This window comes from Macaca nemestrina, chromosome 18 (genome assembly GCF_043159975.1).
Source record: "Macaca nemestrina isolate mMacNem1 chromosome 18, mMacNem.hap1, whole genome shotgun sequence".
Taxonomy (NCBI): Eukaryota; Metazoa; Chordata; class Mammalia; order Primates; family Cercopithecidae; genus Macaca; species Macaca nemestrina.
The window spans coordinates 47,408,774-47,552,952 of NC_092142.1; the positions used below are offsets into that span (position 1 = coordinate 47,408,774).

Consider the following 144,179-nt stretch of genomic DNA (forward strand, 5'->3'; position numbering starts at 1 on the left):
CCCAGCCTTCAAGTCTGTAGCTGAGTCCTCAGACATCATGAAATAGAGACACGCCAGACTCAGTGTCCTTTTTCCATTTCCGACCCACAGTAACGTGGAAGATAATAAGTAACTATTGTTGAAGCCACTGCTCTTGGACATAATTTGTTACACAGCAGTAGATGTGAAGGCTGACTCCCCATTCCTGCCCCTCCCTCTGTGTAGGGTGCTGTGAGGGTGCTGAGTAGGGTGCATTCCTGCCCCTCACAGCACCTTACTGGTTTCTTCTTTACACTGACCACATTGTCATCATGACTGTTTGCATGTGTATTTGAGTGACGCCTCATTAGCTCCATGAGGGCAGGAACCTTGGCTGCTGTGCCCACTGTTTTGTCCCTAGCAGTTAGCACAGCATGGTGCCTGGCTCTGTGTTCAAAACATGAACCTTGAATGAATGAATGAATGAATGAATGAATGAATGAATGAAGGTGGTAAGAGGCAGGAGCCTATCTCAGTGACCTGGAGGTGGAATTTGAATCCTTCCTAGAACCTCCTGTCTCCTCCTTCTGGGAACCAGCAGGTGACAGTGAGTGAGGTGGTATGGGGGGCTGGAGGAGGAGAGAGTAGGTGGCAGCCAAGGGTAGATCCCCAGTCACCAGCGCAGGGAGGATTTCAGACTCTGATCCACTGGCAGCGCTTCCTCCTCTTTGTCTCCTTTGGCCTCTTCTTATTGTTTTGGACACACCAGCTGCTTCCTGTCGCACACCTGGAGGATGGGCTGTGCTGTTCCTCGGCACCCTCCCACAGGCCGGGCTCTTGCATCTTTCATGCCCACTCCCACAGGGCCCACATGTTTCTCCTCCAAGGAGACTCCCAGGTTACCCTGAGGCTCAGGCACCTGTTGGTTCCTGTTACTGCCCCAGGGTCCCTCATCAGCACGAGGGAAGCGGGCAGTGTGACGTCTTCAGGTCACTTGAAGTGAACACAAGTTGACTAAGACTCAAAACAACAAAATACGCAAACAACCCCCACCCCAAACTCCTTCCCTCTACCCATATCATAGCACCATCATCTGACAAGTAACAGAGACACCTTAGGTGACCCAGGAGGCGCCTTTGCCGCCATCTCTCCTTGGAGGTGGCACCCTCCCAGGAGGCTCCCACCCAATCCCCTTGTCTTCTTGTCTCTGAGGCTTTTTCTGAGGTCGGGGGAGGGGGCGTCCTCCCCTCTACCCAGCATAACTTGGTTGGATGCTGTGGCATGGACCTTGCTTGGGGTAAGGGAGTGCCCTGTGCCCTCCAGCCGTCCCTAGTTCCAGGTTTCCTTTGTTCTCATTTTCTAGCTTGATGAAAATGTTGGCATGTTTATGGGACCACGAACAAAATGCAGTGAGATTTACCTTTTGCATTCCCTGAAACAGTCAGCCTGTTTCCTGAAACAAGCTTCCTTGACCTTTGGACATTCCAGGAGTCACAGTTCCCACCCCACGCTGCCCCCACCCACTGGCTAGCTGATCCTTCCACTGTGCTGTACTAAGGCTATGCTTACACTGACATCACTGAAACCCTACATGCCAAGCTGTGCAGAGAAAGGCAAAGTGTTCCAGGAAGCAAGGGAGTACAGATGGTCCCTGGTGGCTCTGTCTGCAGGTGAAAAAATGCAGGTGAAAAATTGCAGGTGGGGGTTGTTTTTGAGGGCCGTGTAGGCACTGATCTGGGAATCAGCCAAGGGAGCATAAAACCTGGCACCACCTCCCATAATCTGGGTGCCTAGCACCCTCCATTTAACTCTGGCTTGGTGGAACCCCCTTGCACTTCCCTTCACAAGTGCCACTTGGGTCACAGGCCACCATTCTGTTCATTCACCTGACAGTCCGCCCTTCTCCTGGTCCCTGCACCTCTGGCACACACAGATGATGGTGAGTTGACTCCACCTGGCGGCTCCTTGGCCCAGGTTGTCAGTGATGACTCAAGGCTGAGCTGCCTATTTCCTGGGAGGCGCTTCTTAGAAAGGGATAGGCCCTGCCACTTCCCAGGTAGCTTTCAGCAACCCCCACCACCTCTCCCACCGGCCTTTGACAGAGTTGCTTGCCAGCCTTCTCAGCTGGGGCTTCCTGGCAACTGCACCTTGCCGGGGCTTGCAACCCAGCAGCATGGCAGGGGCTGATGGCCACAGGGGTGTCATGGGAGGCACCAGAGGGCCACAGGATCCCCAGCCTGGGTCTGTCTCTAGGTAACCTCAGAATGCACGCATGGAAGAGGATCATCCTCTTGTTGGGCAACAGAGGAGACTGAGGCAAAGAGAAGAAACCTTTCTGATGTGCTCCTCCTCACTGGACCTTTCTTATCCAGCTTCCCTTCCATGGCCCACACCCAGAGGCGGCAATTGGCTGGCTGTGCACAAGGATGAAAATGGATTAGAACCAGGGTATGCACTGACCCAGGGACCATGCGTCCAAATGCTGGTAAGCCACCTATGAAGGATGCCCATGGGGTGGCATCAACTAAGCCAGCCAGACTACGACCAGACTAAAGAATATATAGGGATTGGGGGATAGAAGTGAGAGGGGACAAGAGGGGACCAGAGAGCCCGGAGCCAAGGCTGTTGCTGCCCCCAAACCACCTCAGGCACTGTGGACCCCAAGTCCTGATGGGCCCCCAAGCCACCTCAGGCACTGTGGACCCCAAGTCCTGTTGGGCCCCCCAACCACTTCAGGCACTGTGGACCCCAAGTCCTGATGGGCCTCAACGAGGCTCTCCCTGCATTACTCTCACCCTCATCAGGCTCCTGTGTTGGCTACCACCTGTCCAAATATATCCACCTGCATTCAGTGTTTTCATTTTTTTCTGTAAGCTTTATAGTTTTACATTTAGACATGATCCACTTTTTTTGTTTGTTTGAGACAGAGTCTTGCTCTGTCACCTAGGCTGGAGTGGATCTTTGCTCACTGCAACCTCCACCTCCTGGGTTCAAGTGATTCTTGTGCCTCAGCCTCCTGAGTAGCTGGGATTACAGACAGCTGGTGGCTGTACCACCATGCCCAGCTAATTTTTGTATTTTTAGTAGAGATGGGGTTTTGCCATGTTGTCCAGGCTGGCCTTAAATTCCTGGCCTCATGTAATCTGCCACCTTGGCCTCCCGAAGTGTTGGGATTACAGGCATGAGCCACTGTGCCTGGCCATAATCCATTTCTATTTAATTTTTGTATATGATATGAATATGGCTGGAGGTTCATTTTTGGTTTATTGATTATATTAGTTTTCTGTGCTGCATAAAGACCACAAACTTAGCAGCTTAAAGCAATACACATTTATTTTATCACAGCTTCTGTGGGGCCAGCAGTCTCTGCACAGTTTGGCTGCATCCTCTTCTTAGAATCTCCCCAGGCTGCAATCAGGGTGTCACTGGGCTGTGTTCTCATCTGGAGGCTTGACTGGGGAGAATCTGTTCTAAGTTCATTCAGATTGTTGGTGGAATTCATTTCCTTGTGGCTGGAGTACTAAGGGGTCCAGCTCCCTGCTGGTCACTCACAGCTCCTAGAGGTCTCCTACAAGTCCCTGTCACATGGACTTCCCAAACATGACTGCTTACTTAATCAAGACAGCAAGGAGAGTCTGGAGCAGTCAGCTAGCAAAATGGAATCTTATATAATGTAACATAATCATGAAAATGACCTCCTGTAGCTTGTCATGCTCTATTGATTAGAAGCAAATCACAGGTCCCACCCATACTCAAGGAGAGGGGTTCCACTAAAGTGTGAACACCAAAAGGCAAGGGATCCTGGGAGCCATCTAAAAGTGAGTCTGCCCACCATGTGGACACATTATTTGCAAAAAAAAATATCCATTCTCCATTGAATTGTCATCACAGTGGGGTTTCTTTGATTTTGCTTTTTGAGACAGAGTCTTGCTCTGTGTTGCCCAGGTTGGAGTGCAGTGGCGTGATCTCAGGTCACTGCAACCCCCACCTCCCAGGCTCAAGCAATTCTCGTGCCTCAACCTCCCGAGTAGCTAGGATTACAGGTGTAAGCCACCATGCCCAGCTAATTATTTTGTATTTTTTAGCAGAGACAGGGTTTCACCATATTGGCCAGGCTGGTCTGCAACTCTGGCCTGAAGTGATCTGCCCACCTCGGCCTTCCAAAGTGCTAGGATTACAGGCGTGAGCCACTGCGCCTGGCCCACAGTGTTTTAAAAGAACCAATCAATCATATTTGTGTGAGCCTATTTCTGAACACTGCCATCTATTCCATTGATCTTTGTGTCCATCCTTTTGCCAATAACATAATGTCCTAGGCGGAGTGCAGTGGCTCTTGCCTATAATCCCAGCACTTTGGGAGGCCAAAGCTAGAGGACTGCTTGAAGCCAGGAGCTCAAGACCAGCCTGGGCAACATAATGAAACTCCATCTCTACAAAAACAAACAAGCCCATAACATACTGTAGCTTTATAGTGAATCTAGAAATCAGGTAGTGTGAGTTCTCCAATTTGGTTGTTCTTTTTCAAAATTATTTTTGGATATTTTAGGTCCTTTGCCCTTCCATATACACTTTACAATCAGTTTGCAAATTTTCACCCAAAGAAGCCTGCTGGAATTTTTATTGGGATTGCTTTGAATCTATAGAAGTAATCAAAAAATTTGAGTCAAGATTTAAAAATCGATATGAGTGGACATGTTAACAACTTCAGATTTCTCAGTTTTCTTGGAAAATGGGAAAAGGGGGCACCACCAGGCCTGCAATCCTATAGGGCGACAAACAACTTCCCTCCTTCCTAGATGGCCACACACTCAGTGCACCTGCGTTTCCCCCTTCCCCCGACCACAGGGACTCACACTCTTCTCTTCACACTTTGTTGCTGGCCTGGCCCTCTTAGACACTGGAGTTGGTGGCTCCTGTGTTAGCTTCTCTTGGCTCTGACTTTTGTGGGGCAGGATGCTCTCCCTCTCGCTCTTGGCCTTGCTAACATGTTCTCATCCTTCAGAACTCAGGGCTCCAGGAGATCTTCCCATACCCAAGTGAGGTGAGGACTCCAGGCTTGTGATCTCGGAGCTCCCTGTGCTTATCCTCAGTCATTGCCCCGGGAGTGAGGTGTTCGTTGGGGTGATCAGTTACTCAATGTCTGTCTCTCCCAGAGAGCTCCCTGAGGCCAGGAACCATGTCTTTCGGTCACTGCTGTATCTCCAGTGCCCACCATAATGTCTGGCTCATAATACATGCTCAATAAATGTTCACAGAATAAATGAGCCCTTCTCCCAGGCTGCAGCTGATACCCTAGAAGAGCTCCTTCCGTCCTCCAGCCTCCCCACCTCATTCCCTTGGTCCTCTTGTTTGGTAATGTTCCTGTGAAAAATGTGCAAGTAGGACTCTCATGTTCCTGGCCTGGAAACTGCTAACTTCTATCAAGATAGATAAGCTCTTCAGAGCCTAGGGCAGGCCCTGGCTGGACACACAGGACACAGTCCCGTGCATTGCTCTGAGGGCTCTGGCTTATTTTCTGGTCGCAGTCATTTTAAGAAATTAAAGCATTATTTGCATACATTAAAATGCACAGACCCTAATTGTTCGATGTTTTGACAGTTGTATACACCCACATAACCACCATGCAAAACAAGATACAGGACACTTCCACCATCCCAGAAAGTCCCTTCATGTGCTTCCCCTCCCCACTACTCTCTGGCTGCTGTTCCCATGTAGTTTTGCCTGTTCTTGAAATTTATATAAATGGAGTCATCCAGTGTGTACTCTGTGCCTGGCTTCTTAAACTCAACATAACACCTGGGAGATTCATCCACCTTGCTGCATCTGCCCATGCAGTCTGCATACACTGTATGTACTAGTCTGCATATCTGTTGCATAGTATTCCATCATAAGGGTGTTCCACAGTTACATGATGCATTCACTTACCTGTTGCACACTTGGGTTGTTTCCAGCTTTGGCTTTTAGGAACAAGAAGGCTGCTATTCACATTCTTGGGCAAGTCTTGTGTGTGTGTGTGTGTGTGTGTGGACATATGGTTCATGCTCTTAGGTAAATACCTAGGAATGGCACTCCTGGGTCATAGGGTAGATACGTATGCCATTTTGTTTTCGAAGGCAGCTTTGGCTTGTTCTTCCTGCTGTTGACCTCCTCTGCTCTGGATGGGAAGAGGAGATTCCAAGAATCAGGGCCGGTTGGAGCTATAAGAGCCTTCAGAGGTCAGCCCCCAGCTCTCATCCTGATATGGGGATCTAAGCTTATGAGGGCATGGCTCATCCACGATGCACAGAGCCAGACCTGACAGGGCCAGAATGGCAACTGGGCCTAGACTCCGGCCCAGCAGAGATAGAGAGGGGTCTGGATGGCAGTGATGGCAGTGGTGCCAGGCCTGGCTTCTGCTGATGTTGTCGGTGTTCCTGATACATTTGCTTCTGGCATCAGCCAGGTTGGGAGGGTGTCTGTTCTTGCAAGTAAAAGTTTCTTGATGGAAACATGTAGAAGTGCAAGGTGCAGACCCTGCTCACTGCCCTGTACCCCAACCTAGTGGGAGTAATGGGAGATGCTGGCCAGCTGAGTGATTGAAGCCACAGCTGCACAAGGGCAGAAGCCATGCCGAGTTGCTAACAGCCATGTGCTTCCTGTGCCTGACTGAACACAGAAGCTGCCCAAAAAAATGACAGCTGCACGGAAGGACGGTACAAGCTGCCACAGGCTGATGTACTCAGGTGGGGCTCCACGGGAGACTTCCTGGAAGAGGGGGCCTGGAGCTGATGCTGAAGCACCACCTCTCCCAAATCTCACAGTGCTCTCCTAGTCCTCCGTGGGTTCACAGCCGCCCCACCCAGCAGCCGGGTGGGGACTCTCACATATGTTCGCGCGCTTGGACACTGATACCCGGAGAAGGGAAGAGGCAAGCCCAAGGGAGTCCACAGAAGAGCTGGAACCAGAACTGGGCTGTGTTTGACTGAGAGGAGATGGCTGTGAGTGACACGGGGAGGGACTTCCGCCCTCGCTGCCCTACAACGACCCTTCAGAGAGCAGCGGTGCCTGGGCCTGGAAGTGTGAGTTTCCACTCTGAACAGATGGTTGCAATTACCAAGTGCAGGACGGGCAGGCGAGGAGCACACTCCCATAGAGGGAGGGGAGCAGAGTGCTGCAGAAACATCCCGAGCACAGGCCAGCTGGACCGTGACTCCTCTAGCACTGCAACTTCAAACATGAAACTGCCTTCTTTTTGCTACTTCTCTCCACCACCTGGACATATGGTTCTGACAATTTCATACAATTTTTAAAGACAAGAAAAAAGTTCTCTTTTCCTTGGAAAGCTGTGCCCAGTTGGTTTTCTATAGATTTGCTCTCTGGAAGTTCCCCTTGGCAGGATGTCAAAGCCTTAGGGGAGGCGGGGGCCCCCCCTAGCTCTCAGGCTTGGCCAGTTCTGAACACGACAAAGGCTGTGGGCGATGATTTCTCCTCGGCCATGGAAATCAGGTGTTCCAATGCACAGGAGCCCTGGCCCTGCCTTTCCACACTCTCTCCCCACTCCATGCCCCCCACCCCTGTCTCTGTCTCTCTCTCTCTCCCCACTCTTTAAAAAGGGTCCTTGACTGGCCCAGTTGCTCATGCCTGTAATCCCAGTGCTTTAGGAAGCTGAAGCAGGAGGATCGCTTGAGGCCAGGAGTTGGAGACCAGTGTAGGTAGCTCAATCCCATCTCTAAAGATAAATACGTAACTAAAAATAACAAAATACAATGAAAAGGGTCCTGTTCTGTCCTGTACAGGAGGAAGATGAGTGAAGCCGTGTTTTTTTTTGCTTTGAGATGGAGTCTCACTATGTTGTCCAGGCTGGAGTGCAGTGGCGCGATCGCGGCTCACTTCAACCTCCGCCTCTCAGGTTCAAGTAATTCTTCTGCCTCAGCCTCCTGAGTAGCTGGGATTACAGGCATGCGCCACCACGCCCAGCTAATTTTTTTCTATTTTTAGTAGAGACGGGTTTTCACCATGTTGGTCATGCTGGTCTCGAACTCCTGACCTCAGATGATCTGCCCGCCTCGGCCTCCCAAGTGCTAGGATTACAGGCATGAGCCACCATGCCTGGCCAGCCTTTTTTTTCCCCCCCAAATTTAACTTTTAAGTTCAGGGGTACCTGTACAGGTTTGTTATATAAGGGAACTTGTGTCATGGGGGTTTGTTGTGCATTATTTTTCCTAATCTTCTCCTTTCTCCCATCCTCCACCCTCCAATAGGCGCCAGTGTCTGTTGTTCCCTTCTTTGTGTCCATGAGTTCTCATCATTTATTAATAGGTCCCACCTGTAAATGAGAACATGCGGTATTTGGTATTCTATTCCTGTGTTAGTTTGCTAAGGATAATGGCCTCCAGCTACATCTCTGTTTCTACAAAATATATGATCTCATTCTTTTTTGTGGCTGCACAGTATTCCAGAGTGAAGCCTTTTAAAAATTTATACAAAGTTGAGGTTGTGGCCGGGTGTGGTGGCTCACAGGTGGGCGGGTCACCTGAGGTTGGGAGTTCAAGACCAGCCTGGCCAACATGGCGAAACCCTGTCTCTACTAAAAAGTACAAAAATTAGCTGGGTGTGGTGGCAGTCACCTGTAATCCCAGCTACTTGGGAAGCTGACGTGGGAGAATTGCTTGAACCCGGGAGGCGGAGGTTGCAGTGAGCTGAGATTGTGCCATTGCACTCCAGCCTGGATGACACAGCAAAACTCCGCCTCAAAAAAAAGGATGACTAAAGGAAAAAGAACTAGCCCAACCCTGGTTAGGTAGGGCTTGCTGGATGTAAATGGAGAATGGTATTCGCTTGCAAACCAGGGTGACCAAGTGTACAGACAGGGGACACTGAGACTCCAGGCAGTGAAGGGAACCTCTTGAGTAGAAGTTACATACATTAAGTCATGATTAGGAATGACTGTGCTCCATTAAATGCTCTCCCAAAAAAAAAAAAAAAAAAAAAAAACCACTTGATTTTTTTTCCCCAAAGAGGAACCAGATGCATTTTCCTGCTCCCAGAGAAGGCTGTGAACTATGCAGTCTTAGGTAGCAGGGCTAACTTTCCCCTGGGTCCTGGCCCTTCAAGGAGGGTGCACATGGAGGCCAGAGGTGCAGACAGATGGTGGGTCCTGCAGAGGAGCTGGCTCATCTCAGCAGTCTTGGGAAGACTGAGCCCCATCATCTGGTACCAGGACCTTTGGTCCACCTCATGCTACTGACAGGCTGAGCCCCCCTGAACAGACATTGGGAACAGCTGAACAGTGAGTTGTCCGTGCATTGAAGGCCCCCATCTCGACCCTACCATGCCCTTAATACGCCCCAGGAATAGAGCTAGGTTAACTGGAAACTCAGGTTGCCATCTTGTTCCAAGAGTCAGTGAGGGCTGGAGCCAGAGTCATCTCCAAGGTGCAGAAACACAGGCTTGGGAAGGGTTTTCCAGAGGAGAGTGTGCACCCAGGTGGCCTTCCACACTGGGGAGAGGAGGCAGAACACATCCCTTAGGATATAGCCAGACCCTCTTCCCTGACTTCTCCGGCCCCAAGATACTTACGAGTTCTTCTAAAGCTCCCCCACGGAAACTTCCTTTCCATTTGCTGTTTCCTTGTTTGAGCGCTCTCCTATCCGCAGCACCCGTCCCCAGCCCAGTTAGCTCCCTTCCACCCCATCTGCACTTCCAGGCTCTGATTTCCCTGCCCTATGAGGCCTCCACAGTGGCCCATCCCAGCAGACATTTAGTATGCAGAAGCTATAAACAGAGGGTGGTAGACATCAAGGCATGAATGAATGGCCACCTAGCTGTGGATTCCTGAGCCATTCTGTGGAGGGACAGAGTGCTGCTCTCAGAGCGTGGAGACCTGGGTTCAAGTCTTAGCTCTGCTAATCACAGAACGGCCGTGCCTCAGTTTCTTCGTCTGGGAGGTGGGATAACCATGTTTGCCTACCCTGCTGGGCTGCTGTAGCGATAGATTCAACTGAGAAGATGCTGAGCAGCTCTGGCTGGGACCAGGGGTCCCTGCGAGAGATGCCTGAGAACAAAGCGGTGTGGCCTGGGTCTTCAGTCTGGCAAGGGGCTGTGGAGAAGGATGGGGTCCAGGCCCGTGTGTGTCATTTCACATTAGGGTGGGTTCTCAGGTCCCAGACCTAGCCCCTGACACAGATTTTCCTGGTCGTCCCTGTGATACTGGGATTCCAAGCCCCAAAGGGGTGGTTTGGGCTGGGGATAGTAATTCTGATAAGCTGGAGTGCTGGAAGGTCTGGGATGGACGCCACCTCCGCAGAGGCCAAATGGTGGACGAGGGCCTCTTCCGGCCATGCCTTGTGCCTTCTTAGAGCCAGAGTTCTCCGAGGGAGGGACCGGGTGACCGGCAGTCCCGCTTCACTGTCCCCACCTCTACAGATGTGAGATGCTCTGGGTGGTCCTCAAAGCCAGAGTTCCTGGGCTGGGGAGGTGGCGGGGGTAAAGCTGGGAGTGTCAGACAACTGAAAAAGGCTTACAGGGAAAAGAAACCCTTATCTTCAGGGGAGGCAGTGGAAAGAACAAATGTGGGACTAAGACCAGGACTCAGTCCTGCCTTACCGAACAGCTGATGGCCATGGGCAACCGAAGCCAGCCGGGCCTCTGTCCACACTGCAACTGAAACGAGGGCTCTCCACTGGGTGGCCTCCTCCTTCCCTTCTCAGCAGTGTGGCTGGCCCTGCTGGGCTCTCAGGCCCCTGGTGCCTGTGGGATGGTGACCAGGGTTTGCAGGGAGTGTGCGGTGGGGAGGATGAAGGTGCTGCTTTGTGGAAAGAAGCTTGCAAGCTCAGTGCATACTAGCTGCTCTCCTCCCTCTCGTGCAGAAATTGTCCCCACATGTAATTAAGCCAGCTTCTGTCAGGAGGTGAGGACACACAGCGGGGCCAGGTCGGGAGAAACACCCGATGCCAAGGCCAGCCCCACTGGCACTCAGGAATGAGGAGGGAGCCGGAGGGGTCCCGGCCTCCCCTGCTCCGTGCCCCACTCTGCATCCTGCCTCTGCAGGGCCTTGGATTTGAAAACCACCAAAGGTCAGATGAGGCCCTGAGGGATCCTGGCTAGAGCCACATGTATTCTAGGGAACACTCACCAGCCTGGATGCCTTCCTCACCATGGGACTCAGGATGGAAGGACTCTCCCAGGAGCCAGGCCCATTTCTTAGGATTCAGTACTGGTTGCAACCATTGCAACTACTCTTTAGTAGGGAGGTGGTTCTCAATCGTGAGGGCACGCCGGGTCACCTGGGATTACCAGAAAACATGGATGTCAGATTCTGATCTCCCGGGTCTGGGGTGTGGCCTGGGCAGTGCTGCCCCTGGGGATCCCAATGCACAGACCGGGTCACAGACCACCAGCTCTGAGGGCAGCAGCTCTAGCCCATGACAGATGAGGGCCTGAGGCCTTGAGAGGCTGCCTAACTTCCTCAAGATCACGGAGAGTAAGTGCAGGAGCAGGTGATGCCCTCACCCCACAGGCTGACTGGGCATGAGGCCTTCAGAAAAAGGGCCATTCTGGTTGTTCTCTCCCTTCCCGGGCACTGTCCCCTGCATGCAGTGGCTGCTCAAGATCAGGGATGGAGGAACCCTGGAGGGGCTGGGAACGTGCAGCATCCGCAGGGGATGAGGGGTTTGGGCCCCACCCCTCACCAGCCGGGCCTCATGTCCCTTTGCCACACAGCAGGAAGTAGTAAGGGTTCCCAGACCTTCTCAGAGTGGAGGTGTGACGTGCCAGGGATCCTGAGGGGCTGGCAAGGGGAGAGGATCCTACTGGCATCGAGACACCCCCTGGTTTGGGGGAAGTCCCCTGAGCAAGTCTGTGTGCACAGCTGCTGGGGGCAGGCTGCGGGAGGCCCTCTCCTTCCTGCTGCCTGTTTTGGTGGCTGAAACTTTAGATGGATCCAGGAGCCAGACAGGCGGGCAGACAAGCGCATTCTTTTTGGGGGAGGCCGCCTCCTCCTCTTCTCACTAGAAGCAGGGAGGAGGGGAGGACAGGGCCTGCCCGGGCCTGACCCCAGACTGGGTTTCGGGCTGTGGGGCCAAGCAGGGCTCCCTGGGGACTCGGGGCTGGGGAAGGAAAGCCCCAAAGGCTGGAGTCTGCGGTTTGGAGTCCTGGGACTCTGGGAGCTGAAGCCACCAGGCAGGAGGGGGTGGAAGGGGGCTGGTTCAAGAAGCCCTAAGCCTCTGGGCTTTTGGCTCCAGCATTGGCTGTGGGTACTTCTGCTCTGTTTCTGGGCAAATCCCTGCCTGCCTAGCCCATTTCCCCAGTGAATGTCCCCAGCCCTGGCACCCTCGGTGTGGAGGGGATTGGAACCTGAACCGGGAAAAGGGCCACGTTCAGTTTCCAATCAACATCAACTCATCCGTGTTTCCCGAAATGAAGCACAAGGCAGCTCTGATGCATGCATGGCCTCACTCCTGACAGAGCTTCTGCAGAACTAGTCAACTTCTCTAAAAAAATATACTCTTGGCATCCTCCTGCAGGAACAGGGCTGGATACAGGCCCATGACGCAGGAAGTGGAGAGGCAGCTTCCTTCCGCAGCCTTCCTGTGCCCTGAAGACTGACAGCCTTGACCCAGGTCTGTCGTGGGCCCTCAATTCTTTTCCTTGAAGGGTGGAGGGATCTTAGGCGCCATACCGGCTGCTGAGTCACCTCTGGGGCAGCTTTGCCTTTCAGGGAGGTGGGATGGCCCATTGGAATTCAAATCCTAAATCCCGGACATCTTAGCTGGAAGAAATGGAAGTTCCTGAGCATCTCTGTATCTCAGTTTCCTCCTCTGCAAAATGGAGATAATAGTAGCACTTCAGGAGTGAGGTGAGGATTAAAGGAGACAGAAGCTTGCTGGACACATGGGTGGTGAGGACATAGCACTGGTTGCCGGCCTCAGCTTTCTCAGCACCCTGCGGGCAGGCAGTGGCTGTGCCCACTTCCTGCGGGTGCGCTCTCTGGTGATGGCACCCAAGGGACTCTCCTGAGTGCCTGCCTTGTTCAAGGAACAGTGTCCTCTCTAGACCACAGCTGGACTTCCCACAGCCGGACTTCCCACAGCCCTGCTGAGGCACTGAAAGAAATGTAGGCCCTAACCTAAGCACCCTCATTGTTGGCCCACAGGGATAAAGGAGTGTGTTAAGAACCTGGAGGACGGCGGCTCAGCACTTGGAGATAAGACCTGGCTGGTGGGGGTGTGGGATGACCTGGAAGGGTGGGGAATAGTTAGGTAGGTGTCCACAGGGCTGCTGATCAGAGCCCCAGTAGCAGCCACCGAGCAGGGCTCTGGGTTGGGCACAGTTCTAAGCACCACGTTTATTCCTCAAGTCACCCTTGAAGTAGAAAGCATTATTACTGAGTCTCCTCATCTGTAAAATAGGCATAATAAAATAATGCTTACACTTCTGAAGTGTACAGAAAGTCAAACTCCAAATGAACAGTGCTGGCATCTGCCCAACTAGGGAACTGGGGAAAAGAACTGCCGTCAGGGGACTGAAGAGGCAGTGGGATGGGCACAGAGCCACGGCAGCAGGGAACAGCTCGGAGGCCAGGCCGAGTTCTCTGCTGAGGGGCCCCAGGCCTGAGTTTCAAGTTACCCAACTCTGAAATGGTCGGCCTCTTCCAGCATTTTCTGACTGGGGTGGACACTCCTGAAGCCACGTTTGCACACGTCTTTGGACCTTTCTAAACAATCTATAAGTCCTTGCTAAAGACAGTAACACACGTTACTCAAGACTCTCAATTTCAAGGGATGTAAATCCAACTGGAATGACCAGCTTAAGCAAAAAGGGAAGTGTGTGAGAATACTGGGGTGTGGCGACATCTGAGGAAGGGCTTTCCTGACAACGGGAGCCTGAGGCTCATGCTGCCAGGAACCTCTCTCACATCGCCGCTTCTTTCCTGCCACAGGTCGGCTTCCCCCAGGGTGGACAATGGCTTCTGACAGATCTGGGCCTGGTATCCCACGATTCCCACCACCACAGAGGAACTCTCCAGCCAGGAGTGACTCGGACTGGCGTAGCTTGGGCCAGGTGTCGACCCTGGCCTGGAAGCCTGAGTGCATCTGGTACGCAGCCTGCACCAGGTACCCCTCACTGGATCCATGTGCCCAGGATGCTGTGTGCTGGAGCCTGGCAGGGGAGGGAGAAGGGAGTGGAGTGACCCCAGTCCCACCCCAATGTCCCACCAGAGGGCGGTGGATTCCCGGCCTCTTACTAGTCCTGCTGCCAGATGCCGCAGTCAAGAAGGCACTGTTCTCCAGTTCAGTTGAGCAGACATTTATTGAGCACCTATCAAGTGCAAGGCACTGTGCTAGGCGCCGTGGGAAATACAGAGAACACAGGCGGTCCCTGCCCGCGAGGAGCTCACAGTCTAGAAAGGGCAGCAAGACACAGTACACAATCAGCGGCGGCAGCACCAGCCAGAGTGGCAAGTGCCCAGAGCAAGACACAAAGTGCTGTGCAGTCACAGAACATCATGGGGCTGCTTCTGGCAGAAGCACTGGAAAGGGGACGAGACTCAGGCTGGGCCTTCCAGGAGGGAAGTCATTTGGGAGAAGGGCATCTCTAGCGGAGAGAGGTCCGTCTGCGGAGCCCACAGGTCATGGGAAACGTGTGGCCACAGGGAGCGTTTGGGGACAGCCAAGTATGGCTGGGAGGTGGACAGCCACAGACATCAAGCTCAGGAGGTGTGAACTTGGTGCTCTGGTCAAACAGCCGTTGCAGATCACTTCGCAGGAGGAGGGGTGACTAGAAGTATGTTACTGGAAGGTAAATCTGGCTGCATTGCGGTGTCTCGATGGCAGAGGACAGTGCTGGGAGGGGCCGGCCAGTGAGGGCCCACCACCCCTGGGTGTCTTGAGAGTAGCGGGCAGGGGGCAGCCAAGCACAAGGGCGGAGCAGGGGATCATACGGAGGGTGGGTGTGGAAGGAGGGAGGGACCCAGAGCAGGCTGTGGGTCTTGGGAGCCTGAGGATGCCATAGGGCTTCCTAGTAGAGTGGGAAGTGCACTCCTGAAGGGCAGGGCTGGAGGTCACTACAGAGAGGGGACAGTGGGGACAGGGACAGTGTGGCCCTAAGGGTGACTGCGGTTTCTCAACATGTGGTCCTTTGATCACCTGCATGGGAACTGCCTGGGGAATGTGCTCATTTGCAAATTCCTGGGCCTTCTCTAGAACTACTGGGCAAGCATCTGCTGGGTCATGCCCGGTAACCTACATTCTTAACACCAGCTGCCCTTTCCAGCTAGTCTGCAAACCATTTGCTGAGGAAGAATAGGGTGTTAAGGGCTGGCTTTAGGCAAAAAGAAGAGACAAAAAGAATGAGGGAGGTCTGGGAGTGAGGGAAGTGGTGGGAAGCAGGGAAAGTCCAGTCAAGCCACGTGCGCCAGCAAGACAGCCCCAGCGCGGCCTTGCAGCCAGGCACCGGGCTGTCCCCAAGGGCTGCTCTCAGTCCACTTTCACTTGGTGGGCGAAAGCCACATTTGCAAACTGGGAAGTGGAGAGTGGGAGGTGAGGGGAAGCACTAGCAATGAATGAAGAGGATTCTTCTGGGAATCAGGCTGTTTCAATCTAAAACATCTGAGATAAATGGCAACACTGGGGAGGAAGGTGATGAACAGATGGAGGTGAGCCAGAGCCACTGCCTGGGCAAGTCGGCCAGGAGGCGGGAGGTGTGGGTCAGAGACACTGCAGGAACTGGGTGAAGACGAGGAGGTGCGAGGAAAGGGGTTGAGGGACGGTCCCATGGGCAGCCACACCTGAGGTGTGGGAGGCAGGTGGGAGCTGGGGGAGGGCAGAGAAAAGAGGCATTTCTGTGTGTAGATCTGAGTCCTCCCTCATATCCCAGCCGTGTCACAAGCCTGCATGGGCAGGAGGCCGGCTCTCCCTTCACTGGTCTCAAAAGCCACCCAGGCCTGAGTCCCAGCCACATAGCCGAGCCTGCCTAGCAATGCTGACCGGCCATCCAGGATGGCCCAGACACCTTCTGTCTCCTGAATGCAGCCTACAGGGGTTCAAACAGACTGCCTGCATTAAGGTCAGACAAGGCTCTTTTACTCCCGAAGACAGTGGCCTGGAGCCTCGGGAAGAATGTAGGCCAGGGAATCACCCAGCCCCTCAGGATAACCTCTCTGAGCAACACACATCCCGTCTGTTGAATGAGGGTGACATCTCTCTTCTGCCAGCTACTTTACATGGATGCCACGAAGTGGGAGAGCCTGAGCAGTAGACAGGGAAGCGGCGGGCAGCCCCGCTGCAGGAGGTAGACAGGCTACAGATACTTACGCAGCAGCCACACTGAGGCTAGTACTGGGGGAGGCTGAGAACCAGTAATGAGTTTTTAATGGTTTGATAATTTGGGTTTTTAAATATTAAATTTAACTAAACCTGAGGGGTTTCAGAAGGAATGATGAATTCCGTCTCATGCTGTCACTGATGAAGGGAACCAATGAGCACTTTGCTCTTCCTTCCTTCCCACAGCCAAGAAAGGGAAAGGGGACAGGCCAATCTCTCCGAAGCAATAGTCAGAACAGAAAGACTTACAGAACTCAAACGTCAAGGGTCAAATAGCTTCTAGAGCCGGGAGAAGTGGTGACCCCCTCAGCCTAGCCAGCACCAGCCAGCATGGGCGGAGACTCAGTCTGGCGGTCAGGGCGTCTCCTGGGTTTCCTCTCTGAAGCAGAGGAGAAATAGTGGGTCAGCCAGGCTGCTGGACCGAAACGTGAGCCAGAAGGCCAGAGTCACTCACTGTAAGACAGCCCCAGTCCGCACACCTCAGTTGTGCTTTTGAAAACAGGTGCAAAGCTGAGGCATGGGAGCTGTGACTGAAGTTGCCCTCCTGGCTGGCCTTGTCTTCTACCTCTGCTTCCACAGCTGGGTGACTTGGCCACCGGCCCAAACAATGAACAACCAGTTCCACATTAGGAGGCATCATGAACGCATCTGAGAGGAAACATGATTGAAGGACAAGCCTGGCCTCATGGAGAGCTCTGGATTCATCCCTTGAAGGATGCAGCGATCAAACAAAACCAAGAAGCAGGCCTGGAGGTAGCACTCTGGGATGCCCCCCAGTCCCCTCACCATGAACAAACCAGCACTGAGTCCTCAGCCTCCACTCCTTAGGCCCAAGAGAGACATGATCTACGGACAGGCAGGAAGCCGACTATGAGCAGCCTGGGGGCGCAGGTGTAAAATACAAAGCCCTTTGAAGATCCAGACAGTAAGAGTAAAGATGTTAAGATTGCCCAGGAAAAGAACTTCACTGACACTGAATTTGGGCAACACCTAGAACAGACAATATTAAGATATCAATTCTGAGAAAGGCTCACAAGAAAGGCTGTTTAGGAGGACACCAGAGAGACAAACACAGGGAAAATAAATACAGGGGCTCTGGCCCCCCCACTCCCTCCCCCCAACAGAAGCTACTAATGCTATTTATTGGCTTGGGTCATTTTTGAGAGTAGAAAATCATTTTTTGGCAAAGCTGTACAAACGCCACCTCGGGGCGTCTTCTGCAGTTGCGGACACAAGATGGCCAGTGACCAGGCTCTTTATTAAACTTCCTCACGACCCGCTATGGTGTTCAGAAGCTAAGAAGTGACTTCCAGAGCCAGGCCAGGTGTGTGGAGGCCTTAGCCTGTGAGCGTGTCAAGCCCTGGCTGGGGAGCCTGCTGGCTGCCCAGCCACTCCTCAGCTGTGGCTGTGGTTATGGGTATGGCCAGACGGCGTGCACACTGGGCCGTCCCATTTTACGCAGGGTGGAAGGGGAAGGGTGGGACTCCATGGGCTCCACAATATCTTCTAGCCCTGGTATCCTGTGAGTCTAACTTCGCCCTGGTCATTCACCACGGCTAGGCACCAAGTGCCATCTAGTGGCACCGCGGGTCCACTTTCACAATGCTCCAACCAAAGACTCTGCAGGACAAACCAACTCTTACCCACTCTAACTCCGGGGGTGAGGGCAGAGGAGGCTGGAAGGGTGAGCACACTTCATGGTAGTGACGGGACATATTCATCTCAAGAAAATATACTTTAAGAGGTCTTGCTTTCCTTAAGAAAGCAGCTCTTTTTTATTTATTTATTTATTTATAAAGGCTAACCATATCCATTTGTCAATATTTTCGGCTTTAAGGAAAATAGTTTAAAAAACATAAAAAGGTAAATACACTCAAGAGTAACTGCTATTAAACAGTTCTGAACAGGCAGAAAATGTAGACTTTCCTTTAACAGAAAATGTTAAATCTGTAATAGCAGCATAATTTATATATAGAAAAAAGCTGGTTTTGAAAACCCAGATTTATACACAAAACATTTTTTTTTTTCTATACAACTGCGTTTACACTGGGAAATAAGTTTCTTCACATTCCCATCAGGTACAGGTGTGAGCTTGAGTTTGATCAGCCAGCCCTGAGCGCAAGCTTCTCAGCACAATCTTCAATCCAACACCATGGCAGAGAGCGCGTTTAGATCTTTCATGTATGGGTGGGCCACCAAGATCTGGTCTATTTTCAGTCTTTGCTCTGAGTCAGGGAAGATCTTCAGAAGGGCTTCCCTCAGCTCGTTGGTTTCTGCAGAAGATCGCTGAGCTGGCATGGGCAGGTTCTGCTGGAGATTGGGGAGGGCTGGCAGCAGTGGGAAGTGGGGCTGCTGAGGGAGCCAGTGACTTGAAGGGGCTCCCTGAATCCGGGTCGGAGGCTGGTGGCTGGTGCTGGCTGCCTGGGTGCCAGGGACTCTGAAGCTGGGGTCAAACATGCCCACATTTGGCAGGGCACTGAGTAGGGGCTGCATATCTCTGTGAATGGAAGCAAGTCCTGGTGAGTTGGGTTATAAGTAAATAAAAAATCACGGAGATATTTTAGAAGGTAGCTGCGGCAGGCCTTGAGGCTCAGGATGCCACTCCCTGGCTTCCAAAGGCAGGATGCAAGACTGAGGTGGAGGTGGTGACAGTAGCTGCCCACAGAGGAGCCTGCGGGGATTCCACTGACGCCATCTCAAGGTGTGACAGGGAATGAGTGCACTCTGTGAGGGAGCACTGCCCTCCCAGGTCTTCTGCTGTGAGGACTGACCCCATCCAGCTGTTTGGCTCTAACCAGGGTGCCCTTGGGAGCTTTCAAAAGGTTTAACAGGGTCTTACTCTTCTCAAGATTTTGATTTTGTGCAGGACCCTGGTTAACAGAAATTAGAAGAGACTCCTTTTGGGGAGAGTGGCAGTCCCCACCGACTCAGTCTAGATGAGGTGTGGGTGGGTGCCCACACTTGTATGCACATGGGTGTGTACGAGTATGTGTGTACAGGGAGGGCATCTGTATCACTCAAAAGCCTCCCACTGGACTCGACCTGCAGGTGAGAAATGAGGCTAGCTGAAGTTTCCCCAACTTCAAAAGCTCAACTTCAACAGCCCCTCTGTGATGGAAGTGATTCCCAACTTCTTAACCAATTTGTGAGCAGCTCTACAAAAAGCCACCAGGTGAGAGTGAAAAGGCAGGCAGGACAGACCCCGTACCAGGTTGCTCAAGGAGTGGGAGGAAGCAGAGGACTCTCCTTCTGGTAACTGTGACCCACAGACGTGACTGATGCTCACACACGGGCCTTGGGCCTGAAGCCCAGCAGGGGATTTCCAAAGTTCAGATGTGGGGAAGGAAAACGAGATGGACTGATGAGCGTACCAGGTGTGGAAAATGGCTGCCATTCTCTTCATGTGGGTAGAGAAGCGTGGCGTTTGGCAATTAAGTCCTCATCTGTGTCATAAAACCCAAAGGCTCAAAAGAGAAATGATTCACAAGACCAGGGAGCTGAAATTGTAGTGGTCTCCTAGGTAGAACAGACCACCATGTAAAAAAAAAAAACCCATCACCACCTACCACTGAATCCAAACCTACAACTCCCAATGGTTCCTGTTACAAATGGAAAAGATCGGCTGGAAAGTGTGACTGCCTAAAATTGCTGAGAGAGCTGTGTGTCTTCCTCTCAGCTTAGACCCCCCCATCAAACCCCCATGCAAATACCAGCTGGGAATGCACAGAAGTGCAGTCTGGTTTAGTTTTTAAAAAGAGTAAACATCAGTCATGGGGTCCTATGATCTGCCTGTTAGGTTCACAGGCATCTTTGGTTAATGTCTGTTACCTAAGAATTCTGAAAACAGAAAGAACCACTAATAAGGTGTCCTAAAAACAAAACAAACCCAAACTACAACAAAGAAAACCTAAACTACCAAATCATTTTCAGATAAATATGGAATACTGGCTTTTCCATTCAGTAAAGGTAGAAAGTAATGGTCAGTTCCCCCAGGCAGTGATTCCTGAGCAGTAAGTAATTAATATAAGCATAACATGTTCAAAGCAAATGACTTTAGAAAATGAATGTAAAAAGACACTCACACATACAAAATGAGCCCATTAGGCACTCATGGTTCAGAGGGAGAGCTCTCACACATACATGATGAACCTAAGTAGTGTTCGCCAGTAAGTGACCACCAGCTTGGAAAAACAGCTTTGTTTTTTGTTTGTTTGCTTGTTTTTGAGATAGAGTCTTGCTCTGTAATCCAGGCTGGAGTATAGTGGCGTGATCTCGGCTCACTGCAACCTCCGCCTCCTGGGTTCAAGTGATTCTCCTGCCTCAGCCTCCCAAGTAGCTGGGATTACAGGCACGCACCACCACACCCAGCTAGTTTTTGCATTTTTAGTAAAGCCATGGTTTTACCATATTGGCCAGGATGGTCTTGAACTCCTGACCTGAAGTGATCTACCTCCCTTGGCCTCACAAAGTGATGGGATTACAGGCATGAGCCACAACACCCGGCCCCGGCTGTCTTTTTAAACCCACAAAAAGGCTGGACGAGGTGGCTCACGCCTGTAATCCCATCACTTTAGGAGGCTGAGGTGAGTGGATCACCTGAGGTCAGGAATTTGAGACCAGCCTGGCTAACATGGCGAAACCCCGTTTCTGCTAAAAATACAAAAAATTAGCCAGGCGTGGTGGTGTGCACCTGTAATCTCAGCTACTCGGGAGGCTGAGGCAGAATTACTTGAACCTGGGAGGCGGAGGTTGCAATGAGCCAAGATTGCGCCATTGCACTCCAGCCTAGCAGTGAAATTCCATCTCAAAAAAAAAAAAAAAAAAAAAAAAAAAAAAAAAAAAAATCAATAAAAATAAACCCACAAAAAAAGTTTGGCTTCTGTCTTTTCCTAGGATGAAAACTGAAAGGACTACAGTTGAAAATATGGGATGCTTGCTACATTAGCTTCCACATATATGAAACCAGCACTAAATTTAAGGCTTAAAAAAATTTTTTTTGGCCAGGTATGGTGGCTCATGCCTACAATCCCAACACTTTTAGAGGCTGAGGAAGGCGGATTCTTTGAGCTCAGGAGTTTCAGACCAGCCTGGACAACATGGTAAGACCCTGTCTCTACTAAAAATACAAAAAAAGAGCTGGGCGTGGTGATACGCGCCTGTGGTCCCAGCTACTCGCGAGGCTAAGGTGGGAGGATTGCTGAAGCCTGGCGGGGCAAAGGTTGCAGTGAGCCAAAATCATGCCACTGCGTTCCAGCCTGGGTGACAGAGCAAGGCCTTGTCTCAAAATAATAATAATAATAATTTTTAAATGCCATTTTTAGTTGATAAAAGATAGCACTTGCACTAAAGCACAAAGAGTTGAAACAGACGTTTTAATATAAGACAATCTGAAAAAGGAAATACCTAAGACAGACTTCCTTCTGAAGAAACTCCTCTAATCGAGGTCCACTTCTTCCCAGAGGATCATCAGGAACCATAAATATGTCCCCCACGAACGTGTACTGCAGCAGCCTACAACACAGAACACCGTGAGGCTGAGAAACAGGGTCCTCACTGCCCAGGGCCTACATAAGGATCCCAAAGCAGCCACCCGATGCCAAAGCAACGGTCAGGTCAGCCTACAAATCCTAAGACTGCTCAACTGCCTAAAAGCGGGGAAAACAACCAAGTCAAACCCTTTTAATGTCTGTTTTGGACATAAATACAATAGAGTCAGAACATTTTATCAGTCGGCCCTCAAATTTATCATCAACACTTGCAGATTTGTACTGGGCTTAGGAAGCCGCTTCTTCTTCTAATATAACTTTCAATATAACTTTGAAAAATAAGATTTAAAGACTGTCAGCTTAGGACACAAATGCTGAATGAAGGTTTAATTTTTTGAATAAAACTGGTAATAAATGTGTCCATAAGCAAACCCACTGAAAAGAATATTTTTAAAAAGGAAAACATACATGAATAAAGGAAATCTGAGGTCTTTAGATCACTATTTACCATATCGGGGAAAACAGAAAATAAAATAATCTTAAAAGTCCAAGTGCCTGTGCTTGTTGTCCAGGTCTCCTTTCTGCCTTGTTTTTGTGAATGCTGAAAGCAACAGCTTGGCTGGAGAACACCAGTCTTGACTGCATTTAAACCCTCCATGCATACATGGATGAGTGTCAGTAAATACTGACAATGAGCCCAGGCAGAGGTCCAACAGAAACATGCCCTACAAGATTAGTGGCTCATTAACTGTGCCCAGAAGGTCAAAGACTGATTCTCATTCTCGGTTCAGCTATCAACAACAGCTTTTTAACAGCACAGGTGTCAAAACGCATACAGTAATTAACTCTCACCTGGGCTTTCGTAACAGACTCTTTTTCTAAAATCTTCTAATAATTTAGGAAAATATAAATACCAGGCAAGGTACAAGTGTGAAACCCCAACAGGGATAAATACTAGTTATCCTAGCTATATTGCGAGCTTTTTTTTTTTTTTTTTTTTGAGACGGAGTCTCGCTCTGTCACCCAGGCTGGAGTGCAGTGGCCGGATCTCAGCTCACTGCAAGCCCCGCCTCCCAGGTTCACGCCATTCTCCTGCCTCAGCCTCCCGAGTAGCTGGGACTACAGGCGCCCGCCACCTCGCCCGGCTAGTTTTTTGTATTTCTTAATAGAGACGAGGTTTCACCGTGTTAGCCAGGATGGTCTCGATCTCCTGACCTTGTGATCCGCCCGTCTCGGCCTCCCAAAGTGCTGGGATTACAGGCTTGAGCCACCGCGCCTGGCCTTATATTGCGAGTTTTACTATATATTAGTTATACTTAGCGTGAGGTATGTTCACTTTATGTTTTAAGATTTCTGGCCTATGTGACTTATCCCTGGCACTATCACAGCCCCTTGCTTTCTATTTTAAATAACTGGTCAGGTGATAGTTGTTAACAAAAAGTCCTAGCAGCCAGTGCCCACTCATCTTAGGGCATTTTTCAGCAGTGGACACCTTCATAGTTTTATTACAAATGAAAAACAGCAGTGAATGCTAAACTCTTGACGTAACTTTGTTTTATTTTGGATATCTAAAGATGTTTTCAATATAGATGATTAAACTGACCATAAAAACCTCCAGAAAAGCATCAGATATTAAAAAGTGGAAATACTCTCTCCAGACCATGAAGAAGTGAAAGCCCAGTCAGCACACATTGCTTTTGGGCCTTTCCTCTTGCTGGAATCCCAGCTGCCATGAAGTTCACCCTTTCACTTCACAGCTGAGTAAACTAGGAAGCCGTTTGTGCTCCATCACACTTAACTGTGCCTCCTGCTGCATGCAGGAAAACTCTGATGCCCTAGAAGGCGGTAGTGAGAGCAGAGCATGTCCACACTCATCACTGCCAGCTCTGCTGCTCTGCGCCGGGCCCCTGCTTACCTGGAGGGGCCAGTCACCTATGAAGTGGGAGTACAGCACAGTCTTATGATACTTTGGTCCCTTATATTGCCTTCTGTGGGGCCAAGGAATATAGAAAACAAAACAAACAAAATGCACACAGAAACAATTAAAAACAAAACAAAACAAAACTTTTCTGACCAAAGACAAAGAAGAAAATATTACCTTTTTGTAATAATTTCTCTCCAAGAGACTGACTCATTCACAAATTCTCTGAAATTATCATTTGTCACAATTATACCACCAGTTTTGTCCGCTAAGTGTAGTAGAAACCTATGGTAATATAACAGAGTTTAAAATGAGCAACAGGCATCCTTGGCTCAGAGAAGCCATGTTATAAGAAAATAAGAGAAGGATTCCTCTTCATAGGAAAACCATCAAAGAATTTAACCAAGGCTAGGCCACAGAAAAGTTTAGCCCCTATCAACTGAAGATCAATCAGAATGGTGAATATCTCTAAAATTATTAGTGTGATTATAAAATAGATTGTCTTTCATACAATTTCTTTTGTTAAGTGATCTAAACTATAATTTATTCAAAAGTTGTATTATCAGTAAACAGTGTTAATAAGAATACATGAAGACCAGAGCAGAGAATGAGAGCTGACAACCCTGTGAAATCATTATTCAGATTTAAGTTACTGAGCAACAGTATTCTGGTTCTAAGATTAGCTGCTTAGTACAATCAGCCTTACAATTCTCTTTTCTTTTTAAAAATTCCTAAGTTCAAGCCGAGTGTGGTGGCTCATGCTTATAATCCCAACACTTTGGGAGGTTGAGGTGGGCGGATCATTCAAGCCCAGGAGTTTGAGACCAGTCTGGGCAACATGGTGAAACCCCGTCTCTACAAAAAAATACAAAAAAATTAGCCAGGTGTTCCCTGTAGTCCCAGCTACTCAGGAGGCTGAAGTGGAGGATCATCTGGGCCCAAGCAGGTGGAGGTTGCAGTGAGCCAAGATCGTGCCACTATGCTCCAGCCTGGGCAACAAAACGAGAGTGTTTCCAAAAAAAAAAAAAAAAAAAAAATTCACAGGTTCACACTGCTCTGATTTATAAAGAGGTATCTAGAATTGCCATTTTGTTTAGACTAAGTTATAGATTCACTCAAATGGAAGATATGACAGGATACCTGGTGATAAAAAAGGGAAAGGATGAAGCAGTAAAGAAGACTTCCATTTCACTGCTGATTATTCATGCTCAGACCCTCTTAATAAGAAATCTGTGAGGATAATGTGAATTTTATCTCATAAGTTAGGGTGACCACATTTGTCTAAGGATATGTAGACCAAGATAATAAAAAATAAATTAAGGGACTCACTGGAATTAAAGGTACAGACAACTGCTTTTACTAGCAGTGATGAGTACTTAACGGGGATTTTAAAAACCTCATTAGTTTCAGAGATCTTAGAAAACCTTGGAAATTAAATATGATTTAGTTCTTTGGCTTTATTAAATAACATTTTACAAATGACTTCTAACTGGCATGAGTTGTAAGTGGTAGTTTGCCACTAACAAAAACAGGCAGTAAGGCTTCTGAGTTCATGAATGAGAACATATATACATGTCCTCTGAAAACCCAAAGAGCCATATCAACCAAACAAGAGCTTAGTCTGCATACTTGTGTGTGTGTTCCAACCCTGCTGGTGTGAGAATGAAGCTGCTGTGTTAGAGGACCTGAGCCCTGCAGGGTCCCTGCCTGTGTCACAGGGCTGGGCAGGAAGTGTCCTTCCATTCCACCTTCTAGTACTTCTCACCTATCCCCCAGGCACCCACATATGGTATCCTCTTTCGGCTCTTCCATGCCACCTGATTCTCACCCATCAGATCTGGTCTTGCATACCAGCCTGGTGCAGGGCAAGGGACTGTCAATGAGAAGGCCCTTCTGGTGAATGAATATATGTCTGCTGTGGTCCCAAGCCCCTCATCCCTCTCCCCAGGCCCTCTTTTCATCTCTTACCCATTTGACTATCATTCACTAGCTTGGGTCACAAGCTAAACACTATCTTCAACGGAGTGGTGTTTTGGTGGAACACAGGCAAAAACACCAGGGGTGCTGTCAGTGCTATAAGCCAGATGAAAATAAACAGGGCAAATGCAGGAGAGAAAAGAATAAACAGCTACCACTAGGTTCCCAAATACTAGTAGACATGCTACTAATTTCATACCATGAGGAGGATTTTAAAAACTGGTCCTATTTCCATTGGTTAAGTTTGGAACCTTCTCTTACTCAACCACAGCAAAACTCCCTTCTGTTACTTATGCACATGTCTTCTCAAAATTCTTGAGGGCAGGAGGTGCATCTGAATCACGTATGTCCCCAGAACCTACCTCAGTGTATCAGATTTGGTTAGTGCTCAATAAAGTTTTTAGAAAAAATTTAAAAAGGGCCAGGCGCAGTGGCTCATGCCTGTAATCCCAGCACTTTGGGAGGCCGAGATGGGTGGATCATCTGACGTCAGGAGTTTGAGACCAGCCTTACCAACATAGTGAAACCCTATCTCTACTAAAAATACAAAAATTAGCCAGGCATGGTGGTGCATGCCTGTAATCCCAGCTACTTGGGAGGCTGAGGCAGGAGAATGGCCTGAACCTGGGAGGTGGAGGTTGCAATGAGCTGAGATTGTGCCATTGCACACCAGCCTGGGTGACACAGTAAAACTCTATCTCAAAAACAAAACAAAATATTTAAAAGGCACAGACGAAATCTTGGTGACTTGGTGACTCAGATGCACTAGTACCTGCTGCCTGAGTTATATGCCAAGCTAAGAAATGCAGGCTTATGGGCTGGGTGTGGTGGCTCACACCTGTGATCCCAGCACTTTGGGAGGCCAAGGTGGGCAGATCACCTGAGGTTCAGGAGTTCAAGACCACCCTGGCCAACATGGAAAAACCCTGTCTCACTGCAACCTGCTAAACTAAAAATATAAACATTAGCTGGGCATGGTAGTGCATGCCTGTAATCCCAGTTACTTGGGAAGCTGAGGCAGAAGAATCGCTTGAACCCAGGAGGCAGAGGTTGCAGTGAGCTGAGATTGTGCCACCACACTCCAGCCTGCACGACAGAGTGAGACTCCATCTCAAGAAAAAAAAAAAGAAATGCAGCTTACTCCTATCACAGTAGGGTCAGTTGAGACACTTCTATGACGTAGAAGAAACCCTCAGGACCCAGGCATTATGATAATAGGCTAAGTCACTGATCAAAAGTAGACTGGGAGGAGTTACTATTTGAAACCATTTTCAAGCCTGCCACACTAAGGCAAGACAAATATTACTTTAAGCACCTACCAACCAGAGACTACAATATCTGCTTTTACTTACAGAGTTTCAGCCATGTTTTACTAAAACACAAAAACAGTTTCTTTTGTGATGTTTCTAAAAACTATGTAGCAAATATCACTGAGCATATCACCTTAATGACCACAAATATTAAACCCCCCACATCAAGCAGGTCCTCTGAAAGTGTGGACCTGTTCAGCAGAGCAGGTGGCTGGCTCCTCACCACCCCACTCCAACCATAGGAAGGAGAATGGCCTTTCATACCTGTCATCATGAGAAGCAATTCTTTCTCCAAAGACCATCCGGGCAGGAGTTAAAGATAATATTCCGAGCTCCTGGAGCTGGGTTAAGAAGTGCTGTTCTGTTCGTGGAATAAGTTGAATACACATTCAGAAAAGGGCTATCTTCCCAAATGTATCAAGAAATGAAAGTACTCAAATGTTTCACTTGGAGAGCTGTAGAAAACCTTTTTTCTACTGACTCAATTTTACTAACTCACTAGGAGGGAAAAAAAAAACAAAACAAGCAAGACCCATACTAAGGCAAAAACAACATATGAACTTCAGTTATTTTTTAAACATAAAAAGATTAAACTCATTTGCTTCTTAAGAATAGTAGGCCAGGCACGGTGGCTCACGCCTGTAATTCCAACACTTTGGGAGGCTGAGGCAGGTGGATTACTTGAGCTCAGGAGTTCGAGACCAGACTGGCCAACATGATGAAACCCCATCTCTACTAAAAATATAAAATTAGCCAGGCATGGTGGCACGTGCCTGTAATCCCAGTTACTCAGGGGGCTGAGGCAGGAGAATCGCTTGAACCTGGAAGGCAGATGTTGCAGTGAGCTGAGACTGCACTGCTGCACTCCAGCCTGGGTATTTAATGAAGCCTACCATCAAAAACTCTTTCAGAGCTATACTACAAGAAATGGAGGACAAAGAGAGGGATGATAAGAGACCCTGAGAGAGGGTAGGGGTGGGACTAGGGCAGATCTAGGGATAGGAGGGACAAATGGTTCTACCCCAATCCCAAGAAAGATCCTTATGCCAAGAGTCTGTTGAAGCCTCCTCCTACTGGCCTCCTATCCAACTTCTCAAAGGTGTCCATACAAATATTTGCCGGTTTTCATGGGGGATGGGTGGTGACAGTGGAGAATGGAGGGTCAAAGCTACATTTCAGAAAACCAGTAATGGGCAGAAAGCAGCTAAAAACTCAGGGTCTGAGGTTCCCACACCTGCATTCCCTACAATGGTACTCACCACTGACTTAAGCAATGCAGAGCATGTAAGCATTAAGAGACTCCTTTGGCAGGGTGTGGTGGCTCATGCCTGTAATCCCAGCACTTTGGGAGGCCGAAGTGGGTGGATCACAAGGTCAGCAGTTCGAGACCAGCCTGGCCAATATGATGAAACCCCATCTCTACTAAAAATACAAAAATTAGCCGGGCGTGGTGGTGCGTGCCTGTAGTCCCAGCTACTTGGGAGGCTGAAGCAGAAGAATCGCTTGAACCCAAGAGGTGCAGGTTGCAGTGAGCCGAGATCATGCCACTGCACTCCAGCCTAGGTGACAGAGCGAGACTCCATCTCAGGAAAAAAAAAAAAAAAAAGAGACTCCTTCAGGGACCCAATTGCAAAAATAACAAAATGAGTAGATCTGCTTCATTCCTTATGTACCCTCTGTTAAGATGAATATACTCTTCAAAATGGGGGAAGTTGGGAATACTTGGGAACTGTGTGGTTTGACCATTTCTGCCCCACTAAGTGACTAAATTTCACTTCCTGTTTAATGTGCTGGGCAAGTCCTGTACTCACTCACCCTCCCTCCCCACAATCTACTTTATTTTTCCAGGCACCCTGATGTGTTAAGTTGCCTGACACAGCCCTTTCACCTATCTTCCTATCATGACCTATGACACAAACAACCTGAAGTTTCTCTGGAACATTCCACGATTCATAGTAAGTTCAAATCTTTCGTGTGTGGCCTGCAGGTCAGCCAGAGTACTTTACGGTTAACAGAAATGATTTATATTAAGCCATTAAATAGACTGTTAAAAAGACATAACTTGAAGGGGCCAAATTTATGAAGTGACTTCAAAAATACTATCTAAACAGTCAGAAACCCAGCCTAATAAAAAGACATTTTTTAGAAAGTAAAAAGAAAACATGTGATATATAATGAACTCTTAACATAACTTCCTGTATAAATAACTATGTTAACTTTCCATCCTACCCCCTAGTATTTCTGATGCTGTGGCACTCTCTTCAATTGATGTTTTGCTAGGTGTGGTAGATTTACAATTTTATTTTTAAAGCTGCTGCCGATGGCACACAGCTCTATTCTAAACAGCATGTGTTGCAATTATAAGCTGACTCATTAAACATTTCACTAGAAATCTGAAAAAATCAGTTTGCCTCACCTGTGACATTAGGATCACGCCTTGTTCTCCACTGAGGGACAAATACAGTGATGTTTCTGTTGCCAAGCTTCCAAAAATATTCAACCGCAATTGCAATTCCGCGACAAGAAAAGAACTTTTTCAGACCATGGCTAGAAATAAGAGTAAAGAAAATAAATAAAATTTATTTCTGTTTAAAGCACAGTTTCACCATGAAAAGTTAACATACACATACAACAAACAATAACAAAGTTTCCTTTAATACTCTTACATTTTTAGCATTTATTTCATAAAGTTAGGATGGAACTTTAGGGACAGAACTCTTAATAGTGTCTTAGGATTTTTCTCACATTTTGTTAATCTAACTGGGTGTGTTGTTGTGATAGAAGGCAGTGAGCTCCATGGTAATACTTGTTCGCTGTGACAGAAGAAAGGGACAAAGATGTGACACAGTCATAACCCCTGCAACCTCCAAAGATGCTGCTGTGTCCTGTCCCAGGAGGGCCCCACTCTTTTCAGGGAATGGCTATATTTACTCAGTTTACAGTTTACGAGAAACATGTCGAGGGCAAGACTCAAATGAAATTTATGGAGGGGCTGTGAAAGGCTATTTTAAGAAAGCAGAAAACAGGGAAAAAAGGTAAAAATAAATAAATAAAAAACAACAATGAACAGTAGAGAACACAGGTCAGAACACTTTTTCTGTTAAGAGCCACACAGTCTCTGTCATACCACCCAACTCTGTGTGTGAAAACAGTCACAGACAGCTGTAAATGAATGTGTGTGGCTGTGTTCCACATTTACAAAAACAGGTGGCGGGCCTAATTTGGCCCATAGTTTACAATCCTTAGTATAGAGGATTAAAAAATGCCAACCCCTCCATCCATAACACATTTCAACGGAAAGGAAGAAAGTACTTAAAATTTACGCTCCAGCAGTTAATTAAAAGTGGAGATAAAAAAGTTAAAAGTTTAAAATTCTGCAGGTGGTAATGTGTCTACTCATGGGTATTACAAAGAAAAAAAGACTAAAATCTTAAACAGTGATGCTGTAATTGATGAAATTAGCATAATCTATGTTCACTGCTTCAATGGTCACTTAGATTCCAGCGACAATACTCCTTGCATCTTCAGTCCTGTCTTCTCTCCACGTCTAATGCTGCATGCCAAAATTGCTTTGTAGAAATACTTCACTTGCAAGTCCTGCCATGATGGGCATATGTGTCCCGAGTTAAACCCTGGCTCTCCTAATTCCAACCTACCCTGAAAATTCCAGTGAAACTAACTTTTAAATGCAGCCCGAGGCCTTTGATTCTGCTCAGGGCCTTCAAAGGCACTGTCCTACACTAATCCTGCCTGGCTTCCAGGACCCCTCCTCGTCTGACTCGTCAGAAAGGATCTGGCCAAGTGATCCTCCCACTACCATGCAAAAACCCTCTTGGTTTTGACCAGGTCTTGCCATCTCACCCCTCCTGGTCTCTGGGCCTTTCCTTGTGTTGCTTTCTATATGTGCGATGCTCTTGCACCTTTCCTTGCTCCTTCTTCAAATGCCCTCAGGACTGAATGCGCTGAATTCTGGCCCCTCTTCTTCTATGAAGCTATTTCTAGACACAGGGCCTCTCTCAGCCTCCTCCCTCTTCTGAGTTCCAATCCTGTATGGTGCACCAGAATCACAGAGATAGAATGGCATTTAGATGCCCGTTAGAAAAAGGAGTCACTAGGGGAGGAGCAGCCTGCCTGGGTTGCACAGCCAGGGGGATGAGCTGGATTAGACTCTGGCTTCCTCACACCTGCCCTTTCCACGACCCCACCTGCATGTGCGTTCCTTGAGAGCAGGAAGAGGCTGGACACTTCACGAACATCTAATGCTCTGTGAGATTCAGAAGAGCTACTCATAGACTCCTCTTTTTAAAGGCTATTTCTTTTTCAGTGAACCACAAATATTTCAGAGGCTCTTATCCCAGAAATTATATGTAAATAAACAAACCCAATCTTGATAATTCAGGAGTGCTTTGTTTATCTAAAAGCATTCAAATATGACAAGAAGGTAGCAAAGTGACATTTTTAACTAGAAAAAAGACTGGGGGTGGTTCTTTAGGGGGGCCTTTTTTAATCTTTCAAAAATAATAAATCATCCATCACTCTAATTGCCTAACAGCAGGGACATACCTAGAGTTAACGTCAACCACAGTCCTAATTTGAAAATCCACAACAGAACAACCTGCTGGTTCTTAGAAAAACCAAGAAATATGTATATTTAGTCCGCAAAAGGATAATCCTTGAGAGAACTGCACTGAAAAGGTTTTTAAGGTGGCTCCCTGATTATTTGACAGATACAAATGTGTGCTACCTACTCTCCCTCTTTTCCTTAACAGCTTCTGGTGATGGCAAGAGGAGGAATTGGATAGAGGAGGAGTACCCAGTTCAATTCCACTGGGTCACTACGTAACAAGGGTGGAAATACAGACTGATGAATTCCGCTGCCCTGGACTCCTTACAAGTCTAGAGGGGGAACAAATGGAGTTTCTAGAAACATCAGCTCTCAACTAAATTCCAAAATGTTATTCTCAGTGATAAGATCATATCACTTTTGATACTTTAAAAAAATCTCAGGAATGGAATTAAAACAGAGGTTCAAAATTCTGGTGGAGAACATACAGATTTACCCAAAAAATAAAACTACAATAACAAAAAATTAAGTGGAGCCAAATTATTGTCCTCAAAATAATACAGAGGGTCCATTAAGGACCGTTCTTCCTACTTCAAGTCCTATACCCTGAGTAGGCATGTGCTTACTCATCACTGTCTCCTAGCCTTTCTGCAATCAAACCAGAGTAGCATGTTGACAGGTAAACCCAGACCAAAGGTCTATCTTGACCCAGAGGCAAAGTATATATATAATAACACCTTGCTACTTACGGGAAGGCCAAAGCTCTGGGGCTCCCAGCTCCAAATACAGAATGAACAGTTATTAAGTCTGGGAGGACAGGTGTGCAGGCCCTCAAGAGATTTAAATGCCTGTTTCCATATAATTGGTTAAAGATTATATTAGGGGTTGTTTGCCATATTATAGAATGCTGGCGACTAAAAGAAAGTGTCCAAAGCAGAGGAGAGATGGGTGACACACAGCTGATAAAAACTCATGGCAGCCATAGCACCAGACAGGGCAGTGTGGAGACAGCGGAAAGTCCTTTCTGAGTTACCCAGGAAAAATTTCTTTTTATGGAACCCTAATATGGAAAAGACTAGTATGAGAAAAAAAGGTTAAAATACATAATTCTGGCAAGGGAAGGGGCAAACCTCATCTACATGGAAAACTATCACCCCATATGTCAGGGGCTCTCAGGCTGAAGTTTCAGGCTGACAGAGCCCAAATGTTTCTTGGCCACTACTGTGCTGTCTAGCCATACATCACAAAACAATTTCCACTTACTCATCATTTGACTCATTCATGGTGACGAGGGGGCAAGAACAAGATATACAAAATTGGCAGCATTAAACAGGGTACTGTGGAGGTTTTCACAGGTGGTATGGGCTGCAGACCTCATTCTGGACAGGAAAATGAATGAACAAAGGCTTTACAAAAATACATTGAAGGGTGGGCCTAGGCTGCTTTAGGGTGGGGCCCACATCAACAGATCCTATTGCTTAAGGAATCAAATAAGTACTTCCCCAACTACTTGGGTCAAATCCGTAAGCTTTAGTTACAGTGCTGTGCAACCCAAGACTTAAGTATCCAATGATGCCTTGGCCTGAAAATTCCAACCTTAACTTCTGCTGGAGGAGAGACGGTATATGGCAGCTCTGGGGAAAGACATTATGGGTCCAAATCTCTATCTATGTAACCCTGGAAAACATTTCTAAGCCACTTCATGTTGTATAAATTATAACTTTTGCCTCACAATTGGTGTGAAGGCTGCATTTTTAAAAATACAGTGCCTGACACATAATAATGGGTGTTTCGGCTTTAAAATCCCAAATATTTGTTGCATTAAATATATGGTCTCAGTTAAAAATCTCAACTGGCCACTGGAATAGTAACCATGAAGTTACGAACGGGTAGTAGAAAGCCACTAAAAAAAATCCTAAACTGGGCATGGTAAGGCATGCCTATAGCTTCAGCTACTAGGAAAGATAGGCCGAGTCCAGGAGTTCGAGTCCAGCCTGGGCAAAATAGTCAGACTTCACCTCTCAAAAAAAGAAAAATTCTAATTTGCCTTTAATTCATCAACAAGTTTTTAATGAGTTCCTACTATATGTCAGGGACTATGGGTATTAGAGGTAGTTCATTGAACAGAAGAAACACAAATCAGTTTCTTCATGGAATCTAGTCAAAGTTAATTCACACTTAACATTGAAGCAACTGATTTAAAATAAGGGCTGATTTTTTTTCCAACTTCCAAAAAAAATTGAGGTAAAATTCACATGACTAAAATTCAATGGCATTTACTACATTCACAATGCCATGCAACCACCTAGTTCCAAAATGTTTGTCACTCCAAAATAAAACTCTATACCCATTATGCAGTTTCTTCCTAGAATATGGGTAAATCTTAATTACTGACATTTTCAGAACAATACATCAAATTAAGTACAAGTCTGTCTCCTTAAAGTAACACATTCACTTGTAAAAGTATTGCCTTTAAACACAGACATCTGTGAATCCAAAGAAAATGTAAATCCGCCCAAAACAATCAGTTTTCCAAAAAAAAAAAAAAAAAAAAAAAAAGAAAGCTTGCAGCTTTCTCTTAGTGTAATAATTGGTAGTTTTCAAAAGAGATGATACTGTACTCAGGGCATTAGGAAATATGTGGGAGTGTGTTTGGGGTGTCACAATGACTGGGGAAGGATATTATAAGCAAAGTGGGAGGGACTAGATTTGCAAAACATCCTGTCAGATAGGTAACACCACTCTAAATTCCAACAGTGACCCTGCTGAGAAATATGCCTGTTAACTACCCCAAAAGGTTTTTAAAAAGCATCAGGATCACTGCTCATTCTATGTTAACTTGCATTTCCTATTTGGAAAATCCTTCCACATACAGAAAAGTGAAAGAGGATGAGAACTGCTCACAACTGTGACCTAAATTTTGTGTCACTAGTTGGCTCAAGAAATCATAACAATGAAGAACTTGTTCCGGGCTTGGGGTGTGGGTGACTGAAGTTGACATTTTTGCTTAGATATCGCTATGCAGCTGCGGGTCATTTGCTGGGTTTCCCCTAATAGGGCTGCCAAAAAAACCAAAGTGAAATGACAATAAACATGATTTGGAAATGACGATAAACATACTGCATATTTTTGCTGCCTGTCTTCAAATTTTAACATCTGAAATGACGGCATTTTCTTTTTGACAGCAAAACACAGCATCGATAATTCATTCAAATAATAAAAACCAGAATAATCCTTATATTTTAAAAAATACATATTAAAATATTTATGAACATATAGCTGAGATTTCCTTCAAAATAATAGGGGTGGAAGGAAGAGGTAAGGGCTAGGATGAAACAAGACTGATCATGAGCTGGTAATTATTGAAGGTGGGTGAGGAACCCATGGGAATTCATTATTTTATCTTGTGTATCTGAAAATCCTAATAAAAAATTTGCAAATCAAAAATTACAAATATACTATAAACATATATTTCAAAAATAACATTTATTTTTCAATCCTAATAGGTATTCTTAAAAACTCAGGGCATTAACTGATCTCTCAGAACTCCCAAAAAAGAAGTTATACAAACATTTGGCAACTCAGAAAAGTATTTTTAAGATTTGGCAACTTCTTCCTCATTCCATGTCCAGGTGCCCTGTTTATTGAATTGTAGCTACTTAAAATGCCAGACCTTGAATATTTCTTCAAAAATCAATGGTGTTAAATTAAATTTGGCCTAAAGCTGCCTCCACACATAGTGACCTGCAACCTTAGTATGTGAACAAATTGCAACCTAAGAGTATTCTTGTGGGGAAAAAAAAAAAGTCTCAGCCAATCACAGCAGCTAAGCTTCAGCTAATCACAGGCTGGCAACTGTTCAGACCACGTCTACATAAGGCAAATGCCTCATCACAGGATGCCTGGATAAGGCAAATGCCAACCTGTAGGCAATCAAGTTGTTTCTGCAGGGCACTTCCCTCTTCTGCCGATAAATACCACTGGCCCTCATTGCTGAGTGAAGCTCTATGAACCTCTCCTGGTTTAGGGTGCTGCCAGATTCATAAATCATTGTTTGTGCAGATCAACTCTGCTAAATTTAATTTGCCCGAAGTTTTTCTTTTAACAATGGGGTGACTGGTTTTGAAAACAGAAGGCAGACTTTACACAGTTGTTGAAATGATATGGTAAAGATGTCCTTAAGGACAGGTCAGAAGGCAACAGATTGCAGCAACTGAAACTCCAAACAGTTAAGTGACCTGCCCCAAATCAAACAGCTGGTCCACAGTGCGGGGAGGCTCTTGACCCTCACACACTTCTTAGCCACGATCTTAAACTGCCCCTTAGAAAAGAAATCCAAGTGTACAGGTTTCAAATCAGAGGATTTTCAACTAAGAGGAGTTCCAAGACAGGCTAACTAGAAACAACAGGTTCATTAAATGATGTCTTTCACTAAAAACATTATAAACTTTTAATAAGAGCAGAGGCCCACAATGAAGCTCAAACTAACTTCCTTTGAAAGGAAATTGCCATTGCTCTATCCAGAGAAGTACACCACACCTATTACCACTGCATACTCTAGGCTAGAGATCAGGCATACTCTAACATAAGATAAAAAAAAAATCCTTGTGCTTTAAGCTTTGTTTTCTTATTTAGATTAGAACATAATGGTACTCACAGTATTAAGAATGTAATGACTTAAAAGTCACTATACTATCTATCACTGAGCAATGCAATGTGAAAAGATAATATTCTGTCCTCTCTTGCCCTTAGAAATTAAGTTCAGCAGGGTGAAGTAAAGTTCATGAATCCAGAAGATGGACTGACAAAACCTTTCCAACCAGTTGGTTCCCATTCCCCTCCACCATCCGACCCTAAGGCTACAGATCAACTATATACAACATGTATGTATAGTTCCTATATACATGTGATTCTCAGACACCATTTAGAGCCCTATTTAAAATAAAACAATCTGCAGAGAATGGACTTACGTAATTGCAACATTGCTCCCATCTATAACAATGTGCTTCAAATCTGTTCTCCCTGGTTCATTTTTTAATTCCAGCTTGTAGGGTACTTTTAGAGTATCTCGAAATCTTTGAACTCCAGTAACTGAGGAATCAATATGATCAGAAGGTCCTGCCGACCTTGCATCAGTAACTGAAGGTAACAGCTGGGGCAGTGGCATTGGTGGAGAAAGGGTTGAACAATTTGGCTTAGAATGAGGAGAACTACAACATCCTAAACGTTTTTCACAGGCAGATTTCATATTATTTGGAAGCAAGGGTTCTGGCTGCTGGTGTAAACCATTTTCAGGAAAAACTGGAACTCTGGGCTGGTGACTTGAAGCTCCCCTTGAAACAAAATTGACTTCTTTGGGACTTGAAGAGGCAACAGAAGGTGAAAGGCCATCAGTTTCAGGGTCTATGTTACAAACATAGTTCTGGTTTGAACCCCAGACTTCATGTTTCTGTTCTATTGGCACTGTTCTGAAAGTATTAATTCTGCAATTTGAGGTACATGGTTTAGCTTCCACTTTGAATGGTAACTGAGAAAATTTTTCTGCCATATTTTGCTGTGTGTGAGTCTGTGTTTTCTTTGGAGTGGAATCAGTTGTAAGCTCATTTGTGCTGCTATAAACACCCTTATTTTTGGTTTTGTTGGTCTCTGGATACATTGTACCAGCTGAAAATTCTCTGTCTTCTTGGAATCTTTTATTTTCTTTTTCAATTTCCTCTAAGAGCAATAATGGTTCAGTAGATGGTCCATACACCTTAATGACTTTTTCAACAATTTCTTGGGAATAGCCCATGGTTTTAAAAAAGTTTACGAGGATGTTGTATTCCATTTCCTCAGTAGTTTCTTTTATATCTGGACTTAAATTTTCAGAATCAGTAGAAGAATCAGATAGGTCAGCTATTACATTTCCAGCCAATGTCTTAGCATCATGTAAAATCTCCCCCTCCTGAACATTTTCCAAAGAAAACTGCTTCTTGGTATGCCTTTCTTCAGAATCAGAAAATCTCCTTTTCTGACAAATTCTCTCATTGGAAAGTGCCTCTTCATCTGGGGTTAGACCATTTATTGGATCAAAAAGCACATCTGGTGAGCTAGAAAGGACTGTGTCCATTTGTTTTGTAAGCTCAGAAACAGGAGTCCCAGCTTTATTTCTTGCCTCTTCCTGCAAAACACTTTCATCTCTGGAAATATTCAGCCCTGTGGCAGCATTCTGTGTAAACTCTGTTTGTTGAGAATCTCTAATTTCAATAACATCATCATCTCCTGTTTCAAAGAGATTCTCCTCACCTTGTGTGAGTGTCAAAAGTTCTTTTTTCAAGGAAGTGGGCAAAATCAACAAATCCATTGTGTAATTGTCTGCATGGGCTTCAACAAATTGTTTGAATTCCCTTTTCACCTCTGATTCTTTCTGACTACTGGGTAGGTTCTCTTTATTTTCAAAGAGCTTTACAAACTGTTGAATGTGACTCCTAGCCATGACCACGGCCTCAGCACTTCCTCTGATGCCAAGAAGGCCAATGTCCAGAATGCAGAGGTCAGCACAAGTATCCTGAATCAAGCTTTTCAGAAACAGGCTCTCTGCCCCAACAAAAATGCAGTGCATGTCTTTGGGGTAACATTCTCTTTCTTCTAGTTCAGGTTCACAGATTCCTTTAATATATTCCTGTAAAGAGAAAATAAGAAATTAGGTCAATTTACAAAAGTTCCTTATAGCACATAATAAATTACACATGCAACTACAAATGTCAGGTCAATTTTATAAAAATCACAAGCATGTTTGTAATTTTGAACAAAACGTCATGTTTTAAATAAAACATTGAAAGTAACAGATATAACTTGCTTAAATCATCTTTAGAGGAACCAAAAAATTTTCATCCAAATCTAAAAGGTGGGTATTTTGTAACATTTTACGCAATGTGATCTTATGGATTTGCTGAGCTACACAGTGAATAATCCCAAGGATGGATTTATTTACATCTCTAATGAAAAGACATCTTTGCTTGCTACCAGTAATGTATTACTTCCATGACATAATCAAGAGATAAATAATCAAATCAAGTGACTGACTAGAGAACAAATCTTGACTTTTGATACTATTACCCTTGGTTTCCAGATTTCTTGAAGGTATAAAGAATCACATTAATTTTTTTTTTTCAAAGCAAAAGCAAGCTTATTAAGAAGCAAGAATAACATTAACAAAATTTTTTTTTTCCAGTTGGTTGAAACAATCTATCTCCTGTATGATTTTTTGTCTGTTTTCTAAAGAAAACCAGACTGTTAAATTAAATGCAGATCTAATAGAACAAGTGAATGCTGGACAGTATTGCTGTTCTCAGATGCTGGTATTGAAAGGAGGCTGAAATAAGGCAAGAAAGGGAACTGAGTTCTCTTAGCAATTAGTTGCTACTGGAGTCAGAAGTATGAATCAAGCAGACAAGCAAACACACACACAGGAACATATCTGTTAATAACTTTGGCTCTGGGGTCAGTGTCTTGGTCTAAAATTCCAGCCATATGACAGGTACTATCTTGCTCAAGTTACCTAATCCCTCTAAGCCCAGTTTCCTCAACTATAAAAGGAGTGTAACTGCAGGGGTTTTGAGGGAATTCAAAAAGATAATGGAAGGTAAAGTCTCGACAACAGTGCCTTGCACATAGTAAGTGCTTACTAAGTAGTAACAACGCTGTTACTTAAATGATCAGTCAAAATTCTGGACAGAAATTTGTAGGAAATGAGTCTGGAGATATCTGATCTATACTTTAAACTAAAATTAGAATGGTGTTACCAAAAAGTTAAACCTGTGCAGCACTAGTCAAGAAGAGGCATGGTAAGCCTGTACTTACTATATACTTGCTGTGATAGTTACACAACTTCAGTGAGAATATTCAAACGTGTGTAAATATTCCTTGTGCATCTGAAATTTAGAACTACAACATCTTTATAAGTAGATGAAACAGCAGATATATGAGCTCCCTTACCTCCTTCTAAAAGCACCTGAAGTATTTGTGGTCTTGGTGGTAAAGCATGGAGGTAACTGGTGCTGGATAGAGGAGTTCTGTTATTTTTTTAGAGACAGGGTCTGTTGCCCAGGCTCGAGTGCAGTGGTATGATCTCGGCTCACTGCAACCTCTACCTCCCAGGCTCAAGCAATCTTCCCATCTCAGCCTCCTGAGTAGCTGTGACTACGGGCATGCACCGCCACACCTGGCTAATTTTTGTATATTTTGTAGAAATGAGAGTTCATCATGTGGCCCAGGCTGATCTCAAATCCCCTGATGAGCTCAATCTGCCTGCCTTGGTCTCTGAAATGCTGGGGTTACAGCTGTGAACCACTGCATCTGGCCAAGCTCTGTCTTTTTAATGGGGCAGCTTGCTATTTCTGTGAACATGTCAACTGAGTTAAACATAAAGTACTATAACCTATCCACTTTTCCTGAATGTGCAGCAGTGTTAAAGACTGAAGTCAGCATCCCTGAAGATCTCCAAAGAGGCAACATTTAGCTATCACTTGTTTGAAATTATGCTGTATTTAGGTTGTGGCTTTAACGTTTTAAAATTTATTTTGAAATAATTATAGGTTCTCAAGAAGTTCCAAAGGTACTACATAAAGTCCTGTGTACTCTTCAGTTTCCCCTAATCACTGCATCTTATGTAATTACAGTACAATTTCACAGTCAGGAGATTTACACTGACACATTTCTGTCTATATAGTTCTATTATATGTGCAGTCATTTTATCATATGTGCAGCTTCCTGAAACCACCACCTCAGTCAAGATATGGAACTATTCCATCACCACAAAGATTTCCCTCATTACCCCTTTAGAGTCATGTCCACCTACTCCTACCTTCCATCCCTAACCCCCGGCAATTTTTCATGTCTATAATTTTGTGACTTCAAGAATGCTATAAAAATAGAATTATATATGACTTTTGGGGTTCGCTTTTTTCACTCAACATACTGCTGTTGAAATCCATTCAAGCTGCTGCATATATCGAGTTCATTCCTTGTTACTGCTCAGTTGTATTCCATGGGATGGATGAACCAGTTTTTTTAATCCATCTCCCTACATTTTAGTTGTTCCTATTTGGAACTACTACAAATAAAGCTGCTATGAACACTCATGTGCTAGTTTTTATGTGAACTCAAGTTTCATTTCTCTGGGCTATGCTCAGGAGGGCAACTGCTGTTGGGTCATATGGTATGTGTGTGTTTAGTTTTACAAGGGACCGCCAAACTACTTTCCAGAATAGTTATACTATTTTACATTTCCCCACCCATGTTTGAGAGATCCAGTTTCTCCACAACTTTGCCAGAATTTGCCAGTCACTCTTTTTTATTTTACTTGTTCTAATAGGAGTGTAGTATTTGGTCTTAGTTTACATCTCCCTAATACAGTGGTGTTAAATATCTTTCCATGTACTAATAACCATCTACATATTCTCTTTGGTAAAATGAATCCTTTTGTCCACTTTCTTCCTTGAAAGAGTTTTCTTTTAGGCCAGGTGCGGTGGTTCATGCCTGTAATCCCAGCACTTTGGGAGACCGAGGAAGGCAATCACGAGGTCAAGAGATTGAGACCATCATGGCAAACATACTGAAACCCCGTCTCTACTAAAAATATAAAAATTAGCTGGACATGGAGGCGCATGCCTACAGTCCCAGCTACTCGGGAGGCTGAGGTAAGAGCACTTGAACCTGGGAGATGGAGGTTGCAGTGATCCAAGATCATACTACTGCACTCCAGCCTAGCAACAGAGCGAGACTCCATCTCAAAACAAAAAATTAAAAAAAAAAAAAGGTTTTCTTTTAATTTAGCCTGGGCAACATGGTGAAACCCCATTTCTACAAAAAATAAGCCGGGAATGTTGGTGTGTGCCTGTAGTTCCAGCTACTTGGGAGGCTGAGATGGGAGGATCGCTTCAGTCCAGGAGACTGAGGCTGCAGTAAGCTGAGATCATGTCACTGCATTCCAGCCTGGGCAAAAGAGCGAGACCCTGTCTCTAGAATTTTTTAAAAAATTTTTAATTGACAAATGATTGTATATCTATATATATATATTTTTTTTGAGATGGAGTTTTGTTCTAGTCACCCAGGCTGGAGTGGAATGGCGCAATCTCCCGGGTTCAAGCGATTCTCCTGCCTTAGCCTGCCAAGTGGATGGGATTACAGGCATGTGCCACCACACCTGGCTAATTTTGTATTTTTAGTAGAGATGGGGTTTCACCGTATTGGCCAAGCTGGTCTTGAACTCCTGACCTCAGGTGATCCCTCTGCCTCAGCCTCCGCCTCCCAAATTCTGGGATTACAATTAGTTGCTACTGATTGAAGCAGTCTATATCCTATGATTTTTTGTCTGTTTTCTAAAGAAAACCAGACTGTTAAATTAAATGCAGATCTAATAGAACAAGGGGATGCTGGCCTGAGCCACTGTGCCCAGCTGATTGTATATATTCATGGGTCACACAGGGAAGTCTTAATACATACAATGTATAGTGATCAGAACAGGTTAATCAGCATATCCATCTCAAACATTTAGCATTTCTCTGTGTTGTGAGCACTCTATATCCTCCATCATCCTTCTAGCTATTTGAAACTATGTATTATTGTTAACTACAGTCATTCTACAGTGATATGAAACACTAGAATTTATTCTCCCCAGGGAGTTGTAATTTTGTATCTATTAACAAATCTCTCCCTTTCCTTCCTAGTCTGTAGTATCCTTCTGCCCATTTTCTAACTGGGTTGTTTTATTACTCTTGAGTTTTGAGAGCTCTTTATATATTCTAAGAGTCTTTTGTCAAATATGTGGCTTGTAGATATTTTCTCCTGGTCTGTAGTTTGTCTTCCCATCCTCTTAACAGGGTGTTTTGTGACAGCAAGTTTTTAATTTTAAGGAAGTTCAGTTTATCGATTTTATTCTTCACCAAGCCTGAGGTACTGAAGACCTCTCCAATGTTACCTTCTAAGTTTTACATTTAAATCTATGATCCATTTTTAGTACATTTTAAAATAAGGTGTGAGGGTTACCTTGAGCTTCACGTTTTTGCCTATAGGTATAATACTGCTGTAGCATCATTTCTTGAAAAGGCTATTCTTTCACCACTGAATTGCACTTTTGTCAAAAAATCACGTGGCCATACTTGTGTGGAGCTACTTGTGAGTTCCCTATTCTGTTCCAATCTATGTGTCTATCCCTTCATCAAGACCACACCGTTTTGATTACTGTAACTGTATAATTTCTTAAAATTGGGTAATGACTTGCTCACTCTTTATAATTTTTAATTGCTTTAATTATTCCAGTTCCTTTGTCTTCCTATATATACTTTTAGAATAATTTTGTCTGTGTCTACAAAATATCTTGCTGGAATTTTGTCAGCAATTGTGCTGACAATTACGTGTCAGCAACAGACATGAATCTGAGCATAACTGACATCTGCTGAGTCTCCTGATCCAGGAACCTGGTATTTCTATACATTTATTTAGATCTCATTTGCTTTCTTTCATTAGCCTTTTGAGTTTCAGAATACAAATCCTGTACGTTTTCTAAGATTTCATATTTTAAGAATTTTATTTTTCTGAGCGATTGTGTATGGTGTTGTATTTAAAATTTTGGTTTCTATGTGTCCATTGTTAGTATATAAAAATGTAATTGATTTCTGTATGTTAATCATGAAACCTTCCTGAACTCACTTATTCCTATTAGAAGTTCAAGGATCTGTGTGTATGTGTAGTTTCCTGGGGAATTCCTACACAGACAATTATGTCATCTACAAATATTTCTTCTTTTCTGACTTATATGCCGTTTATTTTCTTGCCTTACTGCAGTGGCTAGAGAGTACAGCACTATGTTGGGGAGCAGTGGTGTGAGCAAATATGCTTGCCTTGTTAAAGATCTACAGAGAAAAGCACTCAGTCTTTCCCACCATTAAGAATGATGAAACCTGGAAAGTTTTTAATGATGCTCTTTATCACATTGAGGAAGTTACCTATTCTCTAGGATCATGAATATGGATGGGTGTTGAAATTTGTCAAATGCTTTACTGCATCAACTGATATAATCCTGTGATTATTTTTCTTCCTCAGCCTGTTAATATGGTTGGTTACACTGACTTCTGAATACTGAACCAGCCTTACATCCCTGGAATAACCCCTACATGATTATGGTGTATAATTATTTTACATATTGCTGAATTATATTTGTAAATATTTTGTTAAGAATCTATAAGGACTTTTTCCTTTTTGGTACTGTTTTTGTCTGGGTTTACCATCAGGGTAATACAGGCTATACGTGAGTTAGAAAGTGTTCTCTCCTCTTGCAGTTCTTGGAAGAGATTCTATAGAACTGATGTTCATTCTTTTTTAGACATTTTGTAGAATCCTCCAGTGAAACAACCTGGGCCTGGAGATTTCTTTCATAGGAGTTCAAAAATTATCAATTCAATTTCCTTAATAGATAATTTTCAATAGCCTTATAGCTATTTCATATGAAGTGAGTCATGGTAGTTTGTGCCTTTTGAGGAACTGGTCCATTTCAACTAAGTCACCAAATTTATGTATGTAGAGTTGTTTGTAGTTTTCTTATCTTTCTGATGTCTGCAAAGACACCTTGGTTTCATTCCTGATATTAGTAGTTTGCAGCTTCTCTCATCTTTGTTAGTGTTGCTAAGAGACTTGTCGATTTTACTAATCTTTTCAAAGAACAAGCTTTCATTTCACTGATTTTCTCTATTGTGTTTTCAGCTTCATTAATTTCTGCTCTTTATTATATTTTCCTTCTGCTTGCTTTGGGTTTATTTTGCTCTTCTTTTTCTAGTTCCTTGAACCTTAAATTATCAAGACTTTTCTTTCATTATTATTATACAGGAGAGGTCTTGCTATGTTGTCAAGGTTAGTCTCAAACTCTTGGGCTCCAGCAATCCTCCCACCTTGGCCTCCCAGAGTGTTGGGATTTCAGGCGTGAGTCACTGGGCCCGGCCTGTTCTTTTCTAATGTAAGCATTTAAGTGGCAGAAGTTTCCCTTTCAGCATGGCTTTAGTGGCATCCTGAAACTATGATATGCTGCATTTTCATTTCGTTCATATATTTTTCAAAATTTCCCTTTGACTCATAAATTTAGAAGTGTTATTTAGTTTTCAAGTTTTTGAAGATTTCCTGCTATCCTTCTGTTGGTGATTTTTAGTTGGATCTCTTTGTAGTCAAAACACTGTATGATTTCAATTATTTTAAATTTATTGAGAATTGTTTTGTAGCCCAGGATAAGGTCTATCTTGACATTTCTATGGGTGCTCATAAAGAATGTATATTCTGCTGTTGCTGACTGGGATGTTTTATAGATGTGTATTAGAACCTGGCTGGTTGATGGTGGTGCTGAGTTCTTCTACATCCTCATTTATTTTCTGTTTAATGGTTCCATCAACTATTGAGAGAAGGGTGTTGAGGTCTCCAACTATAACTGTGGATTTATCAAGTTCTCCTTTCAGTTCTGCCAGTTTTTGGTTCACATATTTTGCAACTCTATTGTTAGGAATATAAACATTTAGCACTGTTACATAATGTCTTCTTGAATTAACCCTCTTACTATTATGTAGTCTCTCAATATCTGGTAACTTTCTTTGCTCTGAAGGCTACTGATAGTAATATTGACACTCCACCTTTCTTTTAAATGTTTGCATGGCACATGTCTTTCCTTCTTTCACTTTTTACTTACCTGTAATACTTGAATTCAGCTTCTTGAAGACACCAGATAATTTGATTATATGTTCTTAATCCACTATGACAGTGCCTGTCTTTTAATTGGAGTGTTGATTTACATTTAATGTAACTATTGGCAAATCTGCCTACCATTTCACTTGTTTTCTGCTTGCTTCCTATATTTGATTCCTGTTCTATCTTGCCTTCTTTTGCATTATACAAACACTTAGTATAATAATTTACCTATCACACTTTTTTTTCTTCGTGAGACACAGTCTTGCTCTGTCGCCCAGGCTTCAGTGCAGTGGCATGGATCTCGGCTCACTGCAACCTCCATCTCTCAGGTTCAAGCGATTCTTATACCTCAGCCTCCCAAGTAGCTGGGATTACAGGTGCACACCACCACGCCTGGCTAATTTTTTGTATTTTTAGTAGAGACGGGGTTTTGCTATGTTTGCTAAGCTGGTCTTGAACTTCTGGGCTCAACTGATCCACCTACCTCGGCCTCCCAAAGTGCTGGGATTACAGGTGAGAGCCACCACGCCTGGCCCCTACTGCATTTTTATCTGTATCTCTTCATATAGTTTTTAAGTGGTGATGCTGATTACAATATTCTTTTCACAGCCTACTTATCATCACTATTCTATCATTTCATAAAACTATACCACTTATATAAATGTTTCTTATTTTCTATATCATATGATGTTTTGACATCTTGGGGGATCTTTCAGACCATGAGAGAGGCTGCCCCTTCCAGAGCCAGCTAATTCCTAGGGGTGCTCCCCAGCTTGTCTGGGGAATGCCTTTTAGGTGCAGACTGCCTGACCCAGTGCTATGCTCCCTCCCATCTCTTTGAGTCTCACATACGAAGCCAATATTTCCCCTGCACTAAATCAACCTAAGGCCAGGTACCAGACAACCAGAGACAGTCCCTATAAAGCCTGTAAGAATTATTCAAACTATCTAATCCTAAACTGTTTACCTCGCCCCACCTTCCCTTTCTCACAGAAGCCCCAATAAAGTCTCTGGCTTAGGCTTTCCTCTGGCCTGCTTCTGCCTCCTGACCAAACCCTGATGCTTCCCTGTGGTCCTGCATGGCATGGCATGTCCCCTTCTCTCAGCAAATGTAAATAGTAAATTCTTTCACTGGCACTGACCTGTGCTGTCACCTCCATAAATTCAAATCCCATTGGTAAAAATTTTAGGACATCAGCATACCGGTTTCTTTATTCCTGGTTCCTTTCCTCTCTCCCAATGTTAGGTTACAGTGATCTCACACATTGTATTTACATGCATTTGAAATCCCGTCAGACAACATTTTAATTTTTGCTTTCAATGTATGAAACTCATTTTAAAGAAATCAAGGGGAGAAAGTAACCTATTACATTTACCCAGATATTTACCATTTATATTTGAAGAACTTTCCTTAGGAGAATTCCTAAGGAATAGACTCTTTGGTGTAGACTGTGGGCAATAATTTCTCTTTAGTTTTTCTTCAACTGAGAATGCTTTATTTCACTTTCATTCTTGAAGGATAATTTCACTGGATAGAGAATTCTGGGTTAACATTTTTTTCTCCCCAGCAAACAGAATACAAGAAAATGGGTTAACATTTCTTGTCTTTCATCACTTAAAAAATATTGTGCCACTTTCTTCTGTCCTTTGCAGTTTCTGATAAGTCACAGTCATTTGAATTTTTGTTCCCCCACATGTGGTATGATTTTCCCTGGATGCTTTCATGATTTTTACGTCCTCAATTTTCAACAGTGTGCTTTCGATGTTTCTGGGTATGGAAATCTTTGGGTTTATTCTGGTTGTGTTCCGTGAACTGCTTGAACCATCATGTTTATATCTTTTGCCAAACTTGAAATGTCTTCAGCAATTATTTCTTCAAATACTTTTTCAGCATCACATACTTTTGCCATTTGGTTCCTCTATCTTCTATTTCTTTGCTGAAACTTACTTTTTCTAATAGTTTTAAGAGTATTTAAGATTGCCTGTGGAGTGTTTTCAGTTGCTGGTTGAATATTTTAGTCTTTCATCAAATAACTGCAACATCTGTGTCATCTCAGCACTGCTGTCTTTTCCTATATGAGTTGAGATTTTCCTACCCCTTTATATGCCAATTTTGAATTATATCCATTTTGAACAATGCAAAATTATGTTATAAAACCTTCAATCTTGTTTAAATCTTATAAATACTGAAACTTTTGTTTTAGCAGATAGTTGATGTAATTAGATTCAGGCTGCAAGCTGCAACCTGTCTTCTGAGCTGTGGTTCCAATATCAGTTCAGTTTTCAAAGCCCTGCAATACTATTTTTTAATTTTTATTTTTGAGACAGGGTCTTGCTCTGTCACCTAGGCTGGAGTGCAGCGGTGCCATCATAGCTCACTGCAGCCTCAATCTCCTGGGTTCAAGTGATCCACCCACCTCAGCCTCCCAAGTAGCTGAGAACACAGGTGCATGCCACCATGCCTGGCTAATTTTTCTATTTTTTGTAGAGACAGGGTTTCTCCATGTAGCCCAGGCTGGCCTTGAACTCACTCCTGGGCTCAAGCGATCCACCTGCCTTGGCCTCCCAAAGTGCCGGGGATATAGGCATGAGCCACCATGCCTGGCCTGCAATGCTATGTATCTATCCCACATGTATGCCACTGTGTAGCCATTCTGGGACTTGGACGGTGGTCTTTTTGTTAATTCAGTTCTCAAAAGCCTTTCTTATGCTGATTAGGAACAGATCCATGCACATGTACCTTGGGGATCAGCCAAGGGGATTATGAACAACTTCATGGCTCACTTTCCTGAACTCTTCCCTCTCTGCCATCTACCTGGTGCTTTCTGGTTTCCTGGGGCTCTCTCCCCTTGGTCCTCCACCCAGAAAGATGGGGCTTTTGATTAACCCACTGCCTTGTACCTCTGCAACTGTGCTTGGATCCAGCCAGGACACACAGAGAGAAAAATCAATGGAGCCCACAACTACAATTAGAGAGAAAGGTTCTCCTATGTTGGAATTTTGGCTTCTACAAGCTTCGATTGCCACTACATGATTATTTGGGGCTGAGTTACATGAGAATAAAGAAGAAAAAAAGGGGGGGGGGGCTCACTCTAAGGTTTGGATGTTTCCTTTTCTGTCACTTGGGCTGAAACCAGAAGGCTTTTCCTGGTGTGTCCTGGTGCCCATTTCCACTTCCAGGTGGAACTATGTTATGTTCATGCTGGAGGATTAACGAGGGGGAACAAATGGTAAACTCACTGCTGGTTTGGTGATACTTTTTCTTTTCTTTTTTGAGATGGAGTCTCACTCTGCAGCCCAAGCTGGAGTGCAGTGGCATGATCTTGGCTCACTGCAAACTTTGCCTCTGGGACTCAAGTCAATTCTCATGCCACAGCCTCCCGAGTAGCTGGGACTACAGGCACATGCCACCATGCCCAGCTAATTTTTTGTATTTTAGTAGAGATGGGGTTTAGTAGAGATGTTACCCAGGGTGGTCTGGAACTTCTGGGCTCAGTTGATACACCCATTTTGGCCTCCCAAAGTGCTGGCACTACAGGCATAAGCCACTGTGCCCAGCTGGTGGTACTTTAAATTCTGGTCTTTGTTCTAAATCTGCCTATTATTTATTTTTCAGGGTCCTCAAATAGTTGCTATATGCATTCTGCCTAGGTTTTATCGCTGTATTCAGTAGGACTGACAGGGTGGAGTGTGCTTACTCTTTTTTTTATTTTTATTTTTTTTTTATTTTTGAGACAGAGTCTCGCTCTGTCACCCAGCCTGGAGTACAGTGTGGCACTGGGTTCAAGCGCTTCTCCTGTCTTGGCCTCCCAAGTAGCTGGGATTACAGGCGTGTGCCACCTCACCTGGATAATTTTTGTATTTTTAGTAGAGACAGGGTTTCACCATACTGGCCAGGCTGGTCTAGAACTCCTGGTTTCAAGGGATCCTTCTGCCTTGGCCTCTCAAAGTGCCAGGATTAAAGGTGTGAGCCACTGTGCCTGGCCAGCTTACTCTATCTTACCAAGAACTGGAAACTTCTTGCCTGTTAATGTAGGTGATGCTGCCCATCCAACATGAGTAAGTGAATAGATGAATTCACATTGGTCAAATACTATTGAGATTACTGTGCAGCCACTTGGATACGGAAAATTTGATCATATCTCCTCAGTGGGCCACCAGCAACAACTAGCCAAGCTGAAGAGGAGAGATTTACTCTCCAGACGAAAGACCCTCAAAACAAATACTCCCTCAAAAGGGGCTATTGCTGTATCCGACCCAAGGTAAAGCCCACCTATTGACAGATTCTGCCCAGATACAGAGCTTCCATTTCAGATCTAGTGGGCCTAAATACAAAAGATGGAAACCAATTAAGCAGATCACACGGAGAACTGCAGGAAACTAGGTAATGCAGGGCACAAAAGAAAATCTTCACGAAATTTTAATTAGTGGTTTCAAACAGATATAAGATGATACTGAACCCACAGAACAGGAATCAAGATGCTAAAAGAAGGGAAAGGAAGGAAGAAAAAGAAGAGGAAAAGGAAAGAAATCAGAATAGAAATGTGGGCAAATTAAGAATATGATGGCCAAAATAAGAATCAATAGAAAAACTGAAAGATAAAGGTGAAGAAACCTTTCTAAAAGTATCATGAAAACAAAGAAATGGGAAAAATAAGAAAAGAGGCCTTAAAGGTCCACCTAGGATATCCCAAATCCAAATAACTAGCATGTCAAAAAGGGAGAATGGCAATTAATACAAAAGTAACATAAAATCATTTCCCAGAACCAGAATACACAAGAAGGCTGGGTGAGGTCATGAGTCTCTAATCCCAACACTTTTGGATGCTGAGGTGGGCGGATCATTTGAGGCCAGGAGTTTGAGACCAGCCTGGGCAACATGGAGAAACCCCATCTCTATAAAAAAACACAAAAATCAGCCAGGCATGGTGGCATGTGCCTGCAGTCCCAGCCACCTGGGAGACTGAGGTGAGTGGATCACTTGAGCCCAGGAAGTTGAGGCTGCAGTGAGCCATGTTTGCACCACTGCACTCCAGCCAAGGTGACAGGGTGAGACCCTGTCTCTAAATAAAAAAATAAATAAAATACATAAGAACCCAAGCATAATTAGTGAAACAATTACAACTTTCTTGGAACTAAAGGCCAGAAACATCTTGAAAGGAAAAACAAAATACCTAGGCATGATTACTTTCAAAAGTCCCGTAAGAAAAATCCTGGGAGCAGGGTGGGAACAGGACATACAAAAGAATAACAATAAGAATGTCACAAATTCTCAAAAGCAATTCTGGATGACGGGGGAGGGGGAACGGGCAGGCAGTAATGTATCCAAAGTTCTAAGGGAAGATGATTTTCAATCTATAATTCTATACCTATCCACATTACATATCGAATACAATATAGAATAAAGACCCAGAAAATTACTTCTATGGATTCTTTTCTTAGCAAACAGATATCTGACAATGAAATTCACCAAAATAAGGGAGATGAAATAATTAGTTATACAATCCAAGAGTGGCAACTAGAAGTCCAAACGTCATAGACAAACTGAGGAACCAGTGGATTAGAGGAGGGAAGAGGATTTTAGAGGCGTTCTCCCAAAAAGGATGCTAAAATAGAGATATAAATAAATACTTATAAAGTAGTAAGGGTATATATAAAACACATTTCACAAGTGGATGAAAACAGGGCAGATACAAATTCCAGGAAAGGCTTGGGCCTTGAGGTCAGGAGTTTGAGGCCAGCCTGGGCAATACAAAAAGTTAAAAAATTAGCTGAACATTGTGGTGCATGTCTGTAGTAGCAGCTACTCAGGAAGCTGAGGTGGGAGGACTGCCTGAGCCCGTGTGGAGGCTGCAGTGAGCTGCACTCTAGCCTGGGCAACAGAGCAAGACCCTGTCTCAAAAAAAAAAAAAAAAATTCAGGAAAAAATTAAAAGTTGTTCCAAAAAAACCCCATAAATGTAGTACAGTACTTGGCTCTGCACTGGGTAACTAAAAAACATAACTATATTGGAAAAACTGGGATAGTTTTTGTCTCATTTATCTTAAAGAAAGTGAATAATGCCCATAATTGGTAAGAAATGGCAGTATAGGCTGGGCGCAGTGGCTCACACCTATAATCCCAGCACTTTGGGAGGCCGAGGCAGGCTGTTTGAGGTCAGGAGTTCAAGACCAGCCTGGCCAACATGGTGAAACCCTATCTCTACTAAAAATACAAAAATTAGTCAGGCATGGTGGCACACACTGTAGTCCCAGCTACTCTGGAGGCTGAGGCAGGAGAATCATTTGAACCTGGGAGGTGGAGGTTGCAGTGAGCTGAGATCATGCCACTGAACTCCAGTCCGGGGTGACAGAGTGAGACCTTGTCTCAAAACAAAAAACAAACAAACAAACAAACAAAACCAGTAGTATAGTTGACCCCCGAACAATACAGATAAGGAGTACCGACACTCCAACACAATTGAAAATTCACGTATAACTTTTTGACTCCCTCAAAATTAACTACGAATAGCCTACTGTTGATTAGAGGCCTTACCAATAACAGAAACAGTCAATTAATATAATTTTGTATGTTGAATGTATTATATACTGTATTCATAATAAAGTAAGCTAGAGAAAAGAAAATGTCATTAAGAAAATCATAAGGAAGAGAAAATGTGTTTACTATTCATTAAGTGGAAGTGGATCTACATGAAGGCCTTCATCCTTACCTTCACTTTGAATAGGTTGAGGAGAAGGGGGGATTGGTCTCACTATTTCACAGGTGGAAAAAAATCTGCATATAAGCAGACCAGTGCAGTTCAAACCCACGTTGTTTGTTCAAGGGTCAACTGCTTATTATTTATAATTCTTTAGGTAACCATCAGAACAAACAGCTAAAAACAGTAAAAAAAATAGTTGCCTCTAGGAAGTTAGGGAGGGTTGGAAGCAAGGAACTGCTGCTGTACACATAAATCTTTTAGTACTACTTGATTTTCTGTTTTAAACCATGTGTATGTATTATTTTGGTATACTTCCCACCTTCTACTTTTAATAAAAAAAATGTTGAAGTGGATGCATAACATGCTATTGAAGTGGATGCATAACATGCTATGATGTGTCACTGATAGTTTTGGCCCTAATTTTAAGTTTTGCTTGTTTCGTATCTGACATTTGAGATAAGGAATGTCAGCAGTTATGAAATATTGAGTAATTCATCCACGAAACAAACATTTTCTATTACTTCTCTGTTACTTTTCTGGATTAGTTTAATTGAATGTTATTATGCAAGAATAGCTGCTTGAAAACGTTAAATCTATAACTAACTGTATGACTTCAAATGTTCTCCATACTATACAACCAAAATAAAACATAAAATTAAATTGCATCTTGAGACAGAGAAGTAACTGCAAAAAGACCAGTGAACTACCTTAATTTTTTGTCATTTTTTAAATGACAATCACAAAACTCCCAACATTTTAATCCACTTGTCAATATTATATATTTGCACTTACAGAAATTTTGTACTATAAAATTCTCAATCTGAGGTATTATTTACCAACAAATTCATTGACTTTTCATAGCATATACAACAATCCTTTCACAGAAAGTGGTATGTTCAAAGGGGAATATGTTCAGATATTGTTTGGGTTACAAAATTAAGTAAGAGTCAGATCCTCTGAAAGCATCACAGAGGGCCAGAGGAGAGCTCCTGGGTCTCCTGTGCTGCAAGTGAGGAAGCACTGGCAAGACCGGCAGAGAAATGCTCAGCACAGACAGAGCTGTCTGACAGTATTCCTCATATAACTAAAACCAGTATCACAAGATGAACTGCATAGTTTTGGGAAACAGCTGTGCAAAATGCTTATGACTGCTTCACATGCTCAACCCCATTTTTTTTTGGTGCCCCCAAAACAATTATCCCCTAAGATTCAGATTTCATTAACAACTTATTCTTCTGAAGTACTGATTATTCTTCTGAACAACTGATCATTACATTCGAGTTCAGAAGTGAACAATAAAGTATACAGCATTATTAAATTTGAGATGTTTGGCCACTACTTACACTCATAAGGAAGATAATGCAATCCAAATATCCATCATTTGAATTGGCTGTACTTGGTATCTGCATATTTTTAGTGTTAGTTAAAAATATCTCCCGCATCCTACAATGTTCCTATTCTGTTTTACTTTACTCAGGCTTTCAAGAAAAAAGGGGGAGGGGCATGATATGTAAGTAACTTTCTTTTACGTGGTACATAGAATTTGTATTATTCTACCTTTTATAAATTCAGTTTTTCTCAACTCTATCATAACATTTCACAAATCCAGAGAGGAGGAGTTCCCAGCAACTTCTACCATTCAAAATACAGCTAAAACCAGAAACGACCAAAGCAGGGGCTCAAGAGTGTGCAGGTTTGACCTGGGGAAATGTTTCTTCACACCACTACCACTACTCAGCATCTTCTACTTTTTAGTATGGGCATACACTAAAGAGGCTCTGCCAGCTTCACCCAGGCTGCATATTCTCAGAAGCAGCTGACTGTAAGTGTAGAAGGAGTAGCACTGGGTGCTACCTGAAGAGCATACAAGAGCAAATGACAATAAACAAACAGAGCAAAAAACAAATTCAAGGCAGACACAATGGTTAAAAACCACAGCAGCCCAAGACCAGCTACCATGGGGGTAGATATGACATACTTACTGAGGAGCATCACCCCACCATGGCACAATATAAGATGGTCAAGTCAACCACAAGTCACTGGGGAAAAAGAAACTACACAGGCAAGTAAGCTGTTAAAATATTAAGGAGGGATTTCTAAAATGGTTCAGACCAGTAGTTCTCAACACAGGATGCACACTTTAGTATGCTTTTTTTTTTTTTTTTTTTTCCGGAGACTCTTTCATAAGAAGTGTTCTATATTATCTCTAAGAGAAAAGGAGAATATAACTTTCAGACATTAACACGAGTCCTACAGCATAAACATGAATTAGAAGTACCACATAAGCCTCAGAAAAAAAGACTTTTAATCATTCATCTGTAAGTCTGTAACAGGTTCATTTTAGGTCTCTATCTAGCCATCTATATTAGTAAGATTGCTATCAAATTAATAATGCCTTTATTAGCCATTTTTCCCCAATATAATTTCAACATTTGCTGTCTGTTCCATCTTTTTCTTTAACCTCATCTCTAAAATGTCTATGAAGTTCATTCCTGGCCGGGCGCGGTGGCTCAAGCCTGTAATCCCAGCACTTTGGGAGGCCGAGACGGGCGGATCACGAGGTCAGGAGATCGAGACCATCCTGGCTAGCACGGTGAAACCCCGTCTCTACTAAAAAATACAAAAAACTAGCCAGGCGAGGTGGCGGGCGCCTGTAGTCCCAGCTACTCGGGAGGCTGAGGCAGGAGAATGGCGTAAACCCGGGAGGCGGGGCTTGCAGTGAGCTGAGATCCGGCCACTGCACTCCCGCCTGGGCGACAGAGCGAGACTCCGTCTCAAAAACAAACAAACAAACAAAAAAAAAAAGTTGTTCATTCCTGGAAGGGTGCTTATCTGCCCCATAGGAAAGGACTTCCCTGCATGGTCACTCTGAGTGTACTCTTAGAGACAGGACCAGCTGTGTCTACTCTAGGCTCTATCCCCACTACATCTGCAAATCACCATAATTTGACAGCTTCAAAAACTTTCAGCTCTCCTGATTTTTTCTTCACTCTTACCCACAGAACCTCTTCAAGTTCCCAAATCTCATCTCTGTTGTCATTCTTCTCATTCTTAGTAAAAAGTGCATTCGATCAGAGCCCAGAAGTCAATGTGTGAATCCCTTTGACTTCTCCTCCATTTCATCTAAAAATTCTACCTTTCACGACTTCCTTCTCCCTCCTGCTTTTTCAAAGTCATGTCTTTGCATTCTGCCTTATCTCAGGCTTCATCACTTCTCTGTTTACTGCTTCATCACTTCTCTGTTTACTTCACTGCTGCCCCTCTGCCTATAAACATCTTGGGTTTCCCACATCCTACAGAAAGCTTCCTTCAAATCCACTGCTGATATGCGGAACTACTCCATTTCTGTCCTTTCATCTTCACATTTTTATTTCAGAGACAGGGTTTTGTTCTATTGCCTGGGTTAGAGTGCAGAGGTGTGATCATAGCTCACTGCAGGCTCAAACTCCTGGCCTCAAGCAATCCTCCTGCCTCAGCCTCCCAAAGTGCTATGATTATAGGTGTAAGCCACTAGGCCTGGCTTCACGCTTTTTGAAAAAAGTAGCCCAAGCCCCATTTCACTGGCAATCTCTTGCCTTCTGGATCTACTCCCATTCAAACCAAAACCACTTTCTTGAATGCCAACAATGATGCCTAATGCCAAGCCCAAAGTCTCCTCCTTTGTATTCATTCTGCTTGGGCTATATGTAGCATGACCAACTTCCCCATGACAAGTTCTTTCCTCTCCACTCTTCTGAGATACTTCCTACCTTTGACTAGTCCCCCGTTTTTTTACTTTCTTTGTCTATTGTTGCTTAAATTTCCCAAAATTCTCTCCCGGTCCTCTCCCTCAACTCTTCAAGCTGTAATCGTAAATTTGACTGTTCTGGTGATAACTCCAAATCTCCACCTCTAACCTCTAACATTTCTTAACAGGCATAATTCACTTTATTTTTCTTGTATGAAACCCCTGTGTTGCAGCCACAGCTGCAGCCTGGGTCCTTTACATGGAGACTCTGGTGTGGGTCTTGACAAGGTGGTCAAGATAGGGAGACTTGGTGAACACAGTCTTCTTCCAGAGGTCGGGGGTCAGGCAGCTGTAGGTCTTGGAGATGGCATCAAAGGTGGTCTTGGCAAAGTTGCCCAAGGTAGCCGTGTAGCTCCTGGCTGAGGTGTAGCAATCATCAATACCGGCCATCAGCAGCAGCTTCTTGGGCACCGGGGCCGAGGTGACACCAGTGCCCCTGGGCACAGGGATGAGGCGCACCAGCACAGAACTGCTGTGGCCTGTCACCTTGCAAGGGATGGTGTGGGGCTTGCCGATCTTGTTCCCCCAGTAACCTCTGTGCATGGGTACAATGGAAAGCTTGGCCAGGATTATGGCCCCTCGGATGGCATCTCCTTGGAACACTTAACACCCACACTAGACATGGCCGTTCTAGTCCCTGAAGACTACAAATGCCTTGAACCTGGTGCTCTGGCCGGTGCAGGTCTGCTTCTGCACTGGCATAATCTTCAAAACCTCATCCTTGAGAGAGCCTCCAGGAAAAAGTCAATGATCTCAGACTCCTTGATGGGCAGGGAGAAGAGACATATTTCTTCCAGGGACTTGATCATCACGTTCTTGACCAGGTGGCCCAGCTTGGTAATGGGCATACACTTCTTGTCCTTGGCTGGGGCCCTAGCCCTGGATGCCCCTGCTGAAGCCTCTGCAGTTCCTTATCCCAGGACCCCCAGGGGCTCTGGGTCACACTACTGCAACCCCCACCCCCTCACCAGCCCTAGCTACACTGGCGTCATCTGTCATTTGATGTTTTCTCAAAGAAGAAGCAACCATTAACATTTTTTTAGGCTGCAAGACTACCCCCTGAGTACTTCCTCCTGGTTATCCCACACATGCCTCAAACTTAACAGTTCTGAATCAGAGCTCACAGTTCTCTTCCACTCAATCCTTAGCCCAAGTTCCCTTTCAGTGACCTAGGTGCTGAGTCTTGTGAACACGGCAACTAATTCTAAACTCTTCTTCCTACTACTCAGTCTTATCACATTCCACTCCTTTGTTACAGTACCAAAGTTCTGAAAACATACCAATTTCACTTCCTTGCTCAAAAACTTTCTAAAGCTCTTCAATGTGTAGGAGTAATGTTCAAGACTCTGAGAACAATATTCAAAGTCCCTGTAGTCTAGACTTTAACGTGCTTATTTCTGTAACCTAGTTTAAACTTTTCTTCCTTCCACTCTAACCCAAAAGTACCTTCTAAGAAATCCAAAGTGTATTAATCTCTGCTTTCTATACATAACAGTATCTTATTATTTAAACTATAGCATTTATCACAGCTCTATTAGATTGTAAATGTATTATATTAAGAGTGGGAACTGGGTTTGGTCATTTAACTACGGTACTCAACTAGGTGAGATTTTGCCCTTCCTGGGAGCATTTGACAATGCCAAGAGACATTATTGTTGTCACAACCAAGAGGATGCTCCTGGCAACTAGAGGGTAGAGGCCAGAAAAGCTACTAAATATCCTACAACCCCCACAACAACTATCTGCCCAAAATGTCAACAGTGCCACTGCTGAGAAACCCTGAGCTAATCAATAAATGTCTAACAAGAACATGTCTGAACAGGAATTAGGAGGTTTAGGAACACAGGCTGACATCCAGCCTAGTTATCAATGATATGGTTAACATTGTTTAAGAGGGAAAGAATGGCCAAAAAGGGGGAAAGGGAGCTTCATTTTAGTAGTTTGAATAAAGTTAAATAAAATGATCAAATACGTCTAAATAAGGGGAAAGAATGGCCTTTCAAACATAAGAGAGTACTCTCTTAGGCCTACTCAAAGATTATTTAATTCTCTAGGAAATATACCTTTTCCTAACACATTATTCATTATTGGTTAGGGTCTAGACTGTGAAGTTATGCATTAAAATGTAGATTTTTGTCCAGTAGAGATGTCAACTGTCTCAGTCTGCTAGAAAAATAACCCAAAAGGTTACAATGTCATTGCTCTGTAAGATATTAGCCAATCTATATCTAACCAAGCAACTGTATTCCAATAATAACCTTGAATGTAAATAGATCAGAAAAGTGACTGGAAAAAAAAAAGATCCAAGTATATGCTGCCTGCAAGAGGCTCATTTCACCAATAGGGTCACACACAGACTGAAGGTGAAGGGATGGAAAAAGGTATTTCATGTGAATGGAAAACCAAAAGAAAGCAGGCGTAAGCTACACTTATATCAGATAAAATAAACTCTAAGTCAAAAACTATTAGAAGAAACAAAGTCATTATGAAATAATGAAGGGGTCAATTCAGCATGACAGTATAACAACCATATATGTGTGTGTGTGTGTGTGTGTGTGTGTGTGTGTGTGTGTGTGTGTGTGTGTATGTGTGTGTGTGTGTGTGTGTATATATATATATATGCACACACTCAAGTACGTAAGGCAAATATTAACAGATTTGAAGGGACAGACTATAATACAGTAATTGTAGGGAACATCAACACCCCACTTTCAGTTCAAGACCAGCCTGGGCAACATGGTGAAACTCAGATGGAAATTAAGATTAGATTAGAAATAAATGAAAGAGCAGAAATAAATGAAAGAGACTATAAAAATAGAAAATATTAATAAAATGAAGAGTTGTTTTTTAAAAGGTTTTAAGAATTCATAACCCTTTAGCTAGACTAAGAAAAGAGACAAAATCAGAAATGAAAAAGTAGATGACAACTGATAATGCAGATATACAGAAGATCATAAAAAACTATTATGAACAATTACACTTGAACAAATTGGATAACTCAGAAGAAATGGATAAATTCCTTGACACATACAACCTACCAAGATTGAATTATGACTAGAAAACCTGAAGAGACTAATAATAAGTGACACTAAATCAATAATAAGAAGTCTCCTATCAAAGAGAAGCCCGGGAACTGATGGCTTGCTTCACTGCTGAATTCTACCAAACATTTAAAGAAGAACTAATATGAATTCTTCTCAAACTCTTCCAAAAAACTGAAGAGGAGGAAATACTTCCAAATTCATTTTTGAGGCCAGCATTACCCTGGTACCAAAACCAGATGAGGATAAAACAAAAAAAGAAAACACAGGCCAATATCCCTGATGAACACAGATACAAAAACCCTCAACAAAATATAGTCGGCCTTCTCTATCTGTGGTTTCTGCATCCATGGATTCAATCAACCACAGATTGAAAATACTCAGAAAAAAATTACATTTGTCCTGGACACATACATTTCTCCTGTCATTATCCCCTAAAGAATATAACTATTCACATCACATTTACATTGTATAAGGCATTATAAGTAGGTCAAGAAGATGATTTAAGTATATAGGAAAATATACATAGATTATATGCAAACACCACACCATTTTATACCAGGGACTTGAGCAGCTGCAGATTTTCGTATCTGTGAGAGATCCTGGAACGGATCACCCACAAATGACAAGAGACTACTGTTATAGCAAAAAGGATTCAATAACACATTAAAAAGATTATTCACTAAAATCAAGTAGGATTCATCCAAGGAATGCAAGGATGGCTGAACAGATACAAATGCAAATGAAAAACAAAAGTCATATGATCATTTCAATGGACGCCAAAAAAGCATTTGATAAAATCTCATGCCTTTTCATGATTAAAAAAAAAAAATCTCAACACTTCAACACACTAAATGCCACATATGACAAATCTGCAGCTCATAACATACTCAGTGAGGAAAAATTTAAGGCTCTTGCTGTAAGATCTAGAACAAGACAAAGAAGCTCACTCTTTCAACATAGTATTCAAAGTTTTAGAGCAATTAGGCAAGAGAAATATAAGACATCCATACTAGAAAGAGAAAAGTTAAACTGTTCCCAGATGAAATTATCTTACTATATAGGAAACCCCTAAGAGTCCACCAAAAAAACAGAACTAATTAATAAATTGAATAAAGTGGCAGAATACAAAATCAACACAAAAATCAGTAGTGTTTCTATACTAACAGTGAACTACTTAGGAATAAATTTAACCAAGGAGTTCAAAAATCTTTACACAGAAAACGAAAACACTGACAAAACAAACTGAAGACACAAATAAATGGAATGATATCTCAGGACAATCTCTTCAATAAATATATTGGGAAAAGTACACAACCACATGCAAAAGAATATTAGATCCTTATCTCACATCATGTACAATAATCAACTAAAGATGGATTAAACCCCAAACTATGAAAACTACTAGATGAAAATATAGAGGAAAAGCCTGGTGACATTGGTCTGGACAATGATTTTTTAAAATATAACCTCAAAAGCAGAGGCTACAAAAACAAAAATAGACTAAAAGAATTACATCAAATAAAAGCTTCTGGACAAGCAAGAAACCAATGAACAGAGATTACCTACAGAATGAGAGAAAGTATTTGCAAACTATATACATAAGAGGTTAATATCCAAAAATATAAAAGGAACTCAAAACAACAATAGCAAGAAAACAAGTAAAAAGTGAGCAAAGATTTGAATAGACACATTTATTAAAACAAGATATACAAATGGCCAACAGGTACAGTAGTCAGTTACCCATTATGTGTGGTTTCAGTTACCCTTGGTCAAGCATGTTATGAAAATATTAAATAGAAAACTCCAGAAATAAGCAATTCATAAATTCTAAATTGTGCCCTCTTCTAAGCAGTGCAGTGAAATCTTCCGCCATCCAGTATTGGAATCATTCCTCTGTCTGGTGTATCCATGCAGTATATACTACTTGCCCAACAGATAGTAGCTGCCTTGGTTATCAGATCGACTGTAGCAGTATCTAGGTGGCTGTCTTCAAGTAGCCCTTATTTTACTTAATAATGATCCCAAAATACAAGAGTAGTAATGTTGGCAATTTGGACATGCCAAAGAGAAGCAATAAATTGCTTGCTTACTTTAAATGCAGAGATGAAGGTTCTCCACTTAATAATAAAATAACTTTTATTAGAGTATATTGCTATATTTTCCTATTATTAGTAATTGTTGTTAATCCTTTATTGTGCCTAGTGTATAATTTAATCTTTAAAATGGTATCTATGGTATCATGGGTATCTATGTATAGAAAAAAAAACCATTGTATACATAGGACTCAGTACCATCCAAGGTTTTAGGTATCTACTGGGGGCCTTGGAACATATCCCCAGTGGATAAGGGGGACCACTGTACATGAAAAAAATTATTGGCTGGGTGCAGTGGCTCATGCCTGTAATCCTAGCACTTTGGGAGGCCAAGGTGGGAGGATCACTTGAGCTCAAGAGTTTGAGAACAGCCTGAGCAACATAGGGAAACCCCATCTCTACAACAAATTTAAAAAGTAGGCGGGCATGATGGTGAATTCGCCTGTGGTCCCATCTACTCAGGAAGCTGAGGTGGGGGAAATGCTTGAGCCCAGGGATTTGAGGCTTCAGTTAACTGTGACCACATCACTGTACTCCAGCCTGGGCGACAAAGTGAGGCCCTGTCTCAGTAAATAGATAAATAAAATAATAAAAGAGAAAATGTTATATACAGTCATCCTTTGGTGTCCACGGGGGATTGATTCCAGGACCCTCTTGCAAATACCAAAATACGGTAAATATAAACAATGGAATACTTATCAGCCATTAAAAAAAAAAAAAAAAAAAAGTCCTAGTATTTGCAACATCATGGATAAACCTGAAAACATGAGGTTAAGTGAAATAAGCCAGGCATGGAAAGACAAATGATGTAAGTGGAATCTAAAAAAGCTGGTCTCCTAGAAAAAAAGAGAAGAATGGTGGTTATCCAAGGCTGGCACAGTTTGGGGAAGGGATTCTGGAGATGCTGGTCAAAGGACACAAGATTACAGTTAGATAGTAGGAATAAATTCAAGAGAACTATTGTACAGCATGGTGACTATAGTTAATGACAATATATTGTAGTCATGAAAAATGCCAACAGGATATGTGTCCTCACCACAAAAATGACATCTATGTGAGGCATGTTAATTAGCTAGCTTTAACCATTCCACATTGCTTATGTACTTCAAAACATCATGGATACAAAATAAACACAATTTCATCTGTCAATTTAAAAAATAAATTTAAAAACTTCAAGTGCTCTCTGAACTACTTCTACATTCCTGCTAGTCCCTCATTCATGAGTTACCTGTCTGAAAGCCATGCCTATATAACTTCACAAAAATGTTTACACTTTGGCAGTAGAGTAGCACCCACTCAGATGCCCAAAGGGACTCCCATCTGCTGGAGCAACTAAACTGAGTCATCCCAGAAGGGCACTTCATCAGCTCCTTAAACCTAAGCATGTCTCATTTTGGCTCCCAGAGTACCAAGAGAATAAGAAACAGCCAGAGAATTTTACTTCTGCTGTTTCTCTGTTGTCTCCTTTTCTTCTGATAATGTGTTTTCGTTTGATGATTCTTAGCCACATGTCCCTGTCCACATTGGCCCAGAGACCAGTGGATACGAATCCCTAGGCCAGTTTCAACTGCACCCTCTGTATACATGAATCTGTTCTATGCATGGCTGATAACTGATCTTGGCTAGGAATCTGATTTCATGGTCTGACCATATTGTGATCTGTCAGGTAGACAATAGGGATCTATTTTCTGTCAGACGAGACACCTCAAGAAAATCTGGTTTTAGTCTTATCTGTGTTTTTTTAGTGCAAGATCACGTCTCAGGACCATTGAAAGAACTGTCTTTTTGAAATGTGGACCAGTTATGTGTTTCTCAATTTTTACCTGTGATTAAGACTGTTGAAGCTGAAAGTTCTCTGTGCATCTGTGATATAAGAAAAGCCTTATTTTTCATGGTATGAATAAGAAGTATCTCCAGGGCTATTAATACATTAGATTATAAAGTTTCTCAATCTCTATTCTAGTTGGTTGACAGAGAATTACAAGAACTTCCTTAACTCTGTATTTCTAGAATTCCTAAAACAGAATGAAACTAAACATCTAATACTTTAAACACGTTAGCCTTTTAAGGACACAAAACCAAACCCAGGCTGGGTGTAGTGATACATGCCTGTATTCCCAGCTACTTGGGAGGGTGAGGCAGGAGGATCATTTGAGCCCAGGAGTTCTGAGTCCAGCTAACAACACACTGAGACATCACCATCTCTTAAAAAAACAACAACAAATAGAAAAACTCCAAAACTCACAAAAACCAACAGGTCAAAATCATTGTTATTTAAGAATCCAAATTTGTGTAATCAAAATAATTCTTAGGCAAATCAGTATTATTTGATTATTTTAATACTAATTTAAAAATAGATGTCCTTTCCCTGATTTTACCAGTGTAGAATATAATAAATCTATACTTTTTTTTTTTTTTTTTTTTTGAGATAGAGTCTCGCTTTGTCACTTAGGCTAGAGTGAAGTAGCGTGATCTCGGCTCACTGCAACCTCTGCCTCCTGGGTTCAAGTGATTCTCCTGCCTCAGCCTCCCAAGTAGCTGAGATTACAGGCACCTGCCACCATGCCTGATTTTTTGTACTTTCAGTAGAGATGGGGTTTCACCATGTTGGTCAGGCTAGTCTTGAACTCCCGACCTCAAATGATCCACCCAGTTGGCCTCCCAAAGTGCTAGGATTACAGGCGTGAGTCACGTCACTCGGCCTACACATTTTTTTTTAATGCTTTTCTCACAGATTAAACTTCCTAAGCTTTACTGGCTTACTGATGAGGTAAGCTAATATTACTCATATATATTTATGATTATGAAAAATATAAAATTTGGCCCAGTGTGGTGGTTCACATCTGTAATCCCAGCACTTTGGGAGGCTAAGGCAGAAGGATTGCTTGAGCTCAGGAGTTCAAGACCAGCCTGGGCAACATGGTGAGACCCTGTCTCTATTTAAAAAAAAAAAAAAAAATCATATAAAATTATATGTTCAACTAAATAAAATTATAATATTGACAAACTTTTTTTTTCTTTTGAAATGGAGTCTCACTCTGTCGCCCAGGCTGGAGTGCCCTGGCGTGATCTCAACTCACTGTAACCTCCATGTCCTGGGTTCAAGTGATTCTCTAATCCCAAGTAGCTGGGATTACAGGCATGTGCCACCATGCCTGTTTTTTTTTTTTTTTTTTTTTTTTGAGACAAAGTCTCACTCTGTTGCCCAAGCTGGAGTACAGTGGCACGATCTTGGCTCACTGCAACCTCCAACTCCTGGGTTCAAGCAATTATCCTGCCTCAGCCTCCCGAGTAGCTGGGACTACAGGTAGATGCCACCATGCCCGGTTAATTTTTGTATTTTTAGTAGAAATGAGGTTTCACCATGTTGGCCAGGCTGGTGTCGAACTCCTGATCTCAAGTGATCCACCCACCTCGGCCTCCCAAAGTGCTGGGATTACAGGTGTGAGCCACTGCGCCCAGCCAAACTTTTTGATACCAGAAGTTGGAAGTTGCTCAGTTGTCAGTATAAGCACAACTTCCAAGATCATTAATTAACTTCAAGACTTTAGTTAAACTGATATTAATTAATGGTTACTCTTTGGAATATGTGATTAATTTCCAAGTGAGACAGATAAAGAATTTTTCACTTTTGTTTAGAGACGGGTCTCACTATGTTGTCCAGGTGGTGTGCATTCATAGGTGTGAACACAGTGCACTGCAGCCTCAAAATGCTGGCCTCAAACCATCTTCCCACCACAGCCTTCCCAGTAGCTGGCACCACAGGTGCACACCACCATGCTTAACCACCAAGTATATAATTTTACCACATACATACACATGCTCTTTTTAATATAACCACAATGTCATTACTGCACCCAGCAAAACAGTCTCTTAATCTAATACTCAGTCTGGGTTTAATGTCTTTTTCCAGTTGTTTTGTTCTAATCATTCTGATTTTTTTTTTTCACCATAACTACACAATTAGTTTACCCTTGTCTATAATGTGACAAGAGCAGAATTACAACGGTATATATACTCTTTTGGTAAGGCTCTTCCATGCAGCATAACAGTTTTGAGATTAATCCACATTGTTGGATGTATCAGTCAGTAATTTATCTTTTTCTATTGCTGAGTAGTATGCAACTCTTTTACATCTAAACTATCTCTGGAGGTTCCTAAAGGTCCCTGGGAAATCACAAAGATTTATTTTTTTCACCTTATAACAAGAAGGATGTTAAAACTAATTTCTTTGGAGTATTCTAAGTTTCTTAAATAGCTCAACATGATTAGTTTCTGTCAAATCAAAGAGGAAGCATGGTCTTCTCCAGATACTTTTGTACAGAAAAAACTTTCAACTTTTTTTTTTTTAGAGACTACACACTTTACAAGACAGATTGGAAGGCCTTAGGGCCTTGGCAATGCCCACAGTATGTTCTTAGCTTTCAGATAAACACTACTCCAATCTTTTTTTTTTTTTTTTTTTTTTTGAGACGGAGTCTTGCTCTGTCACCCAGGCTGGGGTGCAGTGGCCGGATCTCAGCTCACTGCAAGCTCCACCTCCCGGGTTTACGCCATTCTCCTGCCTCAGCCTCCCGAGTAGCTGGGACTACAGGCGCCCGCCACCTCGCCCGGCTAGTTTTTTGTATTTTTTAGTAGAGATGGGGTTTCACCATGTTAGCCAGGATGGTCTCGATCTCCTGACCTCGTGATCCACCCGTCTCGGCCTCCCAAAGTGCTGGGATTACAGGCTTGAGCCACCGCGCCCGGCCGTACTGCTCCAATCTTAAGAAACAGTTATGTACTATACCTCAATAGATTTAAACTCTCCTCCATCCTGATGTTGTTGGTTACTGTATAAACACCATGGTTATGCAGTCTCATCATTAACAAGTGGTTTCTTCTTTCCTCTCTTCCTTGTGATACACCTCTGCTACTGACTACAGCATAGAAAGTGGGTCTACGACAAAGGATGACAGTCCCGGAGTCTTGAAGAAGAGACTATGCCAGACACTCTTGACCACTGATACTTCAAGAAACTGACTCATGGATACAAAGTTTGGAGTATAAGCGACATCGCTTAAGCAACGGGCTGGAATGGACTACACCAACGGACTCAGCTGAGATTTCTGGGACCCTCTGTGAGGCAGACAACCCAAGATCTAGTGGAACACAATGTAATGACTGAACGAATTAATGAAAGAAATCTAACTCTAGTTGTATGAAATATAGTTGATTTTTTTATAATGTTCTATTTTCTCTCAGGTATATGAAGAAGCCCCTTTTCATTAATTTTTAACCCTCCACTTAGCAAGCTATGCTTTTACAAATGGAAAGAAAACACTTTCAAAATGTTATCTTGTTTTCCCTGATTCTCAAAATTCAGGAATTAAAAATACTTTCACTGGCTCTCTTCACTTTTCATGATATGCAGCTGCTTGCATAAGATCATTAAGAATCTGGCCCCCTTTTTACCAGAATCAGACAAACTGATTGTGCAACCCAGGCCATATCTGGAATTACATAAGAATTTTATTTAATAAGGTATAGAATAGTCACTATTAAAGCATAAGAACTGTAGTTCATGTGTTGAACTCACGCTCAGGAAACTGGCCTGGTGCCTATCCTATGGTGCAGGATCTCAGCCTTCTGTTCTGTATTAAGGTCAATTTCTGGAAAGCCAGAAATTTTGGCAGATTTTGGGAATTCTGAAGAGAGAGGATTTCATCTAGATGTACAGATACTACAGGTGAAATATGTAGAGATAATTTTCTTGATTTTTTTTTACGTTGCTTTCCTAGTTTTAGAAGAGTCAATAAGAACAGATAAAAACAAAAAATAAACAAAAATCTCATCTGGCTATTTAAAATGCAATGTAAGATTTCCTATGAAATTTCCTGAGGACTATTCTCTACCTTCTAGACTAGCTACTAATACATCTTACCATCACCCAAATACAAAGAGATTACTGTGTGTGTGTGATATCAAGAATAATCTCCAGATATTATATAGAAGGGGAAGCAATAAACAAAAATTACAAAAACCCTGAAACCCTGAAAATAAGGTAAAAAAAAATGGCAGCATGTTCTTTCAATGTCATACTATGTTTTCTTTTTCTTTTTTTTTGGAGATGAAGTTTCGTTCTTGTCACCCAGGCTGGAGTGCAATGGCAGGATCTTGGCTCACAGCAACCTCCGCCTCTCGGGTTCAAGCAATTCTCCTGCCTCAGCCTCCCAAGTGGCTGGGATTACAGGCACCCGCCACCATGCCTGGCTAATTTTTGTATTTTTAGTAGAGACGTGCTTTCACCATATTGGCCAGGCTGGTCTCGAACTCCTGACCTCAAGTGATCCAACTGCCTCGACTTCCCAAAGTGGTGGGATTACAGGTGTTAGCCACCATGCCCAGCTTCAATATCACACTATTCTCTAGCAGGCCCAATCAAGGATTACTTCATACTTTAGGGCAGCACTGTCCAAAATAACTTCTGCAATGATGGAAATGTCCTATAGCTGTACAATCCAAATTGGTGGCCACTAGTTACATGGGACCACTAGCACTTGAAATGCAACCAAGGAACTGAGTATTTAATTTCACTGAAGTAATTTAGACAGCCACATGGGGTAGTGGCTACCATACTGGTTTGTGCAAATCCAGCTCTTGGACTATTTTGTATATACAACCCCTGAGGTCAAAATAGTTTTTACATTTTTAAAGGGCTGTAAAAAACAAAACAAAAAAGAATATAAAACAAAGACTTTGTGGTCCACAAAGTCTATATTTATCATTTGGCTCTTCACAGAAAAAGTTTGCCAATGTACATCCTAGGAGAATGTATTTTTTTGCTTGACATATTTATATTAAATAATATCCAGAATCTGTGAAATTACATTATAACTTGTAGATTTTTGTCCAGTATAGATACAGATGATTTCTGTCTGGCATAAAAGACAATCCCAAATATCATGGTTTCATTATCTTGTAAGACTGTGATACTGTGAAATATATATTTCCTGGCATACAACTTTTAAAATTCTTAGAATTTCAAAGTGATAGTTTTTTTATATGCTAATGAGTTCAACTATGACTGGCATCCACAGGTAGCTTCAGGATGGGGTTGGTCAGCAGAGAGACCAAAGTAGGATGACAGGGTTGAGATTTCTGCTCTACTTCCAACCTCCCGGGAGGGGAGAGGGGCTGAAGGTTAGTTTGATCATCAGTGCCAACGATTTAATCAATCACGCCTATGTAACGAGGTTTCCATAAAAACCCAAATGGACTGGCTTTGGAGAGTTTCAGGATAGCTAATACCTATCCTGGAGGGTGCCATTCCTGGAGAGGGTATGGAAGCTCTAAGCCCTTTCCCTCATACCTTCCCCTATGCATCGCTTCATCTGTAACCTTTGTAATAGCCTTTACAATTAACCAGTAAATGTCTTCCCTGGGGTTCTTTGAGCTGCTTAGCTAATTAATAAAACCCATGGAGTGAGTTGTGAGAAAATCGATTTATAGCCCATCACTCATAATCACAAAACAACCTGGGGAACTCTTCCCTCGATCCCTACAAGGGTATAGAACCTGCCAAAGGAATTTGCTTTGTAGACTGGTGAAACCACTTTTGCAAAAATTATAACTGAGGAAATTATGACAGTGAAAGAGATCAGACCTAATCGACTCCATCTTGATTCTAACCTTTGAGCTGTCCTTGTTCATTCCTGGGTGTAGGTCGAAATAACCTTGGGAAGGAATTCAGTTTACGGTTTGACTGTGAAACAAAACTGATAGCAGCCCTTTCTTGGAAAGATCCCCTTCTTGCCTGGGGACCTGTCTGCCTTTGCAGGACTAACAAATTAGCTACAAGATTAGATATGACGGTTTAGGAGCCATACAGCTTCCGGCTCCAAGAGTCTGAACCTCCCCAAATTGCTCCTGGGGATAACATCACTATTGTAAAACCTAAGATCAGTGATTGAGATATTTCGCAGACTCTGCACTCAATGGATCAGCTGATACCACCCAAACCCATAATCTGGCTCAACCAATTCTGCCATACCACCCAGGAACAGAAGACAGCAAGAAAACCTCACTTTTACCCCCATGATTCCATCTCCAACCTGACCAATCAGCACTCCCCACTTCCGAAGCCCTTACCTGCCAAATTATCTTTAAAAACCGATCCCTGAATGCTGGGGGAGAGGGATTTGAGTAATAATAAAACTCCAGTCTTTCACACAGCCAGCTGTGTGTAAATTACTCTTTCTCCTGCAATTACCGTCTTGATACATTGGCTCTGTCTAGGCAGAGGGCAAGGTGAACCTGTTAGGCGGTTATGAATTTGGAGGCTTGTCCGGGATTGCTCTTGTGGCTACCTGCCTGTGGTTTGGTAGCACCCCTCTGGCAATGGATCCAGAGGCCAGCCCAAGTGGCTGCCTAGTTCTTTCAGACGGGCAGCTGACTCTGACACCATCTCTACTGACGGGGCACTGCCAACCCAATGTGCATGAATTTAATCGCAATGGATAAACAATCCTGGGGAGATGTCCAACAACTGTAGCCCTATCACAGACTGCCTGTCTGTAGCCCCATTATGGGGTGTCTGGTTCAGTGAGTATCCTAGGTGCTGCCACAGTTCCTTCCTTCTCCCAAATGGTTCTGTAGCCCCATGGTGTGGTATGTGTCTGCAGCTCCACCATGGAGTGTCTGTCTTGGTTCGGCTCCTTTGGGGTCTCAGTTGGCTCTCCCTAATTAGTAGGAAGAGTCTTAGTTAGGGAGACTTCTCCTCAATCCAGAAGATTTAGGGGAGATTTCTCAGACAGAGAATAGGAGGATAGTTTGGAAGGGGTACTCTGGAATTCTTGGTTAGGGATCTTGATTTGGAAGCCCTTCTGTTTGTTTTGTCTTTGTATATGGTGGCGATCTCTGAAGGAACTACTGACAGAAGTCAAAAATTATCTTGAGCAGTTAAAAGCCTTTGTGAGCTTGAAATTGGCTCCTCTAGGCACCTTCTGGGAAGAGCAATAGAATCTACTGAATGTTGTAACTCAGTAGACAAGGCTTTTGTCTTTTGACAGGGGCAGCCCCGGTTGAATTCTTGGCTTCGGAAATGATTCCTTTCTGGTTATTTGCAGTAACTTTGCCACTTTTTGAGGGTCCTACCCCCACTCCAATGGCTAGCTTCTGATTTCCTGTCTTAAATTTTTCTTTCTCCAAGCTACCCTTGGGAAGATTCTAAATCTTGTAAAAGGAAGCTGCTTACCATCTCTCTGAAACACCTTATGGGTCCATGGTTAAGTTATAACCTTAGCTAAAATTTATTAATTTCACATGGGAAGTTAGCTGTGGCAAAGTTCAAAAGCCAGAAATATTGACTGTCCTGGCTAGAGTCTGACAATAAGAGATTTTTTAAAAAAAATTTTAAAAAGAGCTCTATGGTTAAAATCAACTTAATTAAAAATGGATATCCAAGCTATATATATTTTAAAATGCCTTGATTTTTTCTTTTCTTCTTGGATATTGGTTGTTTTTGAGAAAAAGTTTTTTTCTTCTCAGTCAACTGAATTATTTCTCTACTTTGCCCTCCTGATACCCACATGAGAGAACTTAAGATAATTTCTATAATTTCTAACAGCTTCCATTTTGGGAAAAAAAAACCCAAAATCTGTTTTCCTCACGGAACCCCATGAGTTGAAAATGGATAGATTGCTCTCAAAATCTAAGGCTCTGTTCAGCTTTACATTATGTTACCTGACATTCTTTTTTTTTTTTTCCAAGTTTTGGGGGTATCAGAAATTACTCTGCATTATGAGAGAGGTTTTAGTCTTGGTGTGTAATAACTAGGTACAAAATATACTTTAAGGGATGGCTAATAACAGTTATGGAGGGATACTTGGCTCACTGTATGCTTTAATCAAAAAAGCATGCTCTTGGCCACCTGGAAGGTAAGGAGGAAAAATCCCCACCCTCTAATGAGAGATGAGACTCCCATGGGGCATGGTCTAATTACAAAATGGGCTGATTGCCGGGAGGTGAAGGTTGCAATGAGCCAAGGTCACACCACTGCACTCTAGCCTGGGTGACAGGGCAAGATTCCATCACAAAAAAACAAAAATAAAAACAAAAACAAAATAAAATGGGCTGACTGGGTTTGGGTTGTCAGGCAATTAAATGCATGGTAAAAACATTGCACCATCTTCTCCAACAGCATTTCCCTTTTGAAAATCCGGGATGCAATATAAAAATGGGACCCTTAATTTTGAGAATGTTTTTGCTTTCCAGCTGTGCCTGCTTTTTAGGCCCTAGGAACTGCATGCTTTCTTAGCCTTGTTTCTTGAAGGGTTCTGCCCTGAAGCCAGTAATCCAACTTAAGAAACTGGCAAATGAAAAATGTTACAACTACTGGATATTCTGTCTGTGTATGTGTTGTATGTGATGTTTATATAAAAGAGCTCTCATTAACTAGCTTAGAGAAAAATAAGCACTTAAATCAGACATTTTGTCAGAAAAACTAAAACTAATGCCCTTTAGTTCATATAACTTTAGTAATCTTTTGGTAATAAACAGTTTTAAAGATTACTGGTAAATAAAAGTATCTTCCAAATTTGGACGTTTCGTCTAAATTAGATCAAATATTAGGTTTGCTAAATGCTCTAAGGTCATAAACTGCTTCTTTAACTTTTGAAAATTGTTCAATATACCTAACCTCGGAGCCATTACATTCTAGGTAAGGCCTGGGGACATGTGAAAGTAGCCCCCATAAAGAAAGTATTTTATATAAAAGAATCCTGTATGGTAAATTTTTGTCCTAAAGTTAAAAGACTGGTTGTTTAAAGATGGGATGGTTAGGACAAGTCAGAAAGTCCAAGTATGTCATAGATGGTCTAAGTCATGAAAGGATTCATGAAAGGGAATTTATGCAAGAAATGTTGTACAATTTAAAGGTTATTAGGTCTCCTAAATACTTCATGAACTGCCACTATGACTTTACAACCTGCCTACTTTACAGCTAGGTAAAGTCTGGGGACATGTGGAGTTAGCCAAGTCCCCTGGCTATGCTGGAAAGTCAGATCTTATCTGCACTTCTGACTGGTGTCTGTCCTAGGCTCCACACCTGGTACATAATTACAATTGTTTACTAACCACGTTTTTCACTGAAAGTAAAAGTTGCTAACAGTTAACAGCATAACATGTATTTGAGACTACTGAAGAAACAGTTCTACGTACAAGGTGTGTAAGGAAAGTAGAATGTACTTCTGGTAAAAGATATTAAGAAGGCATGGGCATATGAATTTCTTGCCTAAGTTTAGAGGGTTAAAGGATTGTGTTAAGTGAGGAAGGAAAAATCTAAAGGTTTAAACGAGTTGTGAAAGGTTTATAAAAAATTAATGTGTGTAAACATATTGGCTAAAGAGGTGTTATTCTGTTTTTCCATAAATTGAACATTGGAATAAAAGTGCAACGGAGTTTTCCTAAAACACTGTTCTGCTCTTTAACAAAAAAAATATTGTAAAGGGTTATAAAAGGTTTATAAGAATCTTACCTTATGGTCAAACTAATTAAAACTGAATAGATTTGTAAAATGCTATTAAACTAAATTTAGGCTAGGCATGGTGGCTCATGCCTGTAATCCCAGCACTTTGGGAGGCTGTGGCAGGCAGATAGCACCTGAGGTCAGGAGTTTGAGACTAGCCTGACCAATATGGTGAAACACCATCTCTACTAAAAATTAGCCGGGTGTGGTGGCAGCACCTGTAGTGCCAGCTATTCAGGAGGCTGAGACAAAAGAGTTGCTTGAACCCGGTAGGCGGAGGTTGCAGTGAGCTGAGATTGTGCCACTGCCCTCCAGCCTAGGCAACAGAGCAAGACTCTGTCTCAAAAACAAACAAACAAACAAACAACAACAACAAAATCACCTAGCGTTAGCATTTTAAAGATGCACTAATGCAAACATTAAATCTGGTTTTCTCTTTTGAAAAGAATTTTTATGTAACATTAAAAGATAACAAAAGGTTTTTGTTTGCCTTTTAAGTAAACTACAAAAAAGGCAGGGGGCAGTTTGGAGAGAAAAGACAAATTCAGTTGGCATCATGCCATCTTCACTGGATTTTATTATTTGGAAAGCTGAGTCTCCTTTCTACCAGAGTAAAGGTTTTTCCTGTTTTAAAATTTGTGAGTTATCATTTTGGTTAAACGAATGACTTATGGTGACCTGGGATTCTACTTTGTGAATATCCAGTGCTGTTTTTTTGAGACAAGGTCTTGCTCTGTTGCCCAGGCTGGAGTGCAGTGGCACAATCTTGGCTCACTGCAACCTCTGCCTCCTGGGTTCAAGCAATTCTCATGCCTCAGCTTCCCAAGTATTTGGGATTATAGGCGTACACCACCACACCCAGCTAATTTTTGTATTTTTTGGTACAGACGGGGTTTCACCATGTTGGCCAGTCTGGTCTCCAACTCCTGGCCTCAAGTGAACTGCCCGCCTCGACCTCCCAAAGTGCTGGGATTGTAAGTATGAGCCACTGTGCCCTTCTGATATCCAGTGTTTTCAACAAAGGAAACACTGTCAAATATAAAATGGTATTTAATTCTCTTTGGGTTATACTCATATAAATATGTTATTAATATGTGTTGTAAAACTGTATGAGATTCCTATAATTCTGATATGCCTCACTATATGTTATCAATAATATTACAATTGTTATGTTAATTATTGTGTGCCACAGAGGTAACAAATTTCCTTATCAATTGTGTCGTTGACTGTGGCTGCCCTAAAATGTTTTTTCATCCACAGACAATTGTCTTGTTTTGATCCTCTTTAGAAAACGGTTTTATAATTAGCTATAAAACTTCGACAGGTGCCCTTGAATGCAAGTTTCTAATAATGCTGGAGACTGTGACATTAAAATAAAAAAAAACTTTCAGGACTCTCAGGGATAGCTAAAATATTCATGAATATCAAGCAGAACAGGAGTTAACTGAATGGACCGAACAGAAAACTGAAGTAATCTTTTTCTTCACTTTTTTTGCTTAAAAAGTTGATCCTTTTTGTTTTTTCAGAGCCAAGCGTGGTGGCTCACGCCTGTAATCCCAGCACTTTGGGAGGCTGAGGCGGGCAGATCACTTAAGGCCAGGAGTTCGAGACCAGCCTGGCCAACATGGCAAAAACCCCATCTCTACTAAAGGTACAAAAATCAGCCAGGCATTGTAGTGCAGGACTATAATTCCAGCTATTAGGGAGGCAGGAGAATTTCTTGAACCCAGGGCGCAGAGGTTGTAGTGAGTCGAGATCTTGCCGCTGCACTCCAGCCTGGGCAACACAGTGAGACTCTGTCTCAAAAGTTTCTCCAGAATTTGGAAACTATTTGTATTTTTAACTTATGGCGATACAGTTACTTACATAAGTGCAATAAGAATGTTTTCTTTTCTAACAGGACACAATTGGAGAAACTGGTTATTTTACCAAGGCTTTGACTGGAATGGCGTGCTTTCCTTTAAGGAATCAAACTTGACTTGTAGAGCCAATAAAAGCCCCTTGGGAAAACTGACCTCACACCTTGTTGACACAGTACCTGTACAGGGTTTCTGACCTGTGGTAAGTAAAGAATGTCACTTTCTGACAGGCCCAGGAGCCCCAAGTTATCTTGGGACCTCAAGAGGAGAGGAATTTACCCAACTCATAGCTATCTGAGGGTATAAACTCATGGATGGGCTTGGCTTTAAAAAAGTCTTAACTGAGGTTCCTTATGGAACTGAATTCCATCAAAGCCAATTAAAAGGCCTATGTGAGAAATAATTATTCTTGCTGTGTTCTATGGAATAAATCAGGCCAAGTATAATAACTAAAGTTTATTTTGCAAACAAATCAGTCCTATCATGATTTGTTGCTAATAAAAATAAGGACTGGGAGAGAAAAATTGTGTTTCAAAAACTATAGTATGCCTGTTATTGTTTTTGAGTTTTTATTTTACTTTTTTTCCTTTGCAATTTAGATTTTGGTGAGCCACAATGCCCCAAGCTAATGCTTTCAAATCTTTACTTTTAAAACTGGAATTTGCACTCTTTACCCTAGAACTCAGTATTTATAGTACACTGTCCGCTTAAATGCTGTACTAAAACCATAGATGAGAATACTAACACCTTTGTCATGAAGCCTTGGAATCTCAGCCTGGCCTGTGTGAGTACACTCAAGACAGATGCAAAGCAGTTCCACTCCTCTCACTTTGGGGTCAACACCTTCCCCCACTACTCCCGGTTAGGAGAAAGAAGGCAGAGTGACTGACGGCCCTTTCCCAACTTCATAGCCCACACCTTAAGAATAAGGTGCTGTTAAACCCAAAGGGAAGGATTGAAACCGCCTTTGCAAAAACTGTAACTGAGGAAATTATGACAGTGAAAGAGATCAGACTTGACCGACTCCATCTTGCTTCTAACATTTGAGCTGTCCTTGCTCACTCCTGGACGTAGGCTGGAACTAACCTTGGCAAGGAATTCAGTTTATGGTTTGACTCTGAAACAAAACTGGTAATAGCCCTTTCCCGAAAAGACCCCCTTCTTGCCTGGGGACCAGTCTGCCTTTGCAGGACTAACAAATTAGCTACAAGATTAGAAATGATGGTTTAGGGGTCATACAGCTTCTGGCTCCAAGAGTCTGAACTTCACCAAATTGCTCCTGGGGACAACATTACTAAGATCAGTGGTTGAGATATTTTCCAGACTCTGCTATCAATGGATCAGCTGACACCACCCAGTCCCACAATCTGACTCAACCCCATCTTCAGCCTGACCAATCAGCACTCCCCACTTCCCAAGCCCCTACCCGCCAAATTATCTTTAAAAACTCTGATCCCCAAATGTGGAGAAACTGATTTGAGTAGTAATAGAACTCCAGTCTCCAGCTCTGCGTGAATTACTCTTTCTCCATTGCAATTCCCATCTTGATAAATCAGCTCTGTTTAGGCAGAGGGCAAGGTGAACCCGCTGGGCAGATACATTGGTATCAACCTCCTGAAAAGCCATTACTAAGACAGATTCTGAATTTAGGGTATATGAAGCTGTCCTCACAGGATTAACAAGAATTCTGGGCAGAAAGATAGTTATAATTAAGCGTTAATGAAGCTGAACTCAGACCTACTTCCTTGTAACCGAAAGTCATGTAGCAGTAGACACTGAAAATTTGCATCCCTATTTTCCTATAGATAAAATTTCTGACCTTAGAATCATAAGGTTTTTAAGAATTGCTTAGGATGTTTTTCAGATGTCAAATTCCAGCAGAACAGCTAATGCTAACTGGTTTGACCATCCCCAGAGAGGAATAGAATCAGCATGAGAATACAGCTTCTTCTTCAACCTGTCCCATGACTTCACCCTGCACTCTAACCAATGAATGATCTCTCCACTTTGGCCCACTTCAAAACCTTTAAAACACCCTAACGCCCCAAACCCCTTAGGGAGTCAGAGTTGAGGTTTCCTCATGTCTCGTCATTTAGTGGCCCTACAAATAAACCTCTTTTTCTACTGCAACCCAGTGTCTGTGCATATTGACTTGCTGTGGACATGAGGCAACAAATCTATGCATGCATAAGCTTCTGTATAACGCTGCAAAGTGGAGAAAAGTTTTGGTGGATGCAGAATGCACGGCTCACAATGGAACAATTACATGGCTATACATGATCCAGACAAACATGGTTATTCCTGAGCAAACAGCCAGGCTGGTGGACTAGATAAAAGGCTCCCCTGAGAAGGGGGACTACCCAACTCCCTCTATAAATGCCAAGTGGAACATCCCAGACAAAGCAACTGATGTGCATGCCTTATGGGACTGGCTTTAAAGTGACTGGGACACTCGTTCAGCAAATATGCCTGCTTCCCAGGTCTTTTAAGAATTGCTTAAGATGTTTTTCTCAGGAAATTGGTAAGTGCTGTGCTTAAGGGTGTCCTTTAGGGTGGAACCCCTCACATAACCTTACTGCTGCAAAACCAGAAAATTGAGGAAGCCATGTCAGGTTGCTTCCTTAGCTTCATTAGGTCTTACAGACATGAATAAAAACATTAATTAACAAAAGAATGGCAAAAGGCAGGGAGGAGAGTCAAAAGACTCCTTCCAGGAAAATTTTTACGGGATCATTAACAAGGTGAGTAAAAAATCATTGATAGGGGTGATACAAAAAAGGAAAAGAAGGTGGAGAGTCATAGGACTCCTCTCAGCAGGGTGGTTATTAAGAAATGGCATGAATAAAATGAAATTAATGAGACTAAAAGATTTAATACAACATTACTGAAAAATAAGGTAGGTCTAAGGGAGCCCCTCTTGGTCCCTCAATTTGTCCCACGTTGGAGAAATTTAAAGTCAGAAGGCAAAGATTACAATGAGAAATCTGACCTGAAATTGCCTAGGGAGATTAATCAAGGCAAAATTGATAAAGCACAAGGGTCCCTTTGCTTACCCTGTGGCCGGGGACTCAGAGCCTCTGCACACAAGTGGTTAAAACCTTCAGGGGTGGTGAAGATAAATCCCTGAAACTCCTTGATATAAGGAGTCCTATGATCCAATGGCGAAGAAAGCCCCAACTAGGGATACTAGATTGGGAGAATATGAAAAGGTAAGCGTTGACAGGATTATATAAACTGGAATAGTAATAAACAGGCTTTAAGTTAAAAAGTTGTATCTCCTTTACTTGAATGCTTTATGGAAACGGATGTTACGTCTGGTGGGGAAACACTTCCCCTACCTAGTATTGTAAAACCAAAACCTGTTCATGAAGTCCTAATAGAGGCTAAAGTTAGGAAAGTAAAGTTGATGGAATTAGGGTACAAGCTTGGAGAACTGGTATATCTGAGTGGCATACTGGATTAACAACAATAATTTCTTCTTTCTTTCTAATATCACTTCAATTCCCACTGCCCCCACCCCTCATCCCCATCTGATACCGGGGTCACAGGACCAGGGCTGCAACTACCGTTGCACTAAGCAGGGATGACTCCTAAGCAAGTAACTGCAACTGTTTTTAAAACCTATGTCAGAATTCCTAAGGAGCTAATGGGGGTATGGTTGTTTCTTCACAAATTTTGGCAAAATAGAGGCTAAGGGGAAAACTCCCACACATCTCGTGTCAGAAGCATGTTAGAGTCTGCGTGAGCAGGAGAAACTGAGTCACTTATTCCTACATTCTCACAAGGACATTCACCAGTTTTGCAACCAAATCTAGCAATCTTATTCTAATACCGTTTTTTCAGCACCTATACTCATTTCCTCTAATGCTCCTTGAACCAGTTTTCCAATCCAGCTGGTTCCTTCACAAATGAGTTAAATGAATGCTTGCTATATGCTCACTTTTTTTTTTTTTTTTTTTTTTTTGGTATTTTTAGTAGAGATGGGATTTCACTGTGTTAACCACGATGGTCTTGATCTCCTGACCTCATGATCCGCCCACCTCAGCCTCCCAAAGTGTTAGGATTACAGGCGTATGCTCACTTTTTAGGAATTAAAATTTTTAAAACACATGGAAAATAATGTAATCATATTTTGTTCAGGGTACCGATGTGCCTAGGTAAAACTGAACATTTCATAGCTTGCTTTACTACTAGTGGTCACATGATATAGTTCCAGCCAACTAGAAGTAAGCAGAAACCCGCTAGGGTTTTCTAGAAAACTGTTACCTCCTCTTCCATCCTTCCTTCTTGAGAGACCTGATGGCTGGAGCTGCAGCGGTCATTTTGTGACCATAAGGGTAAAGTTTGTAATCATTACTCACTCTTGGACTGCTGCTTTAGACTTTTTAAATGAAAGAAAACCCTTATTTTGTATAGGTTTCTATTATTGCAGGCAAATTCATTACCTAATAGAGATATATCGATTTTCATTAACCTACCTATTATAACAAAGTAACAATTTCATTTTCTTAATTTAAAAAATATCAGGGTCAAGAATGAAACATACTGTGAATTAAATATGCTGATTCTTCTCAAGCTTGGCATTTGGTTGGTGGGGACCCATGCAGGTCCAACATGTGTATCGAGAAGTGTTATTTCTGTTCAGGCCCATCTACCCTGGCCATGGCATGATGTTCATCTGCAACAATTGCAAGGTGTTCGGATTCTGTAAATCTAAATCTCATAAAAACTTTAAAAAGCACAATCCTCGCAAAGTTAGATGGACCAAAGCATTCCGGAAAGCAGGTGGCGAAGAGCTTACAGTGGATAATTAATTTGGATATGAAAAACATAGAAATGAAACCATCAAATACCAGTGAAAGCTATGGAATAAAACTATTGAAGCAATGAAGAGAGTTGAAGAGATCAAACAGAAACGCCAAGCTAAATTTATAATGAACAGATTGAAGAAAAACAAAGAGTTACAGAAAGTTCAGGATATCAAAGAAGTCAAGCAAAACATACATCTTATCCGAGCCCCTCTTGCAGGCAAAGGGAAGCAGTTGGAAGAGAAAACAGTACAGCAGTTACAAGAGGATGCGGATATCAAAGATGCTTCTTAAAAATCTCTGTAATCGTTTCTTTTATGTACATTTGAAAATGCCCTTTGGATACTTGGAACTGCTAAATTATTTATTTTTTACATAAGGTCACTTAAATGAGAAGTGATTAAAATATATCTTTCCTACACTGCCATCTACAAAACATCAGATATTACAGATGTTAGCTTGCATCTCAGCGTTAAATCTTCACTGATATGTAAATCATGAAAATTCTACTTATAACTACAGAAGTGAATTGTGGACATAAATGGTTATGCCAATTGGATAATGGCACTAGGCAGCATTTGTATAATAACTAATGAAAAAAATCATGGCTAGAGATATATAAAATAAAATATTATTTGCAGCCAAATATTCCCTTTATTCATCCTATGGAAAGGCAGATACAACAAGGAACTAACAGTTTGTATGACAGTGTCAAATATTATTTTGATTTTAGTATTTCCTGTTTTGGTTTATTTGCATCTTAGAAGAGCATAATGGCATTGTTTGATGAAACTGAATTATGCTGGACTGTTCTGACCTGGTTTAACCGTTCTGATAGGTAGTTGTGGATGCTGGGAATTAGAACTGAATAATCTTTGGCTGGAATGGCACCACATGCTTCAATTTCCACTTTGGAGAATACTCAGTTCTAACTTGTTATTCCTGGTAGAACAAACTTTATTTTTCTAGCCTAGCAATGATCTAGAAGCAGAGGAATCCCAGTGCCTTTTAAAAGTTATTATGTAGTTTTCCTTTTAAACGCCCCTGTTTTTGGAAAGTAGAATTTACGGGTACAACATCTGTTCATTATTTGCACATAAAATAATACCATTTAAAAAGTTAAAAAAAAAAAAAAGTGCTGATTCAAGAATGGATAAAGATCCCAGAAGACTGGTAGGTAATTCAATCAAAAGATGCTATAATCACAAATTACTTTCATACTTTCAGACGTGAATTTATTCCTACAGCTCTTATTCATCAAGTAATGTAAATTACTAATTCTGTCAGCACTAAGACCGAATGAAACCAGAATCTTTCTAAAAAAAGGTGTTTTTTTGTAGTTGTTGTTTTGTGTGTTTTTTTTTTGTCTTTAAGAGACAAGATCTTGCTGTTACCCAGGCTGGAGTACAATGGTACAATCATGGCTCACTACAGACTTGGAACTACTGGACTCAAGCAATCCTACTGCCTCAGCCTCCTAAGTAGCTAGGACTACAAGCACATGCCACCAGCCCAGCTAAATTCAGTTTGTTTAAGCCAAAAAAATTCCTTTATGTTGTTTCCATATGAAAAACTGATTTTTGGCCAGGTGCAGTGGCTCATGCCTGTAATCCTACCACTCTGGGAGGCCAAGGCAGGCAGATCACTTGAGGTCAGAAGTTCAAGATCAGCCTGGCCAACATAGTGAAACCCTGTCTCTAACAAAAAACACAAAAATTAGCTGGGCATGGTGGCGCACGCCTGAACTCCCAGCTAACCAGGAGGCTGAGGTGGGAGAATCACTGGAACCCAAAAGGCAGAGGTTGCAGTGAGCCGAGATCATGCCACTGCACTCCAGCCTGGGCGACAGAGTGAGACCCTGTCTCAAAAAACAAAAAACAAACAACTACAACAACAAAAATAACACAACAACAAAAAACTGATTTTACAAAAAGTTTTTAAATTAATTACTGTAAGGATATCCCCCCTACAATTTTGTTCTTGAAACTCAAGACTGCCAGCCTTCTATGATTACATCAATTTCATAAAAAGCCAACACAGAACAAGATGTGGTCCTTGATTTAATTACAATCCTACAATACTGGCTGGGAAATGGACAAGAAAGAGGAAGCTACAGACAATCACTTCTGACCCGAGCATAAGCAATACCAGTATCCCTTATTTCGACATTCTGGTATAACCCCAAAATGTTAGCCCTAAGAAGAGACTGAACAAACCACTCTTTCTTAAGAAGATGATCTTCACAACCACGGTGAGTAAAAAATATTCTGGGAAGTGCAAAAAGGCCACCAACCTTCTTCCTAGTAAAATCAAAACAGAAACTCCATGTCACTACCCTGTATTACATCTATGAATTCTTTCCTTCATGAACAAATCAACTGCTCAAGAATTCATGAAACCCACCTGGGCAACATGAGGAAACCCCATCTCTTTAAAAAAAAAAAAAAAAAAAAAAAAAGCCCAGCATGGTGGCACGTGCCTACAGTCCCAGCTACTCAGAAGGCTGATGTGGGAGGATCACTTGAGCCTGGGAGGGCAAGGCTGCAGGGAGCTGAAATTACACTATTGCTCTCCAGCCGGGTGACAGAACCAAATCCTATCTCACACACGCACAGATGAAACCAGGTACCAGGCTCTTCTAACCGAAAGGGTAGTAAAACAGTACCTGGTCAACTTGAACCTTCTGAAGTCAGTACTGCATTAGGCCACTTCTACTTTAATTACTTTTTTATTTTCATTCTTACCTTACTCCATAAAAACGTAAGTAAAACTGGGAAAAGGTCAATTACTAGCTGTTCTTAAACACCCTCTCTTTTTCTCACAAATTAAAAATGGACTGGGTGGTAGCCTGCCTGAGTTTCACGGGTGTACTGTAACTTCAACGTTTTAAGACTGAGTAGTCCTCCCCAGGACTCTGCTTGAAGTCCTCCAGGCTCGTACTGTTTAGGGCACTGGCTAGGCCTCTGGGTGGCTACTCACTGCCATCAAGTAATGCCTGAAGCTAAGCATCAACTGATGGGCAGCTGTGGTCAGCAAACTCCACACCTTAAAAGTTCATGGAGACCCCAAACAAGTAGCTGTGCCATTTACTTCCAATTACTTCTTTTATCTGTTAACCAGCCAGGCTTCACTGACTGTTAGCACCCAGTTTCTTGCTATGGACTTCGGTGACCCCAGCATAGCACTAGCTCCAGATACTTCACATTGCCATCTCCTCTATTTTCTCACTTCTCTAAGATGTATGGAACACTTGCAGCTCACCCACAACTACCGAGGCACCCCCTGGCCCTCAGAGTCATCCTCAGAATTCCTTTACATCCAAGATTCCAAGCTCTGAAATTACTCTGATTACAACCTCCAGAATTCTCCAATACTTAATTTCCCTGTGTGCATGACCCTCTGGGTTTCAGAGGACACAGGGTCAAAGGTCTTGTCCCTCCCTTAATCCTCGCGGCTCATTCCGCCCTTTCTGCTTTCATCTGTTTCCCTGTCCTAGCTTGAACAAGGCTGACCTCTTCAAAAATATTTCCTGGGCCCCAGTGTGCCTTGCTCTATTGTACTTCAGACCCCCTTACCTCCAATCCTTGTGTACTGGCATCACAAACCTCTTGAGTCGGGGAAAACATTACCTACTTGAGAGTTTCTGGCTCAAGTGACACTGTAAGTTCATACTATCTAACCTTCCTTGGTCTTTACTTCATCCCAGTCCTTTTTATGTTTTCAGTCTGCAGCAGTTCCACTGCACCTAACACATCCCACTGTTTCGGAGCTCTTGCGCTCCCTCTCTGGGGATGAACTAGCACTGAGACTGTACTGTACGCCACTGGAGCCTTCAACTGCCCTCTTCAAGTATTAGAAACATATGGGCTAGGCATGGTGGCTCATGCCTGTAATCCTAGCACTTTGGGATCCTGAGGTGGGAGGATCATTTGAGCCCGGGAATTCAAGATTAGCCAGGGCAGCATAGTGAGATGCCATCTCTACCAAAAATACAAAAATACACCATGGGCATGGTGGCACATGCCTGTAGTCCCAGCTGCTCAGGAGGCTAAGAGGATCGCTTGAGCCTGGGAGGCAGAGGTTTCAGTGAGCTGAGATCACACCACTGCACTCTAGCCTGGAGACCCTGTCTCAAAAAGGCAGTCTAAAGCTCAGGTCAAAAAAATAAATAAACAAACAAATAAAAACAAAGCTCAGGTTCCCTGACATGTTTTGTTTGGCATATATAACTGTTTTTTCGAATATGTAGTTTAAAAATATTTTACTCATATAATTCGATGTGTATGATTTTAAAAATGTAAATTAGTGGCCACTTAAAGAAATACAATGTTATATATAATTAAATCCGGACTCCTTGCTTCTCTTAATGAGAACACTGGACATCACTGAGCCCCACTGTGTAACTGACTAATGCGATACACATGGGAATCCGCCCTCTCCAACAGGGCCCTGTGCCTTCCTTCATCACAGTCCCTCCTCCCGACCATCTCACTTCCCTACACAGGTTACCTGCCTGGTTCTCAGGAAGCACTCTGAGTTTGTGGCTCTTTGATCTAAAAGAAGGGTTCTTTTTTTTCTCTTGAGACGGTTTGCTCTTGTTACCCAGGCTGGTGTACAATGGCGCGATCTTGGCTCACTGCAACCTCCACCTCCCTGGTTCAAGCAATTCTCCTGCCTCAGCCTCCTGAGTAGCTGGGATTACAGGCATGCGCCACCCCACCCAGCTAATTTTGTAATGTTAGTAGAGACAGGGTTTCTCCATGTTGGTCAGGCTGGTCTTGAACTCCCGACCTCAGGTGATCAGACCACCTCAGCCTCCCAGAGTGCTGGGATTACAGGCATGAGCCACTGCGCCTGGCCTAAAAGAAGAATTCTAACTCGTCTCCTCAACCTCATCCCTTTCCACCACTGCTTCACAGGGAGGGTCCCACCTCTGTTTCTTCACTTTAATCTCTATTTGCCAATGAGGCAACAGCTGGCTAGTACCTCCCTTTCGTCTCTGAAATTCAATCCTCACACTCCTTTGTTTCCAAGATGTCTTCCAGCACTGACATCAGTCCCCTCTCTTTGGGCCCCCTATGGACACTGCCCTCTTATAAGGACTTCTTCTCACTCTTAGACATTGCCTCTCTAGCCCCTGTATTAATGCCAAATTGCACAAAAGTTGCTCAACCCTTATTCTCAATTTCTGTACTCATACTATTGAAAACCAGCAACAGACCACACTGAACAGCCCCAGCCCAGAGGTGTAAACACTGAGACATTTGTGGAAATGTAAATCTCTCATGTCCTCCTAACTCTTCCATGACTCTTCACTGACTACCTGCAGGGTAAAATCCATGTTCTGCAGCAGGCCCCAAGCACTTTGATGTGTGACGCAACTGCCCTCTTTCATGCCCCTGTGATTGCACACAGCTTCTTCCCTCTGCCAGGAGCTCCCTGCTCCCTAGGAAACCAGCTGGCAGAGCAACCCTTCCATTCCTGTGTTACAGAAACACCTTGCACACATTGCAGTTGTTATATGTATCACACTTTACTGTATCTTCCCCATGTCTGTCTCCCCTAAGAGGCAACGGGATCCTTGAGGTCAAGGGGTAACCGTCAGTACACTCCCTGGCACCAGAGTTTTCCTTAAATGTTGACAAGCTGGTAGTCCCACCAGTCAACAGGTCAAACAACTTAACCATCCCTCCTGCCACCTGGCTTAAAACCAACCCCTAAATCACCACATCCACACAGCTGCCCTGTCCCTGTGAAAACCTTGCCACCCCTGCCCCCCTTATGCCCAAGGCTAACTTGCAACAATGTTCCTTCCACTGTTGGTCTTCTGTTTCAGGAAGATTCCATGCTTCTCAAAATCCTCACCAATTCTCTATTAAATAAGGTCCAATGACCTTAGCCTGACATTTTGGTACCTCAGGCTTCATCTTTCACAGGAGCACCTGGATACCGTTTACCATGACACTCCATGTTTTCTGGGCCTTTGCTCCACAACCACCTCTGGAAGGTCAGGCACCTGGGAATATCTGGCTCTTCAAAGGCCAGCTGAAGTACTGCTTCCTACAACAAATCTTCCCTTTAACAAAAGTGGCCACTGGTACAGAGTCAGTGCCTGTTTTTCAACCTGCATGGGCACTATCACTGTCAACTAGCAGTTTCCATTTCACCCCTCTGCAGTCAATGGCGGCCCACCTAACTAAGCTCTACATTCTGCTCTACTCTATCATTTGCAAAAAGCAGTGAATTAACATTTTAAAGGCAAAACACAAGTAAACCACGTGGTGGGACACAAGACACTTCACCTCATCTTATTTTGAGCAGAGACACTATAACTGAAAAACTCTTTTTTACACTAAATCTTCCTTCCTCTAAATCTGCTGCTCTTCCATAGCCTAACTTAAAATATTACAGACATTGAATCAAATTTGCTTTCCTGTTCTTAGTTTTTAAAATCAAGATAATGGTTTTCTCTTCCTTCAAGAAAGTAAAACAAACTCCAAAACAAATTCAGAACAAAAAAGCCCTGATTGTGGCGTTCAACTCTTACCCATGAGTCTCATGGGGAGAAAAAAAAAATTTCTTACAAGTGGGAGGGTTGACTTATGAGTAATACATATCACAAAGATCAACAAGCAGGAGCACATACTAGCAAGAAACTGTAAGACACACCTTTCCCAGACAGCTTGGCTGAACTGTGTGGCAAGGACAGCCAAGAAAACTGGCACTGGGAAGGTCTGGCAGGACCAGCAGGGCTCTTCTGTAGAGCAAAGGAGTCATTCTCCGTGCTTGCGATGAATCTTGAGCAAAAGCAGAACCCAGAGCAGGCAGAATGCACAGCAAAGGCAGAGACTACTACAGTGGAGGTTTAAGCTGAAAGGTGCTAAACCAGAACATTGGAAAAATAAAGTGGGGTTGGATTAATCGTTCTGTAAGTCAGAGGAGGAGTTTAGGCTGAATGAGACAGGTGACAGGAGGATCTAGTAGGTTCCAGGGCAGGAGAATGACTTTTTGCAGGAGGATTACTCTAATACAAGTTGAACCAGGGAGGGAGGGAGCAATGAATGAATAAAGGCAATGGAGCAAGGGAAGGGACACACAGTAATGAAAGTCTTAACTGCAGCAAACGCAATAGAAAGGAAAGGAACGAATGCAAGTAAGAGATTTTCAGAAGAAAAAGCAGGACTTAATCATGTCAAGCGTTTAAGCCCTGAGAAGTGCAGAAGATTGGATACCTGGGAAGAATGGACAAAGGGGAATGCGCCTTAGACCAGCTGTCTGCAATCCAACTGACTAAAAAAGTTAAGCCCAGGAAAGCAAACTTGGTTCTACATCTACAATGTTGGCTTTTTGTTTTGTTTTGTTTTGAGAGGGAGTCTGGCGCTGTCGCCCAGACTGGAGTGCAGTGGCGCGATCTCGGCTCACAGCAACCTCTGCCTTCCGGGTTCAAGCGATTCTCCTGCCTCAGCCTCCTGAGTAGCTGGGACTACAGGCGCGTGCCACCATGCCAGGCTAATTTTTTGTATTTTTAGTAGAGACGCCACTGCACTCCAGTGTTGATGACAGAGTGAGACCCTGTCTCAAATAGAAAAAAACAGGTAAACATACATCCTTTCTTTCTGACATTCTCCAAGTGTTTTATTACTATTAATGGTTTTTTTCCGAATCTCAAGAGGAACACGGTTTTTACCGTGTTACCCAGGACGGTCTCGATCTCCTGATCCACCCGCCTCGGCCTCCCAAAGTGCTAGGATTACAGGCGTAAACTACCGCGCCCAGCCTAAAATGTTTTAAGTTAAGCTGTGAAGAACTATACAGCTGAATGCCCTGTCTCCTCTAAGCATGTTTAAAGCAAACACTCACGATTTTTTGTTAAATCTAAGAACATCAGGAGATATGACTACTCAGATTCAAGGACACTGACATTTGTCAAGTAGGATGCAAAAAGAGGGCCCTTCCTGCCCACCCCGCAGACAGGGCTCATCGTATGAAAGGCAAGTATCGAGAACGAAGGCTCTGGAAACAAACTCCTTAGGTCTGAATCCTGCTGCCCTACTTAGGAGATGGAAAAACCTAGAAAAACTTGGTTACCTAGGAGGAGGAACATACTGTGTTGCTTTTTGGTTTGCAAAGGGAGGGAAGTAGATAGAGGTGCTGAAGAGGTCTGAAATGCTGATTTAGGCAGAAGGTGAGTCACCACTTTGAGTTTCAGTTTCCCCAGCTGTTAATTAAAAAAAAAAAAAAAAGACAGCGGGGTGGTGGTGGGGAGGATAAAATCTACCTTATTAGAAGCCATAAGGGCTGCAAATTCCTTCTGAAGTAACCTCTGATGTTCTATAAGCGTTATGTAAATGTTAGTTGTACGTAATATCGATACAAGGAATAATGCTGTTTTTTTACATATTAAATATCAGGCCAGGCGCGGTGGCTCCCGCGTGTAGTCCCAGCACTTTGGGCGACCGAGGTGGGAGGATGACTTGAGTCCAGGAGTTTGAGACCTGCCCGGGCAACATAGTGAAATCTCGTCACTACAAAACAAACAAACAAACAAACAAATAAACAACAACAAAAATGAGCTGGGCGTGGTGGCGCGCTCCTGCGGTCTTAGCTCCTCGGGAGGCTCAGGTGGGAGGATCACTTGAGCCCGGAAAGTCGAGGCTGCAGTGAACTGAGATCGCGCCACACTGCACTCCAGTGTGGGTGACAGAGTGAGACCCTGTCTCAAATAGAAAAAAATAGGTAAATAAACATACATCCTTTCTTTCTGACATTCTCCGAGCGTTTTATTACTATTAATGTTTTTTTGCCGATTCTCAAGGGGAACTGAGATCCCAAAAAGGCTCAGAACTGCAGTAGTGGAGGCCCGGGGCTGGGGGATAAAGGCTTAGGTGGTGGATAACGAGGCTGCGGGCCCAGCACCAGGCCTTGCGTACCATCCTGGTGGCCGGGGAACAGATAACAACAGGCGACATGCGCAGCGCGCCCGGTCCGTTGCCACAAGCTATGCCCGCGCTTCATGCACATCCCCCACTTTCATCCTTGCAACAGCCCTCTGAGGTAGGTACTTTCGTCAGCGCCACTTTACAAATGGGGAAACTAAGGCTCCGGGGATCAAGCCGCTATCCAAGGTCACATGGCTCGCGAGCCGAGAAGGCAGGTTCGCGGACTCCCGAGACTGCGTTCCCAACCCCGGCGCATCGCGGCGGACGACGGGGGCGGGGAGGAGCGGGCGCCCGGAGACCCAGACCGATCCAGGCCGCGGGCGCGCGGGGGCGGCGGCCAGACTCACCTTGGCGCTGTGCACCGCCTCCTGCGCCCCGCAGAGCTGCAGCCAGATGCGCGCGGGCAGCGGCTCCTCAGCCCCTAGCGCGCCGAGCACGGCCAGGTTTACGCCGAATAGGCCCTCGATACGGCCGCGGCTCTGCTCCAGCAGCTCCGCCTTCTCGGCTGGCGCCGTGAACTCGTCCAGTACCGCCCGGGCCGCCATGGCGGGCGCGGCCTCCCGCGGCGGCGCCGGGGGCCGGCGGCGGCGACGCCCCCTCAGCTTGCTACCGCTGCTCCCAAGCCAGTCAGGCGGCGTCGGCCGTTCCCGGCCGCCTCGCCCCCGCCCGCACCCCGCCACCCGCCCTCAGGCCCAGCTATACCATCCCGCCACGACCGCAGCAGCTTGGCAACTGCTGGCAGAGAACCCCTCCGCCCCTTTGCCGCCGCCGCCGCGGGCCGAGCCCCACCGCCGCGCATGCGCCCCAGTCGAAGCCGTCATTGAGGTTCGCCGCCCCCTAGGGGAAGGGAGGTGGGTGTGGGCGACGGAAGTTGACGTCACCCACAGTCGCCATGTTGGTTGAGAGTAAAGGGATGGTTCTGGAGGCCTGGGCGGACTTCTTTGATGAGGGCAAAGTGCTTTCGGGGAATCTGGTGGATGTAAATGTATGGGTTTATAGCTGGGGAAACTTAATTGCCAGGAGGCGAGACTGAGAGTGTCACACAAGGATTGGACTTGACCTTAGACATCTTGACGCTCAAACCAGGATTCTAGCAGTTGAGTTATTCAGTTTCACATTAATCCACAAGCAGATGGGACCTTTCTCTCTGTTTCTTCCCTTCCTCCCTACGCTGTTACCTTCTTAGCTGCCCTTCTCACTTTTTTCTCTTTCCCTCTTTCAGTAAAAATGGTAGCAAGAAGAGAAGAAAATGGGCATACTGACGGAGAATTGAAAAGCAAAAAAATGATTAAGATACATTCAAGAAGGCCGGGAGTGGTGGCTTACACCTGTAATCCCAGCACTTTGGGGGGCAGAGGCGGGCGGATCACCTGAGGTCGGGAGTTCAAGACCAGTCTGACCAAGATGGAGAAACCCTGTCTCTGCTTAAAAAAAAAAAAAAAAAATTAGCAAGGCATGGTATCCCAGCTACTAGGGAGGCTGAGGCAGGAGAATCACTTGAACCCTGGAGGCAGAGGTTGCGTGTGGTGAGCAAAGATCACGCCATTGCACTCCAGCCTGGGCGACAAGAGCGAAATTCCGTCTCAAAAAAAATAAATAAATAAATAAATAAATTCAGGAGAGTGATTTCTGTGAGGGAAGAAAGGGGATATGTTATGGGAGTAGCCCCAAAAGTGGGAGTTTGGGGGCTCACTCATGATCTTACCTGGGACTGGGGCAAATAAACCCTAACCCCTCTCCAGGTCTGTTTTCTGATCTGTAAAATAAAAGGCTACACTCAATTATTTCTAAGGCCTTTTCCAGGTTTTATATTCTCTTGAATCCATGAAAACAGATTGTGGAAGATAAAGTGTTGAATTCCTTTCCTTCAGCTAAATATTGTGGCTATAGCAGATAGGGGCTCTGGGAATATTACCTCTCTACTTTTTAATTCTTCATCTATAAAATGTAGATAGCAATAGTACTTCCTATGGTGAATATTAATATAGTACCCAACACTGTAAGTGCTCACTGAACATTATTATTATTGCTAACTTAGCAATATATTTACGGCTCAATTTTCAGGAAAAATCTTTTTGTGGATTATGCAACCACAGTGAACTTGTGGGCCCAGGAGCCTGTGCCATCTGTGTACATCCCCACTAGAGGAAAAGGAGCAGGAGCTAAAGATGCCTTAGTTGGAAATACCAAGGGGGAATGGTCTCTGTAGCAGGATTTACCCAAGGTAAAACCTGTGAGAGATCCAGCCTGATGGGGGTTTCCATATGTCTCAGAAACTCAGGTGTGGTCTCCCAGTGCCCCACCAAGAGGTGATTCAGCACAGGGAAGAGAACCACTAGGCTCACAGATCAACAGCTTCCTGCTCCCCTGGGCTTTTCCCTTGATGTCCACACAACCGGCAGCCTTGCTCCATCAGGTAGATGAACTGGGATTGGCTGAGGCAGGTCAGGTGGCAAGTGTGGCATTGCTGATGTATTGCTTGCAGAACCGCAATCTATCAGTAAGGCATGTTGTCAACACAGCATGTTATTTCCTGCCTTATTGCACTCACCTTAAACGGAATTGCTATTGTTCAGTGATTGGACAGGGCTTTCCCTAGGGCTGGTTCCTGTTTGCTCCCAGTGACTTCCCTGCTTGCGATTCTTAATTGCTTAATTGTAAGAGGTGAGGAGGGAGGCTGCCTTGAAAAACACACCACAGTGCCTTCCTCTCCCCACTTCCCTCCAAAAAAATCCTACCCAAAACCAACAGAAGCAGTGCAAACACACACCCTTAAAAAATGCTGGGCCATGAAGCTGTGCTCATAAGTCACTGGGTTGGTGTATAATTGAAGATACATAGTTTTGGGAGGATTTCCCCCACTTTTAATTTAAGACTTGCCAGGCTAGGTGTGATGGCTCACACCCATAATCCCAGCACTTTGGGAGGCCAAGGAGGGGTGTATCACTTGAGCCCAGGAGTTTGAGACCAGCCTGGCCAACATGGTGAAACTCTGTCCCTATTCAAAATATAAAAAGTTAGCCGGGTGTGGTGGCACATGCCTGTAATCCTAGCTACTTGGGAGGCTGAGGCAGGAGAATTGCTTGGACCCAGGAGGCAGAGTTTGCAGTGAGCTAACACCACTGTACTCCAGCCTGGGTGACAGAGCAAGACTCCATCTCAGAAAAAAAAAAAAAAAAAAAAAAAGACTTGCCAGTTCATATTTGGTCAGCATTTCCCTTTAGGGAACTCTCAGGGTTTCCTGAGTGTAAGGAACAAGGAGAAAGAGAGAGAGAGAAATCCCCTTTCAAGAACTCCCTTACTTCATGCTGTTTCTCACTCAACCACAACTTCCCTCGGTTAACCAGCCTTGCCTATCTGGCTGGCCTGACCAGCCAGGATAGTTGATGCCAGAGATGAAACCTTATGGATTCTGTATTCTAGATACTTTAGCTTTGTTTTTCCTTAACAATCTCATAACAACCTCATGAGCCCATAAAATGGTGTGGAGAGAATCACTTATTCTTGCTTCTCATATTTTCAAGGACAGGAGGAGATTCCTATTCTATTTCCCAGTGGGGCCAGGTGTGGAGGAACATGTCTATCTAGCTTTCATCCCCCTTTTCCCCAAAGCAGGAGGAGGATTTCTCTGACTGGTAACTTTCTGAGAAGGTGCGGTGCTGGGTTGGACCATCCTATGCCCTGGTAATGGGCTGTCTGCAGTTGCTGTGTTAGTGACTGGGGGTAAAGTATTTTCACCTCAACCACATCCTCCAGTCTAGCTGTTGTCAGCAATGAAGATGACATTTTGATCTCTACCTGGCTGACATCTGCTTTTCTTCCTTAGTTCTGAACTCAGAAGGGGCAGAAAGAGTGTTTATTGGTCTCCTAAAACTCCAACAGTGGTTGCTATTGTTTTTCTTCCTGTTTCAAAGATGAGGAAACCAGCCGGGGGTGGTGGCAGGTGCCTATAGTCTCAGTTACTTGGAAGGCTGGGGTGGGAGGATTGTTTAAGCCTGGGAGTTCAGGGTGTGCCTAGGCAACATAGGGATATCCTGTCTCTTACCTGGCCCCCCCACAAAAAATGTAAATTAAGGGGAAAAAAAGAGGAAACAGAAGGATAGAGAAGTTCTGGAATGTTCCACAGAGCTAGTCAGTGAAGTGGTAGAAATAGCCATTTGAATCCAGGCAATCTGACTGTATCCAAGCAGCTTGGCTTCAAAATGCATTTTAAAACCTTGTTTTCTTTCCTTCTTTCTCCCTAGTCTCAAGATACAACTTTGAGACAAGCTGTATATGTGTTTCCTGTCATGTTGACATACAGCCTCAGAATGGACTGTGAACCTCCACTCCCTATTCTTCCCCATTCCATGCTCCCATGCCGTATGCACATTTATTTACCCAAACGCTTGTCAAGCACACACCATGCTCACTTATCTGGTCATGAATTTCCTTAGAAGCTTCGGGGCTGGATATTTTGTGTGTGTGTGTGATGGAGTCTTGCTCTGTCTCCCAGGCTGGAGTGCAGTGGCGTGATCTTGGCTCATTGCAACCTCTGCCTCCTGGGTTCAAGCAATTCTCCTATCTCAGCCTCCCGAGTAGCTGGGATTACAGGCGCACACCACCACACCCAGCTAATTTTTGTATTTTTAGTATAGATGGGGTTTCGCCATATTGGCCAGTCTGGTCTCAAACTCCTGACCTTAAGCGATCTGCCCACCTCGGCCTCTCAAAGTGCTGGGATTACAGGCGTGAGCCATTGTGCCCATCCAGGGGCTGGATCTTGACATGGACCTTATACCTCCAGAATTCTCTCCCCAGTCAAGGCTGAAATTTACTCCTGGCTACACTCACTCACGTTTACTCACGCTCACGCACTAGAAATTAACTGCAAGACTGGCTGCAGTTCATTTGCAACCTGGTCAGGCCCAGGATGGCACTGGCCCCTTCACCAAAGGGAACAATAATTCAAGATAAGCTGTTGGAGTGGATCGCACCACTGACCCCTCCTAGCCCCCTTCCTCTCCATTCCAAACCCCTCTCTCTTTAAAAACCCCTGCATTCCCTCCATAAATTGAAGGGTGGAAATTTTTGGAAAGAATCTTGCCCACTCCTTCTCTTATTAGCATGGATGATAAAATCTCCTTATCACACTTTGCTCTTGTTATTCTGGCATTTTTGTACCAGTGGCGAGTAGACCCTTTGCTGGTTACATGAGTCTGCTGAGTGACCTTATGTGCTATGCCATAATGACAGGAGCAGCAAGCTTGGATATGCAGCCAGCCCCTTCTTCTGCCCTCATGCAAAGGTAAGCAAGAGGAGATCACATGGTCTCATGACCAACCCCTTAGTCTTGGACCCTCCTTGCCGTGGGATGCTGTCAAAACCAAACAGACCTGCACAGGGAATGTTGCTCGGCACGCCCGACCAATCAGATCAGCAGACGAAGATGCTTCCTGGCTAGCAGTGTCTACGTTGGTGTGTCTTCCTGCGTTCTGTGTTTTTGGTACAGTCACATGTAGGGCCTTTGAGCAAGAAACGGTAATATGATCATTCTTCAACTACACACACAAGGTTTTAATAAATTTGCAAACTGTTCAACCTCTCTCATCCCCTGTCAACAGTCCAAGCCACCATCATCTCTCTGACAACCATGAGGTCTCCCCATAGTCTTTTTGGCCTCTCTGTAAATGTCAAGAGCTACAACAAGTATGAGATTCAGATAAATTATTTACAAATATTGATGCTGCAGCCAGAGTGATCTTCTCAAATTGCAAATCTCTTTTTTTTTTTTTTTTTGAGACGGAGTCTTGCTCTGTCGCCCGGGCTGGAGTGCAATGGCCGGATCTCAGCTCACTGCAACCTCTGCCTCCCGGGTTTACGCCATTCTCCTGCCTCAGCCTCCTAAGTGACTGGGACTACAGGTGCCCGCCACCACGCCCGGCTAATTTTTTGTATTTTTTAGTAGAGACAGGGTTTCACCATGTTAGCCAGGTTGGTCTCGATCTCCTGACCTCGTGATCCGCCCGTCTCGGCCTCCCAAAGTGCTGGGATTACAGGCTTGAGCCACCGCGCCCGGCCTCAAATTGCAAATCTCATCTGTCAGACCCTTACTTAGGGTAAGGGTCCAAGAGCTTTCCCTCAGGGTCAGAATAAAATCCAAAGCCCTTGCCTTGAGTGACAGCCCTTGCCAGACCTGCCTCCTGCCTGCCCTACCTCTGCTCCTCTCTGCACTGGGCCCAGCTCACACCATGGCAGGGCATTTGCACTCACTGTTCCTTCCTCCTGTTTTATTTATTTATTTATTTATTGAAATGGAGTCTCATTCTGTCCCCCAAGGCTGAAGTGCAGTGGTGTGATCTCGGCTCACTCTAACCTCTGCCTCTTGGCTTCAAGCAGTTCTTGGGTCTCAACCTCCTGAGTAGGTGGGAGCACAGGCGTGCGCTACCACTCCCAGCTAATTTTTAGTAGAAATGGGGTTTCACCATGTTGGCCAGGCTGGTCTCAACCTCCTGACCGCAGGTGATCCACCTGCCTCGGCCTCCCAAAGTGCTGGAATTACAGGTGTGAGCCACTGCACCCGACCACTTCCTCCTATTTTCTTTTTTTTTTTTTTTTCTGAGACAGAGTCTCGCTCTGTCACCCAGGCTGGAGTGCAGTGGTGTGATCTTGGCTCACTACCTCTGCCTCCTGGATTCGACAATTCTCCTGCCTCAGCCTCCCAAGTAGCTGGGATTACAGGCATGAGCCACCGTGCCTGACCGAGCCCTATTTTCATTTAGTTAACTCCTCACCCTCCAAAGCTCCATTGAAGAGTTATCTTGTCAAGAATTCATTCACTGGTCTCTCTGATGAGCCAAGTCTCCTGCTGCAGGCTCCTGGCACTGTGGCCCTGTCACTCGTGGCACTAGGGCCAGTTTTATGTGTGCTTGAGTGATGGGATTGACTCAGGTCCACCTCCACCATCAGACTGTCAACTCTATGGGGGCAGTGATCTGAGGCTGAACTGAGCTTGACGTATTCCAGGAACAGAGGACAGGGCAGGATGCACCCCTCCAGAAACACGCAGAGACAGGATGAGACCAGACTCTCCAGAATGTATGTGGTGGGCCTGTTACAGATTTTGTATTTTATCTTAAGTATAATGAGGAAAAAAAAGCCTTCTCAGGTTTTGTTTTGAGACAGGGACTTGCTCTGTTGTCCAGGCTAGAGTATGGTGGTGCCATCATAGCTCATTGCAGCCTCAAACTCCTGGGCTCAAGTGATCCTCCTGCCTCAGCCTCTCAGTCTGAGTACCTGGTTCTACAGATGAACATGACCGCACTTGACTAATTTTTAAATTTTTTGTAGAGACGGGGTCCTACTATGTTGCCCAGGCTGGTCTGGACTCCTAGCCTCAAGCAACCCTTCTGCCTTGGCCTCCCAAAGTTCTGTAATTGTAGGAGTGAGCTGCTGCCCCTGGCATTCCCAGGTTAAGCAGTGAATGCATCATCTAATTTATGCTGTAAGATCTGTCTCCCTTTTCTGGGGAAAAAGCGTGGTGGAGGCCAGAGTAGACTGGGAAGAACATAGGTGCATATATATATATGTTTATGTAGAATATCTTCCATACCACAACAATTCCATCCAATCCCCTTTCTCAAACATGAAGGGGCTGGGTTTCCTCTCGGCATGGTAGCCAGTTCCAAGTAAGACTGTTTCACCAGCGAGCGTTCCATGAAAAAGGAAGTGGAAGCTTCCGTCTACTTCTAGTAAGAACACTTGCTGGGGAAATAGTCTTACTTGGAACCTGGCTACCATGCCGAGAGGAAGCCTAGCCCCTTCATGTTTTGTTTTGTTTTTGTTTTTGTTTTTGAGATGGAGTCTCGCTCTGTCACCTAGGCTGGAGTGCAGTGGCGCGATCTCTGCTCACTGCAAGCTCCGTCTCCCGGGTTCACACCATTCTCCTGCCTCAGCCTCCTGAGTAGCTGGGACTACAAGCACCTGCCACCACACCCGGCTAATTTTGTTTTTGTCTTTTTAGTAGAGACAGGGTTTCACCATGTTAGCCAGGATGGTCTTGATCTCCTGAACCTGGTGATCTGCCCCTCTTCATGTTTGAGAAAGGGGATTGGATGGAATTGCTGTGGTATGGAAGATATTTTATATATATATATATATATATATATAAAAAATATAAATATATATATATATTTTTTCTTCGCGGTGGCAGTATTGGTCTAGGTGCCAGAGGATGGGGGCTTGGACCAGGAAGTTGCAGTGGGGAGGGAGTGGAGGAATCTGAGAGCTATTTTGGAGGAAGAATCTTTCCACTTAAGTGTGGAAGGCGTGCTTCTCCTTAGCTGCAGGAAAAGCTTAATGCGTCCGCTGCTTCTAGTCTTTCATTCTCTCCCTTTATATATTTCCTTTGCATTTTTATTATCCATGTATTGAAACTCCTCTGACATTGATGCAAACTGCTACAACTGCCACAATACCGAGAGGAGCTATTTATAACACGCAGTCATCTTAGGTGGGAACACAGCTCTCTGCCAAGTGCTACTACAGAGATTGCCGGCTGTCTGCCAGCTCCCAAATGTTTCTAATTCAAAGCATTTTCCCATCACCCTCTACAGCTAGGATTTCTCAACAGGGGCACAATTGACATTTTGGGTGAGATAATTCTTTGTTGTAGGGGCCCGTCTTGTGAATTGTAGAATGTTTAGCAGAATCCTATCCTCTACTCACTAGATGCCAATAACAACCACTCCCCTACACCCAGTGTAACAAGAAAAACGTCACCAGATACTGTCTAATGTCAAAACTGTCCCCAGTTGAAAATGATTGGTCTACAGAGATAATTCAGAGAAAGCCCTGCCCCTAGGGCTGAGCTAATAAATCAGCATTTAGCCAGGTGCAGTGGCTCATGCCTGTAATCCCAGCACTTGGGGAGGCTGAGGTGGGTGGATTGCTTGAGCCCAGAGGTTCAAGACCAGCATGGGGCACACAGCAAGACGCCCCCATCTCTGCAAAAGATCTTAAAAAATTAGGCTGAGCACGGTGGCTCATGGCTGTAATCCCAGCACTTTGGGAGGCCAAGGCGGGCGGATCACCTGAGGTCAGGAGTTCGAGACCCGCCCGGCCAACATTGTGAAACCCTGTCTTTACTAAAAATACAAAAATTAACCGAGCATGGTGGTGTGCACCTGTAATCCCAGCTTCTTGGGAGGCTGAGGCAGGAGAAATACTTGAACCTGGGAGGTGGAGGCAGCAGTGAGCCAAGATCATACCACTGTACTGCAGAGTGGGTGAGAGAAGCAAGACTCTTCTCAACAAACAAGAAAAAAGAAAAAAAAGCCAGGCATAGTGGTCTTAGCTACTTGGGAGGCTATGGTAGGGGGATGGATTGAGCCTGGAAGGTTGAGATTGCAGTGAGCCATAATTGCACCACTGCACTCCAGCCTGGGTAATAGAGTAAGACCCTATCTCAAAGGAAAAAAAAAAAAAAATAGAGAATTCAGAATCCTCTTTCTACATACTCCATGGGGGACACACACATCAAATCTAATGAAGGCTTAATTAGTTAAGGGTTTGTGGTTGGTTGTGTGTCCACCAGAGTGACTGGGGCATCGGCCCACTGTCTCTCACTGCTTCTCATCGGCTCATCAATAGAACACGTTCTTGCCAGGCCTACCTGTCTTTAAAGCCCAGCCCACTTCTCACTTCTTTCATGAAACCTCCTTGTCCTACTCAACTTCCTGTGGCTGGTTAGGACAATTGAATAATTGATTACTTAATTGATTGATTCATTCATTCAACAAGTATTTACTGAGCACCTACTAAGTGCCAAGCACTATTCTAAGTTCTGGGAATGTAACACTAAACAAAGCAATGTCTGCTCTCATCAGCTTACATATGAGAGGCGAAGGCAGGCAATGAATGAATGAACAAGTGAATAAATGTTACAGTGTCAGTGAGCAACTGCTGGCAAATCTTCCCTCTAACAGCCCCAAGCCTCAGGCTGCAGAGGCGCTTGGAGGTGACTCTTCACTATAAGGCCCTGTCTGACCCACCCTCTTTAATTTACAGAAGAGGAACCCAAGAGCAAGAGGGGAAGTGCCTTGCCCACAGTTCCATGGTTGTCTTTCCCTACAGTGTAACCCAGTGCAGACACCTCTTCAAGCACAGGCTCACTGAAACTGTGTCGAGGGAAGGGCCACTCCACCTCCTCCATATTCCCTGTACTCACTTGTCCGGCCAGCTGCCCTGGGTCCTGCCTCCCTGTAGCTCCCTCCACAGCAGTAATGCACTGGGGCAGAGGCAGGAAGACCCCTCAGGAAGGTTGTGGGACAGGTGATCGGTCACCAGATATGGGAGGCCAGCCGGGTGACCTCTTGGGACCACCTGACCCTGTGATACCATCAGCTTGGCATCGGACCTCAGGGGTGGGGTGGGCTTACAGGAAACCAGGCCTGTTCTATTCCTCGTCTGTGTTAGGTAGTTTCCAAAGATGGTCCTCAGCAATTCCTTCCTTTCTGCATGTGTGTGCTTCTCTTTAAGAATCTGGGCTGGCCTCGTGACCTCATTGACTAATAGAATTCAGTGGAAGTGATGTTCCAGGACTTCCAAGATCAATGCTTAGGAAGATGAAAGCTTCGACTTCCTTTTTCTTGGAACACTTGGTGGTGAAATAGTCTTACTTGGAACCTGGCTACCATGCCAAGAGGAAGCCCAGGCCCTTCATGTTTGAAAGAGGGGACTGAATGGAATTGCTGTGGTGTGGAAGATATTCTATATAAACATATATACACCTATATTCATTGCTTTTCCAAAACTTCCTGCATGCCTAATCTTGTACAAGGAACTAGGCTATGCACCAAACACTTAGAACAGTAGGTGTTCAGCAAATACTGATTGACTGACTCTACATGAATGATCTCATTTAGCCCCAACAAACAATTCTATGAAGTAGGCATTATGCCCGTTTTACAGATTAAGAAACAGAGGCTTAGAGAGATTAATTAACTTGACTGCAGTCCCCACCACTGGAAAGGGACTGAGCCAGGACTGTCACAGCAGGTGTGCAATATTGAAGACTTCCCTGCACAATTAGAGGGGCAGAGGCATGCCTTGGCTCCCCTTGAACTCTCCCACTCCCAAACTCATACCAGGCTAGTTTAGAGACTTGCCCAGGATCAATAATTGGGCCTTCTTGACTTAAAGAGCTCCAGGACAAGATGGCACAAATGGCCTTTCCATATTACAGGATTGCGGGACACACACGGTGAGGAGGGTGCTCCTTCTACTTGACCATGGGCTCTTGGTTCTCTGAAATAATAGGAGAGACCATTTGCACACTTTGTTACAAAACTCTTGCATACCAGACTGGGCAACATAGCAGGACCCTATCTCTGTAAACCATAAAATAACTACCTGGGCATGGTGGTGGGTGCCTGTAGTCCCAGCTACTTGGGAGGCTGAGGTGGGAGGATCACTTGAGCCCAGGATTTCGAGGCTGCAGTGAGCCATGATCAGGCCACTGCACTTCAGCCTGGGTGACAGAGCAAGACCCTGTCTTTAAAATGAAAAAAAAAGAAAAACAACTGCATGCACTGAAAGACACGGTTGGCCAGGCAATTCCTCCCTCTAACAGCCCCAGGTCTCAGGCTGCAGAGGCGCTTGGAGATGACTCTTCACTATAAGGTCCTGTCTGACCCACCCTCTTTAATTTACAGAAGAGGAAACCAACAGCAAGAGGGGAAGTGCCTTGCCCACAGTTCCATGGTTGTCTTTCCCTACAGTGTAACCCAGTGCAGACACCTCTTCAAGCACAGGCTCACTGAAACTGTGTCGAGGGAAGGGCCACTCCACCTCCTCCATATTCCCTGTACTCACTTGTCCGGCCAGCTGCCCTGGGTCCTGCCTCCCTGTAGCTCCCTCCACAGCAGCAATGCACTGGGGCAGAGGCAGGAAGACCCCTCAGGAAGGTTGTGGGACAGGTGATCGGTCACCAGATATGGGAGGCCAGCCGGGTGACCTCTTGGGACCACCTGACCCTGTGATACCATCAGCTTGGCATCGGACCTCAGGGGTGGGGTGGGCTTACAGGAAATCGGGCCTCTACCCTTCCCCTCCAACTTACCAGTCAAAAATAACTCGCAGTTTCCGGAAGAATGTGTATCTTGCAAGAAGCCCTGGAATCCATTGCCGGGCACAGAATGTTGGTCAGGGTTCCCTTTGTTTGGCAGTGTGGAGCCAAACTTGACCCCTCCCTCTTGGACTTTGCTTGACTTTCCTTTCACCACCTGTTACCTCATTTCATTCCGAATTCCTGTTGGTTTCTGCGCTGGAATCCCTGGTTTTCCTCAAGTGTGGAAAACACAGCACTGATGAGATACCAGTTGCTTTTCAGCGGTAAACTGCCAGACTGGTAAGAAATCGTGACTGTTGTGTATTTAGTTTTATAGTTCTCTTCTGTTTTGGTGAGAAATACTGGGCTTCTAGTTAGTATAGCAATAAACTGTTTCTCTTATATTTAGCTCTACTTATTTACGTATTTATTTATGTTTTAATACAGATAACTCTTTTTTTTTTTTTTTTTTTGAGACGGAGTCTTGCTCTGTAGCCTGGGCTGGAGTGCAGTGGCCGGATCTCAGCTCACTGCAAGCTCCGCCACCCGGGTTCACGCCATTCTCCTGCCTCAGCCTCCGGAGTAGCTGGGACTACAGGCGCCGGCCACCTCGCCCGGCTAGTTTTTTTTTTGTATTTTTAGTAGAGACGGGGTTTCACGGTGTTAGCCAGGATGGTCTCGATCTCCTGACCTCGTGATCTGCCCATCTCGGCCTCCCAAAGTGCTGGGATTACAGGCTTGAGCCACCATGCCCGGCCTAATACAGATAACTCTTGTTTGTTTATTTTAGAGACAGAGTCTTGCTCTGTCGCCCAGGCTGGAGTTCAGTGGTGTGATCTCGGCTCACTGCAGCCTTGAACTAACTCCTGGGCTCAAGCGATTCTCCTACCTCAGCCTCCTGAGTAGCTGGGACTACAAGTGTGCACCACTACACCTGACTAATTAAAAAAAATATATGGGCCCTTGAGGTCAGTGCCCTGCTTGGGTCTCTTCCAAGCGTACTTTCCTTTCTTTCGTGTTCTAAAACCTTTTAAATAAACTTCCACTCCTGCTCTGAATTTTTTTTTTTTTTTTTTTTTTTTTTTTTTTTTTTTTTAGAGATGAGGTCTTGCTATGTTGCCCAGGTTGCTCTCAAATTTCTGACCTCAAGAGATCCTCCAGCCTGGGCTTCCCAAAGTGTTGGGATTACAGGCATGAGCCACTGTACCTGGCCTACATTTAACTTTAAAAAGTGAGTTGAAGAAAAAAATAACTGAGTCATATTTCAGGTGACGTGTAGGTACGTCCAAAATCATGAAGGGGATGTAAATGACTCAGCGTGGGAAATTCTCAGTTGGTGCCTCAGGACCCAGGACTCTGTCCCTGGGGTTGGGGTTGCTAGCAGCCGCAGGTCTTTGGGGAAGCCCGTGTAGGGTCTAAGACCACCGAGCTTGCGACCGAGTCCTGGCCCCTCCGCTCCTGGTGCTGCGCGGCCTTCACTGCTTCCGGGACAGGCTTCCCCGTTTCTGCAAGGCGGAGGGTCCCCCGCCCTTCCTGCGGAGACTCTCGCTTTTTTTAAAACAAAAATTTTATGTTACTTTTTAACTTTTAAGTTCTGGGATACATGTACAGAACGTGCAGGCTCGTTACATAGGTATACGTGTGCCATAGTGGTTTGCTGCACCTATCAACCCGTCATCTAGGTTTTAAACTCCTCATGCATTAGGTATTTGTCCTAATGCTCCCCCTCCCCTTGCCCCCACCCACCGACAGGACCCGGTGTGTGATGTTCCCCTCCCTGTGTCCATGTGTTCCCATTGTTCAACTCCAACCTCTGGACACTCGCTTTTTCACCGTCCTGCCAACTTTGCTGCTTAGACCTGGACACAGAGTGCAGCGGGAAACTGTTGCAGCTCTCACACATACCTATCAAGCATTTACTGAGCTCCTGCTAACACAATCTTGCTCTCTCTAGGAACCGCTCCCGGTTTAGGGCGCCTTGAGTCCGTGGCGCCACCTGCTGTTCCCACGGCGCCAGCGCAGCCTGCGAGGCCGTCCCAGCTCTTTCCACTCGAGCGCGAGGGAGACTCCGTGGCCACCCGCGGCACGCAGAGCTTCTGGGAGCCGGTGGCAAGGCCGAATTGGGATGCAAACCAAATGCACGTGGGTGACTGGCAGAAAAAGCCTCCCACAGATGGGAGGGATTTCGGAGGGAACCGAAAGAAAGTTGGTAAGCACCTACAGCCCGGAGCTTGGCTTTCTTTTTCTCTCTGACAAAAAAGCTCGGAAGGACACTTTCAGGCAACCAGGGGCGACTGGGTCTGCTGCTACCCGCGCTGCTTCCTCGAATGTGGAGAGAGCAGCTGGGGAGGTGGGGGAGTGCATCAGAAGCTCAGTAAAACGCAACGGGGACTTTGCACCTTCTTTTTGCTGCTTCAAGTGGAAGGAAGGTGAACAGATGTCAGAGTGGGGAGGGCGACTTCCTCCATCCCTACCCCTGCCCTCAGGTCACATGAGGGAAATTACTCCCCAAAGCTCTCTTTCTTAGCACTGTCTGGCGATGACTTCAGAACTTCTCAGCATCTAGAACGACAGCCTTAGCATGTCAGTCTGCCTGGGCCTGCCACCTCCCAAGGCCCAGAAGTGACACCCAAGGGCACAGGGCATCTCCACTTAGCTGTTCTCAGCTTTGATGTGCCCGAATTAAAGGGGCAGGGTGGGCCGGTGCGGTGTCTCACGCCTGTAATCCCAGCACTTTGGGAGACTGGTTGGGGGGGGGGGTGCGGATCACGAGGTCAGGAGTTTGAGACCAGCCTGGCCAACACAGTGAAACCCTGTCTCTACTAAAAATACAAAAATTAGCCAGACATGGTGGCACGCGCCTGTAGTCCCAGCTACCCGGGAGGCCGAGGAAAGAGAATCACTTGAACCCGGGAGGTGGAGGTTGTGGTGAGCGGAGATCGGACACTGCACTCTAGCCTGGGCGATAGAAGGAGACTCGACCTCAAAAAAACAAACAAACAAACAAAAAAAACAGGTGGGGGCAGAGTGTTAAAATACAGTGGCTCAGGTTCCATCCACCCTATTAGATTGTGGCTTAGTGGGTTTGGGGTGGAACTCCTGGCATGGATATTTTTAACAGGAACCCCAGGTGTTCCTGGTGCTCCATAGGTTGAGAACTCTTGCTCTGGCTTCCAAGGCACGCACTTTGTCCAACGTTCTTCCAAGTGCAGTGCAAAATAAGAGTCACTGTGAACTCACAGCGCTCTTGGGCTAGATTCTGTGCTCCTTGCTTTACAAGAATTCTCATTTAATGCTCCCAGGGGGAATGCTTTGATGGGCATCATTTTCATGTGCATTTTGAAGAACGGGGAAGCCTGGGCAACATGGCGAAACCCTGTCTCTACCAAAAATACAAAAACTAGCCAGACATGGTGGTGCATGCCTGTAGTCCCAGCTACTTGGGAGGCTGAGGGGTGAAGATCACTGGAGCCCAGGAGGTCAAGGCTGCAGTGACCCGAGATTGAGTCACTGTACTCTCCAGCCTGGGCAACAGAGCAAGACCCTGTCTTGAAAAAAAAAAAATGGGGAGACAAAGGCTTAGAGAACTTACTTGACTTTTCCAATGCCCGTAAATGGCAGGGATGGGATTTGAATTCAGTTCAGTCTGATTTCAAGCACATGTTCTCCTTTTTTTCTAACTCTTTCACAGTGTAACAAGTCTCTTTACTCAACTGAAATAGACATCAATGATGTATTTGGGCATAATGATTTTTTTTTTTTCTAATTTGACTTTAAGTTCTGAGATACATGTGCAGGACGTGAAGGTTTGTTACACAGGTATACATGTGCCATGGTGGTTTGCTGCACCTATCAACCTGTCATCCAGGTTTTAAGCCCTGCATGCATTAGGTGTTTGTCCTAATACTCTCCCTCCCCTTACCACCCACTGCCTGACAGGCCCCGGTGTGTGATGTTCCCCTCCCTGTGTCCATGTGTTCTCATTGCTCAACTCCCACTTATGAGTGAGCACATGCAGTGTTTGGTTTTCTGTTCCTGTGTTACTTTGCTGAGAATGATGGTTTCCAACTTCATCCATGTCTCTGCAAAGGACATGATCTGACTTTTTTTTATGGCTGCATAGTATTCCATGGTGTATACGTGCCACATTTTCTTTATCCAGTCTATCATTGATGGGTATTTGGGATGGTTCCAAGTTTTTGCTATTGTAAATAGTGCTGCAATAAACATACGTGTGCACGTGTCTTTATGGCAGAATGATTTATAATCCTTTGGGTATATACCCGGTAATAGGATTGCTGGGTCAAATGGTATTTCTGGTTCTAGATCCTTGAGGAATCACCACACTGTCTTCCACAATGGTTGAACTAATTTACACTCTCACCAACAGTGTAAAAGTGTTCCTATTTCTCCACATCCTCTCCAGCATCTGTTGTTTCCCGACTTTTTAATGATCACCATTCTAACTGGTGTGAGATGGTATCTCATTGTGGTTTTGATTTGCATTTCTCTAATGACCAGTGATGATGAGCTTTTTTAAATATGTTTTAAAATGTCTTCTTTTGAGAAGTGTCTGTTCATATCCTTTGTCCAATTTTTAATAGGGTTGTTTGTTTTTTCTTGTAAATTTGTTTAAGTTCCTTATAGATTATGGATATTAGACCTTTGCCAGATGGATAGATTGCAAAAATTTTCCCCCATGCTGTTGGTTGCCTGTTCATTCTGATGATAGTTTCTTTTGCTGTGCAGAAGCTTTTTAGTTTAATTAGCTCCCATTTGTCAATTTTGGCTTTTGTTGCAATTGCTTTTGGTATTTTAGTCATGAAGTCTTTGCCCATGCCTATGTCCTGAATGGTATTGCCTAGGTTTTCTTCCAGGGTTTTTATGGTTTTAGGTTTTACATTTAAGTCTTTAATCCATCTTGAGTTAATTTTTGTATAAGGTATAAGGAAGGGATCCAGTTTCAGTTTTCTGCCTATGGCTAGCCAGTTTTCCCAGCACCATTTATTAAATAGGGAATCCTTTCCCCATTGCTTGCAGGTTTGTTGAAGATTAGATGGTTATAGATGTGTGGTACTATTTCTGAGGCCTCTGTTCTGTTCCATTGGTCTATATATCTGTTTTGGTATCAATAGCCTTGTAGTAGAGTTTGAAGTCAGGTAGCATGAGGGCATAATGATTTTTAAATTAATTTCTAAAATAGGCAACACAGGGCTGGGCGTGGTGGCTCACGCCTGTAATCTTAGCACTTTGGGAGGCTGAGGCGGGTGGATCACAAGGTCAGGAGATCGAGACCATCCTGGCCAACATGGTGAAACCCTGTCTTGACTGAAAATACAAAAGAAATTAGCTGGGTGTGGTGGCCAGGTGCCTATAATCCCAGCTACTCAGGAGGTTGAGGCACAAGAATTGCTTGAACCCAGGAGGTGGAGGTTGCAGTGAGCTGAGATCATGCCACTGCACTCCGGCCTGGTGACAGAGTGAGAATTCATCTCAAAAAAAAAAATTACATAAGTATTAAAATACATTCGTAACAATGTGAATATACTTAACGTTACCAAACTGTACAGTTGAAAGTGGTAAAGATTATATATTTTATGTTTTTTTAATACCACAATTTTAAAAAAGGCATTCAGTGGAAGGGTGCCCACAGATGGTAGGGATTTTGGAAGGAACCGAAAGAAAGTTGGTAAGCACCCACAGCCCCAAGCCTGACCTTTTTTGCTCTATAACATAAAAGCTTGCAAGGGCACTTGCCCTGTGCCCTGCTTATTCAGTTAATCACTTAATTGATCATGCTGTCATCTTTTTCTGCCTAACTCCCCGAAGTAGGTGCCATTATTATTCCCTACTTTGAGATTAAGAAAGTAAGGCACAGAGAGGCTGAGCAACTCGTCAGGGTCACACAGCTCCTGACTGGCAGATTGTGAGTCCGGGAGGTTTGGCTCCAGGAGCTGCCCTCCTTTCCACTCTCTGCTGCCTCTGGGACCTTTTCTCTTTGTCTTGGGAAGTCAGGGAGGGAAAGCTGGGCCATGTTTACTTTAATTCAACATAAAACAATAACATTTGATCTAGCAGAAGTGTATTGTGTTTGAGTTCCGGCTCTGCTAATAATTAGCTGTTACAACCTTGGGACAGTTACTTGATGTTTTTGTTTATCATCCATAAAACGGGAACAATGACACTGGTTTCACAGGGCTGTTGTGCGGCTGGGTGAACCGGCATGCATGAGGAACTTGGCTCACTGCAGCCTTGACTTCCAAGAGGTCGCCAATTCCATTTGCCACAAATGGGCCAGGTCCTCAGAGTATGGAGCCCGGAAGCGCAGCACAGACCCCACCCAAGAGCTTGTCAGAAATGCACAGTGCTGGCTGGGCGCGGTGGCTCACCCCTGTAATGGGAGGCCGAGGCGGGTGGATCTCCTGAGCTCAGGTGTTCGAGACCACCCTGGGCAACCTGGTGAAACCCCGTCTCTACTGAAATACAAAAAATTAGTTGGGCGTGGTGATACTCGCTTGTAGTCCCAGCTACTCGGAAGGCTGAGGCACGAGAATCGCTTGAGCCCCCGGAGGTGGAGGTTGCGGTAAGGCGAGATAGCACCACTGCACTCCAGCTTGGGCTACAGAGCGAAGACTCCGTCTCAAAGAACAAAAACAAAAACAAACAAACAAAAAAGAAATGCACAGTGCCAGACCCCATCCTAAACCAGCGGAATCAGAATCTGCATTTTCACAAGGTGCCCAGGTGAGGCGTAAGCGTGCTACAGCCCGAGAAGCCCTTCTCTACAGCAGTGGATTCAATCACCTTCCACTAGTACCCCCTGCCCAGTTATGCCCGTGGTGTGGGGTCGGGGCTGGGCAGCCCAATTTTACCAGCTGCTTTCAGCCTATTCCGAGGTGTGGGGATCCAGCTACAAGAAAGAGCAGAGATAAAAGAAGGAAGCAGTTTCATCACTTTTGATGTGACAAAGAGGACACGTTTTTGGCTGGAGTTCTCGGACTCTGTCATCTTTTTCTGGGTTCTCCTTCCGTCCTGACTCAACTTGGCATTTTGAGAAATGAAACTTAAGCTACTCAGGAAGGGTGGCTGGAGACAACAGTGCCACCTTGTGGCAGCAGCCTGGCATTACCGTCCTGGAAGGCGACTGTTTAAATGGAAAGCACTGTGATAATAGGGCAGTCATAGAGAAATCTCAGTGAGCCTTTATTATATGCCAGACATGCCAAGTCTTCTTCATGGATTTGTTTATCTAAAACTCACAAGAGTAAGAAGTAGGTACTATTATTATTCCCAGTGTTACAGGCCTGGAGGAACGGAACTTGAGAGAGAGGGAGCTATGCTCATGAGCTCTGGGTAGTGAGGGCTGGAGCTGGAGCCAACTTGGGCAGTCTGGCTTTAAAGTCCATGATTCCAACACTTTTTCTTTTTTTTTTTTTTTTTTGAGACGGGGGCCTCACTCTGTCGCCCAGGTTGGAGTACAGTGGTGCAGTCTCGGCTCACTGCTACCTCTGCCTCCCAGGTTCAAGCGACTCTCTTGCCTCAGCCTACTGAGTAACTAGGATTTACAGGCACGTGCCACCATTCCTGGCTAATTTTTGTATTTTTAACAGAGATGGGGATTTCACCATGTTGGCCAGGCTGGTCTCGAACTCCTGACCTCAAGTGATCAACCTGCCTCGGCCTCCCAAAGTGGTGAAATTACAGGTGTGAGCCACCAAGCCTGGCCTGATTCTAACCTTTGGATATATTTCCTTTGTAATAAAAGAAGGATCCCTTTCTGGTGGGGATCCCCAGATTTTAGATTCTTTAGACCTGTGCTGTTTTACTGACTGGAAGCAGGAAGCCCTGGATGGGGACCCAGGGACCTGGGCTCTGGTGTTAGCTCCCTTCTCTCCTACCCAGGCGAGTCCCGGGCAGTCATTCAGTTTCTTTTTCTGAGTTTGTATGTGGGAGATAATAATATTTGACCTGTTTGCCTTATAGCATCTTTGCAAGAATCCATGGAAAACACACAATTGGAATTAAAATTGTATAGCAGTGGGAAAGACAAGGTAGTGTCTGATATTCTTAGCAAATAAAAGGGTAAAAAGATGTGATTTTCCCTGATACCTCAAACCAACTGCACTTGAATTAATGTAGAAACAGAAAACCAAATACGCCATGTTCTCACTTACAAGTGGGAGCAAAATATTGGGTACATAGGACATAAAGATGGAAACAATAGACACTGGGGACTCTAGAGGGTAGAGGGAGGGAGGGGCAAGGGTTGGAAAACTACTTTTTGGGTCCTATGCTTATTTCCTGGGTGACGACAGAATCAATCGTACCTTAAACTTCAGCATCGTGCAATATACCCATGTAACAAACCTGCACGTATATCCTCTGCATCTAAAATAAAAGATGAAATTAAAAAAGAAAAGAAGAGATGTGGCCGGGCATGGTGGTTCACGCCCGTAATCCCAGTACTTTGGGAGGCTGGGGCGAGTGGATCACCTGAGGTCAGGAGTTTGAGACCAGTCTGGCCAACATGGTGAAACCCCATCTCTACTAAAGATGCAGAAAATTAGCCAGGCATGGTGGTGGGTGCCTGTAATCCCAGCTACTCAGGAGGCTGAGGCAGGAGAATCGCTGGAACCTGGGACGTGGAGGTTATAGTGATCTGAGATCATGCCACTGCACTCCAGCCTGAGGAACAAGAGGAAACTCCTTCTCAAAAAAAAAAAAAAAAAAAAAAAAAGACAAGAGACGTGATTGTGCTAGGTTAACAATAAACCCTAAACTCCCAGCACTTCAAAAGAACAGAGTGTCTTCCTCACCCCATGCTGTGTGTCCACTGCAGATCCACCAGGGCCTCTGCTTAGTCACTCAGAGGCCTCGGGTGACAGAGACTCCATCTCAGCACATGCTTCTGTGACCCAGCAGACAGTAAAAAGAGGATGGGGACCACGGACTGACCTATCTGCTTCTGCCTAAAAGTGACACATGTCATTTTCACTCATATTTCATGGGCCAAAGCAGATCACATGGCCGAGCACGCGCTCAAGTGGGTGGAGAGGTGCAGCCCCACCATGTGCCCAGAAAGAGAACTGAGCATCTGAGACCTTTCTTTCTTCTTTTCTGCTTTCCCCCTTCCCTTCTTCCTGCTTTCCTTCCCTTCTTATTTACTAAGTGCCTACTATTTAGATGATGTATCCTTACTGGGATTATCATTTGTTATTTAAAACATTTAAATAATAAATTTAATTTGTTTTGTTATTTGTTATTTACTTTTTTTTTTTTTGAGATGGAGTCTTGCTGTGTCACCCAAGCCGGAGTGCAGTGGCACGATCTCAGCTCACAGCAACCTCTGCCTCCCAGGTCCAAGCAATTCTCCAGCCTCAGCCTCCTGAGTAGCTAGGGTTACAGGCATGCACCACTGTGCCAAGCTAATTTTTATATTTTCAGTAGAGATGGGGTTTTGCCATGCTGGCCAAGCTGGTCTCAAACTCCTGAGCTCAGGTGATCCATCCACCTTGGCCTCCCAAAGTCCTGGGATCATGGATGTGAACTACTGTGCCTGGCCTGTTTTTATTTTCTAAAGATGGGGTCTTGCTCTGTTGCCCAACCTAGAGTGTAGTGGCTATTCACAGATACTATCATAGCTCACTGCATAGCTCACTGCAGAACCTGGGTTTACTGATGCATACCACTGCACCCAGCCTCACTGGGATTATAAAATAAGACAAAACTCCAGTCCTTAAGGCTCACATGATCTCATGGCAAAGTCAGAAAAGCTGACCGAGGTCAGCACAAGCTGATATGTGAACACAGATATGAGGCAGCTCACCCAGCTTGGGGTGAAGCTATGGAAGGCTTCCTGGAGGAAGTCCCCAAGGAAGATAGGAACAAGCCTGGTGAGAGGCAGGGGAACCTGAATAGTGCAGCTCATGCCTGTAATCTGAGCTACTAAGAAAGAAGGCGGAGGTGGGAGGATATCTGGAAGCCAGGTGTTCAAGACCAGCCCAGGCAACATAGCAAGACTCTTAAAAAAAAAAAAAAAAAAAAAAAGATGCAGGGAGATCATTTTCAGTGGAAAGAGCAGAAGATGTAAATGTCTGCAGGAGAGCTCTGTGGCCAGCAGTAAGATGTTCTGCAGGCCTGAGGAATGTTGGGGAGGATGGTGCGAGGATGAGCAGGCACAGCAGGAAGTGGGACCAGACCACTTAAGGCTTGGGGGCCATTAGAGAGTGGATTTTGTGAGAAGGCCATGGGGGCCATAGAGAGGCTGGTTAAGCTTTTTTTTTTTTTTTTTTCCTATTTAGCCTTGACTTGAAACTCATAAATTTGTTTTTCTGAGACAGGGTCTCACTATATTGCCCAGGCTGAACTCAAACTCCTGGGCTCAAGCTATCCTCCTGCCTCAGTCTCCCAGGGTACTACAGGTGTGAGCCACCATGCCCACCTGCCAAAGAAAGGTTTTAAGCAGGACATTAACACAGTGAAGTCCTCTCTCTGTAGGGTGGGTTGGAGGGGAAAGGATTGAGAACAGAGAGACAGTTAGCACTTTGAGAGGCTGAGGCAGGTGGATCACTTGAGGTCAGGAGTTTGAGAACAGCCTGGCCAACATAGTGAGATCCCATCTCTACTAAAAATACAAAAATTAGCTGGGCGTGGTGGTGTGTGCCTGTAATCCCAGCTACTCAGGAGGCTGAGGCAGGAGAATCACTTGAACCCAGGAGGCAGAGGTTGCAGTGAGCCGAGATGGCACCACTGCATTCCAGCCTGGGCAACAAGAGCGAAACTCCATCTCAAAAAAAAAAAAAAAAAAAAAAAAAAAAGAAAGGAAAGATAGAATGCTGATGCCATAGCTAGAGGGAGATGACAAAGCCTGAAATGCAGGTAATGTTTGGGAACATAGAGAGGATAAAATTGATCAGAGAGGTGATATGATGCAGAGGCAGCCTATAGGACTTGGTTTTTATGGAAAGTGGGAGTAACACTGAACCTTAAAAATGTCTGGGTTTCAAATGGCGTGGAATGGCTGAGGTCTATTATTCATTCAGGATACTTATTAATGTCTATCATGGGTTCTTTCTAGGTGCTTGGAATACACAGGTGATAAAAAAGACCAAAAAAAAAAAAAAAAAAAGGAAGAAGACAATTCCCTGCCCTTGTGAGGTTGATATTCCAGTGGGGAGCAGGCAGTAAATACCAAATCTAAATACGTACATTATAGGGTATATTAAAAAGTAGACCACATTGGGGGAAAGGCAGGGAAAGAATGGTCGGGAGAGTTGGGAAGGGAGGGGTGTCAATATTTTAAGTAAGGCAGTTAGAAAAGATCTCATTGAGGACTGGCTGAGTGGCTCACACCTGTAATTCCAGCACTTTGGGAGGTCAAGGCAGGAGGATTGCTTGAGCTCAGGAGTTCAAAACCAGCCTGGGCAACATAGTGAGATATTGTCCCCACAAATAAAAAAATTAGCCAGGGTGGTGGTGCACACCTGTGGTCCCAGATACTTGGGAATCTGAGAAGGGAGGATCATTTGAGCCCAGGAGTTTGAGGCTGCAGTGAGCTATGATTGCGCCACTGCACTCCAGCCTGGGCAACAGAGTTCAGAAAAAAAAGAACAAAAAGAAAAGAAAAGATCTAATTGAGAGGTGACATTTGAGAAGCGTCTTCAAGGAGGCAGGAGTAATGGAGAGGGTGTGTTCTCTGCTCCAGAGGCTAGACTGAGGGAGGAGGCAGGCGGCGTGCACACCAGTTCCCAGGAAAGATGTTTCCCTTAGGTGGCCTTCCGTGACATCCACCACACACTTATGCTTCCATCTCACTTTCCAGGACTCACATACATGACCATCTCTGTCTCCAGGGAAGACTGGGCCATGCAGGGAGGGGAGATGGATGCCAAGCCAGGCGTCTGCTGCCTCAGAAGGTGACAGTTGAGCTGGGTGTTGGTGAATGAATGCACATGCTTATTTCAGTGAGTAGAGATGATGAGGGGCATTCCAGGCAGAGGAAACGGAACGTAAAGGCAGAAAGGAGTGGAAAAGAATGTCTGGGAGAATACACGCTGGATGGAGTGACTGGAAGAGTGTGTGTGTGTGTGTGTGTGTGTGGGCGGGGGCGGGGGTAAGGGTGAAACAGACACAGAGGTCACAGAATCAGATGCTCTCAGAGTTGAGGCAGGAAGTGAATGAAGCGGACAGAGATTAAGCAACAGGGAACTGTGGAGACTGTGGCATCTTGGTGTGCCCAGCTCCCGTCTGAAGTGGGTAGCTGTGATTTTGCTTCAAGTCATGTAAGAATATAGGACCAAGGGGGCTGGATAGTCTAATTTCTTCTGAGCAGCCAGGAATCTAGATTTTTATATACAATCCTCCAGTTTTAACTAATTAAATATTTTAAGCATGCTAAGTGAACATGTCGGTAGCTTGGACATGGCCCATAGACAGCTGGTTTGTGTGGGGTAATATAGAACATAAGGGGGTGGACCCACAGTTCGTTGCTGGAATCAAGCTCAATAAAATATCTCAAAGGGCAACAGGGGCAAGTTGAAAAGAAGGAGGCTAGTTAGCCAGTTAAGACTGATCACTTTGTCTCAGGGTTTCGTTCTAAGCTTTGTTGGTTTAGAAATTATGGGGAGGGGGGAGGGGGGAGGGGGGAAGGATTGCATTGGGAGTTATACCTGATGTAAATGGCGAGTTGATGGGTGCTGACGAGTTGATAGGTGCAGCACACCAACATGACACAAGTTTATATATGTAACAAACCTGCATGTTATGCACGTGTACCCTAGAACTTAAAGTATAATAATAATAAAAAATTAAAAAAAAAAAAAAAAGAAATTCTGCCAGGCGCAGTGGCTCAGGCCAAGGGTCGTGGCTCACGTCTGTAATCCCAACACTTTGGAAGGCTGAGGCGGGCCTATCACTTGAGGTTAGGAGTTCAAGACCTGCTTGGCCAACATGGTGAAATCCCATCTCTACTATAAATGCAAAAATTAGCCAAGTATGGTGGCATGTGCCTGTAGTCCCGCTACTTGGGAGGCAGAGGTTAGAGAATCGTCTGAACCCAGGAGGCAGAGGTTACAGTAAGCTGAGATCGCACTATTGCACTCCAGCCTGGGCAACAGAATGAGACTGTCTCAAAACAAACAAACAAACAAACAAACGAAACAGAAATTCTGCTTTTCTTTTCTCAATACTGACATGAGCAGACTCAGTAGGACTGGCTTACACTAACTATCAGCCTGGATGGGCTAGGTTCTGCTCTAGTAACAAATAATCTCCAAACCTCAGCAGCTTCACACAACAAAACTGTATTTCTTGGTTATTCTGTACGTTTAGCACAGGTCAGCAGAGGGACTCCTTTCATCGTTGTGCCCTGGGATCCAGGCTGATAGAGTCTCCATTTCAACCATTACACAGGAAGGAAAAGAACTGTAGCAAATCCCTCACTGTCTCTTTCTCCCTAGAAGAGACCCATGTTGTTCCGTTCCCTTTTCATTGACAAAAGCAAGTCACATGGAAAGCAAGTCACGTGGACTCAACTAATTTCAAAGGAGTGGAAATGCAATCCTAGTAGGTTCTTGGGAGGAGAGAAGAGCTGGAATATTTGGGGTCAGCCCTAATTACTACGTTGCCAGCCATGCTTACAGGAGGTGGGTGGAGAAACCATGAGGCATGTAACAGATTGAGCTCAGACTCCTGTACTCCTTGACGGGCACATTTCCTCCTCGTCAGCAGCCCTTTCTGGGAGGCACAGCCAGGTGGACCACACCATCCTCATGGTCGGCGGCATCCCCTGAGCTTCCAGCTCTACTCTAAGGTAAGTGCCTAGGTTAGTTCCCTACACCCTCTGCTCCCTGATCCTGGACAGTGTCTAAGACCACACAGACTCCTGTGTTTCTGCCCCATCTTCCTAAGTTGCCCTACACACATTCCCTTTGGACAAAGATTGTTCTGTCAGTTGTTTATGTCTTTCTTTTAAAAAAAATTGAGAAAGGGTCTTGCTCTGTCATCCGGGCTGGAGTGCAGTGGCACAAACACAGCTCACTGCAGCCTGGACCCTCCTGGGATTAAATGGTCCTCCTGCCTCAACCTCCCAAGAAGCTGGGACTGTGGGTGCACACCACCATGCCCAGCTAATTTTTTGATTTTTTTTTTTTTTTTTTTTGGTAAAGACAGGGTCTCACCTTGTTGCCCAGGCTGGTCTGGAACTCCTGGGCTCAAGCAATCCTCTCAAAGTGCTGGGATTATAGGCGTGAGCTACCGTGCCCAGCCTGTTTCTATCTTTCTAGATCCATTCGCAACCAGACAACACTGTGGTTGTTTTGACTGGATTTGGGATATTCTAGAGACTCATCGATTTTTTATATATAAGCACTTTTTTTTTTTTTTTTTTTTTTGAGACAGAGTCTCGCTCTGTCACCCAAGATGGAGTACAGTGGCGCGATTTCAGCTCACTGCAAGCTCCGCCTGCCGGGTTCATGCCATTCTCCTGCCTCGGCTTCGCCAGTAGCTGGGACTACAGGCACCCACCACCATGCCCAGCTAATTTTTTCTATTTTTAGTAGAGACGGGGTTTCACCTTGTTAGCCAGGATGGCCTCAATCTGCTGACCTCGTGATCCGCCTGCCTCAGCCTCCCAAAGTGCTGGGATTACAGGCGTGAGCCTTGGCACCCTGCCATAAGCACTTCTTGGTCATGAGTGATATCCTCTTTTTTCTTTTGTTTTTTCATCCAGTGACTTGTAAATAAGAATGAGCAATGTCTTCAGGTGTTTAAACCTGATTCTTATTTTTTGCCTTTTCCCCCCCTCATTTTACTTTCAAACTTTGACTTTTCCTTTGTAATCCCCTGCAGCCTGATTCTTCCAACCATGGCCCTCATATTGAATTCACCATCCTCTCTCATCCTGCACTTAAGCCCTGTGATGGGCTAGCTCGTGTCTTTCCAAAATCTGTTTGTGGAAGTCCTAACCCCCAGTACCTCAAAATGGGACTGTGTTTGGACACAGGGCCTTTAAGGAGGTGATTAAGGCAAATGAGGTCATGTGGATGAGCCCTAATGCGATATGACTGCTGTTCCCATAAGAAGAGATTAGGACGCTGAGAAGCGCAGAGGAAAGGCCACATGAGGACACAGGGAGAAGATGGCATCCACGAGCCAAGGAGAGAGGCCTCAGAAGAAACCGGTCTGGCTGATTTTGGCCTTCCAGCACCCAGAACTGGAGGAAAATAAATTTCAGTTGCTTAAGTCACTCAGTCTGTAGTAATTTGTTGTGGCTGTCCCAGCAAACCAATATAAGCCTCCCTCCCTCCCAAAAAATGACCTTAATCCAGATTAAGTATATACAGTGAAGGCTCCTATTGAAAAAATGGGATCTAGGTGGACAAGTGTTACTGCAATGTTGAGGCCTGGGAGGAGCACATGCCTTCCCAATGATCACCTTCGAGTGCAGTGGTGAGTTCTAATGGTGTTTTGCAAGTGTGGTATATACACTGGTGGTACAGAAAATGAGGTTAACGGATGAGCATGATGTATACAGTTGGCCCTCTCTATATTTGTGAGTTCTGCATCTGTGGCTTCAACCAACCAGGAATTGCATTGTACTAATTTTATTTAGATTAATTAATTAATTTTTGAGATAGGATCTTGCTGTGTCACCCAGGCTAGAGTGCAGTAGCACGATCTTGGCTCACTGCAACCTCCGCCTGTTAGACTCAGGTGATCCTCTCACCTCAGCTTCCCGAGCCTGGGACTACAGGCGGGAGTCAACAAGCCTGGCTAATTTTTTGTAACTTCTTCTGGTAGAGATGGGGTTTCACCATGTTGCCCAGGCTGGTCTGTCTTGAATTCCTGGATGCAAGCAATCTGCCTGCCTTGGCCTCCCAAAGTGCTAGAATTACAGGTGTGAGCCACCATGCCCAGACTGTACAGATTTTATATCTTGTCATTACTGTAAAAAATACAGTATAATATTTATATAGCATTTACTTATATTAGGTATTATAAGTAATCTAGAGATGATTTAAAATATATATCAGGATGTGCATAAGTTATATGCAAATACTACACCATTTTATACAGGGACTTGTGCATCTGCAGATTTTAGTGTCTGCAGGGAGTCAGGAGTGCCCTGGAACCAATACCCTCTGAGGAATGACTATGTATATTTTAAATTAGAAAAAATATACTATTAACATATCAAACCCATTCTTTTCATGGTTATTATTTTTTAATGAAGAGCTAAGTTAAAAAACAGGTAACTGATTTAAAAATTAGTTGGGTGGGCCAGGCGTGGTGTCTCACGCCTGTAATCCTAGCACTTTGGGAGGCCAAGGCGGGCAGATCACCTGGGGTCAGGAGTTTGAGACCAGCCTGGCCAACATGGTGAAACCCCGTCTCTGCTAAAAATACAAAAAAGTTAGCCAGGCATGGTGGCATGTACCTGTAATCCCAGCTACCTGGGAGGCTGAGGCAGGATAATTGTTGGAACCCAGGAGGCAGAGGCTGCAGTGAGCTGAGATGGCACCACTGCACTCCAGCCTGAGTGACAGAGAGAGAATCCATCTCAAAAAAAAAAAAAAAAAAAAAAAAAAAAATTAGTTGGGTGATCAGTGAATATAGCAAAATATTCTTACAAATAATGAAGGTATATTCAAATGACTGACATAAGGGAAATGCTGAGCTAGGGCCTGATTGTGTTTCTGGGATGATGAGTGTGTGTTGGCATGGTCCCTTACACGTGTGCCCTCTCAACCTGCCACATGCCTCATTACAGGTCTGAATGAACATTAATTTCAAAATGATTTGATACAGTGTGATTGTATCAAACTGCTCCAAACTTCTAATTCCAAAATAGATTGAATTGCACAGTCCTTCACATTACAGAGGGAAAGAGGAAACAGGACCAGGGGGAAAGGACATGGACTCTAAGAATGAGAGTTACTATTTAATAAGGCAGCCCTTTGTGCAGGCACACACGTAGAGAGAGAAAGCTGTCCTGGTAAGATCATTGGAAAATGAGAGAAGAGAAAATGCAGGCGAATGGGGCCAGATGCCAAGCCCTTAGGATCCCTTGGCCCTTAACAATCAGCAAAAGGCTTAGATCATTGTCCTCTTGATTACTCTGAACTACATCTTGTAATCACCAACTTAGTCAAGAAACACTAAACAGTTTATCCTTCAGAAGCTCCCTTCAAAATCCTCTTTGGCCTGGCTCCTGCCCTCATCATGCCATTAAACTGCCCTTTCGAAAGCCACCAGGGCTTTTGGTGATTGTCTCAAGCTTGCAGAAAACGAGACCAGGGGTAGCCAAAGAGAAGCTACATCCTTAACTAAGGCTGCTCAGCTGGTTGGGGGCAAAGCTGAGGGGCTCTTGTTTCCTTAGTCTAGGGGTTGTTGCTACATAGAATTTATTATTATTACTATTATTATTTTAATCAAAAAATGACAAATTGTGTAGATTTATGGTATACATCATGAAACTTTGATATATGTATACTTTGTGGAATAATTAAATCAAACTAATTAACATATGCATCACCCCACATACTTATTTTTATGAGAACATTTAGAATTTACTCTTTTAGCAATTTTCAAGTATAGAATATATTATTTACTATAGTCACCATGCTGCACAATAGATCTCCAGAATTTATTCTTCCTGTCTAAATGAAATTTTAGGTCCTTTAACCAATATCTCTTCATTGTTTCCTCTTCATCTCCAGCCCCTGATAACCACCAGTCTACTCTCTGCTTCTAAGAGTTCAATTTTTTTTTTATTCCACATCCTAAGTGAGATCATGCAGTGTTTACCTTTCTGTGCCTGGCTTATTTCACTTAGCATAATGTTCTCTAGGTTCATCTACGTTGTCACAAATGACAAGATAGCCTTCTTTTATAAGGATGTATAGTATTCCATTGCATATATATGCCACATTTTCTTTATCCATTCATTCACTGATGGATGCTTACATAGATTTTATATTTTGGCTATGGTAATAATGCTGCAATGAACACGGAAGTGCAGATATCTCTGTGATATACTGATTTCATTTTCTTTAGATTTATAACTAATAGCAGGATTGCTGGATCATATAGTTGTTCTATTTTTAATTTTTCTGGGAGCCTCCATACTGTTTTCCACCATACTAGTTTACATTTCCACCAACAGTGTGCAGGGATTCTCATAACTCCACATCCTCACCTATGCTTGTTACCTTTTATCTTTTTCATAACAGCCATTCTGACAGGAGATGAAACATGGCTTTACCAGTCCAATCCTGAAGACAAATCACAATCAAAGCAATGGCTATTAAGAGGTGGAAGTGGCCCAGTCAAAACAAAAGCAGCCTGGTCGAGAACAAAGGTCATGGCAGCAGTTTTTTGGATGCTTGACACATTTTCCTTATTGTCTTTCTGGGGGCAAAGAATGATAACTTATGCTTATTATGAGAATGCTTGGAGAAAGTTAGCTAGCAGAAAGATGCTTGATAAAGCCTCACCAGAGAGTCCTTCACCACAACAATGGCCCTGCTCATTCCTCTCATCCAACAAGGGCAATTTTGTGACAGTTTCAATGGGAAATCATCAGGCATCCACCTTACAGACCTGATTTGGCTCCTTTTGATTTTTTTGTTTCCTGATCTCAAAAAACCTTTAAAGGGGACACATTGTTTTCAGTTAATAATGTAAAAAATACTGCATTGACATGGTTCAATTCCTAGGACTCTTAGATCTTTAGGGATGGACTAAAATTTAGCTGGTATTGCACACAAAAGTGTCTTGAACTTGAGGGAGCTTTTGTTGAGAAATACAGTTTACAGTTTAATTTTTTTAGATTTACATTATTTTACATTTTAATTGACAAATAATAATTGTACAAATTCATGGAGTACATAGTGATGTTTCCATACATGTAATATATAGTGATCAGATCAGGGTAGTTAGTGTATCCATCACTCAAATATATATCATTCCTTCGTGTTAGGAATGTTCAATATCTTCCTTCTAGCTGTTGGGAAAAAATCTATCTATCTATCTATCTATCTATCTATCTATCTATCTATCTATCTATCTATCTATCTATCATCTATATATCTCTAACTGTAGTCATTGTACAGTGGTATAGAACATTAGAATTTATTCCTGCTGTCTAGCTGGAATTTTATGTCCTTTGACAAATCTCTCCCTATCCTCCCTTTCTTCTACCCTTCTCAGACTCTAGTATCCTCTGTTTTACTTTTTACTTTTATGAGATCAACATTTTTGTCTTTTAGCTTCCACATATGAGTGAGAACATGTGGTGTTTAATTAACTTTCTGTTCCTGGCTTATTTCACTTAACGTACAATCCTGCAGTTCCATCTATTTGCTGCAAATGACAGTATTTCATTCTTTTTTATAGTTGAATAGCATTTCACTGTGTATATTATATGTACCTCATTACCTTTATCCATTCATCTGTTGTTGGACACCTATGCTGATTCCATATCTTGGCTGTTATGAATGGTGTTGTAATAAACATGAGGGTGCAAATGTCTCTATGATATAATGATTTCCTTTTCTTTGGATAAATTCCCAGTAGTGGGATTGCTGGATTATATAATAGCTCTATTTGTAGTTTTTTGGGGAGCCTCCATAATGTTTTCCATAATGACTGTAGTAGTTTACATTCCCACCAACAGTGTATGAATTCTCTTTTCTCTACATCCATACTAGCATTTGTTATTTTTTGTCTTTATGGTAATAGCCATCCTAACTGGGGTGAGATGATACCTCGTTGTGACTTAGATTGGGATTTCCCTGATGATTAGTGATGTTGAGCATTTTAAAGTATATTTGTTGGCCATTTGTACATTTTCCTTTGAGAAACATCTATGCAGATCATTTGTCCATTTTTTTTTGTTGTTATTTTGCTGTTGAGATGTTTGAGTTCGTTGTATATTCTGGATATTAAGATGCTGTCAGATGAGTAGTTTGCTAACATTTTCTCCTATTCTGTTGTCTTTTCACTCTGTTGATTGTTTCCTTTGCTATGCAGAAACTTTTTTAGTTTAGTGTAATCACATTTATATATTTTGCTTTTGTTGTCTGTGCTTTGAGTCTTATCTATAAAATATTTTCTTAGACCAATGTCCTAAAGCATTTCTCCTATTTTTTTTTTTTCCAGAAGTTTTATCATTTTGGGTCTTACATTTAGGTCTTTGAACCATTTTAAGTTAATTTTTTTATAGGGTGAGAAGTGGGGATCTAGTTTCATTCTTCTGCATGTGGATATCCAGTTTTCCCAGCAGCATTTATTGAAGTGACTGTCCTTTTCCCGATAAGTATTTTAGACACCTTTGTCAAAAATCAACTGGCTGTAGACACATGGATTCATTTCCGAGTTCTCTATTCTGTTGCAATGGTCTGTGTGTCTGTTTTCATGCCAGTACCATGCTGTTTTGGTTGCTACAAAATTGTGCTATATTTTGAGGTCTGATAATACATCTCCAACCTTGTTCTTTTTGTTCAGGATTGTTTTGGCTATTTTGCGTCTTTCGTGGTTCTATACACATTTTCAGATTTTTAAAAAAATTTTATGAAGAATGTTATTGGTATTTTGATAGGGATTGCATTAAGTCTGTAGATTGCTTTGGATAGTGTCGTCATTTTAACAATATTACTTTTTCAATCCATGAGCATGGGGTGTTTTTTCATTTGCTCGTATCCTCTTCAATTCCATCAGTGTTTTGTGATTTTCCTTGCGAAGGTTTTTACCTGTTGGTTAAGTTGATTCCTAGGTATTCCAATTTTTTTGTAGTTGTTATAAATGAGATTGCCTTCTTTATTTCTTTTTCAGCTAGTTAGTTGTTTATGTATATAAATGTTGCTGATTTTTAAATATTAATTTTGTATCTGCAACTTTACTGAATTTGTTGATCAGTTCTGGACTTTTTTAGTAGGGTCTAGGTTTTTCATATATAAGATCACGTTATATGCAAACAGGAACAACTTGATACCCTTTTTTCCAGTTTGGACATCCTTTCTTTCTTTCTCTTGCCTAATTGCTCTGGGTGGGACTTCCAGTGCCAAGCTGAATAAGAGTGGTGAGAGTGAGCATCCTTGTCTTGTTCCAATTCTTAGAAGAAAAGCTTTCAGTCTTTTACCATTCAGTACTGGATTTGTCATAATGAACTTTATTATTTGTGGTACTTTCCTTCTATAACTAACTTATTACGAGTTTATTATTATAAAGAGATATTGGCCGGGTGCGGTGGCTCACGCCTGTAATCCCAGCACTTTGGGAAGCTGAGGTGGATGGATCACAAGGTCAGGAATTCAAGACCAGCCTGGCCAACATGATGAAACCCCGTTTCTACTAAAAATACAAAAATTAGCGGGGCATTGTGGCGCACACCTGTAATCCCAGCTACTCAGGAGGCTGAGGCAAGAGAATTGTTTGAACCTGGGAGGTGGAGGTTGCAGTGAGCCAAGATTGCACCACTGTACTCCAGCCTGGGCGACAGAGCAAGACTCCATCTAAAAATAAATAAATAAATAAAAAATAAAAACAAACAAAAAAAATTAAAGAGATATTGAATTTTGTCATGAGCTTTTTCTGCATATATTGAGATGATGATATGGCTTTGCCCTTCATTCTATTGGTGTGATGTATGATGTTTATTGATTTGCATATGTTGGACCATCCTTGTTTTCCTGGGATAAATCCAAGTTGGTCATGGTGTATTAACTTTCAGATGTATTGTTTGGTTTGGTTTGATAGTATTTTGTTGAGGAGTTTTGTGTCTATATTTATCAGGGATGTTGGTCTGTAGTTTTTGTTGTTGTTGTTGTTATGTCCTTTTCTAGTTTTGGTATCAGAGTTATATCATCCTGGTAGAATGAGTTAAGAAAAATTCTCTCTTCTTCAATTTTTTGGACTAGTTTAAAAATATTTGATATTAATTCTTTTTTAAAGATTTTGCAGAATTCGGTAGTGAAATCACTACTTTTTATTCCTGATTCAATATCAATACTTGCTATTGGTCTGTTCAGGCTTTCTATTTCTTCTTGGTTCAATCTTGGTAGGTGATATGTGTCCAAGAATTCATTCAATTCCTCTTGGTTTTTGAATTTATTAGTGTATCGTCATGGTAGCCTCTAATGATACTTTGTATTTCTGTGGTATATGTTGTGATATCTCCCTTTTCATTTCTGATTTTATTTATTTGAGTGTTCTCTCTTTTTTTCTTAGTCTCCTAATGGTTTGTTGATTTTATCTTTTCAAAAAAACAATTTTTTGTTTAATTGATCTTTTATTTTTTTAGTCTCAATTTTGTTTATTTCCTCTCTTATCTTTATTATTTCATTTCTTCTAATTTTGGTTTGGTTTGTTCTTGCTTTTTTAGCTCCTTGATGTACATGATTAGATTGTTTTTGTTTTTGTTTGTTTGTTTGTTTTCAAGACAGGGTCTTGCTCTGTTGCCCTATGTTGCCCAGGCTAGTCTTGAGCTCCTGGGCTCAAGCAATCCTTTCACTCAGCTTCCCAAAGAGCTTGGGTTATAGGCATGAGCCACTGCAGCTGGGCATTAAGTTGCTTATTTGAGATCTTTTCAGTTTTTTGATGTAGGCACTTATTGCTCTAAACCTGCCTTATAATACTGCTTTTGAGGTGTTAGGAAATTATGAATCCCATAGATTTTGTTGTTGAGTTTCTATTTTTGTTGCAGAGAATTTTTAAAATTTCATTTTTAATTTCTTTCTTCACCCATTGGTCATTCAGAACCATATTATTTAATATTCATGTATATCTATAGTTTCAAATGTTCCTTTTATTATTGATGCCTAATTTTATTCCATTGTGGTCAGGTAAAATACTTGATATAATTTTGATTTTTTTTTTTTTTTTTGAGACGGAGTCTCACTCTGTCACCCAGGCTAGAATGCAGTGGCATGATCCTGGCTCACTGCAACTTCTGTCTCCAGGGTTCAAGCGATTCTCCTGCCTCAGCCTCCTGAGCAGCTGGAACTGCAGGCACATGCCACCATGCCCGGCTAATTTTCTGTATTTTTAGTAGAGACGGGATTTCACCATGTTAGCCAGGATGGTCTTGATCTCCTGACCTTGTGATCTGCCTGCCTTGGCCTCCCAAAGTCCTAGGATTACAGACATGAGCCGCCATGCCTGGTCTTGAATTTTTTTTTTTTTAAATTGGAGACTACTTTGTGTCCTAATATATGGTTAATCCCAGAGAATGTTCCATATGCTGATAAAAAGAATATTTATCTATAGCTGTTGGGAGAAATGTTCTTTAAATGTCTGTTATGTCCATTTGGTCTATGGTACAGTTTAAATGTTATGTTTCCTTGTCGTTTTTCTGTGTAGATGATCTGTCTAGTGCTGAGAATGGGGTGCTAAAGTCCCCATCTATTATTGTATTGGAATTTATCTCTCCCTTTAATCTAATAATATTTGCTTTATATGTGTAGGTGCTCTGCTGTTGGGTTCAGATATATCTACAATTTTTATATTCTCTAGCTGAATTGATCCCTTTATTAATATAGAATGTCTTTCCTTTTCTTTTAAAATAACTTTTAATTTGAAGTCTGTTTTGTCTGATGTAAGCACAGCTACTTCTGCTCACTTTGGTTTCCGTTGCACAGAATATCTTTTTCCATCCCTTCATTTTTAGTCTGTATATGTGTCTTTACACGTGAGTTGAGTTTCTTGTAGGGAGCATATATTTGGGTCTCTTTTTAAAATCTACTCAACCAGCCTGTATCTTATAAATGGAGAATTTTATTTGTTTATATTTAGGGTTATTATTGATAGGTGAAGACTTACTCCTATAATTTTGATTGTTTTTTGATAGTCTTGTATATCCTCTGTTCCTTACTTCCTCTGTTGTTTATATTTTTGGTTGGGTAATTTTCTGTAATGATAAAGTTTGATTCTTTTTTCTTTTTCTTTTCTGTATTAGGTCTACCAGTGAGTTTTATATGTTCTCATGTTTTCATGTTGGTGGTTATCATCTTTTCACTTCCGATTTAATATTCCCTTGAATATTTTTTCCTAAGGCCAGTCTAGTGGTGATGAATTCCATTCCCTTAGTTTTTGCTTGTCTGTGAAATATTTTATTTCTCATTTTTTAAAGGAAAGCTTTGCTGGGTATAATATTCTTGAATTGCAAGTATTTTTGTTTTAGTACTTTGAATATATCATCCCATTCTCTCCTGGCTTGTAAGGTTTCAGCTGAGAAATTCACACTGTTAGTCTAATTAGGATTTCCTTATATATGACTTGATTTTCTCTTGCTGATTTTAGAATTTCTTCTTCATCTTTGAGTTTTGACATTTGAATATAATGTGCCTCAGAAAGGTCTTGTTTCAGTTGAAGGTATTCAGGATTCTTTTAGCTTCTGGACCTGGATATCCATCTCTTTCCCAAGAACTGGAAAGATTTCTGCTATTATTTCCTATTCTTTCTTTCTCTGTCCTTCCTTCCTTCCTTCCTTCCTTCCTTCCTTCCTTCCTTCCTTCCTTCCTTCCTTCCTTCCTTCCTTCCTTCCTTCTTTCTTTCTTTCTTTCTTTCTTTCTTTCTTTCTTTCTTTCTTTCTTTCTTTTTCTTTATTTATTTCTTTCTCTTTCATTCATTCATTCTTTCTTTTTCTCCCTTCCTTTCTTCTTTCACTCCTTCCCTTTCCCACTTTATCTCTTCTTTCTTTCTCTCTTCTTTCTTTTTTCTTTCTTTCTCTTTCCTTCCTTCCCTTCTTCTTTCTTTCTCTCTTTTTCTCTTTCCCTTCCTTCCTTCTTTCCTTCCTTCCTTCTTTCTTTCTTTCTCTTTCATTCATTCATTCTTTCTTTTTCTCCCTTCCTTTCTTCTTTCACTCCTTCCCTTTCCCACTTTATCTCTTCTTTCTTTTTTCTTTCTTTCTCTTTCCTTCCTTCCCTTCTTCTTTCTGTCTCTCTTTCTTTTTCTCTTTTCCTTCCTTCCTTCCTTCCTTCCTTCCTTCCTTCCTTCCTTCCTTCCTTCCTTCCTTCCTTCCTTCCTTCCTTTCTCCCTTCCTTTCTTCCTTCCTCTCTCTCTCTCTCTCTCTCTCTCTCTCTCTCTCTCTCTTTTCTTTCTCTGTTTCTCATTCTTGCTCCACGACCCACACTGGAGTGCAGGGGGATGATCTTGGCTTACTGCAACCTCTGCCTCCTGAGCTCAGATGATCCTCTCACTTCACCCCCAAATAGATGGGACTACAGGCATGTGCTGCCACTTCTGGCTAACTTTTGCAATTTTGGAGAGACAGATTTTTGCCATGTTGCCCAGGCTGGTTTCAAACTCCTGACCTCAATCAATCCACCTGCCTTGACCTCCCAAAGTGCTGGGACTACAGGTGTGAGCCACCATACCTGGCCCTATTATTTCACTAAACATGTTTTCCTCACTTTTTCCTTTCTCTTCTCCTGGAATGCCCATAATATTAATACTAATATTTATTCACTTAATAATGTCTCTTAAATATTGTAGGCTTTCTTCATTCTTTAAAATTTTTGTTTGTTTGTTTGTTTGGTTTGCTTATATTATGTCAAAAGACCTGTCTTCAAGTTCATAAATTCCATCTTCTGCTTGGTCCAGTGTGTTGTTTAAGCTCTCAAATGTACTTTTTATTTCATTCATTGAGTTCTTCAGCTCTAGGTTTTGTTCAGTTATTTTTTTATGATATCTATCTCTGTTGAATTTCTCATTAAAATCATGAATTGTTTTTCTGATTTCATTGAATTGTCTATCTGTATTCTTTTGTATCTCACTGAATTTTCTTAGGATTATTGTTTTGAATTATTTTTCTGGTATTTTATATATTTTCTTATGATTACATTCTGTTACTGAGTTATTGTTTTCCTTTGGAGGTGCTATATTTCCTTGCTTTTTCATGTTTGATGTGTCCCTATGTTGATTTCTATGCATCTGTTAGAAAAGCCACCTGTTCCAATTTTATGGAGTAGGTTTTGTAGGGAAATACTTATTTGTATGAATGGGTCTTGAAGTGTCAGTTTGGTGGGGTGCATTGGTCTTTATTCTAGTTGGATGCAGTAGTGTAGTCTTTGTGTGGTTTCCTCAGCTGTAAGTCATACTAGTGGCATTTGGAGTTTCTCAGTGGCCTGTACTGAGAGTTTGTGGTGACATTGGTGTGACTTTACCAGGGGGTGGGCTCACAGGGGTTTCTCAGGTTGGGGTTGTGTGCACATGGTGGGCTGGCCAACTTGGAGCCTGGCTTCCTGGGATTAGGGCCATGGGGCTGTTATTCTGGCCAGGAATATGGGGCATACAGTTGTTCAGTCGACCTGGGGGTATGCCTGCTAGGAGGTGCCTGCAGGGCTATTTCTCAGGTCTAGAATGCAGTTGCATGGCTGCTCAGCTGGCCTGGGTGCATGTCTGCTGAGGGAGTCCCATAGGACTATTTCTCAGGTCCAGGACATAGGCACACAGCTGCTCAGCTGGCCTGGGAGCATTTCTGTGGAGAGTGGCTCATGGGGCTGTTTTGTAGGCCTGGGATATGGGCATGGGGCTCCTTATTTGGGTTGAGGGCATGTCTGCCTGGTCATGGTCCATGGGGCTATTTCTTAGGCCTGGGTCGTGGACTCTTGGCGGTTTGGTAGGCCTGGGGGTGTGCCCACCGGAGGTGGCCTGTGGGACTGTTTCTTAGGCCCTTATTGGGGGCACAGGGAGTATCTGTGGGGTTTAATGGTGTTGTAGAGCTGTTTCTCAGGTCCTAAGCATGGGTGTATAACCATTCCACTGGCCTGGGGGCATGTAAGCTGCTCAGAGACCCAGGGGACTCTTCTGCTTGGGGGAGGGTGTGCAGCAGTTTGGCTGGCTCAGAGGCAGGTTTGCCCTAGGCAGGACTGGCAGTCTGTTCCTGTGGCTGGAAGCGTGGTGTTGGGAGTTGTTTTCCCTGCTGTGCAAAACCAGAGTCACAGTTGGTCTTGGGCCAAACTTTCATGTAACTGAGGTTGTGGTGTTCAGCCACATGACTGGGCTTGGCATAATGAAGATAGAGCCCTAGTGCTGGAGAAGTGCAGTCTACTGGCCCCTAGAGCAGGGTGCATTTCAGAGGAGGCTCTGGTCTAGGTGCTGTGCTGCAGAAACTTGGCTCACAGGGGATTGGTGAAGGGTGGGGAATGCACACTTTGTGCTCCTAATCTGTGGCAATGTGCTATGTGAACTCCTGGAAGCTCTCCAAACTGGGCTCAGTGCTTTCAAGGACTGTGGGATTCTCCTGCAGTAAGAACTGTAGTTATTTGTGGTGGCAATAGAAGCTGCTGGGCATATTATGTTTACTTTTCCCCTGGAACAGGAAGGTCTTCTGATTCTAGGCGGATCTGATCCACTTTGGGGAGATGGGGCTTCAGAGGCCAGGTGCCTCCACACTGCCCTTCTGGGCTTCCAGCTACCACAGGTGTATCTCCACTCCCCTGCTGTACTCCAGCACTCTCTTGTTGACACTCCACTGAAATTTTAATTGTTTATTTGTTGCCTTGGGATTTCTTGTTGGTAGGACAAATGCCAGGCATCTCTAGTCAGCCATCTTGCTCCGTACTCTTGGGACTTTGGATTGGGCTCTATTTTTATCTTTTAATTCCATTTTTTTCCCCACAAACCTTTTGAAGTCATCGTATACATACAATAAAATGCATCTTTTTTTTGGTGTACAGATCTATGAATGTTGACGGATATATTCACGTAGAGGTGCACTGCCACCTCATTCAATATATAGAACACTTCTATTACTCCAAAAGGCTTCCTTGTTCTCTACTCATCTGCTTCCTGACACTAAAGATTAGATTTGCTGTTTTTTGAGTTTTCTTTAAGTACAATCATACAGTACATATTCTTAAGCAATTTTGTTTCTGACTTCTTTCTCTCAGCATAATGTTTCTGAGATTCATCCAAATTGTGTGTATAATAGTTCCCCATTTTATGCACTTTTGCTTTTCACAGTTTCAGTTACCTGTAGTCAACCATGGCTTAAAAATACTAAATAAAAATTTCAGAAATAATTCATAAGTTATTATTATTATATTATTTATTTGTAGAGACAGGATCTCACCATGTCGCCCAGGCTGGTCTTTGTTTTTGCTGACGAGTTTCCATTGTCTAGATATACCACAATTTGTTTATTAATTTATCTGTTGGTGAACATTTGAGTTGTTTCCAGTTTTGGGCTAATATAGGTAAAGATGCCATGAATGTTTCCTGTTCACAATCTTATGTGGACACATACTTTGATTTCTCTTAAATATACCTCTAAGAGTGGACTTGCTAGGTTGTAGTAGAATGAGTAAAGAAAATGCCAAACTCTTTCACAAAGTGCTTTTAAATTTCATAGTCCTATTAGCAATGTATGAGGGCTCTACTTGCTCCATATCCTTACCAATGCTGGGTATTGTCAGTCTTTTTAGTATTAATCATTCTGCTGGGTGTGTTATGGTATCTTCTCATTTGATTTTAATTTGTATTTTCCTGATGACTAATGATGTTGAATATTTTACATGTACTTATTGGCAATTTATACAAATCTTTTTGGTAAAGGGTTTACATTTTTTGTTCATTTTTAATTTTTTTGTCTCTTATTATTGAGTTGTAAGAGTTTTTACTAGAGCTGGACACAACCCCCTTTTCAAATATAGGTATTGTGAATGTTTTCTCCCACTCTGTGGCTTTCTTTTTCATTTTGTTATGATATCATTAGAAAAGTGAGAGTTGGCTGGGCATGGTGGCTCACATGGTGGCATGTGCCTATAGCCTCAGCTACTCAAAAGGCTGAGGTGGGAGGACTGCTTGAGCCCATGAGTTTGAGGCTACAGTGAGCTATGATTGTGTCACTGCACTCTACCCTGGGTGAAAGAGTGAAACTGTGCTCTCTTCAACCACCCCATCCCCCGAAAAAAGCAGTAGTGTTTTTTGATGAAGTCTTGAAGCCCAATTTATCAAAAAATTTAAAATGGTTTATGTCCTATCTAAAATATTTTTGTCTACTTCAAAATCTTCAATATTTTCTTTGAGAAACTGAATAGTGCTAACTTTTACATGTAGGTCTCTAATCAATTTCAAGTTAATTCTTTTGTGAATGGTGTGAGGTAAGGATCAACACTCATTTTTGCCACCTATATGATATGCAGTTGTTCCAGCACCACTTATTGAAAAGAAATTACCTTGGCACCTTTGTTAAAAATCAGTTGACATGTGTGAGAGTGTACATCTGAACTTTCTATTTCATCTTTTTAACCTTTATGATTCTCCTGATGCCATTGTGGTACCACCTTGATTACTGTAGCTTCACAGTAAATCTGAGTCTTGAAACCTTTCTATTGTATCCTTTTAAAAATTTGTTTTGGTTATTTTATGTCTTTCCCATTTACATGTAAATTCTGGAATAAGCTTACACATATTTATAGTTCATATTTTTAACTTTCTTAAAAATTACTTGTTATAATATGACCCAGCAATTCCACTCTTAGGTGAAATTTCTCTATAAAAAGTTGTCTGGACGCTTTTCTTACAAAAATTATACAAAAATTAACTCAAAATGAATCAAAGACCTAAGTGTAAGACCTAAAACTCTAAAAACCCTTGAAAAAATCATAAGAGAAAAGCTTCATGATGTTAAATTTGGTAATAATTTCTCAGATATGACCCTAAATGCAGAGGTACTACCACCAAATAATATATAGACAAGTGGCACCACATCAAAACTTCTGTGCATTGAAGGATGCAATCAACAAAGTGAAAAGGCAACCTACAAATAGGAGAAAATATTTGCAGATCATATATCTGATATCCAGAATGTAAAAAAAACTTCTACAGTTCAACAGAAAACCAAATGACCCAATTAAAAAATGGGCAAAGTATCTGAATAATATCTTTCCAAAGATGACATACAAATGGCTAATAAGCACATGAAAATATATTCAATATCACCAAACATCAGAGAAATATAAATCTAAATCACAGTGTGATATTACCTCACACCCATTAGGACAGCTGTTATTTTAAAAAACAGAAATAACAAGCATGGGAACTTTTGTGAACTTTTGTGCACCATTGGTGGTAGTGTAAAATGGTACAACTGCTATTGAAAACAGTATGATGGTTTCTCAAAAAATGAAAAATAGGACCACCATGACCCACTAAATCCCACTTCTGGGGATATTTCCAAAAGAATTGAAAGCATGTCTAGAATAAATATTTGCATATCCATGGTCACAGCAGTAGTATTCACAATAGCATAGAGGTGGAAGCAAACCAAATGTCCATTAATGGATGAATGAATAAAGAAAATGTGCTATATACATACAATGCAAACATTATTCAGCCTTAAAAAGGAATAAAGTTCTGACACATGCTACAACATGGTTAACCCTTGAGGATATTATGCCAAGTGAAATAAACCAGTCATAAAAGACAAATAATGTATTGTTCCACTTAAATGAGTAATCTAAAATGGTTATTTTTTTGAGAAATTACCATACTATTTTTACAGAGTAGCTGTACCATTTTACATTCCCGCCAGTAATACAGAAGCATTCCGATTTTTTCACATCCTCACCAACACTTACTATTTTTGATAACAGTCATCCTAATAGATGTGAAGCAATATGTCATTATGATTTTGATTTTCATTTTCCTAATGATTAGTGATGTTGAACATCTTTTCACGTGCTCATTGGTCATTTGTGTATTTCCTTTGGAGAAATATCTGCTGAAGTTCTTTGCACTACCCCTCCTTTTCTTGAGGGAGACTGGAGTTCTATTAATACTCATATCAGTCTCCCTGAGCATTCGGGGAGCTGAGTTTTTAACGATAACTTGGTGGGTAGGGGGAGGCCAGTGAGCCAGGAGTGCTGATTGGTCGGGGATGAAATCATAGGGAGTTGAAGCTGTCTTCTTGTGCTGAGTCAGTTCCTGGATAGGGGCCACAAGATCAGATGAATGCGTTTATTGATCTGGGTGGTGCCATCTGATCCATTAAGTGCAGGGTCTGCAAAATATCTCAAGCACTGATGTCAGGAGCAGTTTAGGGAGGGTCAGAATCTTATAGCTTCCAGCTGCATGACTCTTAGACCATAATTTCTAATCTTATGGCTAATGTTAGTCCTACAAAGGCAATGAAGTCTCCAGGCAAAGAAGGAGGTCTGCTTTGGGAAAGGGCTGTTACCATCTTTGTTTAAACTATAAACTAAGTTTCTCCCAAAGTTAGTTCAGCCTATGCCTAAGAATGAATGAGGACAACTTGGAGGCTAGAAGCAAGATGGAGTCAGTTAAGTTAGATCTCTTTCACTGTCTCAGTCAAAATTTTGCAAAGGCAGTTTCAATCCCTCCTTTTGGAGGGATTTAATCTTAAGGTGTAGGCTATGAAGATGGGAAAAGGCCGTTGATCACTCTGGCTTCTTCCTGCTGACAGGGGACATAGTGGGAATGGGAATGAACCCCAAGGTGAGAAGAGTGGAACCGCTTTGCAATTGTCTGAGTGTACTCACTCAGGCCTGGTTGAACTTCCAAGGCTTGCATCTTTGCCTGCTTTTTAATCGGGTTCTTTTTTGGGGGATTGTGGAGTCATAGGAGTTTGTTTTGTGTTCTTTTGTGATATAGTCAGTACGGTGGGGCCACAAGAGGAGACAGGAGAGGCTCAGGATAAATGAAAAGTTATTATATTTACAGCACCTAGAGACAGGAGGATTGGCATAGTGCACCATGCAGGGTCACATGAGAAAGACACCAGGGTGATCAGGAGGCAGAAGACAGGCCGAGGGAAAACCATTAGGCCAGAGCCTTTGTTGGGGTTCCCATGGGAAAGACAAAGGTGGGAAGGGTGAACAGTTTAGGCCTGGTTAATTTAAACACTTTCAGTGGGCTTTGGGCTCTAGGAGTGGTCCTGGTTGTCTGACACCTGGCCCTGGGGTGATTAAGTCAGAGGAATATTGCCTCTTGGAATATACAACCCTGACAGGGAGGCATGGCTCTAAAATGGTTAGTTTGTGTGTCAAAGGCATCCTGGAACACTGCTATCTTAAAGAACTGACTAGCTAGAAAATCTCTCTCCGGCTAGAAAGGTGTTTTTTAAAGATGTCAAGATATCATAATATATAGAAAATTTAAAGATATATACATATATATACATATACAATACAGAGTTATTTATGTGTTCTAGACATTAACACCAGATAGATATATGATTTGCAAACGTTTTCTCTCATTTTATGGGTTGCTTTTTCACACCGTTGATAGTGTCTTTTTATGCACAAAAGTTTTTACTTTTGATGAGGTCTAATTTATCTATTTTTTTCTTTTGTGATCTCTGCTTTGGCCTCATATCCAAGAAATTGTTGGCAAATCCAGCCAAAAAGCTTTCTCTGTGTTTTCTTCTGGTTTTCTAGTTTTAAGGTTTATATTTAGGTCTTTGATCCATTTCAAGTTAATTTTTGCAAATGGTTGTAGGTAAGGGTCCAGCCTAATTCCTTTGCATGTGGATTTCCAGTTTTTCCAGTACCATTTGTTGAAAAGACTGTCCTTTCTCCATTGTGTGGTGATATGGCTTGGCTGTGTTTCCCCACCGAAATCTCATCTTGAGTTGTAGTTCCCATAATCCCCACCTGGTGGGAGGTAATTGAATCATTAGGGTCGTTACCCCCATGTTGTTCTGCTGATAGTGAGTCAGTTCTCAGGAGATCTGGTGGTTTTATAAGGAGATTTCCCCTGCTTCACTTTGCACTTCTCGCTTCTGCTGCCATGTGAAGAAGGACATGTTTACCTCCCCTTACAGGATTGTAAGTTTCCTGAGGCCTCCCCAGCCCTGTGGAATTGTGAGCCAATTAAACGTTTTTCCTTTATAAATTACCCAGTCTCAAGTATTTCTTCATAGCAGCGTGAGAATGGAATAATACATCTGGTCTTGGAACCCTTGTAGAAAATCATTTAACTGTATATGGGAGGGTTTATTTCTGGGATCTCTGTTCTGTTTCATTGGTCTATATGTCTGCCTTTCAGCCAGTAAGATACTTTTTTGGTTATTGTAGCTTTGTAATATGTTTTGAAGTCAGGATATATAAGCGCTTTTCTTTTTCAATATTGTTTGGCTACTTGGGGATCCTTTAAGATTTTGTATCAAGATTTTTTTTATATTTATGAAAAAATGTCATTGGGATTTTTTTAGGAATTGCATTGAATCTGAGGATAGCTTTGGTCAGTCTAGACATTTTAACAATATTAAGTCTTCCAATCATAAATATGGACTTCATTTCTATTTATTTGTATCTTCTTTAATTTCTTTTAGTAATATTTTATAGTTTTCAGTCTTTTGGCTCCTTGGTTAAATTTATTTCTAAGTATTTTATTATTTTTGATGCTGTTATAAATAGGATTACTTTCTTAATTTCCTTTTCTGATTGTTCATTGTTAATATATAGAAATGCAACTAATTTTTGTGTGTTGATTTTGTATCCTGCAACTTTGCTGAATTAGTTTGTTGGTTTAGTTTATTAGTTTTAACAGTTTAAAAATTTTTAAATGGTGTATTCTATTTAACCCTCTATATTCAAAATATTTCAATGTGTAATCAAATAAAAATTATTGGTGATTTTTACTTTTGAGTTTAGCAATTAGAATCTTCTCTATTTTTTTCTTAGTCAATCTAGATAAAGATGTGTCAATTTTATTGATTTTCTTTTAAGAATCAACTTTTGGTTTTATTGATTTTCTCTATTGTTTTTCTATTCTCTATTTTCACTTATCTCTGCTCTAATCTTTATTATTTCCTTCCTTCTGCTAGCTTTGGGTTTAGTTTGTTCTTTTTTTTTTTTTCTAGTTCCTTAAGGTTTAAAAATCAGATCATTGATTTTAGATCTTTCCTTTTTAACATTAGCATTTATAGCTATAAATTTCACTTTTAACACTGCTTCTGTTACATTTCATAAGTTTTGGTATATTGTGTTTTCATTTTCTGTTGTATCAAGATATTTTCTCTTTTTGTGTGTGAACATACTTTAAAATTTCCCTTCTGATTTTCTCTGTAGCTCATTTATTGTTTAAGAGTGTGTAAATTTCCACATATTTATGCATTTTCCAGTTTTCCTTTTGCTATTGATTTGTTTCATTCCATTGTGATCAGTAAGGATACTTGATATGAGTTAAATCTTTTAAAATTTATTAAGACTTCTTTTTTTTTTTTTTTGCCTAGCATGTGGTTTACCCTGGACCATGTTCTATGTACACTTGAGAAAAATGTATATTCTGCTATTGTTGATGGAGTGTTCTGTATATGTCTGTTAGGTCCAATTGGTTTGTAGTGTTGCTCATGCCCTTTATTTCCTTATTGATCTGTCAGTTCTATCCATTTTTGATATGGAGATATATATATATATATGCACACACACACACACGCACCCATAACACATCAGATGGGGTAATGTGCCAATGTTGTAAGAAAGTTTTAGAGAGGCACATCTCATACATGAGTGTGAAAACCCAATCATCATACTTATGAACTATGAAATGTATGAACACTCCATCAACAACAGCAGAATATACATTTTAATGATAAGTTTTGATTCCTTTTGGTGTATATTCTATAACCATTTTCTTCATTGTTATCGGGGGATTACATAAAATATTCTAAATATAAAACAATCTATTTTGAATCGATACCAACTTAATCTTGATTGCATACAAAAAGTAATCTTTACAGCTCTACCCCACATTTTAATGTCATTTATATTATAAACTACCCCTTTATATATTGTGTGCCCATCAAAATAGATTTATAATTATTTTAATGCATTTGTATCTTCAATACTGTGGCAAATATGAAGTTCCTGATTCTTAGGTGGATTCTTAAATTATTCATTGTAAACTATAAATTTTCTTCTAAGTACTATTTTAGCTGTATTTCCCAAATATTCATATGTTTTGGTTTCATTTTCATTAAGTTTTAAAGTTTTTTATTTTATTTTATTTTGTTTTTTAGAGATGAGGTCTTGGCTGTGTTGCCCAGGCTGGAGTGCAGTGGCTATCCACAAGGGCAATCATAGTGTACTGCCAGACTCTAACTCCTGACCTCAAGCAATTCTTCCATGTTGGCCTCCCAGGTAACTGGGAATATAGGCACATACCACTGTGCCCAGCTCTAATTTTCATTAACTTTAAAATATTTACTTGTTAATATTGTAATTTATTTCTTTACTCATTTATTATTTAGAAATATGTTTTTAAATTTTTAAATATTTGAGGGATTCCAGATATTTTATTGTTATTGATTTCTAATTTAATTCCATTGCATAATTGCATAATTTCAGTTCTTTAATATTTATTGGAACTTGTTTTATGACCTAGCATATATTCTAGCATATATTCTGTGTTGTTGAAATTTCCATATGCCCTGAAAGGGAATGTGTATTCCACAATTATTCAGTGGAGTAGTCTATAAATGTTAATTATGTTCAGTTGCTTGACTGTGTTAAGTGTTTTGTAGCCTCACTGATTTACTGTCTACTTATTCTTTCAGTTATTGAGACAAAAGTGTCAAAATATCCAGCTATAATTATGAATTATTTTATTTGTTTTAAAAATCATATTAGTAAAGTTTGCATTGTTTGATTGTTTGATATTAATATACCCATTCCAGCTTTATTACCTTTTTTTTTTTTTTGTCACAGAGTCTCACTCTGTCACCTAGGCTGGAGTACAGTAGTACAAACATAGTTCACTGCACTTTGACCTCCTGGGCTTAAGTAATTTTCCCACCTCAGCCTGCTGAGTAGCTGGGATGACAGGCACACATCCATGTGCCTGGCTAATTTTTACAATTTTTTTATAGCGATGAGGTCTCACCGTGTTGCTTAGGTTGGCCCCAACCTCCTAGGTTCAAACAATCCTCCCTGCCTTGGCCTCCCAAAGTATTGGGATTACAGGTGTGAGCTACCACACCTGGCCTCCAGCTTTAGTATCTTTAATGTTTGCATCATATATCTTTTTCTATATTTTTATACTTATTTGCGTTTTAAAATTTAAAGTGAGTTTTTTGAATTCAGTATATAGTGTGTGTGTGTGTGTATATATATATATATACACACACACACACACTATATATATATAGGATTTTGAATTCAATATGAAGCATGACCAATGGGTCATGCTTTAAAAAATTTAATTTGGTATCTGCCTTTTAATTAAAATATTTAGATCATTTACATTTAATATAATAAACAAAAAAGTTGGATTTAAGTCTGCCATCTTGATTTTTTTATTTAAATTTTTTTTCATTTTTTTTATTTCTTAGATCTACCTCATTGTCTGACATTTGTTCTTTATTTCCTTCATCTGCTCTTTACTCTTTATCCATCTCTGTTTTTTGGCCTTTGATATGGTTTGGATGTTGTCCCCTCTAAATCTCATGTTGAATTTAAATCCCCAATGTTGGAAGTTGGGCCTGGTGAGAGATGTTTCAGTCATGGGGGTGGACACCTCATGGTTTAGTGCTATCCTTGCAATAGTGAGTGAGTTCTTACAAGATATGGTTGCTTAAAAGTGTGTAGCCACTCCCTCCACTCCAACTCTTTCTTTTTCCTGCTCTGGTCATGTGATATGTCTGCTTCTGCTTCGCCTTTGAACATGAGTAAAAGCTTCCTGAGGTCTCACCAGAAACTGAGCAGATGCCCAGCACCATGCTTCCTGTACAGCCTACAGAACTATGAACCAATTAAATCTCTTTTCTTTATAAATTATCCAGTCTTAGGTGTTTCTTTATAGTAATGCAAGAATAGCCAACACAGCCTTCTTTTGATTGAGCGTTTTTCTATTCCATTTTATCTGCTAATGTCTTATTAACTAAATATGTTTTAAACAGCTTTCTTGTAGTTACTCTAGGGCTTAAAATGTATATCAATAGCAGGGCACAGTGGCTGACATCTGTAATCCCAGCACTTTGAGAGGGTGAGTTAGGTGGATCACTTGAGGCCAGGAGTTTGAGACCAGCCTGGCCAAAATAGTGAAACACTATTTCTACTAAAAAAAGAAAAAAAATTAGCTCAGCATGGTGGCGTGTACCTGTGGTACCAGCTACTTGGGAGGTTGAGGCAGGAGAATCGCTTGAACCCATAAGGCAGAGGCTACAGTGAGCTGAGATCACACCGCTGTACTCCAGCTTGGGCAACAAAGTGAGACTCTGTCTCAAAATAAATAAATAAATAATACATCAATATCACAGACTAGCTTCAAATATTATATCATTTAATGCACAATATAAGAGTTTTACAATAATATACTTCAATCTCTCCCTCTCATACTTTGTGCACATACTTTATGTCTTATATGTTACAAATCCCCAAATATATTGTTATAATTTTTGCTTCAGTCAATTATCTTTAATAAAACTTACAAGTGAAAAGAAAGTCTTTCATATTTACCCATATATTTACCATTTCTAGCACTTTTTATTCTTTTTTTTATATGCAAACTTTTATTTCAGTAATTTTCCACTGCTTGAAGCACTTCCTTTAATTTTTTTTTTTTTTTTTGACTTTTAAAAAGTTTGTTTTAAGTTCCAGGATACATGTGCAGGAGGTGCAGGTTTGTTACACAGGTAAACATGTGCCATGGTGGTTTGCTGCACCTATCCACCCATCACCTAGGTGTTAAGCCCCACATGCATTAGTTATTTATCCTGATGCTCTCTCTCCCCCAACTCTCAACAGGCCCCAATGTGTGTCATTTCCCTCCCTGTGTCCATGTGTTCTCATTGTTCAGCTGCCCCTTATAAGTGAGAACATGTGGTGGGTGGTTTTCTGTTCCTGTGTTAGTTTGCTGAGGATGATGGCTCCCAGTTCCATCCATGTCCCTGCAAAGGACATGATCACATACCTTTTTATGGCTGCATAGTATTCCATGGTGTATATGTACCACATTTTCTCCATCCAGTCTATCATTGATGGGTGTTTTGGTTGATTTCATGTTTTTGCTATTGTGAATAGTGCTGCAAGGAACATATATGTGCATGCATCTTTATAATAGAATTATATATATATATATATATATATTTTTTTTTTTTTTAAATCATACTTTAAGTTCTAGGATACCTGTGCACAACATGCAGATTTGTTACATAGGTATACATGTGCCGTGTTGGTTTGCTGCACCCGTCAACTCATCATTTACCCTAGGCATTTCTCCAAATGCTATCCTGTCCCCAGCCCCCCACCCCCTGACAGGCCCCGGCGTGTGATGTTCCCTACCCTGTGTCAATGTTTTCTCATTGTTCAATTCTCGTCTATGAGTGAGAACATGTGGTGTTTGGTTTTCTGTCCTTGTGATAGTTTGCTGAGAATGATGGTTTCCAGCTTCATCCATGTCCCTGCAAAGGACATGAACTCATCCTTTTTTATGGCTGCATAGTATTCCATGGTGTATATATGCCACATTTTCTTTTTATTTATTTACTTATTTATTTATTTTTTTATTATACTTTAAGTTCTAGAGTACATGTGCACAATGTGCAAGTTTGTTACATATGTATACATGTGCCATGTTGGTGTGCTGCACCCATTAACTCGTCATTTATGTTAGGAATGTCTCCTAATGCTATCCCTCCCCCTTTCTCCCACCCCATGACAGGTCCAGTGTGTGATAATCCCCACCCTGTGTCCAAGTGTTCTCGTTGTTCAATTCCCACCTATAAGTGAGAACATACGGTGTTTGATTTTCTGTCCTTGCGATAGTTTGCTCAGAATGATGGTTTCCAGCTTCATCCATGTCCCTACAAAGGACGTGAACTCATCCTTTTTTATGGCTGCATAGTCTTCCATGGTGTATATATGCCACATTTTCTTAATCCAGTCTATCACTGATGGACATTTGGGTTGGGTCCAAGTCTTTGCTATTGTGAATAGTGCCGCAATAAACATATGTGTGCATGTGTCTTTATAGCAGCATGATTTATAATCCTTTGGGTATATACCCAGTAATGGGATGGCTGGGTCAAATGGTAATTCTAGTTCTAGATCCTTGAGGAATTGCCACATTGTCTTCCACAATGGTTGAACTAGTTTACACTCCCACCAACAGTGTAAAAGTGTTCCTATTTCTCCACATCCTCTCCAGCATCTGTTGTTTCCTGACTTTTTAATGATCACCATTCTAACTGGTGTGAGATGGTATCTCATTGTGGTTTTGATTTGCATTTCTCTGATGACCAGTGATGATGAGCATTTTTTCATGTGTGTGTTGGCTGCATAAATGTCTTCTTTTGAGAAGCGTCTGTTCATATCCTTTGCCCACTTTTTGATGGGGTTGTTTTTTTCTTGTAAATTTGCTGAAGTTCTTTGTAGATTCTGGATATTAGCCCTTTGTCAGATGGGTAGATTGCAAAATTTTTCTGCCATTCTGTAGGTTGCCTGTTCACTCTGATGGTAGTTTCTTTTGCTGTGCAGAAGCTCTTTAGTTTAATTGGATCCCATTTGTCAATTTTAGCTTTTGTTGCCATTGCTTTTGGTGTTTTAGTGATAAAGTCCTTGCCCATGCCTATATCCTTAATGGTATTGACTAGGTTTTCTTCTGGGTTTTTATGGTTTTAGGTCTTACATTTAAGTTTTTAATCTATCTTGAGTTAATTTTTGTATAAGGTGTAAGGAAGGGATCCAGTTTCAGCTTTCTACACATGGCTAGCCAGTTTTCCCAACACCATTTATTAAATAGGGAATCTTTTCCCCATTTCTTATTTTTTTCAGATTTGTCAAAGATCAGATGGTTGTAGATGTGTCATGTTATTTCTGAGGCCTGTGTTCTGTTCTGTTGGTCTACATATCTGTTTTGGTACCAGTTCCATGCTGTTTTGGTTACTATAGCATTATAGTATAGTTTGAAGTCAGGTAGTGTGATGCCTCCAGCTTTGTTCTTTTTGCTTAGGATTGTCTTGGCTATGTGGACTCTTTTTTGGTTCCATATGAACTTTCAAGTCATTTTTTCCAATTCTGTGAAGAAAGTCATTGGTAGCTTCATGGGGATGGAATTGAATCTATAAATACCTTGAAATGTATACATACCTTGGGCAGCATGGCCATTTTCATATATTGATTCTTCCCATCCATGAGCATGGAATGTTCTTCCACTTGTTTGTGACCTCTTTTATTTCGTTGAGCAGAGGTTTGTAGTTCTCCTTGAAGAGGTCCTTCACATCCCTTGTAAGTTGTATTCCCAGGTACTTTATTCTCTTTGTAGCAATTGTGAATGGGAGTTCACTCATGATTTGGCTTTCTGTCTGTTATTGGTGTATAGGAATGCTTATGATTTTTGCACATTGATTTTGTATCCTGAGGCTTTGCTGAAGTTGCTTATCAGCTTAAGGAGATTTTGGGCTGAGATCATGGGGTTTTCTAAATATACAATCATGTCATCTGCAAACGGGGACAATTTGGCACCCTCTTTTCCTAACTGAATACCCTTTATTTCTTTCTCTTGTCTAATTGCACTGGCCAGAACTTCCAACACTATGTTGAATAGGAGTGGTGAGAGAGGGCATCCTTGTCTTGTGCCGGTTTTCAAATGGAATGCTTCCAGTTTTTGCCCATTCAGTATGATGCTGTCTGTGGGTTTGTCATAAATAGCTCTTATTATTTTGAGATATGTTCCATCAATACCTAGTTTATTGAGAGTTTTTAGCATGAAGGCTGTTGAATTTTGTCGAAGGCCTTTTCTGCATCTATTGAGATAATCATGTGCATTTTGTCTTTGGTTCTGTTTATGCGATGGATTACATTTATTGATTTGAGTATGTTGAACCAGTCTTGCATCCCAGGGATGAAGCCGACTTGATCATGGTGGATAAGCTTTTTGATGTGCTGCTGGATTCGGTTTGCCGGTATTTCACCGAGGATTTTCACATCGATGTTCATCAGGGATATTGGCCTAAAATTCTCTTTTTTTGTTGTGTCTCTGCCAGGCTTTGGTATCAGGATGATGCTGGCCTCATAGAATGAGTTAGGGAGGATTCCCTCTTTTTCTATTGATTGGAATAGTTTCAGAAGGAATGGTACCAGCTCCTCTTTGTACCTCTTGTAGAATTTGGCTGTGAATCTGTCTGGTCCCAAATTTTTTTGGTTCGTAGGCCGTTAATTATTGCCTCAATTTCAGAACCTGTTATTGATCTATTCAGAGATTCAACTTCTTCCTGGTTTAGTCTTGGGAGGGTATATGTATCCAGGAATTTATCAATTTCTTCTAGATTTTCTAGTTTATTCATGTAGAGGTGTTTATAGTATTCTCTGATGGCAGTTTGTATTTCTGTTGGTTGGGTGGTGATACCCCCTTTAGCATTTTTTATTGTTTCTATTTGATTCTTCTGTCTTCTTCTTTATTAGTTTTGCTAGCAGTCTATCCATTTTGTTGATCTTTTCAGAGAACCAGCTCCTGGATTCACTGAGTTTTTGAAGGGGTATTGTGTCTCTATCTCCTTCAGTTCTGCTCTGATCTTAGTTATTTCTTGCTTTCTGCTAGCTTTTGAATGTGTTTGCTCTTGCTTCTCTAGTTCTTTTAATTGTGATGTTAGTGTTTTGATTTTAGATCTTTCCTACTTTTGCTTGTGGGCGTTTAGTGCTATAAATTTTCCTCTACACATTGCTTTAAATGTGTCCCAGAGATTCTGGTATGTTGTGTCTTTGTTCTCATTGGTTTCAAAGAACATCTTTGTTTCTGCCTTCATTTCGTTATTTACCCAGTAGTCATTCAGGAGCAGGTTGTTCAGTTTCTATGTAGTTGTGCAGTTTTGGGTGGGTTTCTTAATCCTGAGTTATAATTTGATTGCACTGTGGTCTGTGAGACAATTTGTTGTGATTTCTGTTGTTTTACATTTGCTGAGGAATGCTTTACTTCCAATTATGTGATCAATTTTAGAAAAAGTGTGATGTGGTGCTGAGAAGAATGTATAGTCTGTTGATTTGGGGTGGAGAGTTCTGTAAACGTCTATTAGGTCTGCTTGCTGCAGAGCTGAATTCAAGTCCTGGATATCCTTGTTAACCTTCTATCTTGTTGATCTGTCTAATATTGACAGTGGAGTGTTAAAGTCTCTCATTATTATTGTGTGGGAGTCTAAGTCTCTTTTTAGGTCTCTAGGGATTTGCTTTATGAATATGGGTGCTCCTGTATTGGATGCATATATATTTAGGATAGTTAGCTCTTCTTGCTGAATTGATCCCTTTACCATTATGTAATGATCTTCTTTGTCTCTTTTGATCCTTGTTGGTATAAAATCTGTTTTATCAGAGACTAGGATTGCAACCCCTGCTTTTTGTTCTTTCCATTTGCTTGGTAGATCTTCCTCCATCCCTTTATTTTGAGCCTATATGTGTCTCTGCATGTGAGATGGGTCCCCTGAATGCAGCACACTGATGGGTCTTGGCTCTTTATCCAATTTGCCAGTCTGTGTCTTTTGTTTGTTTGTTTGTTTGAGATGGAGTCTCACTCTATTGCCCATGCTGGAGTGCAGTGGCATGATCTCAGCTCACTGCAAGCTCCGCCTCCCAGGTTCACACCATTCTCCTGCCTCAGCCTCCTGAGCAGCTGGGACTACAGGTGGCTGCCACCACGCCTGGCTAATTTGTTATATTTTTAATAGAGATGGGGTTTCACCATGTCAGCCAGGATGGTCTTGATCTCCTGACCTCGTGATCTGCCCGCCTCGGCCTCCCAAAGTGCTGGGATTACAGACGTGAGTCACCGTACCCACCCTGGTCTGTGTCTTTTAATTGGGGTATTTAGCCCATTTACATTTAAGGTTAATATTGTTATGTGTGAATTTGATCCTGTCATTATGATGTTAGCTGGTTATTTTGCCCATTAATTGATGCAGTTTATTCATAGCATCAATGGTCTTTATAATTTGGCATGTTTTTACAGTGGCTGATACTGGTTTTTCCTTTCTATGTTTAGTGCTTCCTTCAGGAGCTCTTGGAAGGCAGGCCTGGTGGTGACAAAATCAGCATTTGCTCATCTATAAAGAATTTTATTTCTCCTTCACTTATGAACCTTAAATTGGCTGGATATTAAATTCTGGATTGAAAATTCTTTTCTTTAAGAACGTTGAATATTGGACCCCACTCTCTTCTGGCTTGTAGGATTTCTGCTGAGAGATCCACTGTTAGTCTGATGGGCTTCTCTTTGTGGGTAACCTGACCTTTCTCTCTGGCTGCTGTTAACATTTTTTCCTTCATTTCAACCTTGGTGAATCTGACAATTGTGTATCTTGGGGTTGCTCTTGTAGAGGAGTATCTTTGTGGTGTTCTCTGTATTTCCTGAATTTGAATGTTGGCCTGCCTTTCTAAGTTGGGGAAGTTCTCCTGGATAATATCCTGAAGAATGTTTCCTAACTTGGTTCCATTCTCCCCATCACATTCAGGTACACCAGGCAAATGTAGATTTGGTCTTTTCACATAGTCTTGGAGGCTTTGTTCATTTCTTTTCATTCTTTTTTCTCTTATCTTGTCTTCTTGCTTTATTTCATTAATTTGATCTTCAATCAGTGGTATCCTTTCTTCCTCTTGATCAAATCTGCTATTGAAGCTTGTGCATACATCAGGAAGTTCTCGTGCTATGGTTTTTAGCTCCATCAGGTCATTTAAGATCTTCTCTACACTGTTTATTCTAGTTAGCCATACATCTAATCTTTTTTCAAGGTTTTCTAGCTTCCTTGCAACGGATTCGAGCATCCTCCTTTAGCTTGGAGAAGTTTGTTATTACTGACCTTCTGAAGCCTACTTCTGTCAACTTGTCAAAGTCATTCTCCATCCAGCTTTGTTCCATTGCTGGCAAGGCGCTGAGATCCTTTGGAGGAGAAGGGGCCCTCTGGTTTTTGGAATTTTCATCTTATCTGCTCTGGTTTCTCCCTATCTTTTTGGTTTTATCTACCTTTGGTCTTTGATGTTGGTGACCTACAGATGGGATTTTGGTGTGGATGTCCTTTTTCTTGATGTTGATGCTGTTCCTTTCTGTTTGTTAGTTTTCCTTCTAACAGTCAGGCCCCTCAGCTGCAGGTCTGTTGGAGTTTGCTGAAGTTCCACTCCAGACCCTGTTTGCCTGGGTATCACCAGTGGAGGTTGCAGAACAGCAAATATTGCAGAACAACAAATAT

At 42.9% G+C, this 144,179-nt stretch overlaps 1 protein-coding gene, 1 long non-coding RNA gene, 1 other non-coding gene and 1 pseudogene across 6 annotated transcripts; 2 read left to right on the top strand and 2 right to left on the bottom strand.

Annotated features, from left to right (window-relative positions):
* The first annotated feature begins 2,306 nt into the window (after nt 1-2,306).
* On the top strand, nt 2,307-21,325 carry LOC105492237 (uncharacterized). 2 transcript variants are annotated; one of them, XR_011616420.1, is made up of 4 exons: nt 2,307-2,443; nt 12,462-12,557; nt 13,877-14,033; nt 21,264-21,325. It is a non-coding gene; the product is annotated as an uncharacterized lncRNA (long non-coding RNA). The 2 variants fall into 2 exon arrangements; XR_011616419.1 differs by lacking the exon at nt 21,264-21,325 and having other exon boundaries at nt 13,877-14,100.
* LOC105492236 (NEDD4 binding protein 1) lies at nt 14,229-100,078 on the bottom strand. Of its 3 annotated transcripts, XM_071084501.1 has the most exons (8): nt 100,061-100,078; nt 93,336-93,464; nt 36,488-38,178; nt 29,370-29,500; nt 27,218-27,314; nt 23,844-23,951; nt 21,663-21,770; nt 14,229-18,756 (listed from the first exon to the last, which is right to left on the bottom strand). In XM_071084501.1, exons 3-8 carry the CDS (start codon nt 38,116-38,118, stop codon nt 18,399-18,401), a joined length of 2,433 nt encoding a protein of 810 aa, XP_070940602.1. In that variant the 5' UTR covers nt 38,119-38,178; nt 93,336-93,464; nt 100,061-100,078; the 3' UTR covers nt 14,229-18,398. The 3 variants fall into 3 exon arrangements, with proteins under 3 accessions (XP_070940602.1, XP_011757569.2, XP_070940603.1); XM_011759267.2 differs by lacking the exons at nt 93,336-93,464; nt 100,061-100,078 and adding an exon at nt 88,308-88,714; XM_071084502.1 differs by lacking the exons at nt 14,229-18,756; nt 93,336-93,464; nt 100,061-100,078 and adding exons at nt 18,763-19,775; nt 88,308-88,635.
* LOC112428547 (probable ribosome biogenesis protein RLP24 pseudogene) lies at nt 78,828-79,315 on the top strand (annotated as a pseudogene).
* A 34,382-nt stretch (nt 100,079-134,460) lies between the features above and the next one.
* Nucleotides 134,461-134,566, bottom strand: LOC112428553 (small nucleolar RNA U13). Its single transcript, XR_003020558.1, has one exon. It is a non-coding gene; the product is annotated as a small nucleolar RNA U13 (small nucleolar RNA).
* Between the last annotated feature and the right edge of the window lie 9,613 nt (nt 134,567-144,179).

Bases quoted from the DNA above. Each gene is read 5' to 3' on its own strand.
- LOC105492236 (XM_011759267.2), bottom strand. From the start codon at position 88,505: ATGGCGGCCCGGGCGGTACTGGACGAGTTCACGGCGCCAGCCGAGAAG. The intron at 29,501-36,487 runs GTAAGTCCATTC...TCTTATTTCTAG, and splicing joins GGGAGCAATGTTGCAATTAC to CCATGGTCTGAAAAAGTTCT. The intron at 18,757-21,662 runs GTATTTCCTTTT...TTCCATTCACAG, and splicing joins CAGAAGGAAGTCTGTCTTAG to AGATATGCAGCCCCTACTCA.